The sequence below is a fragment of the Amphiprion ocellaris genome, chromosome 19, assembly GCF_022539595.1.
Source record: "Amphiprion ocellaris isolate individual 3 ecotype Okinawa chromosome 19, ASM2253959v1, whole genome shotgun sequence".
NCBI lineage: Eukaryota > Metazoa > Chordata > Actinopteri > Pomacentridae > Amphiprion > Amphiprion ocellaris.
This window is the reverse complement of record NC_072784.1, coordinates 17,894,458-18,038,636: the sequence shown is the minus strand read 5'-3', so window position 1 is coordinate 18,038,636 and position 144,179 is coordinate 17,894,458. Positions and strand designations below refer to the sequence as shown.

The 144,179-nt window shown below is 39.6% G+C and overlaps 5 protein-coding genes across 8 annotated transcripts; 4 read left to right on the top strand and 1 right to left on the bottom strand.

Annotated features, from left to right (window-relative positions):
* The first annotated feature begins 248 nt into the window (after positions 1-248).
* stk17al (serine/threonine kinase 17a like) lies at positions 249-12,763 on the top strand. The gene is made up of 7 exons (XM_023282078.3): positions 249-586; positions 3,995-4,207; positions 8,475-8,619; positions 9,407-9,533; positions 9,637-9,685; positions 10,008-10,187; positions 10,951-12,763. Exons 1-7 carry the CDS (start codon positions 477-479, stop codon positions 11,234-11,236), a joined length of 1,110 nt encoding a protein of 369 aa, XP_023137846.2. The 5' UTR covers positions 249-476; the 3' UTR covers positions 11,237-12,763.
* Positions 12,764-24,954: 12,191 nt separating this feature from the next.
* On the bottom strand, positions 24,955-38,494 carry LOC111576404 (V-type proton ATPase 116 kDa subunit a 1). 3 transcript variants are annotated; one of them, XM_023282060.3, is made up of 22 exons: positions 38,338-38,494; positions 36,945-37,116; positions 36,380-36,458; positions 36,001-36,098; positions 35,789-35,917; positions 34,885-34,967; positions 34,319-34,445; positions 34,063-34,145; positions 33,881-33,974; positions 32,149-32,361; positions 31,580-31,730; positions 31,163-31,302; positions 30,778-30,944; positions 30,589-30,679; positions 30,351-30,469; positions 30,035-30,251; positions 29,820-29,927; positions 29,588-29,695; positions 28,829-28,873; positions 28,228-28,345; positions 27,962-28,133; positions 24,955-26,065 (listed from the first exon to the last, which is right to left on the bottom strand). In XM_023282060.3, the coding sequence occupies exons 2-22, from the start codon at positions 37,059-37,061 to the stop codon at positions 25,972-25,974; spliced, it is 2,553 nt and encodes an 850-aa protein (XP_023137828.1). In that variant the 5' UTR covers positions 37,062-37,116; positions 38,338-38,494; the 3' UTR covers positions 24,955-25,971. The 3 variants fall into 3 exon arrangements, with proteins under 3 accessions (XP_023137828.1, XP_023137829.1, XP_023137830.1); XM_023282061.3 differs by having other exon boundaries at positions 28,829-28,846; XM_023282062.3 differs by lacking the exon at positions 28,829-28,873.
* Positions 38,495-42,342: 3,848 nt separating this feature from the next.
* Positions 42,343-63,421, top strand: cavin1a (caveolae associated protein 1a). The gene is made up of 2 exons (XM_023282069.3): positions 42,343-43,165; positions 60,273-63,421. Exons 1-2 carry the CDS (start codon positions 42,665-42,667, stop codon positions 61,038-61,040), a joined length of 1,269 nt encoding a protein of 422 aa, XP_023137837.2. The 5' UTR covers positions 42,343-42,664; the 3' UTR covers positions 61,041-63,421.
* Positions 63,422-63,893: 472 nt separating this feature from the next.
* On the top strand, positions 63,894-77,535 carry stat3 (signal transducer and activator of transcription 3 (acute-phase response factor)). Of its 2 annotated transcripts, XM_023282055.3 has the most exons (24): positions 63,894-64,120; positions 66,956-67,105; positions 67,746-67,989; positions 68,103-68,195; positions 68,328-68,409; positions 68,495-68,595; positions 69,408-69,559; positions 70,114-70,272; positions 70,565-70,657; positions 70,791-70,850; positions 70,963-70,992; positions 71,088-71,181; positions 71,274-71,321; positions 71,480-71,563; positions 72,548-72,646; positions 72,768-72,903; positions 72,997-73,049; positions 73,140-73,234; positions 73,411-73,550; positions 73,639-73,860; positions 73,999-74,041; positions 74,907-74,966; positions 75,992-76,089; positions 76,357-77,535. In XM_023282055.3, exons 2-24 carry the CDS (start codon positions 66,978-66,980, stop codon positions 76,395-76,397), a joined length of 2,355 nt encoding a protein of 784 aa, XP_023137823.1. In that variant the 5' UTR covers positions 63,894-64,120; positions 66,956-66,977; the 3' UTR covers positions 76,398-77,535. The 2 variants fall into 2 exon arrangements, with proteins under 2 accessions (XP_023137823.1, XP_023137824.1); XM_023282056.3 differs by lacking the exon at positions 74,907-74,966.
* Positions 77,536-82,605: 5,070 nt separating this feature from the next.
* stat5a (signal transducer and activator of transcription 5a) lies at positions 82,606-135,112 on the top strand. The gene is made up of 20 exons (XM_023282052.3): positions 82,606-82,757; positions 115,218-115,274; positions 119,046-119,189; positions 119,469-119,625; positions 120,790-120,879; positions 121,787-121,961; positions 122,634-122,764; positions 122,893-123,044; positions 123,460-123,615; positions 126,150-126,329; positions 127,146-127,233; positions 128,365-128,487; positions 128,821-128,913; positions 129,603-129,809; positions 130,545-130,639; positions 130,927-131,069; positions 132,112-132,267; positions 132,420-132,471; positions 132,917-133,027; positions 133,149-135,112. The coding sequence occupies exons 3-20, from the start codon at positions 119,062-119,064 to the stop codon at positions 133,270-133,272; spliced, it is 2,361 nt and encodes a 786-aa protein (XP_023137820.1). The 5' UTR covers positions 82,606-82,757; positions 115,218-115,274; positions 119,046-119,061; the 3' UTR covers positions 133,273-135,112.
* The last annotated feature ends 9,067 nt before the right edge of the window (positions 135,113-144,179 follow it).

Here is a 144,179-nt window from a genome sequence, read left to right as displayed (position 1 = left end):
TTTTGTGTATTATATAACATCCACATAGTTTTTATTTGTCATAACGATAACTGTCATACTGAAGTTGATGACAGAAGCTTTTGTTTATGTTCCTGTACCAGCACCAATCAGCTCCTGTCCTTTGCCACCACTTGCCAGCTGGCCTGCACCTTTTCCTGTTCAGCAAATTCATTGGCTTCCTCTGCTGAGCGTCGGCGCTGTGGGCGGGGCCTGAGGACGAGTTTATTGTCAGGAATGTGTAGTAGCACTCAGACTAATTCACTGCACCGACTGCGTTGCGCTCCTGCAGACATCATCATCATCATCATCCTCCTCTCGTTTGGGACGCGCTTAACCCGGATTATCTCCCGGTGGTGTCACACAGCTCCAAACCGGTTCACTTTATCATGAGAGTTTTTACTTGAGCGGAGCCGATTTTTTTTTTGTCTTATTTATCTGGTGGGGGAAAAAAAGTTTAATTTCAAAGTACGTCTTCAATGCCAAACTCAACGATGAGCAAAAACGGGATGGTGACAAAAATCCACACGAGGATAAGAGTCGAACCGTTCGCAGCCAATTACGAGCTGGTTGGCAAAGAACTGGGCAGGTGAGTTTGTTTGTTTGTTGCAGGAATGACTTTCCAGCATTCATTGATAGCAAAATATCATAATCTGGGCGCTTATTTGGTTCGTGCGTTGACTGGCTGGACTTTGCATCACCGTCTTGATGAGCTTAAGCAAATCGGTTAATCATATTAGAATTACTCTCTGCACGTGTAAATGGGAAGCTTGTTAATTGAACATTTCCAATCCCCGCATACCATCCGTTGACGGAGCAGCGCTTTGGCACCCGGAGTGCGCAATGGTAATGCGCTTTTGTGCGTCTTGGCTAAAAGTTGCCGGATTGTTTTAAGATTTTCTGATTGGCCTATTTTAATGAGTTATGTGGAGAAGCAGGGGGCTGAAAGCTCCTAGAAACCCCCTCTCAGGGAAACCTAAGTCGCAGCTACCGTCCACCCACTGGTCTTGTGTTTGGTATCGAGGAAAGCATTGTATTTTTTTCTGTTTTGAAACTCCTCAACCTGTTATGCTCACGTGTGCGTTCTAGTAATTCCTAGTATATGTGGGGGTGAAAATATAAAGCCTCAAATGTCACGAGTTGAATTTGCATTTATTTTAAAACGTGCCAGCCTCACAAGTGTGATGTCAATTGACAGAATAGGCAACAAGACTAATGAGAGAACATTGTACACGAAGTGATCGTAATGGCTGTTGAAGACTATGTATTAGTTTTATCAGTGTGCTTATAAGTTATATTGTTAGGATATGCTCTCTTTTTAACTCGATTGTCCTATTTTATATACCTGTTTTCCTAGGAGATGTCACTAAATATGCCATCCACCAGCAGCCACTTTTCTCTCTCTGTCTCCCTCTTCAGCCAAATGCATTTTGTTGGTCACAGTTGCTGAATTGTGAATCCCAGACTGAAGTGCAGATTCCATCCATATTTAAGAGGGAATTCCCCAGTGTGCCAGACTGTAAGGACTTTCCCCTGAAAGCATTCTGAATCAAAATGAGGAGCTGCATTTGACTTCTTCGGTTTCACGTAGCCCAACAGCTGTTTGATTTGTGCCAGTTCTGCATCTGTCTTTACAGCTCCACTTTAGGTTTGCCCGTCTGCAAAGTGACATGACAGGCTAAATAAAGAGTACATTGGTAGCAGCCAGTTTCTTTAGTCAAACACCCTGGGACATCTGGCACAGCAGCCAGGAGCTATAGGGGGTTTGCTTGAGGTACTAGACTACAGTAGCCTCTAAGCACTCCTCATAGCTGAACTTTCATCCTCCTTCCCTCCTTCTCCCATGACTTCAACTCAACAACATCCTGAGATCAGGCCTCATAATCCCATTAAGTGCAGGAATGCATGTAGTGCTGCAAGCCAGGAAATCAGCTGTATAGTGTGTACATGAGGAAGTTTACCATATTCAAACCTGCATGTGCCAGAGTTTAATTATTCCTATAGGTGCCCTTGTCAGCTGTCTTCAATTTGAAAGAAACAGTACAGCTCATTTGGCCTCAATTTCAAAGCTTTCTCCCCATCAGGGTTTGCATTATGAGCTGCAGTCCCCTGCAGAAGGGTGCACAAAATATGTTGTGGCCAACTCGAAAGCAGGAAGAGGAACTCATATTGTGTGTCTGTGAAGCAGGCAAATAAGAGCTGTCATTTCTCATTGCACTTCAGACATGAGTCAGTGCCCCAGTGAGGGAGACAAAACGCAGACTCCACAGGAAACCAATTTCTCAATCAAATTATCACCATCTCGAGTGCTGGGGAGGAATTAGCTGTGTGTCACAGTAAACGTTGATGATTGATGACAGGGTAGGCTGAGGCAGATTCTGCAGGGAATAATCCTGCAAAGTGAGATGTTTGATCTGCTTTATTGTAAGATGTGTGGGTGTTTAAATAAAATAACTACTAACATGACAAAGTGTGAATATGGCCGGCTGGAAGATGGCCTTGTTTTGTAACCTCTGACCTGTTGTCAGCTTTTGAAAAGGCCTCCTGTTGCTCTTTTCCGTCACCACTGGTCATTTCTTTTCACTCCATATGTAGTTCCCAGCCTACAGCTCTGAACTTGGCTAATTAAGGATGAAAAGGCTCCTGATGGCTTTTGCCTTTTCACTCTGAACAATGACTCGTCACCATTCTGTCAGAGTGGGAAACTGCAAAAGAGAAGGAACTGGGCCTCCCAGCAGCCTGAGTGAGAGCCAAAACAGAACCAGACTCCAGCCAGAACAGTTGCTGTTTTTGGTCAGCAGCACAGTTGGCTTGGAGTAATACTGTGTGGGAAAATGACTGCCATCACGCTGACTGGACCTCTCTGACTTTGCTTCATTTCGATTCTGCCCAGTTCAGTCATCTCTTTACATCCTATATTCATGTTCCCTAAGCCTTTGGCAGTATATGTGAATTGTGTAGCTCATTAAACCATTGAGATGCTGGATGGATAATGATGTTGAGGTTACAGTGTCAATTTTCGCATGCTGCATTAGGCTCCAACCTGACTGTAACAGCAGTGACCCCCTGCCTTACATCGCCAATCACAGTCAGGTGGGTGGTCTTGGTCCCGAGGCGGCTGTGTTTAGCCGACTTGTCAGCTTTTGTAGGACTGTCAAAGGAAAAGCAGTCTCTGGCTGAGGGTCTGGGCGGAGGCGTCAACACAATTCCATTTGTCCCTGCCGCTGTCAGCTGTGAAGAAAGGGAAGTGGACAAGGCCTCATTATCAGCCTGGGAAGGACGGCTTGTGATTGTGTCGGTTTGACACAGAGTGGCAATTCTGCACACATCGGACATCCTGCCCGCACCCACAGCTGACCCCGAACACCTTCTTTGAATCCATCAATGTATATGCACAGAAATGAATTGCTGGGATGAGGTCGTAAAAGTAGGTGCCCCTAATCCCATGTCATACCGGCCACATCGAGCAACCAAGCTGTTGCATCTCTTTGTTTTTGCTTGACCTCTAAAGTGGCAGTAACCTTATCAGGTCCCTGCCCACTATTCAGCAGCTTTGGTCTAAAGTGTCGGCCTTATCTGCCTGCTGTCAGACCCTCCTGGAGGCTGGAGGAGGAGGAAGGGGGAACTCTCAACCGAATATCTAATGACGCCTCCCTGGCGTACCAGTGGTCAATAACTGTCTGTATTTTCAAATGATGCCACGCAGCCTTATCTCTGAGCTGCTCCATAATCTCTCCTTCAGTGTTGCACTCGAGGCTGATTGGGGGGCTTTCCCAAATGCCTTGCCTCATAGCACTTTAACTGTCATGAATGTGTCCAGCAGTTTTAGCCTTTAATTTGCAGCATTTAAGTGACCTAAATTTAATCCAGTGACTCTTTGGATATGGAACAGACCCATCTCTGACCAAATATTTGTGAAAAGCCAGTAATGTGGTTATGATTTTTTTCTGTCTCCTTACTAATCACTCTCTCGCTCTCTTCCCTCTTTGTTTCCCAGGGGAAAGTTTGCAGTGGTGAAGAAGTGCATTGAGAAGGCGACAGGGAAGCAGTATGCTGCCAAGTTCCTGCGAAAGCGACGGAAGGGCGAGGACTGCCGCATGGACATCTTGAACGAGATCGCAGTGCTGGAGTCAGCCAAGGCAAACCCCTATGTGGTGGCACTGCATGAGGTCTATGAAACCACCAGTGAAATCATCCTCATTCTGGAGTGGTAAGATAATACTGGAAAGCTTGCAGAAACAACACCAAGGTCTTTAAAAGTTCACTGAAAATTGATATTCTGCATCATAGCCACATCTGTCTGTCTTTCCCACATTGTTTGTGTTCAAACACACCCAGCCCTGGCTGGCACTGGTGCTGAAAACAGAAGTGATGGTGGTAATTTAAAAGACCTTTTAAACTTTCCTCACTTGTTAATGTTCAAGCTATTTGAGGAAAACTGGGATAAAAAGATCGGGTTCTTAATTATTGAAGAGAACAACATCCTTTAATCATCACTTTCTGAAAACTTGGGAGGGTTTCTTATGCAGCTGGTTTTGAAAGTACCACAAATTAATTCTACTTGATAAGCAGTTTTTTTTTTTTTTTTTTTTAAGTCAGGGAAAGCCTCATCAAATCTTACATGCACGTCATGCAGCATCCCGTTTTCTGCATGACGGGAATGTAGGAGGTTTGGTGTTTTTCATGAGAAGTGCCTACATTTATGCTGCATATCTGTCTGATCTGACATCCTGGTTTAGTTGTGGTGTCGTTGCTGAGAAGACAGATGCGTGTCACTCAAGTCTTTAATAAAAACATACACACGTGTGAAATGCACAGGCTTGCATTTCTGCGACATGAACTTTGCCTTAAATGGAAATTGTCTCTCTCTGTGGTTAACAGCTCGTCCCAGCGTAGCCTCATTCTCTCGGTTTCTTGTCACCCTTGATGACTGAAGAGCTGTCACTTTAAATACTGACAAGGCAAACCCAAACGGTGCACACTGTGTGAAAATAACAACACTGAGCTGTAAGTTAGTCATTTACATGCTACTGTGTGATCTTACTGCTCGGTGTTTATTGCATGCTGAGCTGAGTCGAGCTACTCATTCAGTGATCCAGCAAGATCACCACAGCTGTCTGGCTCCAGCCTGTTGTTGTGGTTGGGTATTAAATGATATGATGTATCTAGTAAGTGTCCACTGGTTGCTCTAATGACTGAGTTTAATTAGGATTTGGAAAGGCCACTTAGCATTTTAATTATCTCGTTGGCTTCATTGCAGGGAGATAGCGCCGGGCAATTATTTGAACCACGTTCCTCCTGACCCTCTTCCATAACTGCTCATTGCACAGGCAGGAAGCTTTCTCTTACCCGGTCCTCACTAGACATTCCCATCCCAGACATGGAATGCCTCTGTAGAACAAAAGCTTCTCTGTGGGGGGTGGGAGGCTGTGTTTGACCTCTGACTGAAGTGTGAAAGGGGAAGTAGCACCATCATTCACCCCTGCATGCCTGCAGAGAAAACATAGCAGGAGGTCAGTCGGCACTGGCCCACATTTCCTTTTCAGCTGCCGAAGCAGTTGCAAAGGGAGTTACTGAGCATATAATCAAGCAACCTGCGCATGCACAATATTTTAACGCTGAACGAGCTCGGTTTTTAAATGACAGTTATTAACTGGCGTACTGTAGATTTGTGCTAAAATCTGCAGAAACGCTCACAGTGAGACCTTTGGCTTGTGAAACGCTGCATCTCCAAACTGTCTGACCTCAGCATGAGTTTCAAGAATTGCAAGCCATTTTCCATTTCCTGTGGGTTTAAATGTAAGCAGCAAGCAAGGCTCCCAAAAGTAGCACACCGCCACGCTGCTGTAAAGCGGTGTGTACGCACACACTTCTCGTAGTCCCAACCACATCCTTGTCAATGTCAGAGAAATGGAAGAAGTTGAATTGTAATCATCTTTGAAAGTGCAGCCCCAGAGTGCATTAGTACCACAGAAATCCCAAGTATAATGACTAGTTTGAGAGATGGTCACTTTATTGAACAATGAATTACCTTTGGATTCTTAAACTTTTTTCTTTTTTTGCAAAGTAGTTAAAGATGGTCATGGTGATGAATTCTCCATGAAGAATATTTCTTCATTTCAATATGAAAGTGTACTATAGGACAGTGATAAACCTAGTTTTGTTTGTTCCAAGGTTAAGGTTGACATAAGGAGACTTCTGCAGATAAAATAATCTAAACTGTAACTGCAGCCAAACCAGTACAGTCCTTGAGATGCAAGATATGCTGTGAGGCTGAAAGATTTTCAGGTCAATGATAAGAGTGTACCATGTGACTTGACTACATTTGCTTTCAGTGTATCCGTTAAGATACTCTGTGGTATACCCCTGACTAGAGTTTTTTAGTTTGCTATTTTAAATGACTTTTGTTTAGAGTGCATTGCCATGTTTTATGTTCACTTTAATTTCAATATCCCCCCCATTTCAGTATCATCTTAACATAACCAAGACCTCGCTGGACTTTAATTGAACTGTACAGGAGAACAAGTGCTGCCCAGAAATTCAGCCAAGAGTCAGGTTAGGCTTGTGGAAACTAGTTGACAGGGTGCTGTCTGTGACGTCAATAAGCACCCGGCTTGGTGGGCAGCCAAGAAAGGCTTTGACCAAACAGCCTCTCCTGCAGAACCAAAGTGATTACTAACTAAAGAGGACGTTTACTTGTTTTACAGATTTTGCCTGTTTCCCGCTTAGTAACTCATTTTTCAGAGCTCAAGATTAATCTGTTCTTGACTCTTGTTTTCACATTGTTGTTTAGCCTCAGTGTGCCCTCACACGTTTTGGCTACAGTGAGTTTATCCTTGTGGGTCCACGTGGGGGAGGATGTCTGCCTACACACTACAGCAGTGAGAACATTAACATTCTTGGAAAGCTGGAGAGCACAGTGACGATATTTAGACTTCAGGGAAGTAACAGATCATTCTTGGCCAGACTGTGCACCCGGTTAAATTTAAACAAAATGATCTTCATCAGGATTCGAAATCCTTTCAGGCACTCCACTGACAGCTTAATGAAGCTATTGAAGCACTGTCCTGTCAAGCCTTTAATTGCTCAGACAGGCACAGTAAATGCTTACAGGCCAAGACGACAGATTCAAGTGAAGTTTTTGACTAACCTCACTCACTGAAATGCTTGAGGATTCTTTTCATTTTGCAGTTTTCTAACAATAAAATCAAAAACATCTCTCAAATCACACTCGTATGTCTTTCATTTCCTCCCCGCATTAAAACACCAACACCAGGCTTACTCGCATTTGCTACACATGTGCAGATCAGTGTGATCAAATTGAGTTTCATCGTGTGTTTCCACTGCTCTTAAACTCTTTGGGGGTTATTAGGTGGTATTGAACATGTTTACAACAAGGGGGATAGGTGGCAAGTATCCTTAAAATCCCCAAAAACATGGATCCTATTTTCACAGCTGCGGTTGGTAAAGAGTGGAGGTTTAGGAGGCTAAGTGGGGATTGGAAGGTGCTGCTTATGTAACAGTCATGCCCAGGGCCTGGTCACAAAGTTTTCCTCTGAAGATAAAAAGCATGTGTGCCTTCCAAATCCCTCACACATGGTTGTAGTTTTTTTGGGTTAACTGTCAGCTTTAGGCATTGATCTGACTGATGGAGCATTTAATGTAAATCCACCGTGTCTCCACTTTACTCAACATTGTTACACAAGCACAGCAGGACCAGGCAGGAATCTGACTTGTCCTACTCCAAAAGTGAGAAGTCACCATTGAGTTGTCTAATTACTAAATTCCAAAAACGGATAATCCTCATACTTAAGATTTTTCTCTTTTTTTTGAGCAGCCACGTAGAACACTATGCTGCACGAATACATACAATATTTAGTTACATCTGTTCTGTTCTACTTTAACAAAAATGTCATCAGCTTTGATTTGTTGGCCGGTTTTTGCTTCTGTTTCCTCCCCGTGTATTAATCAGTTCAGTTGCAATATATCAGGCTGTAAAACACCTTATCTGAACCTGCTGTAGGCTGATTTAACTGTTCTTATCTCAGCAATATTCCTGAGAAGAGGAAGGTACAGGCACAGGCAGGGGACCTAAAACTATATTGATTTATGTTGGACTCGAGTACAGCGTTTAGATGTGGATGGACTTTGTTGCTCCAAGCCAAAGTACACTAATAAGGAGACAAGCTGTTATGTAATTTTCAACAAAGTAGAAATTACTTTGGGTTTGTTCACTAAAATTGTACTAGTGGGATGGGCTGCTATTTGCCGCTGTCAGCTTGTGAGTCAGACTGAGGGGAAGGGCGTATTCGTACATTTCGAGGTTGCAATTTATTATGACAAGTTACAATGAATAATCAAAAATGAGAGTATGCCAAACTAAACTCCTGTGGGTGGCTATCCATGCAGACTTCTTTTTCTTTCTCGTCTTATCCCTGTTATTTTTCTCAGTTTTCCTTCCTGTGCTTTCCTTGCAGCGCTGCCGGCGGCGAAATCTTCAACCAGTGCGTCGCAGATAACGACGAGGCCTTCACAGAGAAAGATGTGATGCGGCTGGCAAAGCAGATCCTGACTGGAGTGGCCTTCCTGCATCGGAACAATGTGGTGCATCTTGACCTGAAAGTAAGCACAGTGAAAGATTATATGAGAATATAGGACACTACATTCCCTTGAGTGTCAGACTGAGGGAGATATTATTTCTGTTATGCAATCACAGCTCATTCAGTGTGTCACGACCCTGTTCCCGCGAGGAACCAGACGAGTAAAAGAACCTGACTGAACTATCATGTTGTCTTTAATGGGTCCTGAGGTAACAAGGCTGTCACCCCTGAGGGTTCCTCTACTTTCCTTTCTTAGCGTCTCACAAATTAACGAAATGTCTGGTTTCTTATTACACATGTTACGCAATTACTTTAAAAGTGAATAGGTGATTTTAAAAAACTGCATGTGTTCTAGATTAAGTATACTAACGCCTCCTTTTAACCCAACTGATGCTTGGTATATGTTAATTTCATGTGAGATTAAGAGCTTTCAAGAGGTGAATGACATACACACTACTGACACAGGCCTGACAGTTGGCCTGTCTTTTCTTCCAGCAGGCATTAGACCAGAATTAAACGCAGTTGTATGTACGGTACAGTGCATACTAACTATGGAGCCTTCTAAGTGTTTGGCAGAGATGTCCTGACTGTTTTCAGTCTCATCTGATAGGCTTAGCAGATGAGCTCAGAGCAGCAGCTAGGACACTGACTGACGAACTCCACCCCAAATCCTCTTGGGCCCAGTTACCTCAAATACTTTGACTCATTCACACACACAATTAGTGACCTCAGATGCAAGATCTCAGATTGCTCGAAAATACATTATGTAACATACCTTTGCCTAATCTGTGTGTCTGCATCCTCTACAGCCCCAGAACATCTTGCTGACCAGTGCCAGGCCTCTGGGGGACATTCGTATTGTGGATTTTGGCTTATCCAGACGCATGGACAACATCACAGAAGTCAGGGAGATCCTGGGCACCCCAGAGTATGTGGGTAAGTCCTCCCTCCACTTGTTAAATACCCACAAATCACCTGTGTCTTTTCAAATTGAGTGTCATTTATCATGACTAATTGGGGCCATATGTTTCTGTTTTAGCACCAGAGATCCTGAACTATGAACCCATTAGCACTGCTACAGATATGTGGTAAGTGTTCTGCTTTAGACTGCTTGCACTCATTTGAGAATGTGCCATGCAGAAGTCATTCAGTCTGTGCTATACTGGAAGTAGAGACATATTCAGGATACTGACATCACCTAGTGTGCAAAAACATTTAGCTTTATGTCTAGACCTTTGAGCACAAGATAATCTTTGCTTCTCATTTGCATTTAATGAATGACTAACCACAGCATGCTGGAAATTAGTCAAATTTGTTGTGTTACAATGTGTTGCAATAGATGTTCTGAAACCATCAAAGATAACAACTTGCCTCATGACGTCCTTCCCATTCTTTTTCTCTCTCTACCAGGAGTATCGGGGTCCTGACCTACGTCATGCTGACGGGTGAATCTCCCTTTCTGGGTGACGACAAGCAGGAGACATTCCTCAACATTTCCCAAGTCAACATAGACTACTCGCAGGACACGTTTGAGGGGATCTCCTCCCTGGCTGTTGACTTCATTAAGTCTTTGTTGTTGAAAAACCCCAGGTGAGGCCATATACAGGAAAGATGAAGATAATCAAATGTTCTGATTATGGCTAAAACTGCAAAGTTTCCATCACCATCATTTTGAGCTGATTTACTCACCAAGGATGTGAGTCAGGTTCACATCGGCACGGAAGTACATCCGCATGCGTCTAAATGAGTGCATGTGGTAACAAGATTTGCGTCACTTCATGCAAGAATTAACTTCCTTTTTTGCAACAGGTGGTTAGCTCTCCTCATTTGCGAAGAAGAGAACTTTAGGCCAGCATCTTTGCTTTGACACACAGTGAAATACTGATGAAATGTCACCGTGTCAAAAAATGAACAGCTAAATAAGGTGATTTTCAGAGGAAGCTATCCAACTGTGTTCTGATTAATTTACTAAACCAAATTTTGATTGAGAGGTGGAGCACAGAGACATTAATTTGTTACTGCAATTTGTTTGAAAAGTAGCAGCAGGCTCTCTCTCATATTAAAGAGCCACAATCTCCAGCTAGAGTTGTTTAATTGCAGCAGATTAGTGGTAGCATTGGAAAAAGCTGAGGATTCCTAAGTGTTTGAGTAATCGTGGGAGATGGAGAGGAAAAAGTCTTGAGAGCAAAAAAGTGTTGCTTTTGTGGTTTTCCAAGCCTAGTGTTGAAAAGGAATATGGCTGACTTCTGAGAGAGCGGACTGAGTGAATCGGAAGATTCAGGCAATCCATCAGTTATATAAACTCTTTGGGAATTTCCACTCATCCACAGTGTTATTGTGTTTGTGTGTGCAGGAAGAGAGCCACAGCAGAAGAATGCCTCAATCACCCCTGGCTGAACTCCCATCCCCTCTCCCACCCGCACCTCCACACCAGGTCGGCCTCCTCTTTGGATGAGCCCGAAACAAGCCAGTCGGAGTCAGAACCTGAGAGCCCAGCTCCTTCCCCCGAGCTGGACTTGATCGAGTCGTATCTCATGTGCCCGGGCCAGGGTGAGCTCAAGGCAGGTCGCGACGCCTTCTCCTTCGGCGAACCTCCGTTCCCCACGCGACCCGAGATACAGCAGGAGTTGATCTGCTGACCGACGTTTGACAAAGTTGGGAGAGACTCAGCGATTTCAAACTCCACGGAGCAGATGCTGAAAGCCAGTGAGCCCACAGCTTTTTGGTCTTGAGCTAAACCAGGGCCATGCTCTGTGGCTGCTGTATGCCTGGCTGCTTCTACTGCTGTGATGTCTGCGAGCTAAGATGTGTGTAGTTTGATACCTCTGTGTGTTTAAATAATACATGCTACTCTGCGCTGATTTGAATGATTGCACAGGAGAAATATGAGCAGGATGAAGACGCCGGAGTAACGAGTGGGAGAAGACACATGAGGACTTTGTTGCAAGACTGCACTGCCGCCTTACAAGTGACAGAACCAAACTGGGATCAGCTTAACACTGGGGCTGGTTCACCCCTGCATGCACACTGGTTTGTTTTTACCCAATTAGCCTTTCAGACTGAGTTTCAGAGGAGAGGAAGCCTCCCGCTTCCTTCAGAAACGACTTCACTCACTGTGTGCTCTCATCAAAACAACTTATGCTTCAGCTGACCCAGACATACCTTCTGTGATGAGTTTTGTTGAAGGAAGTAAAGGGTTTTGACAGATGGTTCTGCTTAACAAAAGAATTAAAGCAACGGAGAGCACCTACGCTGAAGCTAGACGTGGACTGTTTGACTGTTTTATATGTTTATTTATGTGTGTTATACCACTTCAGCCCCTTAAGTACTCAAAGCCACATAAATGCCTGGGTTTAAGATGGATATGGTAGCATTTTTGTTTTTAAGGACAATCTTGAGCACTTTTTATTTTGTTATTGGATTTCCGTGTAATAGTAAGAAACCAAAGTCTCATCCAGCACAGTCAACTCTCACACAATGTACTGTACATATTAACCATTCTCCATCACACAGTATTTTTTTTCCACATGACCTTTTTTCATTAAGTGCCACTTTTTCAACCTCACTTCTTTGTTAATATTACAGTTCAACATTTTGCTTTGTTCACTTTTTTTTTTGTTTTGTTGGCCATTGCACAAGTTGCACATTTTCTTTTTGTACTTAACTGCAAGGTTGCCACTAGATTTCATGCTCTTCAAACGTTGTGAAAATATCAGTCTCGGAAAAGAAGGAACCGCAGGGGTTGAAAGCGGTGATTAAGTTTTGTTATTTGATTTGTGATACATACAATATGATGACGTGGTCAACTGAAGGCCCTGATTTGCATAAATATGGGATGTTTACCTTCAGATGCTTGGGAGCAGAGAAATGAGAAAGATTTTCTCAAAAGTACTGAAATGTATATTGTGAGTTAGTATTAAGATTAATCTGTAAAGAAAATTTATGGGTTTTTTTTGTTTGTTTTTTTACCAGTCTATAAGTGATAGCATCATTATATCTTGTCTTATTTTGTATGTTAACTTTTACTTATTGCTATTGTTTTTGTGCTCTTGAATTTCAGGAAGGTTTGCACTTGTCCTTGTGGACGTTACATTAAAATGAATAAATGTGGATGGCATGCATTGCAAAATGTAACAAAGTAAAATATATGTGCATTTTGTATCAAACTATTCTGTGTGTGTAATCATTTTAGAGCAACAATAACGATGAAATGCAGCACTTGGCAGCATTAATTTATTTTTCTTGCAGTTAGCAGTGAAAAATTCTAATTGTACATTTAGGTCAATGATTCGGTCAGATCCAGGTTTTGTTTTTTGATCTGCATGATCTCTGCCAGGAATTTGCTTGACTGAAAAAGAGACACGTGAATTCCAAACAAAATTGATATTAGTGATTTCGATGAACCTTGACTTTTTCTGTAGGGGTACCATCATCAGGTCAAGGTTTTAATTTGTTCAGTATTTTAGTTATTTTAGTTCATGCAGAGGTTAAAAGCACAGTGCCTCTGTGCAGTCATGGCTGTTTATTTTGTCTAGTTCATTCCAGCTTACAAGTAAGACACACAGAATCCATAAATGCTTTGCAAACTGATTGAATTGAATAAATTCTTTTTCAGCAAATCCTAACAGAATAAAATAAAATTCAAGAAAAAAAAATAATCCAACAAATTTCCAGCCCTTCAGATTTGTGATCAAACTGAAGTTATGTGGTCTAGCAACCCTTCATTACAAGTTGCACATGTACAAATGGTGAGTAATTTAACCAAAGAGCAATACTCTTAACCTAGTGGAGTAGTTTTTAGATTCCTGACTTAGTAAAACATATCATTAATTTCCAAATAGAAAGTCACATTAGAGAATTGACCTTTGTGACCCCTCAGATGGATCTTTTAGAGGTTCCTGACCCCCAGTTTGGGCACCATTCCTCACAGTTTTATATCACCCCACCATGTACTGGCATCCCTCTTTAAACGCCATATGTTATCATCATCCCATTTCTCATTTTGTGTCGGGCCAATGATGATCAGCGTAGCAGCAGTGTGGTGCTGATAATTCACATGCAGTCAATGGAAAAGTAGCTCTCATACCAAAACACATTACTCATGTTTGGACCAGATTGCTAGTGAAGCATCTGCTTTTCTTCTCACTATATCTATTTACAGAAACAGAGGATCATAAAGAGAAAAATAAAAGTCCTCTCTTGGGCCAGTCTTCCATAAATATCCAGCAGCCTCTCTGAACAGGAAATGCCAGCATCCTGTAAAGAGGAACGCACAGTAATGCTTTCCAGTGTAGTGAAGCTTCTTTCTCTTTCTTTCTCTCTCATGCACACACTCCTGTGCTTGTTTACTTGTATCAGGTTAAACAATATCCCTGCCCGCTAATATCCTGAATTCTTGCTTTAATGTGTTCTTCCTCTTGCGGTCGGCACTGAGCCAGTTCAGCTCTGCTGCAGCCAATAAGGAGAAAGCTGGGCTCCCTGCAGTGTCCTGCACTAGTGGCTCTTGGCTGGACCGACTTCTTCCTCTAAAGAAAATCCTGCTGCCTCGTGGAGCTGAGGAATGTGAGAAATGTCCATAACTGGCCTCCTTCCTTTTTTCAGACATTGTCCTTTATGCCTTTCTTCCCTCCTATCTTCTGTATGGGGTCTGTTTTCTCAGTGGGAGGTGGCATTGTTTCCATAATGCAGAGCACACACATACATAAACATATGCGGTTACTGAAGTGGTTGATTGAGAGTGGCTGTTTTTCAGAGGGACAGTCAGGATCAGTTCGTGTGACTTTGATATTCGCAGTGACCATTAGAAGATGATTTAAGACAGATGTGGAGACGCCTTGCATTGTATCCAGACAGCAAAATCTGGCTTCGTAGCAAAAGAGCACTTGATTTGTGCAGATCCAAACAAATACAAAGAGCTGATCAAAATTTAGTATGACACTCAGATAACCTACACTCTGTAATCTGTACGGATTGCAACTAAGGTCTCATTTAATGGTTTTTAAAGGTTATCAGTCTGTCAATATTGCCTTAAACATCACAGAGTAGCACCTAACTTTTCAAAATCAGTTTGTCTCTAACAACAGTCAAGACTGATAACCTTAAACTAACAAAAACGGATTTTCCTTGCATTATACAAAACTTTGGCTGTTAAATGTTTTTCCTGTAGGCGCTCAGCAGCAGTTTCATTTCATTCTAACCAGCTGCATATCTTTAAGCCAGTTCTGTCAGTGAGTTCAGCAATCATACTTTGATCTGTCGATGTTTTTGAAAGTGCAGAACTGGGATTTCAAAATGTAAATCTCCTGGGAAGCTGAAAAGGCTACATTATACTGTAAAGGTCAAAACAGTCAGTTACATAACCAAAGACTTTTGACAGTAGGGTGATATTTTGACTGTGGCCAAGACATCTATGTGGCACTGACAACTTAGGTACACACTACAAAACAGTATCATGACTGTAATCAAACATTTGTTTATGGAAAGCACTTTTCATCAGTTTAGTCAAATACTATAAGTTATCTGGACAGGTGATGGGAACATGCGGAGGAGCAGCCTAAAAAAACCCATTAAAAAGATAGAAGCTACATAAGGACTTTTAACAGAGTCCTATTATTTACATATTACTACACAGAGACACATTGTACCACAAAAAGCACAAAAAAGTAGAAGGTACGGCAACGGAGCTACAATGAACTAGAAATAAGGATTTTGTTTGGTGTGCAGTGTGTATTAGAATGTGTAGCAGCTTTCTCTAACCTTTTCAGCCTTGCTAGGAGTCAGTCTGTTGATCCACCACAATGCCTTAACTTCCAGATGGATTTCCATTCATTTTTGTACAAACATTCATGGTTTCTGGAGTATTAATCCTAATAACTCTGGTCACAACTTATAGTGCGTAGTGCATTGTTCAAAATGTGTGTATTAGCTTTCACCTCATACAATGCCCTCTGAAACTACACAACAGGGTACAGACCACAGACCATGTTTTTAATTTGGTACGAAGCGCGTTGGGTATGATTTGGTAAGTTCCTGGGAGCTACTTTGTGGTGCTCCTTCTGTTTACTTTGTGCCTTCTTCCACTTAGTGGCTCCTTGTGTGCTACTTTGTATCAAATAGTTATGTAAGTCCATATGTTTCTGCTCTCTAGCCAATTACATACAGAGGAGAGTATATATGTATATGATTAGATGTCCTAGATTCCCACAAGAGAGTTTCTTTGAGGCAGTGCAAGAATTTGATGAGCACTTTAGCTGTGTATTTGCTGTCCTTGTTTTCACCAGTAGATTTCAAGTGAAAACTAATTTTCTAGGCCAACCTACTGCCTCCTTGTATAACCTGTTTCCATCACTAGTGACACACTAAAGAAGTGTTCCCACCTCCTCATATGACATTCCTGTCTCACTCCATCTGCCTGACCTCCTGCTCTGATTGTCTCTCTCTGTCCCCTCTAACTACTGTGCTTTTGCTCTCACTGTCACTCTCAATCTCACTATCTCTAGATCTCTTGATCTCTTTCAATGCACCAGTTTTCTCAGAAGCAGCTCCCCTTTGTACCTTACATAACGGGGAAATTCCTTTACGCTTATGCTGCTGATTAGGCTGCCATTATGGGGAGAGTAGGCTGATGTCAAAGAATTAAAGTAAGAAAGTGTGTGTGTGTGTGTGTGTGTGTGTGTGTGTGTGTGTGTGTGTGTGTGTGTGTGTGTGTGTGTGTGTGTGTGTGTGTGCGAGAGAGAGAGAGAGAGAGAAAGAGAGAGAGAGAGACTGTGCTAGTTTGGAAAATCTGCAACTTCCAATAGCCTGCCTTTCTAATTATCATTCATTTTGAACTCATCTCTCTTTCATAACCTCAGCTCACCTTTGAATCGCAGCCACATAAGTTGATGGCCTCACTAATCAGGCAATATATGGTGAACCAAATCATTTTTATTCTTCAAAGAATGTGTTCAGATGATGTCATCAGCATTCACTCAGTTTCACACTCACTCTGTCACAGCCCTGGCTGTATCTCTTCCTAATTCCTCGTGTTGTGTTATTTTTTCTCCTGTCCTTGGGTTTCTTATTGTCCCTATTTTGTCTCTTTCTTTGTGTCTGTGTGCCTAAATGTTTCTGGCCTTGCTGATCCAAATTATCTCAATCTGCACACCTGACGTCTATCAACCAATTAAGCCCTGCAGTATATCTACCCAGACTTCTCACCCACATCTTGCCAGTTTGTTGTGTCAGCCTGTGTGGTAATACCATGATGATTAAAAAGTATCCCCCCCCCCCCAGACATTTTCCTCTGATATTGCTTTTCAACACTGCATTGTAGCCAATTTAATTTGGCCTGTCTGACAACAATATAAAATGGAAAACAATGATTGCATAAGCATTTGCCCTCTTTAAGGTGACTCACCTAATTCAACACAGGTGCAGCCAAGTAGTGCATAATTAGTGGAATGGGGATCATTTGAGTGGATGTGTCTCAACTGTGTCAACACAAGCTGATGAAGTCTGCAACAGAACCGCAACTTACAAGAAGATTTGTTTTCCAGCACGACAATGACCCGAAGCATACAATCAAAGCTACACACAAATGGTTTAAAGACAACAAGGTGAATGTTCTGGAGTGGCTGAATCAGAGCCCAGACATCAGTCCAGCTGAGAATTTGTTGCTCGGCTTGAAAAGGTCTGTTTACACACAATCCCTGTGTAACCTGACAGAGCTTGAGCAGTTTTGCAAAGAAGAACGGGGTAAAATTGCAGCGTCCAGATGTAGCAGGTTGACGGAGACTTTTTTCTTGAGAAAATTCTCAGTTGTGATCCAGGGCTACTTCTTACTTACAGTCTGTACACTTTCCAGCCCAGCTCTGCATCACTTAACCAGCTCCACACTCAGAACAGCCTCAGCCTCTCATTGACCCTGTTCACTGCTAACTACTAGCCATAATAGCTCTCCCTTGGCTCTCCTTTTGACCTGCATATTAACCCCTGCTACAAATATGTGACAAATTAAAGGAAAAACCAACATCAAGTTTTTTAGTAAGTTCTTGTGCCAACACATCCTGCTTCACACAGCTTCAGTGTGCCATGACATGGATTCTCCAAGTCTGTGGAATTCTACTGGAGGGATGGAGCACCATTCCTCCAGAGGATATTTTCTCATTTGCTGTTCTGGTGATACTGATGGAGAGCACTGCTTAACAACAAAAGCTCCCATAGCTGATCAACTGGGTTGAGACCTGGTGACTACAAAGGTCCTAGCATGGATTCACGCCAATTTCATTCTCACCAAGCTGTTAAGTGACCCCCTTGTGCATTACTGATGAGAAGATTGTCATTTTGGAGGGGGACCACTCCCATCAGGATGAAACATTTTCATCACAGGACAAAGGTGATTACTTTGAACAACAACTCCAACCATGTAAAATGACATCCACAGCATAGCAGAGCAGACAAACTACTGTCACTATCAGGGTCAAGGAATTTTTCCTGTACATTCCCCTCTGGACCTAAAGCTTTTGATGTAAATCTCTGTGAGCATCTTTAAGATCATCATGAAGCCAGCAAGCATGTTGATAGCTGGAACTGGACCTTAAAATAGTTCAAATGTCACCTGACATTGTGTGCGTCTTAACCCCAAAATCCTGCACTCACCGAGAAGGGGCCAACCATGACAAATCAAAGCAGAGTTGAAACTCTCCATGTTCGTTTACTTGATTTTGACCGGGCCAATTGATGGAGAACATTTCTTTCACGTGTCCCAGAAGTGCTTGCAAAAGAAAAACAGAGACTTTCCAGAAGAGGCAAAACACCCGTAACCGCTGGCAATATGTTTCTCATGGTGGTGCATTCATAGCAGTAAGGGAGGCAAATGCCTTTGGTTAAACAGAGCTATTTATTCTGTCCCTGGAAACGCTCGAAGAACAACAAAAGCATTCTCAACAAAAAGTAGCACGACCTGACGCTGCTGCCTGTTTTCCTCCCAGCTGTGGTGACCATGTCCTCCCTCAACATGGGTGCACTACTGGCACACATTATACTCAAAAAAGCCGCACAATAGGCCGACTCAGCTCAAAAAGAACTTTTCAACCCAAAAGCTGGAGAAGGAACCCAACCAAAACAAGGGACGCTGCTAAGTTAATCCTCAAATGGTTCAGTTTCAGTGCGGGTAAGCTCATGGAAAGAAACAATAACACTGGCAGTTCTGTTGTTTGGATTTGCAGGGCCCGGTGCACACGAATGCCCACTCACATGTACTTGAACTGTACTCACCAAGGCACCCACAGTGAACTCTGTCCGCTGACTCGCTACAAGCTTGGGAGGGAATCCAGGTTTCAGGCTGACGGGGAACAGATTCTGGTGGTCTGGATCTTTTTGAGCTCTTGATTTTCAACCCACATACTCTCCGTGTTTACTACAGGACAGGATCAGGGAATTATTTAGAGCACACACATACACTGTCACACTCAAACTCAAGTACCTACAAGGGCTTAGACAGTTCAGTTCACGCAAGTTTATTTATCCCAAAGGGCAATTCATTTGTAGCTTTCCTAGTCCATACATTCACTATCAACAGACAACAAGAGACAGTTAAAATGTCAAAAGAAATATGTTAAAAGCATCAGGAGAGTAGGAGGAACAAGTCACAATAATAGACACAGCATGTCTTATTAAGTTACTCGAGAATAATAATCATTTAAAACGGGTGTTGTCTGTGTTCAGCAGCCTAATAACAGAGGTACAGAGGGAAAAAATAACAATTACTAACGATTTGTTCTGTTCAAGGCCACATTCAAATGTCAGCCTGAGGGCATCTGAGAAAATTCTGTCAAAAGAATGTGATCTGACTGCCTAATATTTTTTTTTTTTTTTTTAGCTTTCTCAGTAACCTGTTTTTATCCCAAAGACAGCTCAAGTCCCTTAGCTGAACTCTCGTGATCTTGGACCACAGTGTAACTGAACTGTTTGATCTGCTCTTGTCCTTCACTGACAAGCCAATAAACCAACAGATAAAAGCAAAGGTTCAAAGACTTTAAATACAACATTGATAAAAGTGACTTGGAATTGCTTCACAGACATAAAAGAAATCACAGAAGGACATTAAATAAATCATTTGTTGACCCAGTTGGACAGTGAGTTATGTATCTTCATTAAGCTTCAGCTGTGAACCAAACACAGTGCAAGGATACTTGTAAGAATCCACAATGATACCCCTCTTTTTACACCCAAATATGCTCATAAAATTATATAATAATCCCAGTTGTTGTACACAGGAGCTCCTCATTCATGTAACGTTATGGAGATGTTTTCTGCATGAAACTCAACAACTTCCAAAATGTCATTTTGTTGACAGGCAATTTATGAAGCAGCTTCATAAAAGTGTACTAAGATTGAGTACACCTCAGGTAGGTTGGCCATCAACTGACCGACAACGCCAGCCCTTGAGTTATGTCACTAATTTTAAAAAAGCTAAACAGAAATAAAAGCTTCCTGTATCTGTCATAAAGGTTCAGTCTGGCAGCAACTACTGGCTCTCTGAGGCCAAATTTGTTTTATTTATATTCAAAGTCTGAACTGCCACTTTGTAATTTGTAACTATAATGACTTATTTGGAAGTGGCTAAAGATTTTGAGATGAAGAGAAAAGCAAACATATCCTTTTCTAAAACTTGATGATATTTCAATGGAACTTGCCTCCAGGAATATTTTCAGGGATTCCTGGAGGCTGAAGAATTATTTAGTCAAAAAGTCAGCTGTCATATCTTTTTTATGTGACTGTCACTTGTTTTCTCTCTCTCCTTCTTTTCCATTTCTCTGGGGTTTTCGTGTTATGCAACTCTCTTCCACGGCGGTAGGGATGATGATTGTATGTGCCTGCATGCTCTACATTGTCACTGCTGTCAGATTTTCATATTGTCTCAAGCTTCCTGATGTAATCAACCAAATCACTGTGAGAAAAAAGAGCCTGGAAACAATAGCTGGGGGTCAGACGGGTCGTGGAAAACTGTTTGAAGAACAATGTTGTCTGGAGATCTGGTAATAAAATCCCAGCGGAGTGACAAGGTACAAGTCTTTGGAGTAAAAAGGGTCATCTGCTCACCTGGGTGTTACCTGTCAGTCACCTCTGAATGAACAATGTTACCTTCTCTGTCGGTCAGTCACAATAATTTCTGGAGTGACAGTTTGTGGTAGTGTTTTTTGACAAGACGACAGACTTTCATTTTACCGTGTTGCAGTTATATGTCAAGACAGATCACGGTCTAGATACTGTTCACTCCCACAAGCATAAAAATCTGTCTCATCGATAACAGCCTTGGTCCTTTGTCCACTAACATAAAACCCACTGCCAGAAATCTGGGAGTAATTTTTGATTCGGACCTCAGCTTTTAGGCACAGATCAAAAAAAACTGTCCGGTCCTGCTTCATTCAAGGACTATTCCCAGACTCAAATTAGTTCTGTCATAATGCGACCTGGAAAAAATCATTCATGCATTAATTTTCTCAAGGCTCGACTACTGTAACTCCCTCCTTTGCCACAAGTCACTCTCTCATGTGCAGTTAGTTCAGAATAGAAAGTCTTGGCTTCCCTTCACCAACTCTCTGTTTATTGTTGAATTGGTTTGAAGATTTAATTGATCACATTAAAAGCAAATTTGTGTAACAAAAATGTTGAATCCACATGAGCCAGTTAGCAGCTTTGGATCGTCAGGTCTGACTGATCAAAAGTCAAAGTGTGAATCTCTGGGTGGCCATGCTTTTGCCATCAGGGCCTCTCAGTTTTTAAATGAACTACCTGGGGAAATGAAGAATTCCTTTAAATCCCTTCTTAAAATGCTTTTTTACAGTCCTGCTATTATGTCATGCACTTTCTTTTACTCTGTGCTATGGCAGTTTTGGTGCTTTTTAATATGTATTTGTATCAGCTGGTTCATGTTTTATTAATCTATTTATATTGATACTCTGCATTTTGCATCTTTTACCCTGTTTACCTCTATTTCTCAACTTTTTGCTTCTTTGTTTTTTCTGTTTGGCCTGACTGGCTTTCTGTCTTCCTGACTATCTTTTTCTTTGGCTTGTCTGTCAGAGTATTGTTTTTAAAGGTTCTACAACAATCGAGATGTTTATTTTATTAGTATATTCGACAAAATCAAGAAGAACAGTTTATTTCAGTCATTGTACATTTTTATTTTCAGCCTTAGATGAATTGGAATGACTTTGGTGACCCCCTGACTTTCCATGTAGCACTGCCAAAATTGAAATGTGTCTTTGGTTCATCAACACTTGCAAATCCTGGCTGTGTGGGTGTGTGTGTGTGTGTACTTTTGTTACTCATTTTATGGGGACATAAATCTGTTAACACAGTCACATTGCAGGAAAGAAGTCTCAATCATGTCAATCAATAATATTTAAAATAAAGACCTGTTCTGAGGTTGGTCTAGGATTAGGTTTATGCTGAGGGGTAATTAAGTCTCTAGGAAATTTATGTTAAGTTAATCAGTGTATAGTAACATAAAATCCTGAGTTAGTAGCAGAAAGGTTTTTAAGCAACTTTTAGATTCATTAATATTTATTAACTTGGTTCCTTGTGTTTAAAGGGAATTATGATTAGCCTGTTAAAGATATTTCATCAATATGCATTATTCATAATTTCCATAACAACAATACAATGATATGAGCTCTATGAGCTCTTATTTTTTTAAATAAATTCTTTGACTAGAAGTTTAACACTGGGCATAAAAATATGTGTGGATGGAAAACAGAAGAAAGGAGAACAGCAATATTATTCCACAGCTGCAGTGTACCCTGGGAAGAGAAAACACATCCCTCTCATGAGTTTGTCATCCCACAAAGATGCACAAGATGTTAGAGTCACGCCAAAGAGGATGTAGCAAATCCAAATTCAAGAAACATTCAGTAGTTCGGGCTCTTTGGGCTACAGATGTTCTGCTAAGCAATTTGCAAACGGCATTGGCATTTTAGATACAGTAAGCTACAGATACTGTTGCTATTTGCAGGTTAATTTTGTACACCAAGATCTTTAGCTGACATCGCTGTACCTGTTTCTAACTAGCTATTACAATATAATGAACCTCTGTTTTCCTGTGCTTGCATGGATAAAGAGGACACCAAGGCCTGCAGCAGTAGAGCAGCTGCGAAAGCATCGTTGTTATCCCAAAGAAAAATGTACTATAACCTTTCAAGACACACAACATTCCACGAGAGTTTTCTGCCAAACTAAAGTGCACTCAGTGTTATCCTTAGATAAAGAAGTAAAATAATAAGCTCGGTCTCATTGGGATTTTTGCTTTGAAACGGCAGAGTTAAAGTCTCTGAAAGTGTAAACAAACCAGGATTTCTGGGGCTCTTATGCAAGCTTGCTCTCACCCCTGGTTATACATGACACACTGGGAAATATCAAATTAAATGAGCTTTTCAAAAGTTAAAAAAAAAAAAAAAAGGTAATATAAATACAGGGCTATGTTATTACTTTGTGCTGTTGTATAGCAGAAAAAAAACAACATGTGAATAGAGAACATGATGTTCCCCATGCCAGAGCTGCTGACTGGTTTTATAGTCAGGCCTCCCAAGTTGCTGGTAGGATAAGACACTGTTGTAGACTTTGTGTTGGCAGCGACACTTCAAAAAATGTCCCACATTGTAAAAGTGTATGATACAATTACTACTATTACTTAAGGATTTCCATATTTACTACATTTATTCCACTACATACTAGCTACAAATTAGAGTGACCACCTTACATTTCTACGCCTCTGTCAACCAGTTAAGCTGCAGTTCACATCGACGTCTGTCTATACTTGAGGTTTGACCTTGTGGATATAAAATTGTGTCAAATCATTATTTACTCTTGTTAGGCAATTTTGTTCATTAGCATGTGAATTTGAAGTTACAGCCAGAAATGTTTTTTGTGAGGTCACCCTGACCTCGACCTTTAGCCACCAAATTCTAATGAGGTTATCCTTGAGTCCAAGAGGACATCTGTGCCAGATGTAATGAAATCCCTCCAGGCGTCCCTGATTTATTGCGTTCACAAGGATGGGACAGACATGAGGTCACAGTGACCTTGACCTTTGATCTTAGAATACTAAAATTTAAGCAGTTCATCCTCAAGTCCAAGTGGACATTTGTTCACTTAGACACAAGGGACATTTGTTGTTGTTTCAAGACAAATTATCTTTACAAGAATGGGAGAACCTGAAACATAATATATCTAACCTTTGCTGTCACACGGAGGCACGATAATACAAATTATAATCAAAAAATATAACATTCGGGTTAAGATAAGGATTCCAAAGGTGTCTAACAGAAGATGATTAAAATTAGCCCACCGGTCTCTACTATAACAATAAAATGATGCATATGTTAATTCAACAATCAATCAATGCATCAAAAGTGCCATTTTGCATAGTGAATACTTTTACTTTTGGTATTTGAAGTATATTTTGCCATTACTTTTGTAGTTTTAATAGAGTAAGGTTTTGAAAGAATGACTTCTGCATGTAACAGGCTATTTTTATACTTTAGGTTTGAGTATATCTTCCACCTGTCTGAATTATGAAAGGTTCCAATTGTTTAAAGCTGTAATTTTCCTACAGGGCTGAAAAGAATCTAATAAATCCTTTCAAATAAAGGGTGGGGACACAAAGGGATGGTTCTATTATTTTTATTTGACTCATTGTGATATAACAGCCTTTAGATGACTAGTCTGAGCAAACCCAGTGGATGAGCCAGAGCCATGTCTAACAAAAGGCTTATTATGCACATTATATAGAACTGTACATAACATACAGCTGTGCGCTTATTGATAATTCCCTTTAGTTTGCCAATAAAGGTATCCCATTTCAGGCACAAAGCTCAGTAGTAAAGCGAGTAATTCAAATAATCTGTCAAAAAGAACTTCTAACATAGAAGGGAAAATAAAATTCTCATTTCTTGAGAACCACTGCAACTGCACATGTGGTTCAATAGCACCACCAAGAGGAAAGATTACATATCTACCATTTAGAAGTAAGTGTACTCGCAATTATGATCATTAACTTACTAACATTACTTGGGATATTAACTTAATAGTCTTTAGTTAAAAATTTAGTGCTTGCTTGTGAATTTTAACTAAAAAAAACCCTAACAAAACACTGTTGTATATACAATACACATTACAAAACAAGATAAAATATATATTTTTGTATGACTACCTCTGATAGTATATCTGTAAATTTACATAATTGGGATTTTGAGGCAAAGATTTTACTGTTGTTATAGTATGGTAGTCTTTCTTTTACTTCAGTAAAGCTTTGGCATCTTCCATCACTGCAGTACAAACTACATAAGAGAAAAAAAGTCACGCCAAAGACAACTTAAACCAGCTCTTTCCACTTTATTGATGAAGAGATGCACAATTAATGGGGGTGCTGAACCATCTCTGATATATTAACTCTATTTGAACATGTGTGCTGTATGCCATTCTTACTCCCTTCTGTAAGTGTGAGGATAATTTTAACATACACGAAATCAGCAAAAGGAACCAAAATCAATAGCAAGATACTGATACTGTCAAATGATTTCAGTGTGCTGGATTGCTACAGAAGATCCACTTACTATACACCTACACATTCTCCTTCTTTTCCTCCGTTTAGATCGACAGAGAGAACAGGTAAATAATCGCAACGGCTACATATGGCAAAGTCAGAAGGATGCTATCGTCCATCTCCAATCTCATCATTCTCAATGAAATGGCTGGCGTCCTGCAAGTTAAGCTGTATTCCCTTTGGAGCTTTCTAGCTCTGTGCGTGAGGTCAGTTTGCAAAGTGGCTGGTTGTTTTTGAAGTAAAACGGATGAGCTGCTCAGTGCACAAGATATTGAATGCTCAACAATTCAATTCAGTGCCAATTCAGAGAGGCAAAGACAATGGGTATGCAAGACTTTGGAGAAGACATAGAAGAAAGTAGGAAACCCTTCAGTCACTCTCTAAATTGGTTGACAACATCAGTTGACAAATAGCAGATTCATTAATAATGATTCAGAGTACAACAATCCCACAAAGGAAGAATGCTTGTTTGAAAAATGTAGGTTTTATAAAGGAAAAGATTTGTATAAATAATATTAAACTAAATAAAACACAGGTAAAATAAGACATTACGAAGACAAGACAACAGATTACAGTCAAGGCTATTTTGAGGAATGAATGAATGGTCATTTCTGAGTAGATCCACATTTTAGATAATGATGATAGAAATGGCAGTCTGAAGAGTGGGGAGTCATTCATTGAGTTATGGTAATACTGGAGTAATTGGAAACTGCATCACACACACACAAAAATCACTATTCAACACCAAACAGATTCTCAAGAGATGAGAGCAGGAGAAGAGTCATCTTAATCTTCAAACCTCCCATCCAGGATGCTTTCGAAGGTGAAGGGGAGGAATTTAAAGCCCTGGCCTGAGTAAAACTTGTTTTGGAACTCCACCCTGTGGGGAAAATAAAGATCCGATCAAAAAAACACAATGACCAGGAAAGCCTTTCACACAATAACCTTGTCACACATATAGCGACGGTGGCCGTCAGGTTAGATAATGCTGAGCGGAGCAGTGGCGGCTGGTGACCCCTGCTCTTCATTCCACAGTCTGCACCCACCTGCACCCACTGATGTCTACTACCTGGGCCAGACACCTAAGCCTCTTCCCTTCTGGAACATGATCAGGCTCTATTTTTAAAAGGCCAATGCTAAGTGACGGCTGGATGACCTTTAACTGAGGAGTCATGAATACCCGTCATTCCACAGTCTGTCTGGTGTAGGAAAGTAGACAAGGTGGGGATAGTGATTTAACAAAATATTACTGTTGATAACTAATAAAAATTGTTTCTAAAAGATTTTTAAAACTGAAAGCACCAACAATTCTTACCTGTAGTAATTAACTTATAAATACACATGCCTTACTTTTTTTAGCCCTTAGTTTACTTGAATTTTTTCTTTCAAAATTAAACAACACAAGCTTCCTACTGTTTTAGCGAACCGATGTGTGCATTGTCCCATATATACAGTAGGACAACTTTATATTATTTAATTAAGATGTCCAGGGCAACTCAGCACCTGCAAGAATCTCTAGTGAGACCAGTAAACAAGTCTTTTCACTACTGAGAACTAAGTCTTTGTCGAGCTGACCTTCAGTAGTCACGTAACTTCTTGATACAATGACTGGGAAAAAAAACATTATGATTGGGGATTTATATTAGCTTCCCTTTGTTCAGGACTACAACTGATTGTATATGAAAGCGATTTAGTGAAAGAGCACTCATCCAGCATTCCTGTGTAAAGGACAATTATCGAGAAGACTGGCTGCAGGCACAGGAATGCTCTGTAAATGTACCAGTGGATTATGACACCAGGATGACATTCAGCATGGCCAGACAAAGACATTTATTAAGGGGACAACAAAAGCTGGTCCGTGCCATGCCAAAGAGCCATAGACCGTGCTGCACACCACAAATGCACCATAAATAAAGAGCATAACACTGACAAGAGCCAGACATGGGAAATGCAACATGGGGCACACCCTGGGCGGTTACCTACTGGTTAGCAGTGTTGCAGTGGCCCGACAACAGGCTGAAACACCTTGGTATTGTAGTTACATGATGTAAGTAGTGCTTGTTACATAAGTTATTGTCATCTGTTTGGCTGTGTACCGTAAACAGTGTCATCTGGATCTTCTTAATGTGGAATTTTGTTTGTTTGTTTGCTTAATTATGCCGGCATTTTCTGCGTAGGAATATAAAGTCATTCTGAGGGAGTTCAACTGACACATGGTGGTCTTTTCTGCAATGTTTTAAATGCATAGTTGTTTACTACACTAAATTTACCCTGCAGTAGTACAAACTAATGCACTAAATCCATTCCTTTTGAAAGGTACACAAGCCAGTCCAGGTTCCAGATGTATAAAGAAATGTGCCAAAATCCATTGCTTTGAACCACTTGCATAGAAAACCAGTAACTTCTCATCTGCACATCAGGCTCTGTGGTGCCTAGGATAGTTCACTAAGTGAAAAAAGATGTAGCCTGCAGGTGGAGCTGTAGCTTTGCGGTTTGTAGTGCTTATGTTTATATGGCATGAGAAGACTGTCCATCTTTTAACCCAGGAAGACCTGAGGCGCCCTCTAAACACACTCACAGGTACACACATGTTGGATCGGATCTTAAACGGTTACAAAACACCAATAATGGTCTTGGAAACTGTCGAATCAGCAGGCATTTCAAACATGTAAAAGAACCTTCACAAAGGTAATGATACGAATGTGAAATCAAGGTTAATTATTAATGCAAACAATGCAAGAACAAATATTCAACAAATATACAACAGTAAACTTACCAGTGCAGTCGCAGTGCATGCAGGAAGGCAGACAGGCCTTCCATAATAAGAAGAATGGCAACTGTGAGAACAGCAAAGGAGCAAAAGATTATGGAGAGAAAGATGAAGCCTGCCAAGCTTTTAGTGGAAAGGCCAAGGTGCATCACCATGGTCCACAGCACCTCCGACAGCTCTGTACATGAGACAAAAGAAGCACACACTGATTTCACTGCGGTGATAAACACAAGGGTGTAACCATATCAATTTAAGTATAGCTGTCCACTTACGTGCATGAGCCAGACTGAGGGCCCAAAGCCTCAGATAGGAAGCAGTGTTGGAGATACAGCCCAGGCAGTACTCGATGGTGTGGATCGCCTGATGCACCGCCATATCCCCAAAGTTAAACTGTGGATAAACAGAATTACATGTCAGCATGGAACTCCAGAAAACTACAAGAAATACAGGTCCCGAGGTCCACAAAGATGGAGTCTGGTTCATTGTGTATGCAAGATGATTCAGGTAATCAACAGGAAAGCCATTTGCCGTATGAAGATCAGCAACCACCCAAAATTAAAAGAGGCATCGTTGTCTTAGGACCCTGTGAACCCAAACAATCAGCTGCTCTGCTGATGCCTCATGCACATCACCAAGATAGTACGGAAGCACTGGCCTACTTACACCCACTGCTTGATGAACCTCTGCAAACCATTATCAACATGTGGAACACACCGACCACATACCGACTAGCATACACAGACACAACTAAGAGGCGCAGGCAATGGTTGACAACAAAGCGAGGGAGCGTAGAGGATAAGACTGGCTAGACATGCGGGTTGATAGGAAAGGATAGGTTGCAGGGTGGAGGTGCAGCGTGAGCTCCTGTCCTACCTCTTCCTCCTCACGGGCCTTGAAAGCAGGTGACAAAAGGCAATGCTTGGTTATTGACAGCAAACAGACAAGTGGACAGATAGACGTCAGTAAACAGGAAAGTGACGAGAGAAACCAGTTACTCATTAAAACAGAAAAAGGATGAAATCAGCACTAGTGAATATCTCACATCTCACTCATACAATCAGATCATCTGAAACTTAAACACAGAATTGGATTAGTTTAACTACAAGGTGTGCGTAAAACAACTCACTACTCAGCATGTGTGTCAGGGCAGCGTCAATGCTCTGCGGGATCTACAACTAAAACCTGACAGCTCAGCACTTCTCAAGAAGTTACACATATTTCAAAACAACTGCACACAAAAGTGAACGGATGGAAGAAACAGAACTGTAATGCCAGGTAAATAACAAAGCACATGACTTTTTTTTCAGTTTAATCTCTCAGTAACAATTATAAATGCTGTAAGTTGAATAATAATTTCACAAAAGATGTACATTGGAGCTTGTTAAACCTTTTTGTCAAACAGGATCTTTATCCATAATTGATGTTTTCATTGCCAGAGTGGAAGTGGAAACAGAAGTATCAGATTCTGTTTCCAACTATGGCTAAGAGACTGAATTATTCAAACATTTAAGTAGATCCTATAACCTGTGTTTTCCCCACCTCCCTCACCAAACATCTGGCCTGTCTTTGCTTCTACTTTGTAGTAGAAATACTGTTCATTCGAAGTTTGACATTAGCCTCAGTCTCTTTTACCTCAGGTTCTTCCTCAGAGTGCTGTGAGAGTTGATCGTGCTGGATGATTTCAGCCTCATCCTCCGTGGGTCCATTGCCCACCCTGATTCCTCCAAAGTTCTGTGTCCCCTGTCAAACAGAACGGGCAAGATAATAAAATTAGAGAGAATAAAATGATCACTTATTGTATTTATAACTGCACTGGAATAGGTTAATCCATAGTGGTAGTGACTGAATATTTGCTTCATCTTACCAGATGCTTCCGCCACAAATACTGTCTCCGCAGAACCAGAGTTTTTACTATTAGCATACAGGGAACACATGCCAAGGCAATTATCACCAAGAATATTTGCAGACCCATCTACAAATCCAGAGAAACGAAAGGAAAACAGGCAAAAGATGACCAGTTAGCATCCTGTATTCATTTCAACACAAAAATATGGCTGTTGGTTACTATGTGAACCTTACCTGTCCTCTGTACAGCGGTTTGACACTGGGGTCATCGTAGTTGAAGAGGAACATGTTAATAAAGGCAATGAGGAGACTGGGAGCATCCCTGGAGCTCCGTGCATCATACGAGACCCACTTAAAGAAAATCAGGATGACTAGATAGCCAAAGAGACTGGCCATGAAAATAATTTCTGGAATGAATCCCAAGTAGATATTCAGTGGCTTCTGGAAATACCTGCAGAGAACCACAAACAACAGACTGGTCACCATGATAACAGGGACAAAAGGGAAGAAAAGCAAGAAATGTAAATATACAGAAATATTGAAATCTCACAGATGGTTAAAGAGACTTAGAGAGACTCCAAACAGCATGTGGATGACTCCCAGGATAACAGACATTTTCATCTTGAAGGAGTTCAAGAATGACAGCTTGTTGACGGCAATGTTCCAAATCTGAGAGACAAATAGTCAAGTTATATAAAACATTGAAAGTGTATAATGAGGAACAGCTGAGCTAATTTTTACTTAGCAGGAGTGGGAGAATAGAGATTACGAAGAAAAAAAAAAATTACTGGATCGATGCCAATGGGGTATGGCCCATTGAACACTCCATCGACTACTGGGTCCAGCTGCAAAACTGAATTGCCATTAAGTGTGTCAAACCTGAAAAATATGAAAATGCAGCTGAGTTTGTTGACTTAAAACCAACACAGAAGTCATTGAGGTTAGAGCTCCAGTCAGTGTTTACCAATGACACTTACGTCCAGTTGCCTCCTCTTTGAGGCATGAACATGGGTTTGACACTCCATCCAGAGCCAAACGCATTTAGAGACTTTGAAAAACAATCATTGTAAATGATGCCGGTGTACATTGAGAAGATTCCCATCAGCAGGATGATGTAACGTCCCGCAAACACCATGTTGAATATCTGCCACAAAAAAAAAAGATATTTAAATCTCAGGAAAAAAAATCTAATAGCGTACATCTCTAAACAGGGTAGAAATAGCTGATTAACAGGGGGTCTAAAATGCTCAATCTCTGCAATTACAGAGATAAAGAAGCATCAGTTCATTTATAGCTCAGTGGCTGTGTATCACCAGTAAGGATGGTGTAGGACTGATGCGATGGCAATGATGGGATCCGTACCTCACTATCGTTCTTCTGGGCCATCAGCCTGCTCTCTCGCAACACAAGGTACAGAGCAGCACAGGTCATGAGTGTCCCATGGCCCAGGTCACCAAACATGACCGCAAATAGGAAGGGGAAGGTGATGATGGTGTATGGCGCTGGAGACGAGGAGGCAGGCATCATGTGAGGGGAGGGTGGTACGGAACAACAAATGAGTGAAACAGGTCAACAAGGATGTCGATAACGGATGATGAGGCAGCTGAAACAAAAGCCTTTCAGTGACTGCCATTTAATACTACAGGCAGCTGGGCAAACAGGCTTATTTAAACAAAAAAACATTAGCTGCCTTAAAAGACAAACATCCACATGGATATTCTAGGTAATGACATACAGAGGTCAGAGTTTTACTAACCTACAGTAAGGTGTGCCACATACCTGGATTAATCTCACGATAGTTGCCGATGCCATAAGCATCCACAATGTTTTGGAAGCCTGAGGTGAACTTGTTTGTCTTGTTATATGTGGGTGGGGTCTGTTTAGTCTGCATTCTGTTGAGAATGGAAGGCACAGTGGAGCCGCTCTTCTCCTACAGTGCAGAAAACAAGGTCAGCAAAATTGTGGCACACATTAGTTTCCTTTCACTTACCACTAGAACATCACAGACAACGATTAGAAATCCAAATGAAAAAGCCTGAAACAAGGCAAAGGCTGAGATATATCTCTGAGATATTGTGAAAGTGTGCTTAGAATGACCAAATGAGAACTCTACTGCTGCAATCTCAACTGATGACAACGATCTTGATTCAACATGGCCTTGAGAAAATGCCATTGAAACACTATATGCCCAACTAAACACACAGATGAAAAGAACTTAATAGAAAAAAAATATTTAAATTGATACAGTAGAAGCATAGATACCAACATCTGTTTCATACATTTTGTTTTTCCTTGAAAAAATCTGTTTGGTTTATCAAACATATACTGGCTGGTTCTCGGTTACTCACCGTCCCCCTGCGCAGAGCAAACTGGATGGAGTCCAGGTCGGAGACAGGACACCACACCTCAGCGATCAGACACTTCTGAGTGACGTCGATGTTGCAGAGGTTCAGGGTGTGGTAGATGGCCTTCATCTTCCTCACCTTGATGAACCAAACTCTGACTGTCTTGGCAGCAGCCTGCAGGACTCTCTGCCTGTGATCCTCAGTCTGGTTCAGCACCTTTGAGGGGCAGAGATGGTGAAGGTCTGAATGAAATCTTCTGCACGACAGGGTGAATTCTGATTTTGTCTCATTATTTGTGTAATCTATCTTATCTTGTATGTCTGTGTCTCATTGCAATTGCAGCCTTTCTTGGGTGGGAAAGGCAGCAATAGTTTCCTTCGGAAAGACATTTTTAATCTTTTTCAGTCTTTCCTGATAAAATAAAGGTTTAACTAAAAAAGGTTACATAAAGTGTTTTTAAAAAGTACTGCTCTATGCCGACAGCTGTAAGAATATTAACCTAATTTTTATAGCACTTTGAGTCTCCTAGTCAAAAACTCTCCTGTGTACACTTTTCAACTAAGTTCTTTTGAATATAATTCTACAGAAATTAGCATGTTCCATCTATAACAAATCATCTGAACATTTATCATCCATGAATCTATCAAAACAAAGCCTCAGCTGTGTAAATTATAATGCCTAATGCACTGAGAAAACCAAAAATAGCAGCGATGCATCATACATTCTTTGATATTCATAGAAAGTTTACATTTACTGGCACAGATAGTAATCAACAAGTCATGTTAAAGGGCAACAGTCTGTCTAATCCTCTAGGTGTTCCCATAAGGGATAGAGGATATCCCCTGACATGTTGCTGTATGACTCACATTTAAAACTAAGCACCACGATCAGCAAATAGCAGCATAGTTGAGCTCTGTGCTGTCAGCCTGCAGCCACAGTCTTGCCCGCTGTCGAGGCAAATATTGCTGATTGCCGTCCCAATAGCCAAGCATTCATCAGCATCCATCGCATTTTTGTCATTCAGTCGAGCTCAACACTACATCCACAAACACCACGATCTACATTCCTCAGTATACAGAGCAGGAAAAGCACTGATTCCGCATACACAGTTCACACCATGTATGAAGCAACTGCCAGGGATTCGACAGCATCTCATTGGAAGACACTTAAACAAAACTGACACATCTGGCTGAGAAAGTAGAGCAGCGTGTGAAAATCTGTAGCCCCGGCTGCAGAGAGTACAACACATATATCTGTGCTATAGAAGCGTGTGTGACATGATGTAAAATCCTGTGGAAGCATGTATCATCACATGGCAAAGATGCAAGATAGGACTCATTTGCAAAGCTGAAGGAAGGAGAGACGCGTTTGAGGAACTTGATGTTGCAGCAGACAAGTCACTGGGGATTATTACATTACAGGCACAACAACAACAGTGCGGTTTCTGTGGAAAGACTCTCTCTGTGCAAACACCACATTGCAAATGCACTACAAATGGAGTTCATTTATAACTTGGCTGCTTATAAGATATCTGGATTAGAGGTTTGTCTGGAATCTGATGATGGAATATACAGCGGAAATGTGTTACTGCCTTAGAAGCTTTCTTTTAGACAACATCTTGCTGACCAGACAGATACAACCAAAAAAGGGAACTAACCAGTTCAAGGGTACTTTTTTGCAAGTCAGTGTTAATAAGTCAACCCTGCATAGGTGATTCTCCTGAGCGCATATTTACCATTTGCAGATCTTCAATGCGAGCATTCACTCCTGCTAGCATCTCTTTCCTCTCCTGAGGGGTTTCTGGACACGGGTACAATGTTGCTCTGAAGCTGAGGACAGATAAACAAGCACTGACAAAGATCTGTTGGCCAAAAACACTTTAGAAACTAAACAAATGTTGTCAAAAGAGTCACTTACCCCTCACAGATTTTCTTGACTCTATTCTTCAGCTGGTCTCCCTGGAAAAATATGATGAAGACAGACTTGTGGACCTGGTCGCCCTGTGGAAACATGGTTTTACAGTTAGGAATGTTCATAAAAAAAAAAATGAAACACGCAATTAATCTAACCAACTTTGCATTCTGTACAGTTCTGCATTCATCTTGTTTAACAAATAGTGGTGAAGTTTTTGAGAGGCTGCTGATAATAAGCATTGTTTAGGAAGAGTACTCACTGTAGCTGGGTCCTCCAGAGGATCTTCAATATCTGCCTGCCTCAGAAATACATTTCCTCTGCAAACTCTCCACAGCATCCTCTCAAATGTGGGAATACGTTCCCGGCCAATGACTCCTGCGACAAATCTGTAATAGAGCAAAACCAGCTGCAACTTTGTAGTTCACAAAATGTCAAACTAAAGATAAATAACATCAGCTTCAATGTCTTTCAAATGAAAAAGACAATTTTCCAGTGTAGGAGACGCTTAAAGAGTCAAGTCTTTTTATTCTTTGGTTCTGTTTTAAGGCAAATGCTGATGATCAGGGTAATAACACTGACTGAAATGTCTTCACTAAAGGAATTACATTTGTGAATGTGGATTCTGAATGGATTTCTGCCTCAGGTGACCTCTGCTGCCTGTTTAAGCCGAGCAGCCTGAGCTGGGGTGTTTGAGGTGACTGGCTAATTGTAACACTCCAGTTTCAGAAACAGATGGTCAAAGTACACAGAATGAAATCTTGAAGAAAAAAAAAAAAACAACTCACAATCCTTTTACATAATAAAGGACAACAGAAACAGACTCACCCCAGTCTCAGTGGAGCGACTCTGTTCGGCTCATTGGGGTCCAGGAGAGTGGACGACTCTTCAAGTAAACTGGGATCCTCCATCTGCATGACAGTCAGTTAACAAATCATTAGCAACTATGCCAGCATAATAACCACAATGCATTGAAGACACTGCTGCCTTTTAAGACTTTAACATTGAGATTTAACGTTGTGATTTGGACAGAAAAACAACAAAAAGCCAGTGTTTGTTTTCAGCACAGACAGTGGCTTTCTCCACTTAATGTCTATGTTTGGTTAAATGATTCACCTCAATCAAAACCTGTTACAACCTGTAAAAGATCACTCAACATTGTGAGCACACCCAGTTTTGCTCGCGAAGGCAGTGAAGTGGAATTGAAGTTGGGCAAAGGTGGAAACTGTTTCTAGCAAATGAACCGTGGGCATAGAATGAAATCGTGTGTAAAGTCTTATACAGCAGTGGAAACACAGCTTCATAAATAATATTATAAACTCACATGAAGGCCATGTGAGCAACTATAAAAGATCCTGAGTGCAAACACCTTGAGCCAAATCAAGCAGCAGTAAGTGCTCCTTTGTGTATGTATGAAAAAGAGAAGAGAGATCAGTGCAGACAGCTTATCAGTTTAATCTGTCTTCTACTAATGCGAACCAGAAATTATTGAGGTAAGATTGAAAATCTCCTCTGCTCTTCCACTGCCACAGTACATTTACTTTTATAAATTACACTAAAAATCACCTATAAATATAAAAGTAAGTTCTCAAGCTGTATTTAGTGGCTTTCAATGATACAAACAATTACCAAAGTAAAAGTCACACTCCTCGTACAGGCTGCTACGATGTTAAATGAAAGACCTGACCACATTGTTTCTGTAAGGCCCGTGTGCACAGACAGTGAAGCTGACCTCATCAAAAAACTGCTGCGTGCGACGCAGAATGTGCTTGAGCTCAGTCAGTTCCAGGAAGTTCTTCTTCAGCGCTTCTTGGTTGGTGTTTATTTCCTTCAGCTCATTCTCCAGCTTCTCAAATGTGGCCTGCGGGGAGACAATCAGAGGGGTCAGCAGAAGGACGCAGCAGAGGACTGAACTGAAAGCCACCTGTAATGTAGAAAACACACCTCTAGGTCGATCATGTCTCTTGGAAAGGGGACTTCAGGGTTCTCTCCTGTGTCAACTATCGGAATGTTGGCCTTCTTAATTTCTTTCTCCACAAATCCTGTAAGAGAGGAGTAATATTATTTTCAGGAAACAAGGCAAGACTGTGGTACAGGTGTGATCTAACAATATTAAGGTTGGATAAAGCACCACCCTCTTCAAAGGCAAATTGAGTGCAAACTTTTGGGCCTACTTGCCTCTTTTAATGCTTTACAGAGTAGAAATGAAGCAAAAATTCCATTGTGTGATACAGTAGACAAACTGGGAGCACTTCTAATGTCTATTCATGGCTCCTGTAATGGAGAAAAGCAGACCTGAAAAGAAATATCAAAGCTCACTTACTCAGTTTACGATCCATCTCCTCACATCGCCGTACTTCATTGACAAACTTTCGCTGGAACACATTCACATCAGGGTTTAACTGCAAAGAAGAAAAGCAGAAAAAACAAAGGTCAATCAACAGAACATATCTGAAAAGACACAATCTTTAAAAAAATCTAAACAATCCGAGCCCCATTGACTTTTTCTTATCAATGAGATTCTTTTCTGTATATTTTATAACATTTCTAATTTCTTAAGCTGGTGGAAGACGTCAGAGTATAGTTTGATCAACTGAATGAGATACTACAGCTGATGCACAGAATGTCTCTGTTACAGCCCATTCAATATTCAAGCACAAAGCTTCCCTCAGGACATGTCAGGAATGGGCTCTCAAGCTTGGAATGAGGAGTCAGCTGTGAGCACATGATGCAGAAGGCATGCACTTTCTCCAGTTTCCTGATGTGGTGGATTTTATCAGCACATCAGATGAGAATGACGACTAACTGACGAATTAATATTTTTTAATTCTTTATCAAGCAAGCTCAATCTGTAAACACAAAAGACAACAGGATCAAATCAGACTTACATCACGAAACTGCACCATCCCGATCTCCCCCAGTTCACTGACACAACAGTAGGCAGCTTCCGACTGGAGGAAGAGCTGAGCCAGCGTCATCTCTTCACTTCTGAAGAGTTCTCCCATGTTGCTGCTGGATGCGAGTGCTCAGCACCCTCAGATCAACCAGAACCCCTAGAAACTGAACACCAACATCGCCCATTAGTAACACACAAATACTGGCAAAACAGATTTTCAGTTATAGTGAAGACATTACTTTGAGAGAGTACTCTAGCAAAAAATTGAAGAAGAAGAGCTACGTCCAGAGAAGTTCTGTGTGTGGCACCTTAGCGTCAAAATCACCAATGAAGGAGGCCTGTGTCAGTTGTGTGATAGTTTAACACAAGTGTGAGAAGCTGGCATGTGAGAAAAAAAAAACAAAAATGTATCAGCTAGGTCTCATGCTGATCCCATGATCAGTGCAGGAATGTAGTTACCGTCAAAGTTTGATCTGAAGCATTGCAACGTAATTAGATGACCATGAAGTGAACTGAATTTCTGCTGTGGGTGTAAAACACACGTTAACAGCCAAATGCAGCTACAATGCCGTTTTTAAAATGCCGTTTGACTAACACTAAAGGTGAAGATTTTCTCTGAATACCTCACGGCTAAGCAGCAAAACCTCCTACTGTAAAACGACCACACAGGGCTTATCTGTGGATTACGAGGCAGCATGTGACCTGAGGCTCTAGTAAGCTTCAGTAACGATACAGCAGCTCTATCGGAGCTGAGTGCAGGTAAAACACACTAAAACAGGTTTACATTACGCCATAAACACTGGAAAAACCTGCGCATTTTGAGCGCCTTCTATTCGGCTAGTTAAATAACACGCCAAACAGCTGCTGGAACCAGCTGAGCGACTACTGAGGCTTCACCTGTCAAAGCCGAACATGTCAGAGAGCTAACAGGTAGCTACTAATAAACCAACCTGACCTGCCTCTTTTACAACCAGCTGGTTATCGATCCATCTAACCTATTTAAACTGCATGAGGTAAGCACAATGCATGACTTCAAATAGCCAATTAGCTTGAGTAAACGTTGTTTACACGATATTAACGGTAGCTAAAGCTAGTGCGCTAATTAGCGAACGTTCAGTTCAAGAGTAACTTTAATATTGAGATCATGTTATACAACGCGATAGTAACTGTTGTGAAGCTAATATGAACACTTTCTGACTCCCTACATTAACTTAGATAAAGTTAGCCTAACGCTAGCCGGTTCTGTTTGTAGTTTGTGTGGCTAAAACGAGAGCTAACGCTACTGTAGCGCACCTGTTGCACACTATTTAGCTAGCTTAGCCCAAAGTAATGAGATCGCCACTTGTGTAATGTTGATTTAAATCATTTATAGCCGGTGTTCTTACTGTTTAGGTGAAGATTGTGCCCCTCCTCTATGCTCTCCTGCTCTCTGTCGTTTGTTGTGGAGTGACGGTGGTTTGAGGTTCAACTCAACTCAACTCGGATCGACCCTTGAAAGCGGAAGTATCCAGGCAACATGTATCGATCGAGGCGTCAACAAGCCGAAGTCACATGACAGTTAACAGCGAACCACGGTCAGCCTCCAGCCACTATCTGAGCCCAGGACTTACAGACTGTTTGCCCAACAAACTTTATAGTCCACACATTGAACGGTGCTATGGTGATGTCCAGAACCTGTTGCACGACTTAAGTGCGTTAATACTAATGTCAAGCTTTTACTTTGAAAGTTTAAACGGAATTTTCTTTTCAATGCTGCCGTTTTCTCCAATAGTATGTGTCTGAAGAGCCGGAGGCTGCACCGAGAGGGCTGTTTGTTTTATAAAGTTATATTTGTTTAACGTTAAACATTTATATTTATGCATGTTTAACGTTATAAACATTTTTATTTATGCATGTCAGGGAGTCATGGAGCTAATTTACCTTTGTGTGTTTGTGTATTTAACTTTTATTTTTATTTAATGTTATTGTATGAAATAAATATAAATATATATCTGCCTCCAGAGTTGTCCGTGTGTATTGCCTCTTTCCAACCTTTCAGATTGTGCTGTTTGAGATCTCGACACCACAAAAGCCCTTACCTGATTCCATTATTTTTTTTACCTAATAATTTCACAATTTGCCCAAATACAGATTGTTAAGTAATTAATTCCAGGCATCTTCATGGAACAGGTATTCGGAACTTCATCAGCATAGACCGTCAAACGAAAACCAACATTTCCCGGCACTCACAGAATACTTCACTTCCGTGAATCGGTGCACGTCTCCTTCAGAATAAAGGCATGTCTGGAAACGCAACGCGTAAAGGCGTATAAATTTCATGTTGCTAAACACAAGTCGTAGCAACCCAGTCATGATATTGTAATAAGTGCTATTTGGGTGAATCAAACCTTTAAAGTCTTAGGTAGGATATGAAGTAGTACTTTGTGTGGAATACTCGATGTGGTCCTGAAGGTGCAGCCTCCGCCTCTGTTGACAAACTTACTGAGGCCAAAATAAAAGTGGGAAAACTCCTTGAAAAAAACTTTTAAATTCTAAGTATATTTTGAGTGAAATCATCCTTTAAAGCCGTAAGTTCTGCATTTAAACCGTAACTTGTGTACTTTAGTGATCACCTATTGTGGTAACGTTTTAAAAATGCTCTAAATGTGCGACCGAAAGTGTGCAGCCCTCTCCGCGCAGCCCTCTCCGTGCAGCCTCCGGCTCTGCAGACATACCCTTCTCGTTTTCTGCCTTGACGTCTGATAGCATGTGCGCCCTTCTGTGGTCAAACTGTGTAACTGCAACCGATTTTGTAGAAAACGTGCTGAATGAAAATATTGCAGTGGAATACAGTCTGAGGTTGAAAACAGTTTTATATTTCCTGCATTTTTAGGACCCATTTCTAATAATTTCCAATAATTAATTTTTTCTTTCTTTTCAAACAACACGGCTACCACTTGCTTGCTTACTCTAAAGGACAGCTAGATTTATTTATTTATTTATTTTAAATCCATAGACACTGACAAAAATAGCTATGCATAGTTTTGGTTGGAATAATTCCTCAACACCATACTGTTCCTTTAAAATGTATCATTTTTTTTCCGGAATAAACTGTTAAAACTGTGAGTCATGTTTGTGGCAGAACAAACATTTAAAGCCATAAATCGCGCCCTCCAACTCTCTGGGCTGCGTTCCTGAAACTCATCATATTGTGTACGTTTTTTTTTAATGTCAATCAGAAGAGTTAGTATTTTTAAAATTTATTTATTAATTTATGTCATTGGTTTCTGACAGGGATTTGCCATTGAATAACAGCCACAAAGAGCAATAACTAAATGCACACTAAAATACTAAAAGCGGAGATTAGCAGGCCCCTAAACATTTACATCAATATGCTAGATTTCACATTGTGCGTTTTAGTGCAGATAGTCCAGCATGCTTCAAAATACATACAGCGACAAAAAACACGCAACTGAAAAGAGTCTGTAATATAATACAAGTCTACGTCGCACTTGTTTACGGAGTTAAATAAAGCGTCTCTGTGATAGTTTTATTTTTTATATATCAACCGGAAGTACAGATGGTATTCTGTCTGACTTGACGATACTGCATATTGTTGTTGTTACTCGTCGTGACCAGAAGGGAGTGATGAAACTTTATTTTATTTATTTATTTATTTATTTATTTATTTATTTTATTTATTTTTTTTTTTTTTTTTTTACATTTCAACCGGAAGCACTTAGATGCTATTCTGTCTTTCTTGACGGTATTGTGGGTTATTGCAGTTACTCATTGTACCCACAAGGGGGCGGTACAACTTATACTCTAAGTTAACGCTACATCTGCAGTTAGCTAGTTACGGCTTCTAGCGTGAGCATTAGCCGCCAATGGCACCTTGTGGCCTTTACAGCTCGTCTAAGTGGTCCGAGGCTCCACTGAATACTGTAACTATCAAGTAGGTAAGTGAAGGTGGAGAAACATTACAATAATTGACATATTTAACGTGGTGACGAGCTGTCTTGAAAAGTCCTGTCTATATTAATCTGCTGGCTAAAGGTGTTCACCAAGCAGGTAGCGTCATAACCGACCATTAAACATATCGTCATACCAGGACTGTAACCAGGTAGCATCGTAAATATAATTAGGAAAATGTGTATATGACGTTAAAATTAATTTTATATGGATTTTTACTTTTTAATTTTTTAAATTATTATTTTACTATAGTCTAGTGGTCACGGCTAAAAACTAATGGTCGCTGGCGTCGATGCGGACGTGATAACGTTTATCTTTTCCGGTATGTACTTTCAGAATAAATTGACACTTGAAATACAATCGTTAACTTCACTTAAACATTTTCAGTAGTTGTAAATCCCTTTTATATTTGTGAAGCAATCTCCAAGTTTGAGTACTTGAATTTGCATGGTCAAGTTTGCTGGATTTACCAATTCAAATAGGTGTCTTGGCTAATGGTAACTGTTGTTTTATCACAAATCAACACAAAATATGACAGTCAGTAGAAGTGTACACTGGAATAAATTACTGTAAAATACCCCCAAATTCTAACAGTGGTGTAATGTTTTTTTTTTTCTAAAATACGGTTAAAAAATATCAAATCTGATGCTTTTTGGAGCCATAAACAAGAATGACCATTAACACCAGATTACTGTAAAATATTTGTTTATAGTGATGACTACATTAGGACTCCCAGAAATAGACCATGTTATTTTTTTTGTTTTTATTAATTTTACATTAAGTTAAATAATTTTGGTTCCTAAAATACGTTCACAATTTCTCATACATTGCATCTTCCTAAAATCACAAATATGGAACTTACTTAATCTTTTACAGTTTTTTTTCTATTTTGATGTAGGTATACGTATTTTTAAAAGCAAAGCAGAGTTAGTAGATTTAAAGTCTTGATCATAAATGTTAAGAACATGTTGCTGTTTATGGCATATGTCTGCAGTCACATTTTGTACATTTTAAAAGAAGAAAACTGTAAACGTCATATTCTACTATAGAGTAGTGTAATCTGATAACCAGTAGTTTCCTGTTTTAGTAACTTACAATAATAACAAGAAAAGAAAAGAAATAACAGACAGTAAATGTTGTTACAGTGTCAGTTTTGATTTAACTTTAATGTATTTCTTTATTTTTTTTTAGATCCGTTGTAGACTTCAGTGGGATGGCACCATGTAGACAGTAGCTGTGATTTCAGGGACTGGTCTGAACTTATGTGTTTTTTTTTTTTGTGATCTTGCCTCAAGTGGCCCTCACCTTCCCCTTAGAGAGGAATCATGTCACCACAGGAGGTGGAGCCTGGAGATATGCTGCCCTGTGCTTGGGGACACGGTGGGGTGGAGCCGTGCAGCAGGGGGAGTCGTGGGTGGAGGCCTGGTGTTAGAAGGGAAAAGTCTGACTGGGTGGTTTCACAGGGAGCAGAGGCATTTGAGTCAGGGCACACATGCTTCAGCTGTGAGAGGCCCAACTCCCCTTGGCTGGCTGGCATCCCAGAGCAGAGAGAGACAGAGAGGGCTGAGAGCGAGAGAGCAAGGGCGAAGAGAAATTTAAAGTGTGAAGCTGAGTAGGAAGAAGCTAACAAAGTGGTCGAGAAAGTTGTTTGAAAGGAAGGAGAACGTATTAGGACTGAGTCTGTGCAGCGGGGCTCCTGTAGATAGTTTCCAGTAGTGTATTTTTAACCGTAGTGAGCGTTTGTATTCAGAGTTGACAGCGATGGCGGACGCAGGTGTCAAGAAGGAGCACGCAGCCCTCGCAGAAGTGTCTTACGATGATGACGAGGTCGCTCTGGTGGGTGCCGCCACAGAGCCGGCAGTGGATGACGAGGACCCCGCCGAGGAGGTGGACCTGGTGCTGGCCACCGGCTCTGGAGACAAGAGTGAAGCTCAGATGAACGGCGTCATGGTCCTGTCTCTGCTGGACAAGATCATCGGGGTGGTGGACAAGATCCAGCAGACCCAGAACGGGCTGGAGGCCCGGCAGGAGGCCATGGAGAAGTCAGTGTCGACCATCCAAGGGGAGCTGGCTAAGCTGTCCAAGAACCACGTCGGCACGACCAACACCGTCAACAAAATGCTGGAAAAGGTGCGCAAGGTCAGCGTCAACGTCAAGACGGTGCGCAGCAACCTGGAGAAGCAGGCGGGTCAGATCAAGAAGCTGGAGAGCAACGAGAACGAGCTGCTCAAGAGACGCAACTTCAAAGTCCTCATCTACCAGGTGAAGTGTGGGGAGGGAGTGTTCTTTTCTGATTTAGCAGCTTTGTTTGAGAATGTGGTGATTATTAAAACGTGAAGCTAACATGACTAATGTTTGAGACGTGGATGCAGTCGGTGTACGTGAAAGGGGTGTGTTGCATTCCCCACATCATAAAGGAAAGTTGCGTGAAAGTGTGAAATTCACCTGAAACGTCTTGACATCATCTCAGCAAAGGCAGCGAGAGTCGCACTGCAGCATGAGTTGACCTTTGTTCGTGAGAATAAAAAGGGGGAGTGATAGTTTTTCAGGATGCAGGATGGAGGCCAAAGCTTCGGCTCTGCGGTTTCCATGACATAAATGTCTGAATCATTTTTTCCTCAAATTTAAAAGTAGGCTGTAATATTTACCGAGTGTCCAACAGTGCACTCCAGTATTCAGAAACTGCTGCACAGTTTGTATTTAGCAAGAGGTGGATTCGGCTCTTAATAGTGAAGGGGAAAACAGTGTCTCGCATGGAAAAATGAAGGCATAGAGCGACCTCTCCCACTCCACGGGACTTCATGATTACCCAACAAAACTATATAAAGACGAGAGGGTGTAAATAAAAATATAAGGCCTATAAACACAGGCATGAGGGGCTACTTGAGACAGAACCAACGCCCCGCCTCAGAGAGCTCAGAGGACAGATAGTTGGCAGGCTGCTGTCATGTAAGATGAAGATGTAGGTTTTATTATTAAGTTTTCTCAGAAGTGGCACACAATTACCATTCACAGTGCACTTAAGTACATAACTGAACAAGTGTTCGCATGACTTTTTTTGTTGTTTTTCCTTTGGTAGAAAATACGATTATCTTGGAATGAAACTAGGCAAAAAAAAACAAAGAAGAGAAGTGTATGAATCCACATGTGAAGGCGTGAGTCAGTCTAACTACAGCAACTACCTCAGCTCTTTTTTTTTAGCAGGACGTGCAGTTGTGTAAGCAACTCTGTGTCCGTTTATTCCATAGGTAAAATAGTCTCGTGCCAATGGGAATTTGTCACTGAAAGACAAATTAAGGGGCAGCTCAAGAAAACAGTAGTGCTTGATTTATGTACAAAACCTCAGCTGGCTGGAAAAGAGAGGATTTTGCATAAAGTTTTTAAAGTAACACACATTCTCTGCAAACTGAATTAGAATTAAAGCTATACTGTCATCAAGATATGATACATTACATTAGAATCTTATTTAACTAAATTTTGAACAGCCTGTGCAAAATAAACGTCTAAGAAAATACATTGCAAAAGTCCATCAGAAGACATTGTCTAACAATCTAGTTGAGATATAAGATTAACATTTCACATTATCTGCCTAATTTAAACATTAAACTCAAGACCATACAATATTTTGGAGAGAAAGCCGACAAATCCAACGCTTCCTTTCTCCTACAAACATTAGCCAAAGTGAATCTGAGGGTGAAATGTCTCTCGTGAGTGGAGCTCACTTGAGGGTCTGTGCTGCCAGGCACAAACTTTTCACTTCACCCTCCTGGGATGTCCACTGTGGGAGCAGGTTACACTATTGGCATCTAGCAGAAATCCAATCATAGACATTAGACCTTAATAAATTACTCCACAAAGCAGGTGCCTCCTGCTGTTTGCGACATGTTTGCATGATCTGCTGCAAACATTTTCAACCGTGCGATTGTCCGTGTTACGGATTCTGTTCCTAAATGCAGCTTGCAAGAACTTGTAGTTTTACAGAGCTTGAGATTTTAATATTTTGTATCTAGTTTTGATTGTGTGTCAGCCAACACTGTATAAATAATTGAATGATTTCCTGTTAATACTGCCTCAGCTCTAAGGTCCTTATCACTATCTACACTTGGTCACTGTCATGTTTTCCCAGCAGTTGTAGGAGCTGCAGTTTCCACGTTGCAGCAGCTTTTTTTGGGCTTCCATGGTCTATTTATTGCAGGCGGATGGCTGCACCGTGTCGAGTTTAATTGACTGACAGACAGGGTGGTCAGATATTGGCAGCGGCGCAAATCAACACTGGCTCTCAGTCAGGTTTCACCACTTTTCACCATCTCTTTGTGCGTTAATGTGTTAGAGGGGGATGAGTTTAGAATTAGAACCCGGGTAAGGATGAGATAAAGGTTAGGGTAAAGCATGTGGAGGTTAATGCAAACCTCTGTGGAATTGATGTAAGCTACCGTTGTGTGTTTCTGCGTGTGTGTGGCCATTCCTCGCCAATATTAGCTTTCGCCTGCATTGTTAGTGTCAGTGAAGCTGGAATCCGAGTAAGATAAGTGAAACATTTTTGCTGTGCCAGACCTTGTAGCCTGCTTTGTTGAGCTGATGCCGCCGTTAGCTGTAGGTGCCGTGTTTTTCTCTTATGTCACTCCATCCGTCTGTGCGCTCTGAGAATAGACACATACTTTAAGATTTTGCAGGCCGGAAAGACTGCAACAGGGTGTCTTATAATTAAACCTGCAATGATGGTAGCATGCAGATCCCCTGGTAACAGCAGGGTGTGGCAGTGAAGACATGTTTATCAGATGCACTTCATGTCAGCTGTGGTGGAAGAAGTGTTCTGGTGTTTTACTTCAGAGACAGAAACAAAACCACAGTGTGAAAATACGTGTAAAGTAAAGGCACAGAAATATTGGCACATAATATAAAATCAAGAAGAAAAGCTAAGAGTAGTATTTTTGCAGAATGGCACCTTTCAGAAGATTATATTATGATGAATTTCAAATTGTACTACTGTATTTACTCAAATTATTATTTTTTTTTAATCTGAATTTACAAAGTAAAAAATGGAATAAAAAGTAGAATATTTCCCTGCATGCTGTAGACAAGTAGCGTGAAGTAGCATAAACCAGAAATACTCAAATAAATGTGATTTAAAATACTTAAAGGTATATTCCACCATATAATGTCTCATGCAATACATCTCAGTCTGCCTATATTAATCAGGCTTGTGACAGTGGTGTAACTGGATTTTCCCATGATATAGAAATTTAAACTAACCTCACTGTGGTCACACCTCAGCTAAGAATTTAGCAGCATAAGTGAGAGATTTCACTTATATTGTGGAAGTTTACAATTAGAAATGTATGATTGGGAGAACTGTTAAGTGGAGTTTGTTTGGACAAGTGAGGATGGCCTTTTAGAATAACAGCCCCCTGACTGTGAGTGTCCTTGCAGCAGCTCGGGGTTTTCTTTTTCCCCCTCTGCACGAAGCACAACAGGCCTGTCATCAGAGCTCTGTAGAGCACAAATGACCAGTGATTCAGTGGAGCTCCTGCCTTCACACCCTCCCTGCATGTTTCCTCAGTGACTGGACTGTGTGTGATATTGCTTTCCTCTACGGCGTCGTTTCAAGAGAAGCAAACATAATCTTTCAATATGAGTTGAAATTTATTTCCTGTCTCATGCAGCAGACATTCGACTACATTAGGCTAATTTCCTGTTTTAATGTTTGCTGATAACAGCAGCTGTCAAGAAATGACTCCAGACCCCCAAAAAATATTCAGATTAAAAGATTTTTAGATAATACTGTGTTCTTCTAACTCAAGCTGTGGGATGGTGGTTGTTACACTAATGGCTCTAAATGCTGTAATTATCACAGCCAGTGCAGCAGATTTAAGTTAAAAAAATTAACTTAAATTGTGTCTTGTAGTGAAATTAGAAGCCCTCTTGGCTTGTTCCAATTTCTCATTTGCTAAAAAACTGTTTTTCAAATGTAATTCTTTGAACAATTTAGTGTTATTACACAGATTTTTCCTCTTTTGTTACATTACAAATTAAAAAAAAACTATATTATTAAATCTAAAAGTATTAATTTACAAGGTTACTGCAATAAATAAATGGGTCAAAACTGTAAACATAGTAATTTGTTGTAATTTGTTTGTTTACACTATTTGACCTTAAAATTAGCCTATATTTTACTATATTTACATTACCAAAACTATGGTAATTTACATGTTTGGGACTATTTAACAGAAAAAAATGCATATTAAGGATTGAAAAACAGTAGATGATCTTTTAAACTATTATTGACGCTGTTTTCCCATGTTACAAGCTTTTGAATGTTACAGTATTTTACCATTTTTAACACATTTCTGAGGTGTACTTTCTACCAAATTTTTATTGTTTATTGGCTAATTTTTTTTAATTTACTGTCAATTACAGCCTTAAACAGCCCTTTCAATGAGCAGTAAAAGTCTTAAGCTGCTGCTGCCTGAAACCAAACAAAAGGCTCCAGCACTGACTGAACTCAGACTTCCACCATGTTCCACACAGTCTGTCCAGCAGCAGGAGACTTGTATGAGGAGCAGGTCCTGCTGTGTGACTGCAGTTTTACAGTTCTGCCTCCACAAATATTTCAAATGACAACCGAGCACTCAGGATTAGTCAAACACTCTCAGAGGCTCTGGTCCCTGCAGGCTGATGCACCAGATGCAATTTGATGTCCTGCGCTTAGCATACCTAAAGTAGTCTTCAGTGGAAACTAATCATTCTTGAAAATCAGGGCTCTGCCTACTATGGAGTCAAGATATCTGCTCTGATAAGTGGCTGCATTGATTAAAAAGACACAAGACACAAGTTTTAACGTGCACTTTGTGTAGTGGCACCTTCATTCTGCCTTTATGTTTAAATGTATTTAATTTGTGTATTCCAAAATCAGTAACTAAATAACATGTTTTCAATGCAACACAAGCAACAATATGAGTGCAAATTTTTCATTTAGTTTACATGTGAAGTTTAACCACACTGTAACTGATTTTAAATGTCATTTTTGAACAGTTTAGTATTGTTTTACAGATTGTTCAATTACAGAAAATAACTAGTAAAATCACACAAGAGGTATAAATTTGAAGTATTTAAATTGAAAGGTATAAGTGTTTAACTTAAAAAAAAAAAGCTAAAACTGTAAATATTGTCCACATCAAAAGCCTGTATTTTCATGAAATCAGTATTTTACAAATATTTGCCATTATTTGAACTATATTAAGGACTGAAAAATGGTAAATGAGAGATTTTATCTGTTTAAATTATATATCGCATCTAGTAAACAGGGAAAACTGTACATCATGTCCACAATAAAAAAAAATCTGTGTTTTTGCAAATTGTCATTTTTTTTACAATTTGTGACCATAAAATTACAGTTTTTCTGTATTTAAATCAGTGTCATTATTTCACAGCTTTTATTTCCACAGTTCTTTCAGTTCTTGAGAGTTACAGTATTCCATCGTTCTTTAAGGTATTTTTTTCTGGCACTCCTGCTGCCATATTTCCACCATTTTTTACAGAATCTTTCAAAGTGATATATATATATTTTTAACCACAGTGTCCCAGCCAAGGGATCACATGTGTGTGTTTCGTAATGCGCATTATCTGTTTAATTAAGTGTATTAATCTGGTTTATGCAATATGATAGTGTATGTTCATCAGAGTGTGAGACGGTACTGCGGTGTGTCTGGAATTGGGGTGTGTTTGGCTGCAGCTCAAGGACAGTGATAGCCGTGTGGTCAACTCTCAGGGAGACGTAAGGCTTCTCAGTTACAGACTACCACTTCCACACCAGCCTCAGACACCTTTCAGCCCCAGCACACATTTCTTTAATAGCAGTTAACTCTGCCCAGACTCTGTAATAACTCAGTTCCACTTAGTCCAAACATAATGATCACGGCAAAGCTTTTGGCTACTTCATCCCACTAAATCACTGCTTCCACACACACAGCTTCATTAGAGAAAAGGTGGTTATGAAGCACTTAGCAGACCCTTGCAGACAAGAGCGAATAGCTGCAGCACCAATTTAGTGTCGTGATTCATCCAGCTGGCATCTCTCTGCCCCTCCTGCCAACATGCCCACTTCTTCTCCTCCCTTCATCTCAGATTCTCTCCCTTATCACTATCTACTTATCCCATTTTACTCCCACTCAGACATCCAATCCAGAACTAAGTGCGTGGCTCATTCAGTATTTGCATCAGCACTTGTAAATATGCTGTCCTCATCCCGTCTCTCCTCCCTGTCCTTCTGTAAGGCTGTCCTCGTCTTTCCTGGGTGGGTGGAAAGATGTCTGGCAGGCCCCACATTTCATTATTGCATGTCAGCTACCATGCCCAGCGTCTTCTGAGCTAAGCCCTGTGTGAGCCCCTGTATGTAAAGAATTGTCTATTAGGCTGGGTTGGTTACCTGCAAGATTATGATAAATTTATTTACTCTTATTGGGTCTCTCCCGAGGATACAAATCTATCTTCTACACTCATGTGTCATGCCTTATATATTTTGTGTAACAGCAGTGGCAAAAGTTAGACTATTTATTGAGTGGATGCCACAATTTCCTGGAGTCTCCACTGGTTGCCTTGAAAATTCACGTCTCCAGAAAGTGACTGCCTGGCCAAGAAACAGTCCAGCAATCTGTAGTTTTACACTAAACCAGTGGTTTCACTTACAAATATGAGAAGGATATTGATCTTTTCATCCAACTCCCTAAAAGGAAGCAAATATGTGTATTTTCCAAATTGTAAAACCATTCCATTCGAGTTAAGTTAGTGTTTCCCTTGCTTGTCTTTCCCTCTCGTTTCATTTGTTTTAGCGGCAACCAGCGACACAATGGAGCCAGAGCGGCGTTTCTTTTGGCTTGTTCGGCCAAATGTGGATGTTGAGCTGCTCTGATCTTTCTCTCTCTCTCTCTCACTCATACACACACACACACACACACACACACACACACACACACACACACACACACACACACACACACACACACACACACATATATTTTGTTCACGGCAAGGAACAAATGAGCTCAACCCAAAGGAAAAACAGACCTTTTCCATTTTGTTTGTAATTCTTTCATATTTTAGCTCCAAACCATTGTCCACACTTTAAAAACTCTTCTATTGATGTCGCGTGTGAACCAGCCAGCATCCTCTGCTATTGTTCACCTTGTTTTTCTGTTTGTTTTAGTAGATCAAGGATGAATTTTCATGAAGAAAAAAAATGACACTGAGAGGAACAAGCATTTTGTGCAATTACGACTCCCTAAGGGCCGACAGTTATTTGCCATTATTGGACAGGTGTAATTTTACGAACTCACATACAGCACATTTTCTCTTTGCTCTGCCTTTCAGATCAAGTGTGCAACACTGTGGGGTTGTGGTGTGTGTATACAAGATGTTGGAGGTGGATTCGCTGATAGTGTTACTGTATCTTTTCCTGTGCTCCTCTCGGTAGGATATACAGTTTGTCCTGCAGAAAGAGGACACTTGGTATTTAAACACGTGAAAACACTGCACATGTCTGTACATAATTATTATCAATTATTAGTAGATGTCTGTAATGTGGCTGTTTGTTGGTTTTATAATGTTTGAATGTGAATATGAATTCAGTCTCCTGCAGCACCTTTTGGACCACCTGTGATTTATATGGTGCAGAGCATTTTTAAAAGGTGCATGATGATGTTGGTTAAAGGAAATACGACCAATGTGGCTTGAGTTGTTTAAAGACATCAGTTTATTATTAGTTTATGTTGTACATTGCATGGCAACACCAAAATACCTCTCAATCAATCCCCATGAACATATGTTATAGTCTTGTGTTCAAACCTAAGCCCATCTGCACGTGCACACCATGATACAGTCCAGCTGTTTTGCTATGAGGTTCAGAGGACTGTTTGAGTTGCCTCTGTTAAAATAACTAGATTTTATCTGTCCTGATCTAAGGCTGCAGCTGCCTTCCCATCTCACCCAACATCCCCATCCCACCTCAGCAGACAGGATCTACCAGCTGGGAGACCGATCAGGTCGCCCGTCAATTTGAACAGTTGTAGTTGTCATCCAGCTTCTTGGCCGACTAACAGAAATGTGTCCTCATAGCACATCACAACCTGCTGGAAGTTGCTGATACTCTGCATGCTGTTTATTCCAAGATTTGTAGGCACACCCTTGATCTACGAGGCCATAGCCAAAATATAAAGTTGGCCAAATGATCTGAGTTGGTGTATTAAAGGAAACTGTTATGCTGTCTGTGATTATAAATACACCAGTAGCAATGCAATGGAATGGTGTAGTGTCCTGTTTCATTGAGAGGGTCTGAATTTAGCAATTAGTAGCACCAATTGATTGATTCATTCATTTGTATTTTGTACTGTATGAGTAGTTTTTTTTTTTTTTAAATAGATAAATGTTTTTTGTTTGTCAGACACACTGAACATCAGTACTAGAAATGTATATATGAAAACTTCTATAGGTAAAACTTAAACTTCCTGCACATTGAGATACCAAATATGTTTTAAAGAATCGTTTAACTGCACTAAAAGTGGCAATCAAAGCTGCATCCATGCATTCACTATTAATATATGTAACTGTTATTCCTGTAACTTAACACGTTGCGTGTGAAGTCTAGTCTGTGCAAACCCTCAGTCTGAAGTGCAACAGTCAGGTTACCCGGTGGTGTATTTCACTCCTGCTCTGACAGCTTGCTGTTCTTGTCATTGGTATGTGAATTATAGGCTGTTACTGCGATCGTGCCAGGACACTGTGGGTTTTGGGTACCCTTGGCATTAGATTTTGCATGCACATGAATATTTTGGATGATTAATCTATAAATAAGAGACATAGTAACTAAACTATGTTATCAGTGTCAAAGGTGAACTTTAAGGTGAACGATTTGACTATATTCTAAAAATTCTATGCTGGTGTGGGTACTTACTTCAGCAGTGATTTCTGCTTTTACAATCTTACAAGACTGATCCGGAAAGCTGTTCAGGCTTTTCAAAAGTCAGCCTTAGAAAATTATTACTGCTCACACAAACACACTGTTTAGATTAGGTTCGTTGCTCGCGTTTAGATTAAATACAGAACTTTATTAATTCCTCACGGAATTTTAATATCATTAGTACAAAGACAGCTCAGTGGTTGATATATGTTGGCATCTCCTGTAGATGTCAGTTCTTCTAACTATAATGACCTGGCTGCTCACTTCAACAAGTTAAAGTGTATGAGCGATTGGCTGGATGTCCTCCTTCCTGCACTTGGCAGGAGTTATTGCTCATTAGACATTACATTGGTGTATTAAATGGAGTTAAGTAGTACAGTTTCCTGAAGTTGGCCTCATTAGTGTATTCATGTGTGCAGCTTAGATCTACACATCACATAATCCTGTAAAGCAGTAATTTTGCACTGAAAAGAATACAATGAATACAGTCCTTATCACAGCATACTTTTTCACCTCAGTAAACATTAAAATAGTTGAAATAATCTTCCAAATCTACATGTTTGTAGGAAGATGTTTAAATTCATGCTTATGTGTAAGCCAGTTTCAAGCTTCCAAGTACACAAGTGGAAAATATGAACTGAGAATTGTATTTGTCTGAAACTGCACTTACTGCACTCTGTCGTCAATGTGGAACCTTTGGAGAGGAGGAGATGGTTATATAATATATTCCAGCACTGTAGTTGCCAGTTCACACAGAGGCGTAAATGGAAAAGTAAATTTTCTATCCCTGAATGGGACTAACCCTGCTGGGATTCCAGTGGTTTTGGAATTATGAATGTGGGAAGGCTGAGCTGTGGAAAAGGGCTTCCCCATGTGTGTGAAATCACAAATTATTGTGACAGAAAAACCGAGGAACTCCCTTCCTGTGGCGTGAACTGTAACATGACATCGCCGTGTTGGCTCTACGATATACAGTAGCCCTCTATTTGAATGAATCTACCTATAGACAGAGTGGGATTGCTTGTTAATATTTCCATTACCCACAGGACTCTTACACATGGTACCATCCGAGAGCTTCAGGAAACAGAATTTGCATTGTGCCCTCAGTCATAGGAGTCACCCCACAATACCTGAGGTAGTAGGTGGCTGGCTAGTTGTCTGTGGATTGTTTGAGCCTTATTTAGCAGAGTGTAGGTGGCATCAATATTAATGACCAGAGCACATTAGCGTCCTTATTTTAGCCTCCTAGCACTCTATAGGGATCAAAGCATCGCAATTCTGGCCCATGCAGGGTTCAAACACGCGAACTTCCAGTTCTGCTACATGTCAATCTATCGTTTGGCCTTCTCCTGTCCTAGAGGGGCACATGGTTCAGTGATATCACTCATTGTGAAAGCTAAGTGCACAGCTGCAAGGACTGGACAGGATCAGACAGCTGCTCCTGTGACTCACCGGAGAAGCTTTTCATCACACTGCCTCAAAAGGAATAGTGTGTGTCTGTCTACAGGTCTGCTAAATGTTTGCATACATGTAAGTGGATCGAGACCGTCTCTGTTATTGTGCATGGATACGCTATCTAAACAAAAATACATATACATTTCCTAACAGCTGGCGACATCATTTATCCACTATATTGATGAATTGTTGATTTGTAATAATTGTCATATTTATTCTAAATGCAAGTAGGAAAGTTAGTCATAAATAAAACATGTTTCCAGTTAGTCACAACAGAATGTAATCATAGACATTTTAAGATTTGCTTTATACCATAAAGTCACTGTTGTAATCAATCGACAATATATATTTATTATTTACAGGTTTTTTTTGTTTTTTAAAAAATTATGACAACTTTTAATGAAATTATGTTTTATTATGTTATGTTTTAAGTACCAGTGTTAACTGTCTTACATTGTCCAGGTATGTTAAGATAAAGGAAGTGACTGGAAATCCTGAACTTATCAAGCCAATTTAGTTAAGATACCTCAACTTAAATTTAGTTTTAAATCAACTCACAGAAATTTGACGATAAATTACACACAATGTTAAATTGATGCAATTACCAAAATCATTACATTAACCACCATTAGCTAATTAGAAGGTTGAGCAAAATCAGTAGATTTTTGTCTTGTAACGATGCATTTAATTAAGAGGTGGAAACTGGTACATTAAATTTCTTTTTAGTGTGCATTGGTCTATTACCATTGTATACTAAATATGTTGCAAAGCAGTTGTTACCCATATTTATTTTTATGATTGCACATATCACTAAATATCATACAACCACTTTACAAGTACCAAAGGGAAACATCCTGCGCAGAACATATGGACATTTTTGTGTGTGCATGTAACTTGTGAGATCAAAACTTACTATTCTTGTATTCCGGTCACTTCACTGACATGCCTGTGGTGTTGTCAGTGGTACCATATTTAAGCAATTCAGCAAGAATATTGAACCTGGTGATTAGTGAAGCTCTTATAAAAGCAGCTACAGAGACAGAAAAGGCGACGGAGACCAATAAATGCCAGCGGCTTTAATCAAAGCAGCTGTGGTCCCATTATAGTGCTGATTGAGGCCACTGATGTCTCTGTTGTCCGTGGTAACAGTCGGGGGTTACTTTATCCGCCAGCCTTTGTATGAATCAGACAGGATATTTTTCCTCTGATAATATTTAGACGATGAAAAGGCATCGCTGCTGTTACATGAGCAGCGTGAAGCATTCTTATTGAAAATAATTTAATACTCATGTCCATCAGGAGGTTCTGATTTCCTCCAGGTGATGCTGATTCTAAATGCATATTTTTTCTGCTTAATTTTTCTGCCTCACTCGTTTTTCCTTTTTGAGTTGAAGCAGTTGTTATATGCTAGAATTTCTCCCCTCATGCTTCTGGGACATTTTCATTGCATCTCCTGCTTCAGCTCAGACAGTTGTTGGCTTGTCTTAGCAAATCAAAGACACACTCAGAGGGAGACAGAGTTCCTACGCTTTCTAGCCAACTTTTCCATGAATTATGATTCATACTTTTGGAGGGAAGAAGCATTAGCAAGACATGTTCTACTTGTTGAATAGAGCATGCATACTCTGTCACTATTCCCCTAGCACCGGTCAGTAAACACACACACACACACACACACGTGGACATTTCCACTGTCGTTAAGTGTGAGGAGAGAGGCTGATAACACAGGGACACTAATGGACTTCACATATTAGTCGTCAAGCTTTGTAATCAAGCCGGGAAACCCAAACAGGGCTCACTGATATTATCACAATTTCCACAGAGCCGGCTGAGTCAGGTTTTCAGAATGCAAACAGGGAAATGTTTCAGCCAGCAACGTTCCCATGAGCCCTGAAAGTCTAAAAACAACTAAAGCATTTTAAAAATGTGACTAAAATATAACAACCAAATTCATCACTAGCTCTCACTATGTCCTCTTGCAGAGACTCATAGTTTAGCCAGGACAATATTTACTTGTATGCTTGATTATCTGTGTCTGTGTGTATGTTGGAAAGTACTCTAAAAAAATTATGTAATAATATGTAATAGTTTGCATCAATATGTTTGAGTTCTGACAGCTTTTAATGAAACTGTGTTCAACCACCAAACAACACTGAATCAGGGAGATTGAATTTTCCTCCACAGTCAAAGGTATTGTTAATTATTTCATGATTTTTTTGCATAAACACAAGTTTTTTAAGATTTTTACTGTAAAATTAGGTTAGTCCAACTAGCATTTCCATGTTATTTAACAGGATTTTTTTTTTATGTGTTATGTACTCAATTACTGTGTGTGCAGCTTTTTGAATTGGGCAAAGGAACAACATTTTGTCTTCTATGAATCCTTTTTAAAATTTTGAACAGCAGTTGTGCATGTGAACACAATATGTAAATCTTGAAAAGAAAATCAGCATTTAAATTCTGCAACATTAAGTTTCTGCCATTACTAATTAAGTTTATCTAAATCAGTAAATTAGATTTTTTTTCTCCTGCAGCCATGGGCTTAACAAAGTGGTAGGAATAGCTCCCATAAATAACTTTAGGGAGTGTAGCAAAGTAAGTTTGAGGCATTTCAGAAACAGTTACTGTTACATCATTTGCCCACCAGAGAATACTGTTTATTTAACACTGTGAAATTTTCCACACAGTTTGGATGTTACAATTATGAAAAAATATAAAGGCCCCATATGAATGTTGTTTGTTTATTGCTATGCATTTGTGTTTAGAATACTTTAAGCAACAAATTATCAATACCATTATGAGCCAAAACTCCAGCTGCCCAGGCTATACTCTCTCACAGTATCAGAGCAGAGCAGCGTAATGTTATAATTTGATCAAGAACATGTGGAACATTTAAACCAGAAACCTTTAAGAAAAACAAAGAAAATCATTGAGCTTTTTCCTTGTGTTTAAGTCAAAAATACTTCCCAGAAAAACTCACTATCAAATTGTGCGGTGAAGATCTTGATTAGCATTACATAGCATTAGTGAGGCACACTGTTGTTCTTCACCATGTTGTATTTTTCCTGCTATTTATGACTTTACTGGCTCTCTGCATGCCCAGCACTGCTGTTTTCCATTGACTACAGAAGCTTCCTGTTCAGGTGTTCGTAGTTTGGCTTCATGGAAAAAAAAACTGTCTCTAACTGTGTGTGTGCACACGTCTGCATGAGTACTCATACTCACACGTAGTTACGTAATTTTTACATTTTTATTTTTACAGAGGCGGTCTTTCCTTTGGGTTTTTCAAGAAAAACAAGACAATTTTAATACAGTATCTAATTTTTAATTTTAATTTTTAATTTTTTAAACATATGTATGTATTATATTAAATACTACTAACACTAGTAATGCAGCCCCTCAGTCAAACTCCCCCTTGCAGCAGCAAACAAGTTCTGTCCGGGACATATGAGGTCACCGTTCCTTACACAGTCATACACATTGTGCAATGTGTTTTTTATGTATTTTATGTCTCTGTAATTACACATGATTATTCTGTGAGGGTTTATTTTAAAATCTTAACTTAATTCTGTCAAAAACTAGTCACATTTTGGGAAAATACAAGGAAAAATGTTCCAGTGAAGTCATGTGCTCATGCAGTCAAAAATATCTTTCATTAATGTTATTTTTATAGCTCAATCTCACTTTCCTCAGTCTGCATATGTTCAAAGCAGGTGCAGTATTTATTTTAGTCTAATTGTAATACTCTTAGAACAACTAAGAACATCATGTCGGTATATTGTTGTATAGATGTCAGCTGTTTATCCAGCTTAACTTCACCACCCACCAGAGACAACATGAGGAGGTGGTTGCTGTGGCGACGCAGCAGTGTATATATCTGTTGCTGTGCGTGAGGGGAGGGTGTTGTTTGGTGGGGGGTGTCGGTAAGACTGAGCGCTGCAGTGGCTGGTAGCCAGAGAACGGTAGATGGAATTCAGAGAGAGGGAAAGGCCAGCCCAAAATAAACCCATACAGAGCGGGTTGGCCAGGATCGCACCATACACAGCTCCAGATAAGGATTCAATGTCCATTTTATGATTGGATCGTATGGCAGCATTTCAACTTCCCAGGGAGATGTGCTGTCGATGTGATCAGACAGGTGTCTTTCAGGAGTCAAATGTTAGGAATTAAATATATTTTTTATGAAGTTAGTTAATGATTTTGTTGTTCATTTCAAATTTTTTGCTCTTACTGTGAAACACTGGTATAAATATAACTGACAAAATGTTAATCAGTAAAAATGTTTACTTTTAAGCCTTAACAGATTAAACTAATATAGTATAAATGTGTATTTGTATTTGTTGCTATCTTTTCCTATGCTCTACTCTTAGTACTGTATGTTTAATCTACCTCTGATCTCTAGTTGACTAGATGTTGAGTGGCAAAACGTCTCTATGAAAGTGAGTTGTCACATTTTGTGACTACATTGCCATTATAGAATACAACACATGTGAGCTAAAGAGGATGTAGTACTTGTTTGTTGTGTCACATGAGATGATAAAGAGGACAGGGAGGAGCAGAGCCAGTGATGATTTAATCTGAAGTGACATCTAGGAGGTGGGGGTGATTATGCTTTAAATCACAATGATAAAGATGCTCACTTGTTATTAAACAAAACTGATTCTTTGACATGGGGGTGATGATTAATTAGACAAATTATTGCAGCCTTATTGAACTATTTTAACGGTATTCTTAATGAAGAGGTGTTGAATCCTATGACAAGATAAATAGGCTCCTGCAATTTGTGAGCCTGCAAAGGCAAGATCTAAACATGCTAAAAGGTTTACACAGAGCTGAAGTCCAACAGGAGAGAGTTCTAAACTTTAGAAGCCACAATGTAAAAGCACAGACTCATTTAGTTTATCAAATGCACTTGGATCAGAAGTCCTTAGAGATCTATAGGTGACATATGAATGCAGTAGTTATGTTTGCAGTGACTTGATCATGCAGGGCTTTAAAAGTAACCACAAGAACATTGAAATTCATTCTGAATGTGAGAATAGAAATTCTAATTTTACAGCTTTCATACGTTGATAATAATGAAATTGAATTGAATGAACAAATTCTTGGGGCGCCCAGAATGCTCAACTGGTTGACTGGGCGACCCATAAACAGGGGCTAGATTCCCAGACGCAGCGGCCTGGGTTTGATTCCATTCACAGCCCTTTGCTGCAGGTCCTCGCCCCATTTTTATTGTTTTGTTTTTATTGTTTTTATGTCTGTGTACAGCACTTTGACTGAAAGCACTTTATAAATGTATTCTTATTCTTATTCTTATTCTTATTATTATTATCCCTACTTTCCTGTCTGCCTCTCCACTAACTTGTCATATAAAGCCAAAAAAATAACTTTAACAATGAACAAATTCTTGTAATTCACTATTTTCATTGTATACTATATAAACAGTCCAAATATAAGGTAATTGGAAATCTAAGAAAACACTATTAGGAACATCAGTTAATCAGTCCCAGTTTGGGTTTCTAAAAGAAAAATCCTTATTGGTGAAGCCGGCAGTACATATTCTAAGGCTGGCCTCTGTAAAGTCCATGGTGACTTAGTTTAACATTTCGATGTATTTTGTTTTTTCAAAATTACAACAGCGAGTGTATCTACAAAGTAACTGAAGATGGCGACAGTTCTGGGATAAAATCCACAGAAAGCTGTGAGGTGTGGCACTGAGGTGCAGCTGGGTGGGACCGCTAATCCCCACAGGGATCACAGACATGCTGCTGGGGGGATCGTATTCTTAGCATAATACTGCTTCTCCCTATGTGACTATCATGGTACCACACTGACAGAGTCCTGCCAAACAACAAGGAAAAGTGGCTGCTGTAGTGATGATTGATTGGCAGCTATTAGCATTGCAGTATAGTCTGTTGTTTGTGTGTTTGCAGCTACAAAGACATGCCCTTCATTTGTGGGTTCATCGAAAACCTTTTTGCAATCCTGTTTGCATTGCAGAATTTTAGACCTTTTCCCCTAAATGGTGAAGTAAGACTAGGAAGGAATGTAAGTGTATGCATCTGGTTTTACAAAGGGCCGCGTTTTTATATTACTGGAAACAAAACTTATAGTATGGGCCTACTTCTGGGTTTACATATAAAGATATTTGTGACCAGGTGTGAAACTGCTGTACTACTTGTGTTATATGATAAAATGAAACTGCACTAACCACCAAGCATTTCCAGTGAAATCAGAACAACATGCTGAATGACATACCTTTTAGAATTTATAGATAGTCTATAATTTTTCCAAACATTTCTATATATAAAATGTAAGCTGGAAATGTTTGCTGATGTTTTGATTTTTTCAAAAATGTCATAACAGAGTGTGTGAATTTAAGTTTTTATACAGAAATGATATCACAATGGCAGGAAACTCACTTGTGGTTAGATACCACAATTAGTTGGCTTTAGTTTCAGTTTGGTGGGTTTTACAGAAAATGTAGGATTTCTTTAAATTGAATTTAAAGCCCATTGCTATAATAATCTTACAAAGCTGTGTCATGCAATACATGTGAGTACACCAAGCTATGTTCTTATATTTTTTAGACTTAAAATCTAAGACAACTGGTCATGATGATTGTGGGCACCACTAGGTGGCACTCCGCACCAGCATTAAACTGAACTGCTGTGCACTGAAATGGCACATGCCTCTGCAATGTATCACAGTCACATTTTCATTTTCATTTCTCCCACAAGTCCATTATCTTCATTTTCTCAGGGTGACAATTTGCACAACATACTAAACGAAATGCCATGATTTACATTAATCAGCGGTACAATCAGTGGAGCTTGATGTCTGCTGACATTCTAGTAAATGTTGAATTGAAAATATTAAATTGACACTTTGTAATCCCTCAAAATATCTGCTGTGGCTTGATAGTCTTCTGTCATTCTTATCTGTCCTATTTTGTGTCCTCAGGACCAAGTGAAGCCACCAAAGGCATCCAAAACCAAGACAGGAGAGACAGTAGTTGAAGGTAAAGTAGTGGAGGGCCTTGAGCAAATACCAGAGGAGGAACAAGAGGGATGTCCAGCCAGTCTCAACTCAGATGAAGAGGTGGAGATTGAGGAGATTATCGAAGAGTCTCGTACAAAACGCCTCCAGCGCACCACCAAACAGCAGGTGGACAACATAAAGAAAGCCTTCTCCAAAGAGAAAATGGAGAAGACCAAACTAAAGACCAAGGAAAACCTGGAGAAGACCAAGCAGAGAACCCGTGAGAACCTGGAGAAGACAAGACAGAGAACCCGTGACAACCTGGAGAAAACCAAGCACAGCCTCGAGAAGAAGATTGGCAAGCTCGGGACCCGCATGACCCCCAACCAGGAGCGCAGGGCGAAGATGAAGACCTCCAAAGAGAAGGTTAAGAAGTCCCTCACCCCTGACCACACGGTCTATGCTCGCTCCAAGACCACTGTGTACCGTGTACCCCCCTTTACCTTCCATGTTAAGAAGATTCGAGAAGGAGAGGAGGAGGTGATGCAGAACACAGAGATGGTGGAGGTGTCCGAGGCAGAGGTTCAGCCAGGCGGAGAGGAGAACGGGCTGGGTTTGCACGTGGAGGTGGAGGAAGATGAGCTGGTGAGTGTAGACAGCCCAGAGATGGAGACTCTGTTGGCAGTGACTGAAGACTCTCAGCTGGTCAGTGTGGAGCCAGACCACCTAAAAATGGCCCAACGTGAATAAAGCCTCTTAGCTTCACAGGGCTGTGATGGAAAAGATACAAGGATGATGAAGGAAGCAGTCGTGGTAGGTGGAAGAGTCTAATCACAAGGACACAGTAATGGTCCTGGGGACTTTTTCGATGTGATCACAATCTATGACAACTTACTTTTTTTCTTTTCTCTTTGTATTTTACCCAGAAGGTGATAACTTTTTGCTCATATTTAGCAAACAAATATGACAAAATATGAAATCTCCTACAGGCTGACTGGTCATTCTAGACTTTTAAATCCAGAGTATTTGCTGTTTGTTTGATTCATTGTGTGGCTATAAGAAAAAAACATCTTTGCTATGAAGACGTCATGTTTAGCATTTCCTATGTATCACGTGCACATTCATATGTATGGTAAAAGAAAGTTGCTGGCAAGATGTGTTGTTGTAATGATATAATGGATGGTTTAAGTATAGAATTGTGCATGTGTGAAACAAAAAGTAGGCAAGTAGGCCTACAGAATAATACAGAACTGAGAGTGCTGGAGGAAAGGAGTTGAGTGTGACTGGACTTGAACTAAAGGGTTTACAAAAAGTAAAAAAAAAAAATTTCCTGACAACTACTTTACATTACATTTTGCCAAATCTTACGATGTAATGTTTGTCAGTATAAAAGACTGAAGTGTAAATGACTGAAAATAGATGTGTAATGTCTAAAAAAAATTATTGGGAACATTGAAACACTGACAAATTCAACTATCGGGATGTTTAAACATTTAGAAGACCACACTAAATAGGGAAAGATACTGGTTTTAAGACCTCACTTTTGGCCTTTCTGAAGACAGACATTAAGTCAGTATCCTTTTTGTACATTTTCTGTGCTTTGATGAAAAAGGTAGTGGCAAACAATCACACAGTCCTTAAAGAACCTGCTATTGAGTTTTAAGTTGTATTATGTTTTCGTGGGGGGGAGGGGGATATGTTGTGCTACTATATTTTTGTTTCCTGATTTGGTCGCTCATTAAAACATTTCAGCTGTAATGTAATGAAATACTTACAGTTCATGATAGTGAAATCTAGAATGTAACATTTGTTGCTGTGTATTTTATCAATGCATGCTTGAAGTCATGGTTTGATCATCACTTTACTGTTTTGATGTACATTTTCTGCATCACATATGTTGGACATATTGTACTCGCTAAGTTTCACATAGCACACTGCTGCACAGAGGAGAATAAAAATGACTGCGTCACCATGGCCACAGCTCATCAAAGTACTTTTGCACATCCCTATTATATTTCCCCAAAGTAATTGCAGGCAGAAAAAGGATGATCTGAAAGGCAAGATGACGGTTTAATGACTGGCTATGTAACAGGTGGAGAGGAAAATGTCATCCTAATTGCGGTTGAACGGAGACAGCACACTGCCAGGTATTATGAAAGGAATGGCACTTTGATAAATGTCAGAACGCCGCTACAGTATTATCCTGTCCAGAAACATTTTTTCAGAGACCAGGTGCAATCTTGTGGACCTCCACTGGATTATAAAAGGAGCACACCCCTTGACAAAAGCCATCTGATCATAAATCATGACATGAGGTTGTCATTATAAGGTAGGGATGCATGCAGGGTGAGAGGGCAGTAGTGCAATTGAAATTTTTCTGAATATGACAAGGCCAATGTTTAATCATAGCTACATTTGATCATGCAAGGCACAAGTCTCCAAGACAGGAACGATGCGAATGTGTGGCTTCCATTTTCCTCCCTGGAGAGGAGGTGCGACCTTGATGTGGCGCAGGCACACGGAGACCCACTGTGTAACATGGAACACCATTAAAATAATCAATGGGCAGGGGAAAATGCAATTAAGCAGAGTGCTCTCTGTGAGCACTGAGCAGGGTAGGGAACAGTGAGAAAGACAGAGAACAAGGATGCTTGTCTGTATGTGTGTGTGTTTGCGAGTGTGTTGTATGTGCATACCATTTACCCGAGCATAAAATGAAAGTGTCATAGAATTTTAAAAAAGAAATCAGTTATAGCCCTGTAAAATCCTATAGGCTTTGAAGTTTTGTAGCATTATGTTTTTATTGACTTTTTTGACACAAATATTTAAATTGTCTCACTAACACCTGTAAGATATTGATCCCGTTGATGAAATGTGTGTTTTTGCCCTCATGTATATTTTGCTTTAAGCTACTGGTTATTAAAATGTTAAACCAGACTGCTATAAATGTGATTTAGAATATGCGCTGTCTGTATAGACAGACATAAAAGTAGCCACACTGCTGCAACATATAGTTGCTCTTGGTGTTACTGATTCATACTGAAGTAGTGCAGCTTGCCTGATTCTGTTGTGTTTAAGGTTCGTTTTTGCCTAACCGTCTCATTATAAATAAAGGCTTACTGAATAATACACTTTACTGTCTGTTATTTCGTTTTAATTAAATTTATGGCCTTATTCTAAATCCGTGTGTCATATTATGTATTGTATTCTATTGTGACTAGAGGCTCGGGTAAACCAGACAGTGAATTTTGATTGGAAGGGGTCAATAATAAACAGCACTTATTAAAGTCTTGATGACGTAGGCATTGCCAGTAACTCAGATGACTTCTAGGCTGGCTGTTCTTTCGAAATGCTCGCCCTCCCTCCGAAATGACGACTGCGTGGGGCTGCTCTGCTTTCCACCAGCGGGGAGGGTGGGCTGGGCGGAACAGCTCAGTTGCGACAGCAGTAAACAGAGCAACCGCAACCAACCTCGCTATAACGTCCCACCCCTACTGCTCATAAGATGCTTTCTGATTGGCTTTAGCAGATTCGCCTACTGTTATTGGCGGCTACAGTTGTCAATAAAGTGGCTATAGAGTTTATGTGGCTGGAAAGACTGCAATGTAGGGAATGGGCTGGGCAAGAAGCACAGTTCTTGCGTCGGAGAACCGTTTCTCGTGTTGGCAGAGAACGTAACGCGTTAACCGCTTTTTCTGAGTTTTCTCTACATTTTTTTCGTGGGTTTTGAATTCTGAAAACTTCTCACTGACTGTTGTGGTCAGTGCAGTATAGTCAAAAGGTTGCTGTTTTTCACGACGAAACTTTCCATAAAAGTGACAACGAGCAAGGTAAGCGACGAAAAATCGACTTCTCTATTTGATGTTTAGAATTTTTCTCAAGTTCGAGTCTATTATAATGTGACAGCAGACCCCAATAATGCCAAGCTAGCTATGCTATCCACAAGGATACGAAAGCACAGTTGCAGCACTGTGGCTACGTTATAAGTTATTCATGCTGAAGACACCTTCGGTGGACATGGTGTTACATAAGTTATTAAAGTGTCGCTATGTTTTTAGTGTATTCAGTTCTGTTTGTATCTCACGAAGCTAGTATTACAACTAGTACTCACAGTCTTGGTTTGCTAAATGTATTTTCTATGAGTGTTATGTTCTACGTCGCTTAGTTTAATAATGGCCTTTGGTAAAGTGCCATAAAAGAAGGTTTTACAGGGAATACTTGTTTAGCACCAATAAAATGTGGGTCATGCTGACTGTATTGTGTTTGCTATCAGTTGTCACGCCCATCTCCATCCTACCTGCAGGCCAACATGTCTCACATCAGTCAATGGGATTCAGTTCCCCCATTACACAAATTAGATTTTAAAAAAAGATTTGTTAATTACTTCACAGAATCTTAATTCAGAGGTGTATGAAAGAGATAGATTTTACAGAAATGCTATATTAAGTGCTGCTAGTTCAACTGTGAAGTCAGGGATGTAGCATATCAGACTACTTACTGGCAGTTGATTTACAGCATGACTCTCAAATGCACATCATAATATGTAGCGTCTATAATGTCTTATATAATAGTGCATTTATTGTCATCTGTGTTTACATAGATCATAAAAAAATGTAAACTTGGCATGGTTTCTTTTTTCTTTGTTTGTTCAAGGAAGTACTTCCTGGAATAGTATATCAATAAGGAATCACATTGTGTTTTACTGTTAGTGCTAAATCATTAACCGGCATTGGACAGTGGACAACCACAGCTTCCTTCCCAGGCAGGTTTAAAAGTGTTGACTTATATTGACCTATGAAATCTGCTTGTACACCATCAGAATGGGTGAAAAAAAAAATTAGAGTAAGATGTGAGGTTAAGGCAGAAGCTTTGCCTGGACACCTGGATCAATATTTGTGAAATGTGAGCATCTTTGAAAGGGTCCTCCTCATCATCAATCATTTACAGTGTGTTTACCAAGACAAAATATGTAAGTAATCTGACTAACAGACAATATGTTCAGAGTTTCTAGTCCTATCAATGTATCAGCTTACAATACAAATTACCTTACGGATGCTTTATTTTCTGACATAAAGTAGTGATTTGTTTAAAATAATCTGAAATCAGTAATAAAACACCCATATGCGTATGTGTATTTATGTACAAATGGGCTTATTGATAATTCTGCAGAATTCTCATAGAAAGTCTCTACCATATGTCAGAGTACTTGGCCCACTTGATTTAAGTGATGAGTTCATATTATGGAGAAATTGCAACATATGGAGAGACACGATAAAGGTAATGGAAAGATTCTATAATGAAAGTCTCCCTTTACTGACCCTTTTGTAATTTCAGATATTTGAATGAATTCTTGTTGTGTTTTACCACTCAGTTGCTCTTTAATGTGATCTTGTCATGGTTTTCAAATGCCCAGAAATTCATGCCATGCATAAGCATATTTTTCATATGTCAGTGAAAGAGGAACATGGGTCATATGAGAACTGCACCAGTGGTGAGACAATTAGTTTTGTGCTTTGCATGGTAAAAAAAAAAAAAAAAAACCTTCCAAAATGATGTCATTGAGAGTAATTGTTTTATCTGTGGCTTTCAAAGGAAGCTGGCATGAATTACATGAAACTTCCCGATAGTAACTATACAGTAAGATGGAACTTTATACTCAGTTACCACTCCATTAAGTATGCCTTTTACAGTCAGTTACAGGAGACTCTTTTACACCTTTGACATTCTAGTTATAAAACACAGGTCTAATCATTCACACTGACAGTGGCTTTATTCCTTACAGGTGTGACAGTGGCGTTCACACCTAAATTGAGTGAGGCTGTTATCAATATTGTGAGTTACATACATGCTCTTTGTGCTCCCAATTTTTCAGAATATCCGGCATGGTGGAAAAAGAAATAAAAATGTAACCTTGCAATGATACTGGCAGTGGATACTGGTAGCCTTTCTATTACTTCCCACTGTCCAAAATGTTATGCAATGATTAAACAAAGGCCTCAATCTGTTATTTAATATAGTAAAGGAGACAACTTTTTGTTGGAGTTTTTGAATGCATTGTTATTGTTAGTACACAGTCTGAAAACCTCCAAGGAACAAGGCAGCCTCTTGCTGATATGATGAGAAGGCTATCAGAGCCTGTCCTGTGGTTGTCTCTGCCAGCAGGTGGTTTACAATTAATGAAAGAATATTGCTCAAATTGCATTGTGCTTCAGAGAGGTAATATGAAGATGTGAAAAGCCAGTTTTTATTATGTCAAAGAGTCTGGTTTTCTGGTTTCAAACCTACCAACTGTAGCTTTTCAAGAGTTGAGAAAAGGATGTAGGCCTTTGTTTGTAGCAAATACCATTTAGGCAAAACCTCGGCCAAAGATCATTAACTCCTATCTGCTAAGGGAGTTGACAGCTGTTCATGTCGGCCTATATTTCTTGGTACCGTGTTTCAGTGAACAGGAAGTGACTGTGCTGAACAGGAGGCCTCCCAGGGACCTGTCATCGTTTTCAGAGAAAACGTGATATTTAGATGTTTCCCTCTGATGAGCATAAGAGTTATTCTGTGAAGATATGTGACATTACTTTTTAAAAATAATTAACAGTATGCATCTTTCCAGAGGCATTCTCTGGGTATCCTGCTTAATTTGTGTTGTTACTTCCATATTTTTTGCGTAGGTTTGAGACAGTGTCTGTCAGGATGGCCCAGTGGAACCAGTTACAGCAGCTGGAGACCAGGTATCTGGAGCAACTGTACCACTTGTACAGTGACAGCTTCCCAATGGAGCTACGGCAGTTCCTTGCCCCCTGGATTGAGAGTCAGGACTGGTAAGAAATAGATGAACTTCCAGGCTCTGTACAGAAATTGCCTTCATTTCCTCCTGTTGGTTAGCACACCCCTTTAAATTGCTTTCATCATCCACTCTCTCCTGATTGGTACTTCCTGATAACTTACCACGTAGAAAGCTGTTATGTTTTAACATTTACTGTGACCTTTTTCTCTTGCTTTCTCCTCATCTCATAACACCATTGCAATGCTCTCTTGAATAATATTTACCACAGTGCTCTTGAACAGTTCAGTGTTGTGTATTGTCACTGAATTCTAAGTTGTTGTTTTTTTTTCATAAAATAAAAGTTGTAGCATTGTCTTTGAAACAGGTGGTATTTTCTGTCCGCTTTTCTTTTTTTGGCAAGTAGTATGAAAGATAAGCTTAAAATATCTGAAAAATTTTTTGTAAAATTTGTTGGAGCATTTGGCTACAAGTGAAAGAACAGTTTTAGGGCACACAGGATCATCTGGCTTCTATAGTTTTCCATCATAATTGTTGCTTTGTGTATTTTGACAGACTTGGAGTTGGTTACAACAAATACACAAAATTATTTTTTCATAACCCTCTCCTTTTGGAGATGGGGGAAAACTTAACTACAAATCATTGTATCCTGATTACTTTGCCTTGTCTTTTACAAGGGCTTACGCTGCCAATAAGGAATCACATGCCACATTGGTTTTCCACAACCTCTTGGGAGAAATAGACCAGCAGTATAGCCGTTTCCTGCAGGAGAACAATGTACTCTACCAGCATAACCTGCGCAGAATCAAACAGCATCTGCAGAGCAAGTACTTGGAGAAGCCAATGGATATTGCCCGCATTGTTGCTCGCTGTTTGTGGGAGGAACAAAGGCTGCTGCAGACTGCCACCTCTGCTACACAGGTAGTCACACAAACCTGTTATTAGTCTTAATAGTGTCACTTGGAAATATCTTCATTACTATGTATGAGTTTGCACAACGGCTCAACATTAGCATATCTTTTATTCTGTCACAGGACGGCCAGGCAGCCCATCCTACTGGGACAGTAGTGACAGAGAAGCAACAGATACTGGAGCACAACCTTCAAGATATCAGGAAGCGGGTGCAGGTTAGTTTCCATCACAGGCACACCAATACATTTTTGGATATACCCCATAAAGATACTGAAAGTTATCTTACCATCATGTGATTAGTCTATCTGAGCATATGCATATATAAATTGTCATCTGTTTTTCTACAGGATATGGAACAGAAGATGAAAATGCTTGAAAACTTGCAAGATGACTTTGACTTCAATTACAAGACTCTGAAAAGTCAAGGAGGTATATTCTAATCATCATCATCTCATTGTATATCACAGTGATAGTAATAGATAAAAATGCTCACCTTAGTGTTCGCTTCAAACAGAGTTGTCCCAGGACCTAAATGGAAATAGCCAGGCTGCTGCCACCAGACAGAAGATGGCTCAACTCGAGCAGATGCTGAGCGCCCTGGACCAGCTCAGAAGGGTAGATATTTCTACTTCACCATGTTGTGAGGAAAAACATACATGATAAAGCACTTGAGTCATAAAAACTTGGCAAGATACCAAGAAGCACATGTAAAACTATAGAATTTACTTAGAAATAAATGGTTAATATAGTTGGTCAAAGACACACCCAGCTTAGGGTTATTGAGTAACACGGGTGTGATAAAGCACCGCCATAGACTTTTCATATCCTGTGATATGTGTGACTGTCATCCATGTTACACACACTTTGGCTCCTAGTTTGACTTGACATAAAATTTTCTCTATTGCTTCACAACATAGAACTGAAACAGGAGTGTTATTGTGAAAAATAATTATGTTAGAAGTTACCTTGCATTTGCAAAACAAGACAAATTATAAAACTATGAAAAATAAGCAATACTATTTAGTACAAAAATACAGTGGTCACTGTATTGCAGACTTTTAAATTGCATTTGGTATCGCAGATTTTTCGCTATGTCACGGGATTTTGCGGTATATAGGTATTTTTATATATTTTTGTAGCAAGCTGCATTGAAGAAGGATGCAGGAGAAAGGATATCTGTCTTTTAATTACTCTGCTCCTGGAACGTAACCCCAGCGATAGATGAGGGACGACCGTAAAGCCAACCATGACACTGACAAGTATAACTTTAAGGTTTAAAATATAACGTGTAGCTCATTTTAAAACCTACAGGTAATTCTAAATATTAATTTAGAGGCATTTTTGAAATCCTTTACAATGAGAGAAAGTTTGTACCCCATAGCTGTTTGTGTCTATACTCAATGTGTGCTGTCCTTCTTATCTTGTAGCAAATTGTGACAGAGATGGGAGGATTGCTGACTGCCATGGATTACGTGCAGAAGAACCTGACAGATGAAGAACTGGCAGACTGGAAGAGAAGACAGCAAATTGCCTGTATTGGAGGTCCCCCAAACATCTGCCTCGATCGCCTCGAGACATGGTAACCAATTTTAAGAATTGAAGGATAGTCATTTTAGGAAGAAGCACATTTCAAACAGTTATTGAAATAGTTTATCAAGTGGAAGACTGTTAATTTCAAAGATTATAAAAGAAAAACTTTTTTTTCTGTCAGTAAAGGCTTTATTTAAACAATTTTTTGGATGCATTTTGCACAAATCACGTAAATGTGGAGTGCTATATTCATTTTCTGAACAAATTATTGTGATCAAATAAAATAAGAGATTTCACTGCAAGCTGTAAAAAGTGCAGTAAAATTATTTTCACGCTCAAATCATCAAAGGTAAAGTTCTGATCACTGTAGCTAGGTATGACTGTCTCCTCTGGCATAAATAGATGATTCTGGCTGACTGACTGTGAACTTTGGTCTCCACTCTGCTCTGCGTATCCTTCTGGGGATCTCCCTCCGTTTAGACAGACATCAAGCACAATGTGCCTGCAGTAGTGTGCTCGACCACTAGTATTATCAAGTCAAAGTGACAACTTGCCTCATCTTTTAAGACGTCAGACTTAAACTACAAATAATTTCCTAATCAGGATCACATCCTTGGCTGAGTCCCAGCTTCAGATTCGTCAGCAGATCAAGAAGCTGGAGGAGCTTCAGCAGAAAGTGTCCTACAAAGGAGACCCCATCATTCAGCACCGGCCTGCCCTGGAGGAGAAGATTGTGGATTTGTTCAGAAACCTCATGAAGAGGTACTTGTTTTGATGAGTGTTTGCTTCATGTTTTACCCAGACAGATTTTGCAGCTGCTAATATGAATAAATTATTGATACTTGGGAACAGCCTATGATGGAAAGAGTCCAAGCTCAGAATTCCATGTATTAATGATATAGAGCTTTCCGTCACATTTTACTCTTATTTACAAAATTTGATGATTTCTCAGTCATTGTTTGCATAAAGCCTGTGAGATACACCTAAATACTATTTGCCTTATACTGTTATGTTTGCTGGAAATCTCTGAAGCTTGATCTATGTTGTATTATAGTGCTTTTGTGGTGGAAAGACAGCCTTGTATGCCCATGCATCCAGACAGACCTCTGGTCATCAAAACAGGAGTGCAGTTCACAAATAAAGTCAGGTAAGATTCAGGCTTACAATTCAAAAGTATCAGAAACAACATGTGTCCCTTGTGGCAGAAACAGCCACAGTTACATTATTTTATATACTAATGCATTTTCTCTGTCTTGTCTCTTTCTGTCTAAATTTTCAAGGCTACTGGTAAAGTTTCCTGAACTCAATTACCAGCTGAAAATTAAAGTTTGCATTGACAAGTAAGTTTTTAAACTAGTTCCAACATTTATTAAGTTTTGATCAGGAAGACTGCGAGACATTACAGAACAGTGGAAATGATTGCTTTATTAATTTGAACTGTTTATTTTTCAGGGAATCTGGGGATGTGGCTGCAATTCGAGGGTAAGACTTTAAGAATACTCTTCTAAGCCTAAGCATTTCATGCACATAATTGTAGAGAGGAGTCTTATTTCCTGCTGTACCATGATTTTTCTTAGGTCCCGAAAGTTCAACATCCTCGGTACCAACACAAAAGTTATGAACATGGAGGAATCCAACAATGGCAGCCTGTCAGCAGAGTTCAAACACTTGGTGAGTAATAGAGGACAGCTCGTTCTGCTTGAAGGTGATAAGGTTTCGTGATAAAGCCCTGCTGTGGAGCACTGATTTCCTGTTTGTTGCAGACCCTGCGAGAACAGAGATGTGGTAACGGTGGCCGGACCAATAGCGATGTAAGTTCTATTTCTCATAGTTGCTACGATAGTGTAATGGTTGTTATTGCAACTGTATTTAGCATCTAAAATCATAGGTTTTGGTTTAATTCTGTTATTTTACTTCTTATACACATAGATTGTTTTATGCAGAGGTTTGAATAATCTCTTGTCTCTAGGCCTCTTTGATTGTGACCGAGGAACTCCATCTTATCACTTTCGAGACAGAAGTGTATCACCAAGGCCTGAAGATAGATCTGGAGGTGAGTAGACATTTCTCCTTTCTCAGTTTAACATTGGCACAACACCAACACTAGAAGTCAATAAACTTGAAGCATCTCCAAAGCAAATTTCAGTTGTATTCTTTGACACCCATTGTAAAGTTCATCACCAAACAGATGAGTCATTTGCAAAGTCTCCCGCCTGCGGAGACTGTCACCACCTCAGCTTCTAAATGTTCTCCTTCAGAATGTTTCTGAAAGATAAACTCTCTTCCACCAACCTAGTTTTTGACCTGACCACAGTTACCCCATTGAGTGCAGGGCCACAGGAACTGAATATTTAGTCTGAAGCAACATTTGATTTTCTTACCGCTTTCTCCTGTCTGTCATGGTTAAGAAACATCTTTGCTTGAATATACAGAGACTCTGGTATCTAAATGTTAAGTTTAAATTGACTGTCAAGCCTAATGTATTATTTATTCCTTCCAACATGTAATGAATTGCAGAATTATATCCTCAGGTGTTGGCTAAACATCCACAGTGTGTGTAACACAATGAGATAAATTAGATTGCATTATTAGTGAAAAGAAGCAATGTTGCTACTATTTATTGCCTTACTTGAATTAAGGTACTAAACAAGAACTAAGACTCTGTGCTTTTGGCCACAACCGAGTCGTTGGTACCTGGTCTTCACATAATGAATGTGAAATCTCATTATTATAGTGTTAGCATTTAATTTCAGTGCAGTATGTTATTATCATACCATTCTTTTGTGAGTGATCTGCCATATTTGCATATCCAACCCTTATCTCAGGGTACACCAGTATATGTTTCAAGGTGTAAGAGCAGTTTTAATGAGAGGACATCCTGAAGAATTCCTGTGACGAGACAATGTACTGAAATAGAAATGGGCACATTTTCACATCAGTGTGTAGGGTGTAGGGCAAATGTCAGCAATGAATAGCAATGTTCTAAAAGTGAAGACAAAATAAACACACTAAGATTCATTTTCTTCTGTGCTTGCAGACTCATTCCCTGCCTGTGGTAGTCATTTCAAACATTTGCCAGATGCCCAATGCCTGGGCCTCCATCCTGTGGTACAACATGCTCACTAATCACCCGAAGGTAAGGCAGCACCCTCTGGTGGAAAGGGGCTGAACTCTGCAAGAGGACAATGTGGTCACAATCGAGTTGAAGATCAGAGTTTATGTTTTCAAACCATGTTGCTCTGGGTTTCTTTGCGCAGAATGTGAACTTCTTCACAAAGCCTCCAGTTGGGACATGGGACCAAGTGGCCGAGGTGTTAAGCTGGCAATTCTCATCCACTACCAAGAGAGGCCTGACCATTGAACAGCTCACCACACTGGCTGAGAAACTACTAGGTGAAATGACAAGCCCTGAAAACCTCTAAATCTTTCAATTTTGCATTGTTCTGTACGCTAATATGTGATGTTATTTTGTCATTGCCCACATAGGGCCTTGTGTCAACTACTCTGGATGTCAGATCACCTGGGCCAAATTCTGCAAGGTAATTCACCCGACGGTCACAATTTGTTTACTCTGCCTTCTTGATCATGTATTTCTTTGTGTGAGTTACATTTTACCCTCCTCCTCACAGGAAAACATGGCTGGCAAAGGCTTCTCCTTCTGGGTGTGGCTGGACAACATTATTGACCTGGTGAAGAAGTATATCCTCGCCCTGTGGAATGAAGGGTGAGAGGTCGTCCTTTGTTTACAGTCAAATCACTGAGCAGGCATTGGAATTCCCTGTTACCTTCCTTTCATAGTGTTGAAGGTGTTTTTCACATGCAGTAGTCAACAGTTTTAAAATAAACTCACTATTTTAAAAATAAACATGTATTTAATTGACTTCCGTTGCTTGTCTACAGGTACATCATGGGTTTTATCAGTAAGGAGAGGGAGAGGGCCATTCTGAGTCCAAAACCTCCTGGCACTTTCCTGCTGCGCTTCAGTGAAAGCAGCAAGGAGGGCGGCATCACATTTACTTGGGTAGAGAAGGACATCAGTGGTGAGTACTTTGGAGCTTATTTAGTCTTATAATACTTTCAGGATTTGGTACTTTTGTTGTGACACTGAGCTTTCGTGTGTGTTTACAGGAAAGACCCAGATCCAGTCAGTGGAGCCATACACCAAGCAGCAGCTCAACAGCATGTCTTTCGCTGATATCATTATGGGCTACAAGATTATGGACGCCACCAACATCCTGGTTTCACCTCTCGTTTACCTCTATCCTGAAATCCCCAAAGAGGAAGCTTTTGGAAAATACTGCAGGCCAGAAGCAGCTCCTGAACCTGAGATGGGAGGAGACTCAACAAGCAGTAAGTCACTGCCTTGCTCTTTATGGTGTCCATGCAATTTAAAAGAAAGTTGTGATGCTGTATGTTCCTTATCATATTACCATTGCTACTTTCTATTGTGCTCAGTATTTTTTTGGTAACATTTTTTTTCCCTTACAGTTACCCAGCCATACTTAAAGACGAAGTTTATCTGCGTCACCCCGTAAGTATCCATCGCTCTCCTTTATTTTTAAGAAATAATATTTAGAGGATGATCGCATGCCACCCAGTAGCCTCCACTGAAGTTAGCCCTTATTACTGGTTGATGTTTTCTTTTTATAAAGACTGAATGTTCCCGCTGAAGATGCACACCTCAGACTTTTTCTTACACGTGGGTAGTCTTGTCAGATAGAAGAGAGAGAACAAAATGTTTTCGCTCTCAATGTAAGTCAGCAATGGGATTGGAGGGACCATTGCAATATTTACACCAAGTATTGTGAACCCAGATATTTGCAGATTCTGTATAGAGTGAGTTTAGACAGACTGTTGTTCACATGGGCCACTGGCTGTGTCTTCATTCAACATTTGTGAATCAAATTATTTTCATTGCTAAATATAGGAATTGCCCCCTTAACACCTGCATTTCTATAGGTGATTGTATGTCTGACCACTGACACATGTTAAGTAGTGTATTCTGGCTGTAATCAGAACAAAATTTGTTGTTCATGTGTACACAAGCACAATCTGAACTGTGTCCGATCAGCAACTTAACCTCTGAAAATTTACCTTTATCCATCAGCAGAGAAAAATCTATAGTATTTCAATGCTAGAATACTGGATACTCATAACTAATATTTATTTTAAAATGCCGAATTTGCACTGGATATACGAGATGAGCTAAAAGATACATTAGAAGTGCAGAGGAGTGGAATATTCACTGCAGGTGAGTGTGACAGCATGAGGTCGACTGACATCAGGAGAGTGTATAAACAGGCCATCAGCCATGTTTACTTTGGTTGGTAGTGGGTTTGATGGCGTGCTGGTGGCTTGTGAGGTTTGCTCAGCGAGATCCTGACCTGTCTCCGTAGGTGTCCCTCCGTGTTCATGGACTTGCCGGACAGTGAGCTGCTTGGGAACGGATTCCCAGGGTAGGCCGCTCGGGGGGAGGTGGCATGTAGGGCTGTGTGTGCATCTTGTCACTTTGTCTGTGTGTTGGATGAGTGGGTTTGATGGATATTGATGCAGTAAACCCACCCACAATTATTCCTATTTTTGTGTCCAAGTCACAGTTGCTTTGAAGAGCATCTCTGCCATTCATCAGTTTTTCCTTTTGCCCAGGTCATGCTCTTGTTTCCCAGACACTTTTGTCATAATCCCTCATTCAGATTCATATGTAATGGTTCAATTGTCCAAAATATTTTGCTGGAATTATTTTGGGAGACTCAATAACACTTAAATAGTTAAATTTCGATTTATAATTCAATGAGAAAATAGAGAAGGCAATAGCCATGTCAGTTTGGCAGAAGATGGGAACCAAAAAAAGGAAACTTTGTTAACCCTGAAGAAAAGGCTGAGTAATGGCCTGTTCGATCCAATTAATCCACTATGCTAACCAACTGTTGTAACATTGACTGGAGTGTAGCTGTCATTAACATTCATTCTTTGTGCCCATTGTGTCATTGTGCGTAGCACTGCCTAAGATTAAAGCACAACACAGCAGATCACACCCTAACCATCTTCTCAGTCTGTCCTCATTTAATTGGTAATGTGTTACGGTGTTTAAATTGAAAGCCTCTTTTAAATTTTCTGTATTTTACCACAGAACCATTCCATCTTTCATCTGCTGCGACCATGACTTTACATACTGACGCAAATGCTGAAATACGACTTTATAATTCATTAACCACCGCTATGTTCAATTCAGCCAAATTGCAACTTGTGGTTGCCCTGTCAGTGTCATGAAGACAAATACTGTCATGCCAAGTTAGAAGATGGCTATTAGCGTATCACTTGTGGTATTGTAGGCTAACAAAGATGTCACTGTACTTACACTGGAAAAAAATCTTTACTCGCATATCGCGGGAAATGTTTGTTCGGTCATCAGTGGGCATTTTGCTTTTTAATATAATACGTCTTGTCCTCTTTTTTTTTGTTTGTTTGTTTGTTTTCACAGCACAAACTCTGGAAACACCAGTGACCTGTTCCCCATGTCGCCTCGCACCCTTGACTCCCTGATGCACAATGAAGCTGAAGCTAATCAAGGACATTTGGGTAAGTCACTTACACATAGTGCATATACTGACATAGATTTGCACTGGAGAAGAAATTAATTTACATAATGAATCCTCAGGTTTGCATTTCCTAGCCTTTGCCACCACAAGTACATCCCGAACTCCCGCCCCTAATTTGAGACGTGTCTTTAAAACCATGTGGTCAATCCCATGCCTTCTGAAGAAGCCTAATCCTTAAGCACAGACAAATATTACAAAGCTTGACCTAATATTGATTGATTGCTTTTTTGTTGTGTTTTTTTCACAGAGTCACTTACTTTGGATATGGATGTAGCATCACCAATGTGAAAATAATTACCAAGTTCTTCATCTTCTTTCTGTCTTTGTTGGGATTTGTTACTATGTTGTAATAGAGGATCTAATGAGGATTTATTTCTTCCTCTGTTCACACAATCTGCCTGTACAGTTTGTTCCTTGTTCCAATGTAAAAATGACTTAATTTCACTATAGCAAAGATGAGAGATTTTGAAGGATGTTCTTTTACAAAAGAATTGTCACATATTTAGGTTTTCACTGTCCTTATGTAGTCTGTTGTGAAGAACTGTTGATGTATACTGACCAGTTGTATTTTAGGCAACATCCTGCTTTCACTTCTTCATAGATATTTCAAGTTCCTTATAACATTTAAGTCTAAGGAATTGTATTTTTGAGAGCACTGTATTTTTGTGTTATTGACTTTTTAAAGTAATAAATGTATGTGTTCTTTTTTTTAAATGAGAAATGGAATGAGAACAATTGTATAAGCTATGCTGCTTTGGAATTGTACTTTGGCATGTTTGTGATGCTTCTTTTTCAGAGTGTCCCTGCCAAATGTAATGTCACAGTTGCCCCACTTTATTTTGGTTAAATTTCTTTACGGTTTTTACCAAAAAAATGTAAAACTTCCTGCAGTTCCCAGAGCCATTTGAAGTGTTATAATGCTGAAGAGACAAGTAATTTCTGACACTTCTGAGTTTATTTTCCTGTAAGCTTCTCGTGTTGTGAGAAATTATGTAATTGTAATTGTAAATGCGGTGCAGTTTTTTTCTCTTTCTTCCACTTCAATACTGTATTTTGTGATCATGTGTGTTTGGCTTGTTTTAGAAATTTGCAGTTTAAATATTTACGTTGTGCTTGATTTCACCTGATGTGATCAGATGTGTAATGGAAGTCATTTTCTGAATGATTTATTATAGATAATGTAGATTATAGATGTGCACACAGTAAGGCGCGTAGCAGCTGACTTTAACCTTTCATACACTTGAGTAAACCCTCTCAATTTGAATACAGTGCAAGCCTCACAGCTCTTTGTCATATCATACCAAATGAGAGGATCATATAGGTGTTGGCATTTTGGTGGAACAGGGAGCTTAAATTCAAAAAATACTCCAAGCAAATGATATAGTGCTTGAAATGTAAATAAACTATTTTAATTAATCACTTCCCAGCCAGTCGTGGTAGCATTTACTGTGTTTCAAACTGGAATGCTGGAAAAACAATCTGCATTTGTCCAGAAATGAGTGACTCAAACTACCTGCTGTCTATATTTGCTTTAAACTGCGTGAGAAGCTTCTCCTTAAACAGCAGGACAAATGTTGATAAATCTGAACGGTCTAATGGTGATTTGAGACAGCAATATTTTTTTTGTTTGTTTGTGGCGATGTCTGTGTTATTATGACATTCATTCATTCATTCTTCCATGTTGCACTACTACCTGAACCAAAAGCAGTTGGCATTAGTTGTTACATAGAAATAAGGACAGCAGACAATGAAGACAAGTTAGAACTAAGATTAGCAATCTGTAGTTAAAGACTTGCAAGTAAAATACACAAATATATACAAAGGGCTCACGAACAGCAAAAAATCCCAGTTAGACAAAATCTGACCAACAGGATTTAGACCAATTCCGAAACACTTGTCTTTTATCCCCCCCTCAATTAAAAGGCACAGACAGCAGCAAATGAAATGCAAACAAACATGAGACCATAACACACAAACTAAAAATTGTACACATTAACTGGCTACATTTTAAAGCGCTCCATAGTAATAGTAAGTGCAGTGTGCAGTTCTGTCATAGTGAGACTGTCAGTGGGGGAACAGTGTGTAGGGAGAGGTTGTGATGCTGGACCAGGGACGGCTCAGAGTTCAGGTGCTGGACTGTTGTGGGGACAAAAGGGACTCTTCCTCTGTGTCCTGCAGCCTGGACAGCATGAAGAAAGCCATTGAAACACAGGATGTAAGATGTGTGAAGGATCCTGAAGGCAGATCTGGTTGTCTGTTTTCTCACTTCGAAATGAAATGGTTCGTGCAGACTTTATATTCAAATGGAAAACACATCTTAAAGGACCACAAATTAATAACTGAAAGCACCAGTGCATTTGTTGACTTTACCATTATCTTTTCGGATGTATACACTTTGTTGAATTTGTCACAGAAAATAATTTTTTCACCCCTAGGTAGGACAATCACAGGCCAACATATCAAGTTAACAATGGATGCATTCCACTGAACTGCTTCAGCTTCATGATCGTGGTGTTAGTGTTGGCTCGCTGTCACGCTGCCTTGGCTTACTGGGACATTTTAATATAAGTAGAGCCATAATACATGTTATTAGTAACACACGCTTTTTCCATTATAGTAATTCAAAACGTCTCCAGTGAAAGAGACGTACAAATGATATGCCTCTGCAAATTTGACAGGTTTAAGACTTAAAACTCAGATTTTTTTCCCATCCATTTATGCATAATTAAGTGACTTCTGTGGTTTTGGGACATCCTCATCCAAATGTAAAACAAATAGAGAGGTAGAGATGATTAGTGATACATACAAGATAAAGCAATTCTCTTTTTGATTTAGAATCTGTACACTGACGTGGTGCTCAGCTGGGCAAGAAGTAATAAGCTCAAATCCACCAGTCACAGATAAACAGACTTTGGATATCTATTATGATCCAAAAGAAGTCTTAAACAGGTTTTACTGTAGTGAATGTTTTTTTTCTAAAAGTAAAATAAGGGCCAACAACTTTTGCTGTTATATTCCAGGGGCCTGGCTGAGAACCAGGAACAGGAAAGAGTTCGTGACATGAAATATGCTGAAAATGCACCAGTGAGGGGGAACCAATAATAACAGACCATCAACAAAGAAGAACTCTAAAGATTTAAGACAGGCAATAAAACAAATCTGATAAATAATACGCAGGAAATATGCAGAAAGAATTGGCTGGTGCTGGAGGAAAGAGGTGAGGTAGAATGCAGGAAACAAGGTTTTAGAGCCAATGTAAAGTTAGATTTACAATTAAGAGTCCGTATTATTATAGCTGAGGTATTTTTCACATTGAATTTGTGGAAAGTATTGCATTTGACCTACTCATTCCATGACTGGATGAAATTAAATATCAAGGAATCAAAAAACGTGGGAGCACAAGCAATAATTTTGCAGCACAGAAAAGTAAATATTTATTTCTTGAAAGTTTGTCAAACACTTGAGGCCATTGTTGTTCTGCCATTTTTTTTAAAGAAGGCAAGCAGGTATTGTACATAAGAGATGAGCTGTCACTATAGTTCCTATTCTCAATGTGAGAGTGTTTCTTGTTCTTTTTGATGACAAACTCTCTCAGCACATGATCCCTGGACTTCCCTGACTGGAAACCCCGTCGTATATGTGTGTGCAGCTCCATTATATCTTCAGCTGTAACGTAGCACTGATGCGATCAGCAACAGCGAGACTGATGGGATTCCCATGAGTTCAGAGTGTGTGACAGCAGAGATAAAACGGTAGAGAAAAGAGGCAGTTTCTGCATGGCTGAGCCTCTACCTTCCTCTATAGTACTCTCTCACTCTCTGTCTCGAGTGCGTCTGGTTTGTCTCGGGGATGGGAAATGAACACAGAGTGGTTTGAGGAGATGAGGGGGCGTGGAGATGTGCAGCTATTACCGTCAGCAGCTGCTGACTCAGCTGTCTGTGCAACTGTCACCCTTTGGTTGTGTCCCTCAGCCAATCAGTCCCGAGAACCAATGAAGCTGTGGTGTGAGACTGCAACTATAACTGATGACTTTTTGACACGGTTGTGAGAATATGAAGTCATAAAGTTCTGCAGCTCGGCAGGGGATTTTTCAGATTAGTTACAGTCAGCAGCAGCCATCAGAACAAATTCTCAACTGGTACATTTATCCAGCAGATTACTTGCTCGCCTTTTTTATTCAGACATACTGTCTACTATAGTCATCTGGCAATCTGTTATAACTAAAGCTACTTCATGAAAGGATGTTTTTAGAATTTGCAACATTTTAATTACCTAAAATATTAAATTATTCTTTTTACTTATTTTTTTAAACAGCACTCTTTTCTGTATTTTTTATTTATTTAGATATATTTCATTTAGGGAATATTCTTCCACAAAGCTTACAAATTACACTTTTACATTTGATACTTACAAAATATGTTACACTAAATACTTCCTGATTTTTATTCTGAGGCAAAATACTGATACCAGGCTTTTGAACTGTAATTCACTATTTTTTAGTAATTTTTCCACTACCTCAGGACAAAGAATCAGGATTTTGATTTCTCTATGCATTGCAAGGGGATAAACAGGACAATATATGGTGCAATCAAACAGATTAAAATGTGTTTTTTCTTCAGCAATGAAAAGGTGTTGACAGGTGAACAGCTTTGTTTAGCAATGTGTGGTTGTCTTATATGCTACAAGTGCCTCGGGTGCACATTGTCCTCTGGGCTAATTAATTTTGACAGGTTTGTTTTTAGCCTTTGCCACCTCCTGTTTGTATCTGTCTAAGATAAAAGGTGAAAAATGTTGAATAAAAGTGAGATGTGGTTCAAACAGTAATTAAATGTTCTATCCTTGAGACCCTATTAATCACTCTTACAGTAAAAGCACAAAATTAGAAGAATGTTTTTGTGTGCCTACAAATAATGCAGTAGTATTTGAACACATGAATAAAAGATAATTTCCATGTTGCTGTTTTTACAACACAAGTTCAGTTTCTTACCACAAGGCTTCGCTGTTCTCCAGCTTGAAAGGGTGCACAGAGCTGAATAGCAGATAAAGAATGAATTTAATCAACAAATCTGCTCATTAATATTAAATAGTTCTGATTATTGTCATCATTACTATTATATCTGTAGATTTTCTCTCAATTTATTATTAACATTTTAAGGATAGTAATCATTTTCAAAAAAAATGTTCCTAGCAAGTTAAAAGTATATGAAAAATGTAAACTGCAACACTCAGTGGATAACAACACATTGACATGATGATAAAGAAGGGACTTCCTCAAACCAACATTCAAAAAAATAATGTTTCAAGTTTCCCTGCGTCCTACAAAGGAAATATCTGGGGGATTTTTCTGAGGTAACACATTATAAAACTGTCTTTTATAAAACATTACCACATTGTTACCTAATGTGGATGTTCTCAGTGCAACATTTAAAAAATGTTCTAAGAATATTAATGGATAATGGCCTAACAGTGTCTTTAGGGAACGTTTCCCTACTTTGAAAGAGAACATTCTGGAAACTGGAACACAAGATTCCTGCTGAAAAAAATTTACTAGAACTTGTCAGAACTTTCTTAGAATGCTATTAGAACAAAAACAACAACAAAAAAAATCTGGCTGGGTCATTGTTTGTTTTGTAAGCATTCATGTGTGAATATTTTGTAATGTTGTGCAGATGACACTAGTTATCTACCACTAGAGAGTGATGAACTAAAATTAATGATTACAAAAGAAAGTAAAACAAAAGTGGAATTTCTATGTGCTTCCTCAGCATTTTTTTTTTTTTTTTTAATTTTTGGAAGTTCCACAAAGTTTCAGTAATATTCTCAGCGGGAAGTTTCATTTCAGTTCCCAGAATGCTTTTCTTAAAGGCTTAACACTTCCCAAATATCGCTTCTTGAATGTTCTTTCTTCATAACATTGTGGGAACTTTTTGTAGGAAAACTTTAGTTTTAACATCACCAAAACATTCTCGTAACATGTCATGCAAAAAGCTCTGCCTTTGTTATCATTACAGGAAGAAAACATTCTGCCATCTGCGGCTGAGAGATGGTGAAAACATTTTTTGGTTCTTCTTTTGTTATCATAATCTGACAACATCCTCCAAACATCCTCTGAATGTTAAAGCGGTCTGTCTTAGTTCACCTTTGACCTTACAGGAACATTATTTATCCTCGAAACGTCCTCTGAACATTAGATTAAAATATTTTGAAAGCATTATTAGAACTTGTGAATTTTTCTTTTCTGTTTTTGCTTCTTGGGGATGGTTCACCTCCATTATAAGGGGCTTATTTAAGTCTAGCTCTTAGAATGAGTTAGATGACTGAGAATCTGCACAGACATGCAGTAAATTGTATTTACTGTGTTGGTCATGCGGCTGATAAATGACAGAACATAGTGGCAGAATTCAGCAGAAGCTTCTTGTTGCCCCTGACAGACATGCAAGAACCTCCGGAAGTGGGCGGTTTGTCAGAGTGAGAGAGAGAGAGAGAGAGAGAGAGAGAGAGGCAGCAGTGAACTGAGGCGAACTGTTGGGAACTGACTGACTGACTGACTGACTGACGGAGAGACTCCTGTTGTCGGTCGCTCACGTCGCTGCAGCTTCTCCCCGCATTTTATGAGAAAACGACAGCAACTTGAGTCGCTCCACAGAGGTGAGTGTGGCAGTTTGCCGTGTCCGTGTCCGTGTTTGTGCTCTGTGGCGGCAGGTCTTTCCGTTGTGAACCTCCTCGTCCCGCGTTGCGAAAGAATATTCTGACAGCGTTTTGTAAACAAACTGCGAGCGGCGGCGGCTCCTCCGGCTGTGCAGCAGTTTGGATGCTTGTAAGCTTTTCTGTTTATTTATTTATTTTAAAATCCTCCTTCTCTTCTTTATTGATCAACAAGCAGATCTCCTTCTAATATCTCTATATTCTCACGGACTCACATGGTGTCAGCGCTGCCAGTGAGTTTGTCTTTTTTTGTTTGTTTAATTGTCTCCAATAATATAATCGACCTGGACAACACGTGATTATTGCATCCTTGCAGCTGGTATTAAGTTTCCTTCAACCTCAGATAACTCCGCTATAACCTGCTGATGCGTCTTTAAACCAGCATTAAGTCTCAGCAGAGCTGAAATTGGATCATAAATGTAGTTTTTCCACACTTCGAAGCGTGTCACAGAGCTCAGGAGTCTGTGGCATGACAGGCATCCTTCAAAAGTTTGACAGCTCTGTCACATTTTTCTCATTTCAGAGAGAATTGGTGTGCTTTGTACTCATCTGGTTGCCGTAGACAGGCTACTTTTGGAGATAAACACAGGAAAAACGTGTAAAACTGATGCACAGGTTGTGAAGTACAACATACATGGTTTATATGTCAACATGCCAACCCTCTTCAGGACAGGTGCTGTCTCTTTTGCTACTTGGAAGGACTTTCACTGCTGGTATTTGTTTAGTTACTTGTACCGGTTTGGGTTTAGTCAAGTGAAAAATGCTGAATACTGATGAGAAAATGTGTGGGAGAAATGTCATACAAATAAACACAACCCCAGCCAGTATTGAGTAGCAAATATTTTTTTAAAAATCATTCAAAATTCGAATTTCGAGAGAAATTGAGGCATCTAGGGTGGAGAACATGAATGGTCCATACCAGCTCTGTTTATGTACCACTGTCATGTTCATGTGAAGCTTTGAATTTGACAGAGCTTGAGTGTAACAGGACTAAATTTGTTCATTTTAGCAGGTCTGTGCAGATCATTTTAGCTGTCCTAACTGTGTGTTGGAGTAAAACAGCATTTGCTGTCTCTTTGCATTTACCTGTTGATATGTGGACTGAAAAAGCATGAAAGGTGGTTCATAAAGGTCAAAATTCAGCTGACTGTCAAAGCTGTATCTGCTTCTGAATGAAGAACTGAACTGAAATGTCACTGATGCTTTGATGTCCGTACAGTATGTCAGGTGCAGATGAGGGACCGTATCTTCTTGATATTCATTCAAAGAAAGTAAAACTTTGCTTGCGTTGTATTCCTTTGGACAAACCTGCAAAATTTTCTCTACACTTCTCAACTCAAGCTGGCACTGCTTTTGCCTCCTGTGATTCAGAGTAATTGAAAATGTTGTGATAATGCCCTCGGCCTACTGTGATAATGCCCCCACTTAAGGCTCTGTTATGACTGCCCTGTGAGTTCTTTCCCCTCAACACAGCAGTAGGAGCTGTTATTGTATGACACCCTACAATTTGGCTGTGGGTTTGTGTTGTGTTTTGACTGACATTACTCAATAGGTCTAAATTCAACAACAGTTGTGATCATTGACTAATCATGTAGTAATTTGTAGTTGCTGCATTACTCTTTCTGAGCTCCTTTGGGGTTTCGAACAAATGTGTGTAGATTCTCAGTCATTCAATTCTTGGTAATTTTAAGTGCTTAAGAAGAAGGCAACTGGACTTCTATTTGGTTCTTGAAAGGAACCCAGTTCCTTTCTACTTAAGCACAGGGATTTTGGACAGAGTCATTTCAAGACATCACCTCAGGTTCTGAGAAGCTGAGACAGGAATTTTTCGTTCTTTCTTTTTTTCTTTGTTCTGACATTTTATTCCCTGACATTTCAGCTTCTTGGTGTATTACTCCAAACTCTCCTTCCTTGTCAATCCTTTTCTTGTCGGTCATTTCTCTCAGCTGAAACTCATCACTCAAGCGGTGATCAGCAGCATGTGTTGGTCGGTGCTTTTCTAGCATTTAACCCTGTTGGCAAGTGCCATGTTACCCCGCATGCTCCCTCTGTTGCCGCTGCGCATTGAGCACAGGAATGGAGGGTTTTCCCAGGTTTCTGTGAAAAGGAGGGTGTTTTGGGTTGGCATGGGAACATGGCATGCTGGCCAGGCATGAACTGGCTGGCACACTGTGTCCCTGACGGGGAGACCCAGATGCCGGAGGAGTGGCAGCAGGAAAGACTGAGGTGCCCAATGTTTTATTCTACCAGCCCTCTATGCCATGTGCTCACAGCATGGCATGTCCTTTGGCTTGCCTGCGTTTCTCACTCTTTCACTCACCGCTGCCAGAATAGTGTAGGCTTCAGTGAGCCTGGGAAGGCTGATATGAACATTTGAGTACTGTAAGTGGAGACGTTAGTTTGAAAGGACAGCGCAGGAGACTTGTTCTCAGCACTGACATCATGAGGAGCTGGAAGTGAGCAGATTAGAGATGTGGGTTTAATCTGATTGAACTATGAGTCAAAGGTGAAGTGTCAGAATCACTTATGCACTAATGACTATGCTTAACACAGGGCTTCTCGCCACTGTAAACAGAGGAGGTGAGGAGGGACAGTAGAAAGGTTTTAGATTGAGAGTGTTCTTTGCTTGTGATGTTGTTGTCCAATAAAACATTCTAGTACAAATGATGGAACTATACATGAATAATGCAACATAAACAGTTATGGACAAACAGAGAGGAGGGGAGCTTCATAACGAAAGAGAAAGGAAAACACATTGAAAGGGAAGTGATCAGGAAGCATGTGGTGACTGCAAGCTAACCTCCTCCCCCTTTCAGTTGGGCTAACACTAATCCATTGGTCACGTGACCATGAGCTTTTAGCCTGGTCTAGGCCGGGAGTGCTCTGATCCATCTGTCGAATAGCATTGCTGATTGTTGGCATCCACAGCATGTACTCCTGTCCCAAGATCGCTGCCCGCTCCACACAAGACTCATATTTGATTTTCATCAGCTAATAACTTGGCCAGGATTTGCCTCTCTGTGTCTTCGCCATTATCCTTGTCTCTCTTTGCTGGACTTTCAATGATTTCTCTTCTGTTTAGTGCAGTAAGTGGGAGGGGAATGACAGGCACCCCTTCCAGACCCAGAGAGGCATGATAAGGCCGTGGGTTATTATCTCAGTGACCCAACGACAATAGTCTAAGGCATGTTTGTGCTGTGCCATATGAAGTAAGTCACAAATTGGGAGACGAAAGTGTTGGCTTCAATTCCAATGAATGTCGCTGAGGTTGCTTCCCTATTTTTTTTTTCTCAGATTTTACGTTGTGTAAGGGGATATCGGGCAGAGGTCAACCCAGAATAGATCTAGAATAGATTTACATGTGCTACATTAATCATTTTCTCATATTTACACAATGCCCCTCTTCAGGCCAAAGTGACAGGAGCAAAATTCAGTTGCAATTTCCTGCTGCGGCATCACTGCATTTGGCCAGAACCATAATAGTGTGTATTACACTTGCTTTAATGTTTAGAGGCTACTTTGCATTCATCTGAAGCATGCATGATTACAAATGCCAACTAAGGTTCAGTAGTAGGACTGATTTTAACCCCACTGCCTGTCAAAAGCTTGATGTAAAAGCAGGCTTCCTAATTTAGATTGTGTTTCAAGTTTTTAACAATGCCATCTTTTGTTTGATCCAAGTTGTACACTTCAGTAGGGGCACACACACAACTAAGGGTTGGTAGCTCCAAGATTAGGGAAAGCCAGTTTGTGAGCGACTGGCATGTTGCCTTTTCTGAGAGTCCCTGGAGCAATTGGGGAATCTGAGTGAGAAATGAGTTGTAGTTTTCCTTCATCCAAAACTAGCATCGGTGTACTGCTCATTCAGCGAGTTTCTTAAGCCCAGAATTACTCCATGTAGCTTAGTCAACCAACAACGCACATATGTGTTTGTTCCTCAAAGCTCAGGAAAGCAATACGTATAACTGTAACATCTTCTCAGGCTGCTGCCCCGTGTGAGTTGATTTGGTGGTGAGTTGCTTTTTTTTCATAGTGGTGTTTGAAAGTTACACAGCACAACCTCTTTTGTGTTTTATTAATGCCTTGAGCCCTGAGTCATGCTCAATATTGCATGAATTATGAGAACGAAATGTTTCATCTATGCCCTAAAGAAAATTGGATCATGTGAAGTCTGAAATATAAAAAAAGAGGGAGAGATGTTTTTGTCAAGTACAGAGCAGAAATTGTTAAAAAAAAAAAGGAAAAAAAAAGAGAAAAGGTCAACTGTCATATCATAATGAAACTCACAGTGCGAGTTAACCAGAGCACATGGTCAGACTGTCACCACATAGCAAAAGTAGAAATGTCTTTACCTTAGGCCTGGAGAATGGTAGGGAATTAAAAATGTGCTTGTGTGCACAGGATTCTGCACATATCCTTGACATGTTTATACTTAAGCACAAAGGTTTTTGCTAAATCTCTGTTAGCAGTTTGCTTTACTTTTCACACCAACACTAGTCATACTGTGGGTCATGATCTTATATAGCTGACCTGCTGGCCTACTTCTAAAGGCCATAGAAGGACCACGGAACACACTGCCATTAAAGTGTCAGTTAAAGGGGAGCATTTGCATTAATACCGATCAAATAATTTAACTGGTTTGTCTTGTACCAGACACTACATTTCAGGGCAGCAAATAGTGATGAGTAAAAAACACCACAATGTACTTGTCCTTAACTGCTCCCAGTGAACTAATATAAACTATGGACATTGAGTAAGGAATGTAGACTATTTATGTCAACATTACTTGGCATAACAGTGCTGCAAACTCCTTTACATTCCCAAATGGTAAGAAGTCTGCAGCATTGCTATTTTAAGCACATATATCACCATCTGTTAAGAAGTCACAAGTACATAAGACTTACAATGGGACTGTTTGATCGTTGACTGGACCTTACTGATAAATACGAGTGCTTGAGTACTTCTTTATATTATTCATGATGTAAACACCCCAAAGCAAAGTTGTTTCCTCTATAGCTTTAGACTGTTACCAGTGCTTTGCAAACATTATTCGTCTTGTGGTTTTTTGTCATCTTTGGTTTTAGTGTTTCATTGATTCTTTTTCTGTTGGGTTCTGTTTCAGGTTTTTTATTTGCTAGAAGACACATCATGAGCAAAATAAGCAGTCAATGCAATGCAGAAAACCAATGACAGTTTCAAAAACAAAGATTTCTACTTCAGAGGATCCTTAAACCTGAACAAACAATCCTGTCAACTTGCAGAATGGGGCTTTCTGTATCATTGTTTTTCATCAGAATCAGTTTCTGGTTCAAACATCTGTGGCTGAATTACTCCAGTATTTTAACTTACCATTGTGTACTATTGAGTGGTTTTACACTGTAGGTAAGCTGGTGGTGCTTCCAAATATGTATGTATCTATGTATACATAGAAATGAGTTTTTGGGCTTTACTCAGTGGCCAGAGGAGGAGTTCAATCTTTACAAACTCTGCCATCAACTAACTGATTCATTTAATGTGGTGACATCATCTTCAACAGGAAGGTAACGCACAGTTTAGATCTTAGACTGACTATTTCAGGTCAGTTTGAACTTGGTAAATGCACAAATGGTCTCATTTTAAGAGCCACTAGTAGAACCTTATCCTACCCAGCTCATTTCACTCCCCAACACTTGTCTCTCACAGGATGTCAGTCCTGATTCACGGTGTAACCTGAGGGTGCGTTTGGCACCACAGGTGTGATAGAATCCGATAGGTAAGAAATCCAGGATGTTCAAAGCCTGTATTTAACATACTGTTGTCTGTATCAATTACAACCAGTGAAGATGCAGTCCACAATTAATAATGGTCAGCACCTCTTTTGTTGCCTTTTGTTTTGCCAGTGTGCATAGTGGCTTCTGTCAATTTACTCAGTTCTGATGATTCAGACACAGAAGACGCAGTAAAACAGATAAGACAAATAGCTACTTTTTTCCATCTCTCAGGTCAGTTGTGCTTGGTGTTTTGCCTTTGTTCATTTTAAAGTTTCAATGTACAATTGAGGTGTCCATCCTGGAAATGTAACCTACGGCGACGTAACCACACTAGCCACCAGCACACAGGATAGAAATCCACAAATAATATCAGTTCCCACTATGTTGCCTTATGCCTAATTGCTTTGTTTGTTACAGTTTTCTAGATGATGGCATTTATAACAATTTAGCACAGTTTTCCCAGTTAATAGCAACTCCAGGATGCTTACATGAACCAACCCTGACCTTTATGCAGGGCCATTATTTCTATACAATGGCTGTTTCATTGGTCTGGTTTAAGTGATGATCACCGGAAATAAAATACATGGCAAATATAACAAACAAATATAGCTAGGTCTCTCTCAATTTCTCCAGTGCCCAACATTTAAAGGATGTCTAATTATGATTAATGTGGGCTGAACAGTGCACTTTGCAAATGGAAAATAAACACTACTCCTGTGTTATAGCCACATTCTATGCACGTCAAACTTATCTTTCTCATTTTAGTGTTGACGTTTCATGTCAATTATTGGGTAGTAAATATAAGGCAAAAGCAATATGTTAGTGATAATCTAAAATCAGGCAATAAAATTGGCTTTGATGAATTAACGGCTACGCAGCTTATTTTGCTTGAATTACTCTGAAGTGTTTGAATTTAATTCAATTCAGTTTTATTTTATTACAATTCGAACGGTCTCAAGACATTTTACAGAACCCATATGCCTGAACCTTTGGAGAATCGTTTGTGAATAGTGTGAGGGTTGAGAGGAAGAAAACAGATAATGCAGACATCACCATGGCAATTTTCAACAAATGGTCAGAGTCCCATAAGGTCACAGACAAAGAAACTAATCATGGGTGATGCATTCTGTTTGTTATTTCTATGTGAGCGAAACAGGTGCTGCTGAATGTAGATATAGGTTCTGTGATAGCTTTTTTTAGAAACACAACTTTAACAATGCAGCTGAAAACAGGCTTGCAGTGGGGCCTTCATAGAGACACTTGTGCTTTAATTAAGCAGGATGAGACGTAACTGCTGCTGCCACTACTATGCTCAAGCCTATTACAGGCTTACAGCAAATGAGGCAGATTGGAGAACCTAAGGATTGCTCACAGACAAATACACATAGAGAAAGATAGTGAATAAAAGCAGACTGAAATGCTTTAAAGGGAAAACATGCAGTCAGTAGATGAAATTCTGTCACCATACGTATATACACTTATAGCACACATGTAGTCCATGCATGGGAGGGACAACATAAGCAACTTGGCTCAGTTGTTTCCTCTGCTATTAATTCATGACCCATGTATAAACGTTTGTGTGTTTGTGTATGCACGTGTATGACATTTGTGTATGTGTTTTGTTCAACCAGATTGAGGTCATGGATGCTCCCTTTGTCTGGGGAATGGGCTAACATCTGTGTGAGATTACTATAAGGAGCATTTGATTAAAAAGTGATTATAATGCCATAAGACGAAAGAGAAAAAAGATTTCTCAATTATTGATGCTTATGTTAAATTAATATTTGATTGTACGTTGGATTAGAGCAGAAATAGGGCTGAATTCTACAAATTCAGGCCAAGGAAACGAGACCTGTATTTCTCTCTGTATTGTTGCACGTGTGTGAATTTTGCTGTATTCTCAGTTAGTTTTGCACATTTACACACCTTAGTATTTAACACAGTAACAACACAGGCCAGTAAATGTTCTCTATCTGTCTCATCCTTGCTTGTAAAGGCACTGGCACAATATAATGCAGAGTCAGAGTTTGGATTTGTGGAGCAGTTATCCTGTATTGATCCTGTGAGCTCATCTGTGCCCACGGCAGCGTCGGCCTAACAAGGCTCTCAGATGAGCTCTGCACGACATCGCCAGCCAAGCCACCACTCCCACAACCAAACAAATCTATTGTTGTTTGCTTTATATGCAATGAAATAGGGACTTACACATTTTTATTTAAAGCATCCACATTCATTGTTTTATAGATATATGTGGTTTTACTAAGGCCAGATAGTAAGTTAATTTTGTTTTGTGCACTCGTGCATACAAATGTGTGCAGATGTTTGTTTATGCGACAGCCAGGAGATCAGCATAGGCTCTTTTTTCAGCCTCGGTCAATAATTATGAGTTTAATATTTACCGACACATTTATTGAAATTATAAGGGATTCCAATCTACTTGACAGCTTTGATTTTTAGATCCCATCTGTTGCTGCCTGCATTGTCCCCTGCAGCCTCTTTAAGGCATGTGAATCAGTCACATGCACTGTTAAATATACGCAGTGAGAGGGGGTCAGGAGAAGATGTCGTACACTTGCTGTACAATTACACTGTGTGCCATCGCTATGGCTAATGATGTGTGGCATTACCATCAAACCTCATTGAACACTTTTTCCATTCGCATGTGATCTGCTATCCCTGTTTTTTGTTTTGAACCCAGCATAGCATGAGACAGCTTGTGTATAAAATTTTGAATTATAAATAGATCGTCTAGCACTGAAGGGTTCATGTTGTCCTCCTCCGTATTTCCCCTTTTAGTGTTATGCAAACTAAAATGCCTATGAATGTCCTCTTACAAATGCAAATTGAAAATGGCAACCTTCCTATTTAGATCATTTGAACCACAGAAAAGGTCTCTTACTTGAATAAATAGACATACTGGACAATAAGAGAACAATGAATGCATGAATATATTTATCTTTAAAGCAGTTTCTCATTTTTCATCTACTGGCCGCAGATGATTGCATTTTGGCTCCTCTATTCTGTTCTTTGTATTATTGGATGTTGTATTACATTGTCTGCATTCACAAACCTTTAGTAAAGTGTTATGGGTAAGTACAATCATGGAGAATGCTCAGAATAACAGGAAGCAATCACCTGGCTTTTCCTGTTTTGATGGTTCTGAAAGCTGGACTCCTGATTATTGGTGACCATGCATGGAATCAGGAAGGATCCCAGTAAAGACCCAGATACTTGTAATGAAACCTAATGTGGGATTAGGTTGCTAGTTGAGGGGGCAGACGTGTTTTCTTTATGCATTACCAGATTTCCAACCACAATGAAATGCATAAATTTCACATTAATTCACTGTGAATTAGAAAAACTGCAGTAAGGTTGAGGGCATAGCTGGGGCACACTGTGTTACCTCAGTGTCTATGCTCAGTTTATCCAGATTATCCCTGCGCCACGACCATAATCACTCAGATGGCTACTATGTATGCCGCTTCTATCGCCAGCAGCTGTCACACACAGTGGAAGGCCATTGCGCAGAGGAAGCTCATGTGATGTAATTTCAGTCTCAAAATTAATATTATTTCATCTGGAGCATGTATATGAAAAAAGACACAAAGGTTATATGTGAGACTACCACATACTTACGTGTAAATTTGGCTTAAAGGGACCATTGCCTCTGTGTATTTTCTGTTGCTCTACTGGATTTTATTGAACTAACACCCTGGAAGCATTGAACAGACTATAGATCATAATCACAGTGGGACAGTTTAATAGAAAAGAATGGATTTCATATGGTAATATATTATGGCTGCTGCACTGCATTGCTTCTACCAAAAGAATCAAGTTAACAATCAGCTTCATCCGCTAGTAATATGATACTACCTAGATAAGCATCAAAATCAAATCACAATACCGGCTATTTTATGGATAGTTAAAAAACACAGTTATTATGCTCTGAAGATCTGCCAAGTTTTCCTGTTGGGTAAGGTGATGCTTTCTGATACTCCTTAGACTGTCAGGAATGGCATCTTTAATCTTGCACACAATTTGTGCATCTAGTCTGACATGAAGTCACCAAAAACTGGATTAAAGGCGATAGCCAGTTCATGTCTGCTTACCATGGTGCTTTCATGTGCTACATCTTTCTTCTGACTTTATTCAAGGCAACAGTTGTGCTTAATGTACAAATGCCACTTGCCGGTCTGCCTCTGCTCATGCTTTCGACACTGTTATTAAACCCAACGCAAGGAATATGAGAAAATAAGAGAAATTCTTTGTCGACTAGATTTTTCTCTCTCTCTGTTGATGTGGGCAGCACCACTGCGTTTCAGTTCAGCATGCCATCGGCATTTCATAATTCAGCATGCATTGAACGCTAATACAGCATTGGTTCCCCCCAGAGCCAGCGTGTTACTCTTTTGGAACAACTGTCTCAGCTTCTTGCTCAGTCCTGCTACATAACTGCGTAAAACTGTAAGCAATGTCTGGGTGAGTTTGCAGTGTTAGCATGCTCTAACGTTGGTCAGGAGAACCTCTGTCTTTAGGGAACATAAGGATACATCCAATCAGACTTTGCCACAGTAAAATTTATCTGTTTTGAAAGCCTCTATATTACCTAAGTGCTAAATGAAGCAACTGAAAGTTGAGTAATGTCATAATAACTACCTTCCCTGAGAATGGAGTTTGATCAGAGAGGTGGTAACTGCTTGAGTGACATGCATGAGTATAGGTATGCATGGGTAATTAAAATAAGAAAGGACCAATTAATTAACCATAGGCTGATCCTTCAGGCCTGGTTTGCTCTTTAAGATTTTTTATTTTATTTTGAATAACCAGCTAGCTTGTCTGTTTCGAGGCTGACAACTAAGCATGGGGAATTTCTGAAAAGGTTGTGAAGGAAATGAAAGTGAAATTGCCTTGTGGGACACCAGCTAAATGGGTGGTCTCATTTCAGCTTTTTAAACCATAAGAATTGTGAAAATAGCTAGTTCGGTGAACTGCATTGCTTAAAATTCCTTAACTTGAAAGTTTAATGTCATCATTTCCCACTGTAGGCAATTTAACCAAATTAGATAAGCTTTAACGCACCAACTGTTATGCTTTTAAATATCGGTTGCATCCAGGATCTCGGTACTCTGTTCTGTTAACCTTCGAAATCTGCCCCGTCCGTCAAGAAACAGTGCTGGTGCTGTTGTTGCTGTGGGGCAAAGACCTCTGTTGAGTAAAGGTGGAGTTGACCTTTACTGACAGCACTAAGCCTGCCATGAAGGGAGGGGAGTTGTGGTGTGGGTAAGGGGAGCAACGGTGCAAGAGGGGGATGGGTCCAGAGCTCTGGTGACTGGTTTAGATACTGTGTGTGAGAAACTGCAGCTATCTGACCTGTGACACATGACAAGCTGGGAAGATCATAGGGCAGAGCTCTCAAAAGCTGCCTGAATTGGTCAAATGGGTGAAAGACAAGCAAGTTTAATTTCAAGAATGGGAAAAGTTATATTAAATGTGAAGCAATAGTGGACCTCAAAAGTAAAATCAGATATTCAATAGATAAAACTATACTGACGAGTGCATTGTTTCCATGTAAGTCAAGCAGTCATTCATTCTGACGCTGTCTGTCACTGATGTTGTTAGGTTAGTCTGAAGATGTTGGAACAGTACATAACCCATATTTGCCTTAGCACCGTCTCTTCCCTTGCTGTACACAAACACAGACAGTACATACATGCACACAAACCCTCTCCTTGATTCTTGCAATATGATGTGCCCTGGAGCTTTTAGAGGCCACAAAGACTGCACGACTAAAAGAGGAAATCCACAAGTATTTGAGACAATGATTGATAGTTAGTATATTTAAATTTGGCGTAACTTTAAATAGAATTTCTTAGTTTAATTTGGTTAAAATTAAGCTAACTAATGCAATCACACTAAAATGCCAAGTGTCTGGCTCTAGTAAAACCAATTTAGTTGCACATTCTTTTTATTTCCAGCTGATGAAAAGCATTGATTTGACTGCCTGAATGTGATCATTTCTCCTGGTGGATCTTGAGCTCATGCAGTGTTTACTCGTCTCCTCCCGGCTCCCCACTCAGCAGGAAGGCAGAGTCCACACCAGCCAGGGGTATGCAGCAAGATCCCCTTACCATACATCTGCAGGGCACTGGCTCTTGGTTTCTCACAGTTGGTCAAGTTGAACATTCTGACAGTTACACAGAGCTGTTGTTCAGTAGAGCAGAAAAAAAAACCAAAACAGAAATGGCCTTGAAGATAAAGTGCATGAATAAAATTAGAAGGGAGTTGCCTTGTTAATGTAAGAGAATCAGCTGACCTGCACCAATGGAAATGTTCTAATATTGGGTTTTGTGTCATACATCAGTAAGGTTCTGGAGTTCATCCTCATAGACGCTACTGACAGAGCACGTTGCTTACGTTTGCAGCGACATGTTTAACCAGTATGACAGTTTTTTATTGGCTACACCACAGGGCAAGGGAAGTGTTGCTCTTAAATCTGCACTCAGCTCTTCCTTTAGCCTCTGCCTCTACCGGCTGCTCCTTTGAAGCTTGATTGGCTTAAAGAAAATCTGTAGCCATGCTTTGTCATGCTAAGTTACTATTTTAAACAGCTCAGGAAGTGCATTGCTTTTACACAGTATGTTGGAAAACTGAATTTTGTAAACATATAAGCCTGGATGATGACTGTGTCCTCTGGAATATTCAAAGGTGTTTTAAAGTAGCACTCAAACAAATATATTTGTATTTTTATTACTTTGCCTCAAAATCTGAGCTTGATTAGAAACATTTTTCTACTTTTCTCTTTTTTTTCTATCGTATATGTTCTGTTTCATTTTCAGGTATTAAGTTTTCCTGAATATGTGGCCAAAATAACATTGTAAACACACTGCAAAGACATCAGCAACAAAACCCCAAAACAACATCTAAGTCAAAGTGACAAAAGCCTACAGCCAACATATATCCTATAAAGATCCCCTAAGCAAAGTAGTAGTTAAAACTCCAACAAAGATATTCTTCTAGCCAAACTGAAACCATAAAACTGATATACTTTTCAAACAGTGATTTGTTCCAGAAGACACTGGCAAACATGCCATCCTGCCCAGTGGAACAACCATTAAATCCATATCTGTAGTTCTTGAGGCATTTACAACAATTTTAGTCAAAGATAATTGTCAAGATACTATCAGCAATATTCATGTTTTTCTGTTTAGCTGTACACAGAGTCTGATTGTGGAATGTGGACACAGTGGGTAAACTGGCAGCATAATAAGGATGCTAATAAGAGAGAAATCATTAGCTTAAATAGATGAATGAGTGGACATGTCAACACCTCGAGGTAAATAAGTGCAGGGACCTGGGTGAATGATCAGAGGAGAAGAGGTGCAAAGTGATCCCTAGAGAGAAGAAGAGGAAGTGAGAGAGTCTTCTTATAAACAATCAAAAACAAATACTTTAGAAAGACTATGTTGAAAATGTAGGCCTTGTTGTCACTGACATCAGTTGAATACACCTGTGATCACAAAAACAAATTGAGGAAATAGGAGATTTCCAATCAGCCCGACTGAATGAACATGTCTATAAAATGACCTGTAAACACTGGAATTTTCCCAACTTTGCGTCAATGGCTGTGTCCATGTACATGTCTGCTTATTGGATTCACATGGAAAAGAATTACCAGAGAAATTGAAAAATCAGATTTTGAGATTTAACAAAGATGTACGAGGACACAGGCAGATCGTGACCAACTAGAAATGACTGGAAACACATTGTAGCAATAAAATGGAGGTACAGAACGAGCCATAGTAGCGTCAGAGTCACAGTACTCCTAAAATAATGCCATGAACAGTGCACTACTTGCATTATCTAGCTCTGAAAAACCAACAGGAACGTACTTCAGACGTGGTAAGCTGTTGAATATTGGGTTAGGGTTAGTAGTACATTCTTTGGTCAGATGATACCAAGATGAATTTGTTCCACTCTCATGAGGTCCAGCATATTTAGCATGAACTTGCATGGACTACCGCAGTGAATGCATAGTCCAGGCAGTGAAGCACAGAGGAGGAAGTGAGGTAATTTGGTGTTGCATGAGTGCAAAAGATGTTTCCCAGTGTGCAGAACCTTGGCTGAAGAGGAATATCTCAGCGTGATAGCAATCCGAAGCAAACTGCCAAAATCATGCAAGAGGATTCTGGCTGTGTGCCGTAAAGAAGAAAAACTATGACCTGGCCAAGGATGTCACCTGACTGAATCCAATAGAACAACTTTGGGTTCATTTGTCATTGAATTAAACTTTTAGTTTTTAATTTTTCGAAATAAGAGCAAATATCATATTGCGCAGCTTAGAAGTAATCCAGTACTATAAGGTGATATACCTCACTTTTGAGTAACTTGACGTTGAAGTAATATTGCATTTATACCCTGTCTGCTTTAGTAATATGATACATATAATTACAATCCTTGAATGCACATGTAATTTTGTTCTTTTTACGTAATGTGCTGTATGTAACCGTTTAAACTGGAAACCCACCCATAGAGGGACATGCTTACTTTGAAGTCTGTCAAGTAATGATAAAATGTAATTTTTCAATTTGATCAGATTTACCTTAAAGTTTCATTTCCTCCCACCTCTTATAACTGCAGCTTCTGAAAGTCCTGTCTCAGGATTCTGTAGTAAGTCCAGGGGTTTATTGTAGGGCCTCCTCATTTGCCCTTCCACAGGAACATGTAAACAACACCCACATCTGGGGTCTCATCACAGCCCAACATCTCCTCCTACAGAGCCTGTCTGTGGAATCTGCAGCCCCCCTGGTCCTGGTGAGAGACATGGAGGGTCCTTGTGATGTTTTTTCACTTGTCAGTTGTCGTTTAACATGGTGTTTGGGAAGACAATAAGGCTGGTGCTAGAAGAATGGGGTCAACTGATACAACTATGCAGGGAGGTCCAAAAGGGAGCATCAAGGTGTGAAGAATGTTTTCAAAATGAAGTGAATCTTTGAGCCCTGACATGTAATCGATAAGAATGACCAGGAGTCTATTGTTTATTGACTTACGGAGATTTTGCCGCAGTGTTCAGACTGTCATTTTTCATGTTATCAGTACTAGAAATGTGGAATTCTGCAGTGCTGTGTGTAGTGGGCCAGCATTTTCAACTTGAGTGCTGTTTGTATTTAATGTGAGGAAAACTGCATACCTGCTGCTGAAGGTACTTTCATGATGTATAGTTTGACACAATGCTGTAAAGACTTGTGAACTGGCAGACAGATGAACAGCAGACCTTGAGCTTGAGGTTTGAGTTAAACACTTCTTTTGGAAAGGTTGTAACAACTGTTCTGATGTTCATGTAAAGTTAATGCTTTTCTATAATGTCACTGTAGATTTATTCCATCCCATTTTCAGTGTGGATGCCAAAAAAGCAACACTTCATTTTACAATTCAAGCAAAATATCCAATTGACAACTTTTCAAGCTGTCCTTCAGTATTTCTGCCTTAGCTTTTCAATTTTTGGAATTCTCCTCTAAGATAAGTTTAGTGATAGATGTCTGAATAGTAAACAGAAAAACCTGGTGCTGTGGATGTGTGGTTGTATAAAGAGGCCTATTTTTACCATTCACATCTTGTCATCTGGTCACAAGTGTGTGGATCTGCACATTATGCTATGCAAACAATACATACTATAACAGCTGTGGTGGTACTTGAAAAACAAAAGAGAGGTTCCCTGCAAATGATTCACACAAAGACAGTTCAATGTGTCACTACAGTATTGCTAACTTTACAGCAAAGGTGTTTAGGATGTCAGTAGACAGTTTTTAGTATGCACAGTTATGAGCTGAACTAAATCTAACAGAACTGAAGAGTCCCTGTGCATGCGTGTGTGCATGTGCGTGTGTGCATGTGTGTGTGGGCATGTATGGTGCCATGCACTAATTTGGCTTGGTTTTCTCTCCAGGGGCCCATGTTAGTAGGCCTGGAAAAACGACTGGTGGCAGGGGGCCCCTGTGGCGGGTCCTGACTCTGAACAATAGTTTCAGTGCGAATGTTTTCCTCTGCTCCTCTAGCAGAATTTCAGTCCAATTAGAAACCCACACAGTTTGTTTGTCTCTAATTAGACAGTGTGATCTGGCATAAATTTTATTGCCTAATTTTCCTGTGCTAGTTACGTAGATTTAATTAATATTAAATCATAGAATAATAAGAATAATCAATGTTATTTTTATTATTTATGCATTTGTTTGCAGACTGCAGCAAACCAGATCATCCATTGCACTAAGAGTAAAGAACAAACACTGACTTGCTGAGCTAATGAGGTTAATAAAAGTGCAGTATTGAGCTTTATACCAGAAAATTTATAGCTTGGTTGACCTTTAATATTTCATGCCGGTGAGAAAGAATGAAGATTACAACGTACAGTCTTGCGGTATGCATCTGGTAACGACACAGCAGTTTGGGTTTTAAACCCCTGTGTTGCCAAAGGCCTGTGCTAACAGATTAGAGTTCCCACTACATGTGTTTGATTAAGAATCCAAGGAGACAGGACATTATGACAGTTACCCCCAAATGCCCTCAGTGAACACATGGACCAGTAAACTTATTCATCTGGATCCGTTGCATGTTCTTTGTTTTCAATTTATGCTGTATTTAGGTTAAGCTTCTTGCTTGGTGATTATTTTGGAGAGGGGTTTTGTCTCCTAACAGTGTGAGCCCTTCAGCTCCCTGTATGCCATCATCCCAGAGTTTATTAGATCAAAGAGCTTCTATGTTAGTTATTTATTATACAGTGGTGGATAACAAAGGATGCTTTCAGTAATCCACTTTTTAAGTGATAGCTGTGAGTTCATTTTATTCTTGAAAATGACTGAACTGAATAGCAGAATGCCAGATGAATCAGTGATACAGAAATAATGTTTGGACATGCGTACATGATTAGTCACCTCTCATGTCTTCATTTTAACTGAATTTCCTCTGAAGTCTTTGGTAAAACAGCTTGTTTTGTGTGAGATTATTGTTTGTGGTGTTTGAAAATTAAAAACAAAAACCAAATGGCTGTCGATTGAGTTGTGTAATCATCGATTCAGGTATCATATAGCGTCATGATGGTGTTTCCATGAAGAAACACATCATCTGTTTGGCAACACACATAACCCAATACCTCTTAAACCTTGCCAGGTCACAATGAAAAAAACAAAATTTGTCTGGCATAGCAAAGCCGATGCATCTGTGTTGATGAGTGTTGTTCTTCTTAAGAGGATCATGGCATTTTGTGAAAATGTGCGGGCAAGATGTGAGTATTTGGATCAATTTAGTTTTTCTCTTTTTATGACTAAACCTAACATGCATAATACTTCAAATGATTTGAATGAGAGCTATAACCATTTTTTATTCAGCTAGATAATTAATTGCAACTAACTGTCATTTTACAGACATAACTACTTATTTTAGGTTCTCATATTTGACAGTCTTCTGCTTTTTTGGTTTCTGACAAAACAAGACATTTTTTGATGTCACATTGGACTCTTGGAAACAGAAAATAACATTTTTCATTGATTTCTGGTGTTTATTAGAAAAACACATTTTTGTAATGGGAAGGAGAAGGTAGTGTGTTTGGAATCGATAGGAAAAACTTTGCATAACTGGTGGATTAGTGGATAGTGAAGATGATAGTTTAATTGTAGCCCTACAAAAAAATACCTCTGTGTGTGGTGGTGATAAAAACAGACCAGTGAAATGTCTGATATGTCATTAAACACCCACTGAAGAAAGCAACTTCAACAAAATTAAAATCCCTGCAATGCAATGGATGTACATTGGGCAATTTTATTAGCAATATGGAAAATAATAATACTAAATATTTATTAGTTGAATTCACAAATGCTGACTTTTATCTATAAAAATGGTTTGGATAAAATGGCCAAAATGGGAGTTTTAATCGATTCTCTGTGAAGTGCTTGCGCAGTCACATCTCATTCAGGGCTGCTGTGGATAACATCGTGCCCTCACCAGTTTTTTTCACTGTATGGGATGGATTCATGTAAAAGTAAAACTAAAGACACTGGCAGTGGCTGCTGTTGAAAGGGGTAACAGCTTGGGCTTAAAGCTGATGTCTGTTTTCACACTTCTGCCCTGCACGGATGTCTCACAATAGCATGCTGTTGGGCAGTGACAACTGGCTCGCTGGTTGCCTCTGCTCCCTGTCTCTGCTCGGTGGTTTTGTGGCTGCAGGGTCGTGCTCCAAAAGCGGCTCCGCTCCAACAAGCTGGCATTCCTGCTGCTCCTCACTCAAGCCCGAGGCTATGTCCACATTTGACACTCCCCCTGGGCCTGTGGTTATATAATGTCATCCACTGGTTCCTCTGTATTTGAGACCAACATGCATGGATTCACACATATGCAGTGTGTCTAGACGTATAAACAAATACTCACAGAGACATTCTGCACAAATGCAGAAATCTGACGGGCCAGATTCGACATCTAGAAGGGAGAAATGAAGCTCAGCTCAGTGGGTTGTCATTGCGGACAAGGCAGACACAGATAAGACAAATAAAGAAGTAGCTACTTTTGATAATGTAAAGCTGTGTCTGTATTCTGTTCTCAGAGTTCCTCGCTCTGACATGTTTGGCTTATGACAGGACGCAAACATGCAAAAGGTCAAGCGGTCTTGCATGTTTTGTCTTGTTAAATATTTTCCAGTCATCCAAATCATGTGGATTAGATTATCTTAATCTAGAATACATAGAGCAGTATCATCAGTGTCTTCTTATTATGCATGACGTTACCTTTTACATTTTTCTATAGATTTTTAAAGAATGTTCCTATGATGTCTTATTGTTCGTGCACAGCCTTGAGGAACAATCACTTTGCATTTCACTGCACATACTGTATGAGTATGTGATGCAAAATAAAACCCCTCTGGAATCTTTAATATTTGGCATCTCGGCTCGGATATTAAGGACACACTGAACTCAACTCAGCAGGGAGTGGGGCGTGATGAAACTTGCCCCTCAGGTTAAACTGGACTGGATAGTTTGCAGGTGGACACTGAGGTGGAGGTGGGGCAGCAACAGCGAGCAGAAGATTAGCTTTCAGGTGAGAAATGCTGGCAGGCATACGGCAGAAGAATGAGCAGAGCACTGAAGGCTTGCACCATTGTAATCCAACAAGGCGTGCAGCAGTGGACAGTTTACCTGAAGCAGCTCCACGGCTGTTACTCTTCGTATAAGATCGGTTTAACAGTACAACAGTTGGTGTCAGACACTTGCGCTATGTGTTGTTGTTGCTCCTGATGCAAAACACTGATGTGTATTTTCTTGACAGGTTTTTGTGTTAATTGCAACTTGACCACAGTGGAGAAAGAGGTGACAAAGCTCAGCTGCTAGCTTGAGTCTTTTTTCATTGTATCTGCATCTGTTGCTATAAGGTAAACACATTCTCACAAACAAATGTAGTGGTTTGTTGCAGTTTCACATGTACATACTGAGTGTTTACATAAGTATATTTGTAGACCTCTATCTGCTGTATACATGATGAGCAAAGCAACACACCAAATAGACATGCAGGAAATACTTTTTGGTCAATCCACTCATTTATTGGACCAAATAGTGGATTCCATATGAACAGATTTCATTGAGAATTTGAGGCTTTAAATGTTTTAGTGCTTTGTGTGTGTTTATTTTTGCCAGAACTGTAATCTGCACTCAATATGAACATTGTGCTGCATTTGAACAAAGAAGAGATTCAGTCTCACTCTTGAAGGTATTTCAGAAAGACACTGTTTCCTTTGCACATATAGGCCACAGCCTTCTCACCTTAAATACCCTGACTTGCTCTTAGGCGCCTGTCCAGATGGTTGGAGAGTGTGAGCCGGCAGAACAAAGCACAACATTGGCTGGTCAAGCTCTGCTTGGAAGGGGTTTAAGGCAGGGGGCTCAGAGTCGAGCAGACCAGCCGAGCGCAATGAGGTCACAGCGGCACAGTCAGCGAGTACAGAGGTGGAAATCTGCAGGAGGCATTTATTTCCTCCCTGTGAAGTGCTCAATGACACAGCATGCTGAGTGTATTTAGCTATGTTGGGATTTCGTTTATCTGTTTCATCCTAAAGTGAGCTGTTGGAAATTTGAGAAAATACAACTTACTTGCAGAACACTGAACTATTCAGTATCACTGTTTGTCTTTTTCTGCATTGCTTTAGAAAAATTGGCACGCTGACTTATTTAATTGTCCTGAAATGTAGAAGGATGTTTTGAAATTACGCTCTACTCACTGTGAAAAGAAGCGCTTAAAATAATGATCACAGTACTTCTCTACCAGGCTATAGCCCTCAGATAGTCTGTCACTCTCACAAGGCTGCAAAAGGCCACCATTGCCACATCATCGCCAGTGAAATAAATCTGTTACAAGGACAAGGCTCAATAAATGCTTTTCTGCATAAAGTTCCACAAACGCACGCTAAACTGCTTGACTAGCTACATGTTGAAGACTCATGTCCAAGGCAGCTGCACACAGGTTTGGTTGTCAGTGTAATGATGACACACGGCTTTATTTTCCAGGCTGGATAGTGCAGTCCAGCAGGCTGCTGTCACCTGCAGTATATTATGACTCTGTGATTGATTCCACTTCATACTGACTCCTGCTCCATCGGTCAGCCTGTAGGCAGCTCTGCTCAGTCACAGCTCCAACTGGCGACAGAGAAATAACAGATTGCTAAGATCTGGTGTGTCATCGGAGAAGCGGATGAGTTACAAGTAAGAGCAAAGTGCAGGGGCTGCATTGGGCCCATACTGTGACTGAAACCACTGGAATTTCCTCAGTCTTTCTCCAGTTTAACCTGAACATGTTCCAATCTCATCCCATCTATTTCTTTGCAGACACAAACACACTAAAAAAATAACCATATCGCAGCATTCAGTTTCACTCCTAAAGCCTGGAAAACTAAGCCACTTATAAAAAATGATCTAGATGCATTTGTAATAAACAACTACTGGCCCAAACAAAGCATTCTGTTAATAAATAGGCTATTGTCTTTGCAGGGATGACGTTTACTGTACAGATTCTAGCAGTGAGAATCTGCTTCCTTATGTGTACACATGCTTCTCTTAGTGTCATTATTTGACTATTGTTAGTACCTTCTCCCTTTACAGCAGAGGGCATGCGAATATGATCCCACACTTAGATTCACTGTGACCAAGACTTCTATGGGATGTTGGTAACGTCACTGTCCACTGTAAATAAACATCCATGAATCAGCTTAGAAATTATATAAGAAAAATTGTCTGTACACTCACTGGGACATTGCAAAAAAAGAGAAAAACTTTTGACAGCAAATTCAACACACCTGTAATGTTTGCAAGTTTATGTAAAGCAACTACAGCTTTCAAAAAACAGGGCTCAAGTAGCACAGTGTTGATAATATCTACACAATACGCCCCACAGGGCACTGATCACCTGTGCAAAAGCGACTATAGTGTCTGTCAGAGATTATCTTCCTATCTTTTATTTGTAGTGGCTCATCATCACAGCTGGCAGACAGAATATCCTCCGGCCTCCACTGCAGCACTGTGGGTAACTAGCTACCTGCGGGCATGTGTAGGCTACTCTTTTCTCTTTACACAATCACATTTGGTCTGATAGTCTGAAATTTGTCTGTGTGAGCTACAGTACAAAAGGCGAAATTTCAGCTCAGTGCACAGGCGCTTGTATTTGATCGTAATATGCCACCTGTTTTGTCAGACTGACGTATGTTTTGCAGTCAGATCCGTGACTCAGCCAATGATTAGTTTGATTTTAAAAACTGCCATTTTCAAAGCATCAACAAATCATTAAAAATTGTTGATCATGGGGATTTCCAAAGCACATCAGTGCTAAATTTAATTAGTCTTTATGTCATTCTCTTATGATTTTTTATTTTTGCCAGTCTTTGTTTTTCATTTAGATACCAAACTTTCATTTAGATTTTGGAATATTAGAGTTTAAATGTAATTGAGTAATTTGTTTCAGTTGGACAACCGCCATTATACTGCTCCAAATATTGCAGGAGGACCTTAAAAGCAACCCTATTTTGTGCTGCATCATAGTGACCCCCTCAGCACTGTGGTCCTGCCTGTCCCATGATTTCTTAACACATCTCTCCGTTTAGTTGTCAGACGTCATTAACAACAAGATAGGACAAATTACGTTGCAGCTGCTGGCAGCAGTGCCTTTTCTTTAAATGTGGTTACTCTTTATTTGTCCATGCCACTGGCAGTGCCCATTTTTACTCTCGGTTACTTTTCAATTTAACTGGTGTGTGAACATGTCTATGCATGATTTCTTAGCTTGCCTCAAGCATTTTATGTCTATCGTAAATAAAACATACCCACTTTCAACTTTCTCACTTCATAAATCTGTAATGGCCGAGCTGTTGACATATTTTTTCCACGATTACAGAAGTTATAAACTATGATTTAAATCAATAAATCTTTTTATGACACTTAGCATACAAATTCAGAAACCAGAGTGAGAATCTATGAATCCCCAGAAAGTCCTGCAGTGGACAATATCTATTCCATGTCATTTGTCACCTGAGTCACTCACTCTATATCAAATGTTTCTATCGTAGCTTCTTTAAAGTCATTAGCTTGCAAACTGTAACATGTTCACATACACACACACACAGCCAGATACACAAAACACACAATTTATCATTTAATTATTGTTTTTCTTGTGCGTATTTGCACTGATTATAAGTGTTTGCCAGTAGCGTGTTGGTTGATTGTGGCGTTAATGTCAGTGGTAGCTCAGAGATGAGCTCATCTTGCTAATGTGTGTATGCGATGATGACAGCCACAGCAGCTCTGCTCCTTGTTTGGCCTGTTGCATGGAGAAATAACAACGGAAGCTGACACGTAGGCTGATAGGAAAGTCCTGCAGGGCAGAGATGTTCAGCTCATAATGCGATTTACCCATCAGATGTGTTCCTTTTTTTAGTGTTAATTTAGTCTTGCGAAACACATTTAATTAAAGGTTTTCCCCATTCAAATGTGAGACTGTAGATGGGCTGTGTGTCACCACCTGACAAAAACAGTATATATGCAGACACACGTGCGCACACACACACAGACACACAAGTGCATTATTGAGCTAATGAGTGATCTTCCTCACACTGACAGCGTGATGGGATGCAGGTTGGAGCATAGCAACAGTACCGCAGGGCAGGTTGGACAGCACAAAGATCCATTTGTAGTCGTCTGTCTCTCCTTTGAGCTCCTGGAACGTTAGTTTATCATGTGCTCCTCTGTGACAACATGTCTCCCGTGTCCTCCTCTTTTAGAATCCTTTGACTTTTATGTATTCATCAAGAATTAACAGTCAGAGTTGTTTGACCTTCAGTCAGTTTTATGTGTGTTTGATGCATTTTTTCCCTCATCCTCCTTCATCTAGATCTGAATGTTTCACACATCCTGAGATCAGGCTGAAATGCAGGTGAAGAACAGCTCTAACCTTCATGTGTGGTCAGATTTTTCTGAACTGATCCAGCCTCTCAATTTGAAACAAAGTAGAGAATCTGTTGTGAACATATGAAAGTTAACATAAATGTGTTACGTTTCACTTTTTTTTCGCTTTTATCCAAAGCGACGTACATCTGAGAGTAGATACAACACAGGCAAGGATCTAGTCAGGAGAAAACAACCTGGATAAGTGTCCTGCTGGTTAACCTATTCACAAACACTGTTCTTGCTCCTCTGATGCTACTCTGAGGCCAGACATGGACAAATTTGGAACCTGCAGATGTCATATTTGGCTATCCTCTGAAGGTATTTTGTTGCTCTTTTTAAAAATACCCATGAATGGGCTACAGTCGTTATGGAAATAGATGCAAACGTGTGTGCTGGACATACCACCGGATGTAAGTTATGGACTTAATTTACCCTCGGCAGTTTTATTTATAAATGCTGGCTCGAGGTGGGTGTGATAATGCATAGCCTCTGTCATGGAGCAGCTGGACTGTGTGATGGACGGAGGGAGGAGGATCGAGAAACATGGATGTATAGCTGATAGACGGGGGAGAGGGACGACAGTGGAGCCAGGTGTTTAGTTTGGGACTTTTTTATTTATCTAGACAAATAATAGATAATTAGAAAAATGTGTTTTCCATATTGGTGTTTACTGGTGCAGCATCTAGAGGATGTATGCGTTAATTCTGCTAAATCTTGTTTCTTTGCAAAATACTTTTTCAAAAGTGTTCATATAGCAAATCTAGAACAACATAGTATACCGTATATTTGGTTCCGCATCAAAGTTAACAAAATAACAGCCACATAATGAAGTATATAGAATAGTTATTCTGATATTATTACCCAATTAATAATGTGGCTATGACAAAAACAATTATCTTTATTATTTTAATTACTGTTCCTCCTGATCATGGAAAAAAAAGTCAAGGGCTTCGATGATTCAATGACTTGACTCAGGATCAGGAACAATACAACTTTTGTATGTTGACCTTTTTTCTAAAGTACCACACCATGTTGTTGCAAAACCATTGCCAGTTCAATACATTCATGCCTAACATTTGACCATTTTCCAGTATAATTAAGCCACTTAAGCTACAATAGACATACAGATCACAGCATGCATTTGACCAGTACTGAGAATGAAAGCAGGCAACTGAATCAGAAGATAAATGATCAGAATTGTGTAACACGTCACACTGTATAATTTTATCTCTTGACTGTCAACAGCAACTGGCTGTGACTAGAATAGACTTGTTCAGTTAGGTCCAATCATTTGTAGTGTTTCAATGAAAACTAATAATAACTGATATCTGGTTTAACTACTAAATAATTGATCATTGGCCCAAGATTTACTGTGAGCTCTGTATGCATGCATGTGTTGAAATACTGCACCTCCCAAGTAGCTTTTGGTTTCACTTCATGATCTGAAAATCAGCTTGAACAGAAATGATATTCATGTTTGTTGAGTGGAATGAGGTTGAAACTACTGAGTCTTCAAGATGCTTCGCCTATTTGCTTGTGGAAAAATTCTTGCACACAATATCTGAGCTACATTTTTCAAGCAACATTACAAGCTACTGTATGAAATGAGTAGGAAAATCAGTATATAAATAAAGAAAACTTGACTTTGGAGGGGAAAAAAAATCATGTGAATTATGAGGAGACTCCCACAGGCCTGTGAATGCATTCATGCAAATGTAGTCTGTACTGTGAATTAAGTAGCTTCTATTTTTGAGAGATAGATCAATATTACAACAGCATAAAACTTAACTAACCTAACCCTAACCGCAAATAATCATTCTGCCTGAATGGGACAGGATTGTTCTGGCAACATTCCTTGATTTCATGACTAAAGGATCCATTCTTAATGTGACAATCGACATGTAAGTTGGGGTCAAAATTAACACAAAGGTTTTTTGACTTCTTCTTTGAGGGACAGCTCATGCCAGCCATGTTCTAAAAGCAGTTTAAGTAAAGTGGCTTTAAAAGCTTCACTAAAGGTATGAACAGAAAATGATAAATCCATTACACTGATTTGAAAAAAAAATGGCAGAAATGGGATCAAGTGTGTAGGCAGAGGTTTCCAACTCTCAGACAACTTTCTAGATTAAGTGCATGAAGCATTCACATGTAGGAGCATTACTACAAGGTACTTTTTCCAAGTGATATTCTCTCTGATGGCTTAAATTCATCAGCGGGTCATCAAAGGAAGAACACCATGTTAACTGTGCTAAGTAGGTTTTAAAGGCACAAAAGGATAGTGTCACAACCAAAACTCAAAACTCAGGATTAAAACCTGCTTTCACTACAAAATGGATTGACAGATCCTTGGATCCTCAAGTCTATTTTATAAATGTTGTCTATTTTTTTTTATTATTTATAATTTCAGATTAATCATTTGTTTATATCAGTAATTTCTTAAACTCAGAATTCGATTGTCTTTTTCAAAATGCAGAAATGCAGTTTTTTCAATCTGTAAGTCTTGTGTTCACATACAGAGTAAAATATCATTTACATATATTATTCATTACCTGTAAACTTACTTATTGAGTCTGGAATTATACTCTTGATTTGTCCTGACAGTAAAAGAACCTGAGCTCGTATGGGTGAGAGAAGCAGAGAGGCCCTGGTATGCTATAGCACATCATAGTTTGTATTGTTAATCATGCAAAAACACTGGTCTGGTCCTTTAAAAACCCATTGAAATTACCTGCAGGTTCATATGACATGCTGTTTGTGTGTGACCTTCCTACTCTGTGTTCACAGCGTAAAAATTGCTTTGAATGGTGGGTGGCACTTCAGCTCCCTTACAGGAAGTGCTTACGTTGATGAATGGCTTTTTTTCCTCAGAGGAAAGAGTGGGTGACACAAGTTTGTGTTTAATTACAATATCAAACGCAGCTAAATGAACATGCCACCATATTGTGAGACCTCATACACGTCTCAGCTGGGTTTTAAACAACATTTTGCAATACCCTGCTGTGGCTGTTGCAAGCGTACAGAGAACAGCAAAGGATGCTGATGGTAATTCAGGATCAGTGAGAAGGGCGATTGCAGTGTTTTTCATTCGGCTTGAATGGTTCAGGTTGTGGTGTAATATGCACATTGGCTCACAAGTGAAGTGCATCGGAACATGTCAGTCAACAAAGGGATGTCTGTTACTTAGATCGTTGGTTCTCCCTTCACACACAGAACTTTTCCCTGTTTGAAGCTCACATTGTGCCGACTACTGTATGTTTTTGGCAACACTCCCTTTTGAGGGTTTAGCTAAAAAATGTAATTTCTTTTTGTTGACTTCTGCCAGTGTAGAGACTTTGTCTACTGAGAGATCCTTGGCTCACAGAAAGGCTTTGAAGCTTTCCTCTGTTATGTATACAGCCCGTTCCAGGAATTTATTAATAGTAGACTAGAAGCTGTTTTTGACATTAATAAATTAAAATAAAGAGAGAGAGAAAAAAATATGTGTGGAAGTATATATGTGTGTGTGTGTGTCTGTGTCTGTGTGTGTTCTTACATCAACAGCTATGGCATTGTATTGCCAAAAACTTTGCTTTTAGGCATTCAATGTTTTCTTTTCTGTCTGTTTAGTAGTACTTTATTGCATAACCATTGTTTTTGATGACTGCAGCCATGCATCTTGTCATGCTCTCCACCAACTTCTGACATGTTGCGCTGTCACAGCAGCCCATTCCTGGTGCACAAATTTAAACAAATTTGTTTTGTTTTTGGGCTTGTGGTTCTCCATTTTGCATTTGATAATTTTCCACAGGTTTTCAAATGGATTTAGATCTGGTGATTGAGCAGGTCAAGGCATGGTTCCAGTGTTCTGGTTCTCCATCCAGGCTTTAACTGACCTTGCCATGTGGCGAGGGGCATTGTCTTGTTGGAAAATCCAGTCATTGGAGGCAGGAAAGAGTTTTCCAGCTGATGGAAGAAGACTGTTTTCAAGAGTAGCCCTGTACATGACCTGGTTCATTCACCTTTCACACAATTGCATTTGCTCTGTTCCACTCATACTGAAACAACCCCAGATTATCACTGATCCACCCCCATGTTTTACTGTAGGGGCAAGACAGTCTGGTTTGTAGCTTCTCCAGGCTTTCTTCTAACCAGTAAGTTGGCTGAAGTGGGCATCAACTGAAAATTGGATTCATCCCTGAAGAGAACCTCAGCCCAATCATCAACAGTCCAGTCCAGTTGTGATCTCCAGCAAAGAGTAACAGGGCTTTCCTCTGTCTTTCCTTGATGAAGGGCTTTTTTCATTCCCTCTGTGATTTCAGACCAGCTTCAACAAGTTGCTTTTGAACTAGTCCTTGTTGAACAAGTCACATTTCTCGACATTGCTCACTCATTTTTAAGGTCCCTGGAGGTCTGACGATGATTCCTGACACAGGAACAGATGAGTGCACGGTCATAACGTCAAATGTAGAAAGACGTTTCCTGCCGCAACCAGCTAGCAGTTTGGTAGTACCATGTTCGGCTTGTTTTTTCTTGGTGTAATGAACGGCTGTCTTGGAGATCTTCTGTTTTTTTCGCTACCGGTCTCTCATTCATGCCCATTTCCAGTAGTGCCAAGATGGCTGCCTTTGTGGCTTCACATAATTCTTTTGTTTTAGACATTATGTGAGAGCTGACAACTTCTGAGTTGTGCTACGACTTGAATGTAAGCAAGAAACCACTCTAGGCCTTTGCATGTGCAGTGCTGCTTATGACATGAAATGGTCTCTTATATACCCTGGGAATACAAATAAGCTAAAGCATGTCAAATAGGACATAAAGTATTATGTAATCAGCTGCATTTTTTGTCGTCTTCATTGTATTCTTCAGGTAATATACCTTTAGTGGTACCTGGCATTGAAATGAACGAGAAACTGAAGAAAGCAAGGGTGGTCTAATATTTTTGTCCCTGACTGCACTGTCTTCTTAATATGCAGGACATCTTTGAATCTACAAAAAGTGACATTGTTGAATGACTAGCCACTAGTATTCATAAGAAGTGAAAATGAAGCTCTCCTCAGTCATTTGTTTTTCCCTCGCTGGGCCAGTACAGATAACCCTAAAGTACAGCTGGGTTTTGATTTGTTTGTTTTTAGCAGTTGTGTAATGCTAGCTGGGACTCATTCTCCTGTTTTTTTCTCTTGTTTTTTTTCGTTGGCCATTCCTAGCCCATAAATATCCTCACAGTGGGTGAAAAAGAAAACCAATCCAACGCATCTTTGCCAATGTTGTGTAAAGGGACTGAGGAGGACTGAGTTGAGTTTAACGTGTCGTTTGGTTCCTGAGAGAGCTGAACCTAAGGCTGGAAACCAAAATGGATTCATTTATTTAACTAACAATTCATCAGCTGAATGAGCTGAGTTTTTTGGTGTTACTATGGTAGTGGACTGGTTTGGCAGCAGCATTTTCTGTGTGTGTGTGAGAAAGAGAGAGCAAGAGAGAGGACGAGAAATAAATCTATTGGCAGCGCAGTATGCAGTAAGTTCAAATTGGACAACACAAAGTATGTGTGAGTATGAGAATGGCTTTGGAGACAGAGCCAAGGTCGTTCTCATTCTCTTGGAAAAGAATCGCAATAAAGATAAAAATGAATGACAGGTGATGATCTTTGAAGGGTGAGCCAAGGTAAAAGATGTTGTGTGTGTTTCCATGTGCTCATAAATACAGGGAATGGACAAAAAAGCCGGAACACCTTACAGCGTCCAAATATCAGACCGTAAACTGAGGTCTGGATCAGCTCTCTGACATTTAAATTTCACAAAGTATTTATCGCACGGCATTTTTACTCACTTGCGCGATATTATTTTTGCTCATCCTTGTTTTCGGAGACAGTGTGAAGACGTGTGAGTCATCAAGCTGAGATAATAACCTCCTGTGTAGAGTCAGAAGGCTTTTCCTCTCAATTAGCACCACTCTGTTTCCAGAAAACCAAGCCAGCAGTACTTCATAGTTTCTCTTATGGGAAGAGAAGCACATTAGTGAGCATTAATATGAGGCCCTTATTGAGCTGCAATAAACATTTGTAATAATTCCTCTAGCAAACCTCTCCAGTGAGTTGGGAACCACACCACACTTTTGCCTCTAATTCTTTTACAGTGGTGATTTTGTGTGTCACAGCTTTGGGTAGTGTTTGTGAATTTAACTGTCACTGCTGGCATCAACACACGATTCATTTAACTGTGTTGAAGAAGGATAACAGAATGAGATTTGATCCGGTGATCAGTGACCACTTGTGATTTTTTTTTGTTTTTTTTGAAGTCTCCATTTATTTGTCAAGTTAAATTTGAGGCGCACCATCATGCAGGTTAGTATTTTGGTTTGAGACATGCACATAGGATCTGGACTAATTCTAGATGCCACTTTTAGATTGAATATTTTCTGTGTTGAGGCGTCAGTTGAAAATAAGGGAGTGTTTAGCTTCACTGAATCAAGTGGAAAAGACTTTTTAAAGAATAAGAGAGAGTTAACTAAAACAAACTAGCAGGAGGACAGTGAAGCTAAGAAGAGCTGAGGCAGCGAAGACAGATCCAGACAGTAAAATAAAGATGTCACGTATTTGTCTGGAGATTCCCGCCAGCATGTGGGTTCCTGATGTTCTGGCTTTTCATGGTCCAGCCAGGAATGAGAGCTTTCTCCATCACTATAAAACCAACTTAAGAGTCTCTGTCTTTGTGTCTTTCAGGGTGACAGGCATTGCCTTTGGTCAGGCTGTAGGCAGCTGACTTCTCTCTTGATCAACTGTCTTCTGAGAAAAAAAAAAGCATTAGTGGGAAAGTTAGTAGAACGTAGAAAATATCAATTCGTGACGTGATGAGGTTTGTTGTAGATTGTGTATCTGTTGACAGCAAAGACAGATCAGCCTCTTGTTTTTTCTTGGATGAATTCTGACAACAAGGACAAAGCTACATATTATAGCTTGGCTCTTATTTTTGTATATCTGCTTGTCTTGGTTGTGGTAACTGTACTCACTGAGAACTTGCTTAAAAAAAATAGGTCTGAAACAGGCAAACGACAGTATCTGCAGCAAGTCTGTCAAATGTGTGTATTTGAAAGAGAAAATGAATTATTCTCAGAATTATTTGTCATAAACATCCGTCACAGTTTCCAGTGCAGCCCAATGATTCAGTTTTGACTCTGTCTACACTCAGCTGTCTCAGTTAGGAAAGTTGTCTTTGTGTGAAAATGATTTGCGTCTACAGGAACTTTTCCATCTTTGCTCACAATGAAACATAGGAACAGCTGGTAAACAGCAAAGTCTCAGTCTTTTTTTTTTCAGTTGACAAACAAGTAAACATGACTGACTGATGATATAGTCGTTCCAGTTTAGATATTATTCAGTTTCTGTCATCAGATAGCAAAACAAAGCATATGAAATATTGATTTTAGTTTATTGTCGTTTAAGTGTAATTACACACTTTGTGTCAGTCATTTAAATGTCTTCCTGTGCTGCATATATAAAACTAGTATTTTACAATGGCGAGTTCTAAACCTACACAATGAGAAAAATCTGTGTGTGCAGATAAAATCGTTTAATATTGCAAAGTGTATTGAAATGTGCAATTTATCTCTGCTCTTCCTGTGTCTTTCTGTTTTAATAGTGGCACAACATTGTTTAGCCTCATGAATAAATAATTAAAATTAAAATGCATCATTTAAAAACTGCTTTCATGGAACAAGTTGCACGTGGATATCTAAACAATTGAATATAATTTTAATTTTAATCAGAAATTAGAACTAGCTTCTTCCATCCTTGGCCATCGTGCTGGTAAACCTTGCAGTCATCACCAAACTGACACCACTTGATCTGAGGGTAGCTGACTGCTAGCTGGGGCTTCATCCGATCGACCAAATGGTGGGAATGCATGGTTCATGTATCTAGGGCTCCGTCTGATCGGTCAAATGTTCTCACGCTGAGTGTGAATGCATGTCACATGTCAATGAAATGATGCGTTGCGTTACAGCCTGCGTTTTGTGATGTGTTTATCCCACATGTCCTTAGTGCCGTGACAATGAAAGTATGAGTCAATCAGCGCTACCAAGGTAGTCAGACAAAATCAACACAAACACCACTTGCTGACAGTGCTGTGCAATCTTCAGTAGGGGCATTTAAGATGTGCTACACAGATTTAGCCTTGCACTTTAGTAACTTGTGTTGAATTTTAAAAGTTAACAATGCATCCGAATTTTATTGCCTTCTGTATTCCGTGCAATCCTCTTTCCCGGTGCCTACATTTCCCATAATAAGAAATAGGATTCAGAGCATTATGGTTGTAGCAACTAATGCATTTCTTTCTGGAGATACAAAAGCCTTCACTCATTTTAATGTGTAAAAATGCTGGAGTTCTCCTATAAAATTATCAGCAGCAGAAAAAGCTCTTCTTAACTTTACTGCCACACTGCATATAATCTTTGTGGGATGGTTTTACATCCTAGTTCTGTTTTCCCCAAGCACACAAAAACACCCAGCCAGGGTATTAAAATTTATCCACTCTGGAAACTGTTTTGGAGAACTAAATAGTTTTTTGGTTAAAAAAAAAAAAAAAAAGCTGGTTTAGTGAGGAGACAGGGTTGAAATGTGGAGGGAAAAAATGTGTTTTCAAATTTACTGCCCCAATGTGGCAGAATTCTTTGGTTTTATTACAGTGGTTGTGCACATTCAGGGCTTTCCTGTGCAATAATGTAAATTTGTAAGCTACAAAGTTGTTGTAGACCTTTGTTTTCTTTTTGTTTTTCAGCAGTACTCATTTGGAGACCATCTGTTTATTCATTTACAATTGAAGTCGATTTCTGACCACATCTCTAGCATCTTTGTGGGTTCTGTTGGGTGCCCACAAATGTCTTTTTAATTGCAGCGGCTTCAGAATCCTCACATAGTATCACTAAAAGAGCTTTGCTTGTGTACCTCTTAGCCTCTGCAAGAATTATCCATCTTCATAAATTACACTATTGTGTTGGCGTGTCCGAAACAGCTGGAAAAAAAGAGAAATCTGTTCAGTGGACTTTCCCTTTCACCCTTCTCTCAACCCCTCATGCTTTTTGTTAATGCTCCGGTCCTTGTGAAAAAAGAGAGCTTCCTCAGAAGCACCCAAGGTTGACTCACTTCCTCCTCTTGGTCTCTCTCTCTCTCTGCCTTTCTTTCATTCTCTCTGACTGTCTGTCTCTCTCTGTCTTCTCAGGTTTGTGGTGCTCCTCTTTAGTGTTTCCTGCTGTTACATGGTTGCACAGAGCTGAAGGTAAGGTGGATTTAACTTTTTTTTTTAATCTGCAGTGAGGATAGTGATAAAATGGGTAGCATCCTACAGTGTTGAGGGTTTCTTGTACATAGAGGAAAGTGACACAGACAGAGCTGTTAGGTTTCAGAGTATATGTCAGGTTCATGTCAGGGCATTTGGATGTTGCTGTCAGAGTGACACAACTGCTGGAAAGCATCTCACTTTCCTGTTGGAGGTGAGAATGGAGTGGCTAATGGTGGGCAGACATGCAGCCTCCACTCTTAAAGAGCTGTTTAAGAGGCAGGCAGATGAGCGGAGACCAGTTTGTCCCACTGTCTCTTCACAGCAGTAACAAATACTGTTAAAACTTCAACTCTCAGCATGTTCTATGTGGACCTTTTTGTGTGTCTGTATAATACAGCATGGTGCAGAAACAAAGTCCTACACCCACAATCACAGAAAGTTTTGTGCTCTTCCTGTTCAGTTCCTCCTCCAATCAGCTGATAGTTCAAGAGCTGCTGATTCCCTCACAGATAACAATGTGTAGGTTAGTCGTCTGAAAACTTGACAAATTTGTCTTTTGAGAATATTGTGTAATTCTACCCTCTTATGTCATTTTCTTTCAAACATACAGTCTGACAAATCAAGATTCACTTTCAGAGTACAGCAAAAATGATAGAGAATTAGTGTTGTTTGTATAATTTCAAGTTACTGATTTGATAATATTGTTCAGTACTTGAGCTTTCTAAAGTATGGATTTATTACCAGTGAAGAAAGGCACAGTGCAAAGTTATGACTAACGTGTGTTGGCAGTAGCAGAGGATAAAATGAATATTTTATTTAAAATAACACCTCACAAATTCTAGATTTAAAGCTATGAAGTATGACGTCACATATACAAACACTACACAAAAAATTAGTAGTAGTATTTACAGAGGCCGTCCAGATTGATGAATTTACTCCAGGGGAAAGCGAGCTGCTCATAGGACAGTTTACAACTTAAGCCGCATGAATACGGCTGCTTTCTGAAAACTACACTGTCATCTGAAGTGTCCAGTGAATAAGAACAAGCTGGAAGTTCAAGGGTTGAAGTTCAGGATGCATTCAGACTGATATGAGTGCAGGAGCATTAGCATACGCTGACAAGCTAATGTCTGTAGACATTAATCCTGTCTACTGGCCTCCATAAGGAGTGGAATTATCTTTCTGAGCTCATTTCACCTAGCTCCACATGCACATCGTAGGTGAACATGCATATGGCTCCAGCTATGTTGGCTGATTCGTGACACACACACATTCACACACAAAAAAAATCAGATTTTTACGTCAAATTGATTTATTATCCAGAAAGCTTGTGTCTCGTTAGACGGGAGATTGAAGGTCAGTTGTGTAGGTCATGGGATACTTCGTAATATGAAGCAGTTTCTTTTTGTGCAGGGAGCCAGCTTCCTGTTGTTCATGCAGTACCTATGACCATGTCTCAAATTACTCTAAACTTCCATCATTGACTGGCATCTATTCTGAAAGAGGAAATAAGGTCTAAACTTAGAAGAGTAAAGGAAATCTTTCAACAGCAGCACAGAGAATGCCTTGTCGGTATGGTGGATATTGTAAACCAAAGGTATGATTAAGGAAATGAGCTGGAGAGAAATAAAGATGAGATGACAAGCGAGTCAGACTCAGAGTGATACAGAGGATGAACTTTCCTTTCTGCCTTGTTGTTGTGTTTACGTAAAGATGCTATGCATACATCTGTGTGTCAGTTACAGATGCACTGACACACAAAAGATGCCTATGCTGTCAAGCAGAACCACTGACACCACAAGCACCTACAAATACACACATGCACACACGCCAACACTCGCTTACACCACAAACTTCCCGCGTTCTCATATCTCTCACTCTTTTACTGACAGTGACTGTGCCACTTTTGAGAAAGGTGAGTGGGTGTGTTGACTGGAAATAAGTAGCAGTGACCCAACACAAAGCCCTCTCAGCCAAGACACGGCACTCAGTGTGGAGCTGTTGACTCCACAGAGGAGTTGTGTTTAAAGCCTCAACATGTCCAGAGTAAAGAGGCACGAGTGGCTCAACCGCTGTCACTCGGAGCCACAGCCGTACAAGGAAAACAGAAAAATCAGCTCACTATACATTTAGCGTAACTAAATCGATACTGTGTAAGCTTTCTGTGGTATGTCAGTGAGTTTGCCTGTGTTCATTGTAAACAGATTGAAATCACAATGTGAATTTCCTCAAAAAATAAAACACTGGTGATTGTTTTTTCAGTGGATATCAAATACTTAACTTCAGATGGATGTATTTAACCCAGCATATTTAAAACTGCAGTTTTTTTTTTAAGAATCTGCCTTATATGAGTAGACTGCAGTAACACTTGTTTTTAACTAGTATATACACTTTTTCAAACATTCTGAACAGGTTCTACAGAAAAAATGTAGCAACTTATAGAAACTACCCTCAGAAAAATGCTTAATATTTTAAGACCGCTCTGTTAGATTTTACCAAAACCTTCAATACAGGAAAAATTTCAGTGCATTTTCAGTGCAACCAGATCAATTTTACATCCATCCACAGTTTAAAAGGCAAAAAATACAGGCAGATTTCAAGACATTTTGGACAAATATGAGGAATTTTGGATTATTTCTATGTCGTTTTGGACAGTTTTTGAGTCATTTTCATCTATTTTGGACAATCTGAAAATCATTTGGGACAACTTTTCTGTAAGTTTGGACAAATTTCATGTCTTTTTTAAGTTAAAATTCAGTGACATTTTTATTTAATTATCCAAAAGCAACAGTGAACCTGGCAGGAAATATTTGTGGGCTACCTAAAGGAAGTTCCCTGGGTCCATTAAAGTAAGTACAAGTCAAGCAGAACTTAGCCGCCAGGTTCTTCCAAAACCAGATAGAATTAACACATTTCACAGATTTTTCTCTATACAATTACTTTAAGAATGCGTATTTACATAAATTAAATTACATTACATTATTTCAATAGTTGACAGTATTAAATGACTTTGCGCAAACCCGTGTTGTAGAGAAATCAAAACCACGTGTCTCAGCTCATGTCCTGAGGTTCTCCAACACATTGCTGCAGTTCTCACACCGTTGCACCCACGAAAACGTTGGAAATGCAGTCCGCTCTGCTTAGGCGGTAATAATCGGTAACACGTCACCAAGTCAAGTAGTCTTCATTAATATAGCACATTTAAAACAACAGACGGTGACTCACAGTGCTTTTCAGTAGAGAAATAAACAAGCTGTCCTCAACTGATACTTCTAAATTACATTTTTCCCAATACAAACTAGCCTTCAATTGACTCTATTTGCAATATTTATTTGTTTTTATTCAATGCACTTCAGCTGTTATTCTTGAAATTGTGAGTGTGGGTGTTAAGTCAGTTACTATTCTTCATAATTTTGCTCTTGCATTTTTGTTTTTTGAAAGGCTATAAACACAACGCCCTCCTAACTTTAATCTAGTTTCCATATTGAAGAGTTTATATAAGTGTATTATCTTACTGCACATCACTTCAACATCTGAAGAAATCCAAAGGTTGAAAGACCAGGCATGCTATACAATGGTTGCAAAGATTATTTCTATAATCAGGGGAAAGGTTAGGTAAACTGTCAACTGAATGTGAAAGTTTCATAACCATATTATGTGATGTGAACTTGAATGATCTTATTCACTGATCGATCCACGTCCCTTGATTTACTTTTTTCAATAAGCTTCCTAACCTGCTCTCTAATCAATAAGCCACCCCTTTCTCAGCTTCAGGGTGTTGAAGATGGCAGTGTGGATCCAGGCCCAGCAGCTTCAGGGAGACGCTCTGCACCAGATGCAGTCGCTTTACGGTCAGCACTTCCCCATTGAGGTGCGACATTATCTGTCCCAGTGGATAGAGGGCCAGCTCTGGTGAGTTTCACTGCCGCACAAACAGATTAAGTGTGTGCAGTTATGCCCTCACGTATGCCTGAGCAAATGTTTGTGTTGTGTGTTTGTCCATGAGAGCATATTTGGACAGATTCTTTTTTAACCCTAACCTCTTTTTGGTTTGTTCTTGCCTACACCCTAGAGTTTATTCAACCATCTGCGTAAATTGATGCATGTGTCTACATTTCTTGTCTGTGTCCTGCATGCATGCATGTGTGTTTGTGTGTATGTGTGTGTGTGTGTGTGTGTGTGTGTTGTTAGGGATGCTATAGACCTGGAGAACCCACAGGAAGAGTTCAAGGCCAAACGGCTGCTCGACAGTCTGATACAGGAGTTGCAGAACAAGGCTGAGCACCAGGTCGGAGAGGATGGTTTCCTACTTAAAATCAAATTGGGACACTACGCCAGCCAGCTCAAAGTGAGTTGTTCTTTTGTTTGTTTTTATGAGAACAGGACTGCGTAACTAAGAATGTGCAGTAACTTATCAGTACTGGGTCATCAGCCACTGACCAGCAAACTGAAAACTGGAAACTGTTCAGTTCATTTGATTGAGACTTTTTTTTTTTTGTTTGCTTTGGTTTGCAGTATGAGAGAGAAAGTGAATGAGGGCCAGTTGGGTCAAAGTTTGAAAAATCATAGAGAAATTTCCCTTGCACTGGAAAACTTCAAGGCTTGAATTTTTAGTCATTAAAATGTCTTTTTGGTCATGAAAATATTTGTACATGATTGTTCATGACATCAAATAAATGGAAAACAATTCCAGAGAAATATTTAGAAAAAGACAGAATAAAACTCTGAATTAGATCTGCTCAGAATTTATGTGTTTTTAGCAAAATATTTATATTGTTGGCACAGCTGTAGGTCCTAGAAAGTGCACACAATTGCACAATATGTTTCAAGAACAGGTTGTCTCCACCTTGGGGAAAACAAGAGCATGGCCCAAGTGAGGGCCTTGGTAGCCAGCCAGCGCTGCTATTTATGATCGGACGCCCAGTTCACAGATCTATTCTTCTGTTTGTCTTCTCTCCTCCCTGAAACCAGCCGCAGAAACAGGGGGAACGGGGCTGGCTGTGCAAAATCAAACTGCAGTCCTGAATTCCAGCCACACTGTTTTCTCTCTCTGTATTCATGGGGCTGAGAGTGAGGCAGTAGATGTGTTATACATGCCTTGTATTAGTTTTCTGCTATCTTTGAGATCCCTTTGTTCCCTCAAAAGACAGAATCAGACAAATAACCAATGCAGTGTGCTTTGTCAGACTTGAAGCTAAAAAGAATATCACCAACTGAGTGTTTAGACTGAAAGTAAAACAGCGATTTGTTACTCTATTTACCAGTGGAAAAAATATCCCTATAATATGTAAACCACTTAACTGTGCGTATGCTAATGAGTCACGTCTCCATATGAAATGTGTCATGCTGGGTCTCATTAAGCTAATGGGTTTTAGTGTGTCTGCAGCGTTGGCTCCAGAACTTAGCAAGTGTCTTTGATGCAACCAAATTGGTGAGTCCTGTGTGCAGCAGCTGCTCCGCTCGTCAGCCACTAACAGGCCTTAACACAGCTCATGTGCTCCTTGTCTTGCAGAGCACGTATGACCGCTGTCCTCTGGAGTTGGTCCGATGCATCAAACACATCCTCTACACAGAGCAGAGGCTCGTCAGAGAAGCTACAAATGTAAGTAGGACGCATATGTGTGCTGCAAATTATATATACAAGCTGCCACCTGTATGCACACCTGTGACTCCTCCGTGCATTATTCATAGCCCGCACCGAACCTGCAAACACAAACACAAGCTGAAACTACATAATGGCGGCAGATTCAGAGATTGGGTGTTTGGGTAACTGCTCTCTGTTTTCTCTATTTATTCTGCGGAGGTCTGCAGAGTCCCATGCGTTATTACAAATGTGATACCTTACAAACACTCAAACCTACTCAGTCATGCTGGAAAATGGCCTTATAAAAGCAAAGCTTTTGTATTTCACCACTGCAGTATGGAGGGAAGTCAAATATTTTACAGTTGATAAAATGCACTGAGTTATGAAACCATGGAGCCAGCAGAGCGTAAAACATCTGACTCTCAGCAACTCCTGTGGTGAATTGATTTTCAGTCACAACATGCCTTTTCTATTAGGGGAATGCATATTTGGACTGATTGAATTTCACCCTGTTTAGTCTGAACCTTTAGGCTTCATAGTGCACTCATTCAGACCTTTAAGTGACCGTGCAGTTTGCTTCCGTATGCAAATCCATTTCTTCCTTCCAATTTACACTGTTGCCATTTAAGCTTATGGTCTGTGGAACTTTTTGCTGTCAAATAACCCAACTGCCACACGCAGGAGTCAATGCATCATGTCCAGCCTAATTTCATATCCCTGCTCTGTCCCATGAGAAAACCCCCAGTATCTCAGCCCTCACTCACAAGCAGCTGGCCATTTCCTTTAACAACCATCATAAACAATCCACTGACAGACGATATACAGGCCGTGTAGTATCCAATGAAAAACCAACTTTACCAACTCCTGTTTGCCAATATTTTCATCCATCTCTCTCTGCGTCTCGATCACACATTGTAACTGACAGTCGAGCTCTCCGGTGGGCGGAATGATGGACAGCATGTCTCAGAAATACCAACAGATCAACCAGGCTTTTGAGGAGCTTCGCCTGCTGACCCAGGACACTGAGAACGACCTGCGCAAGCTCCAGCACAACCAGGAGTACTTCATCATCCAGTACCAGGAGAGCCTCCGCATCCAGGGTGAGGAAATGTTGTTATTTCTGTTCAAAATGAATGCAAGATGTAATGTTTGACTGACTAGAATGCAACCTGGTATTGAGCGGATGCAGTGCTGAAAAATATGGCTTATTACACTGAAAATTATTGACAAAAATTGCTTTTTAGATAATCAATTGTTGTTAAACCTCATTTATCATCATATATCATTCTTTGGTTTGACAAAATCAGCAATATTAAGATGTGAACTGGACTTTTAGTAAACTAAATGACTGATTGGTTGCCGGAAAATATAACAAAAATATAAGAAATCTAAAAATATAAGAAAATAATCCTTAGTTGAACCTCTAAATTGGACTTGTCTTGAATGCTGAGTTTCAGTGCAACTTACAGCAGTTTAAAATGATTTGAATCAAGTGTACACTATATGTTAGAAGACCAGTCCTCATACTTTTGACAGCTTTGGGAAATGCCATGCTGAATTCTGTAGATCAGCAATGAAAAACAAACAACTGGAGCTTGCTCTGAGCAGTTTTGACTTATATAGCATGCTGTGTAATTTACAGCTAGCTCCTATAGATTATGTCCTAGACTAGAGGAGGTTCTCTTGAGGGAATTAGTAATCCACTGGGGAAATAATATACACTACATGAGCACAGGTTGGAGACGTTTACCTCCTCTCTTTACCTCCCTCAGCTCAGCTAACCAGCCTGGCCACGCTGCCCCCTGCTGACCGTCAGCTCCGCGAACCCGCCCTCCTCAGCAAGAGAGCCACTGTGGAGGCATGGCTGACCAGAGAGGCCAACACACTACAGAAATACAGACTGGTGAGAGAGACGCGCTCAGGAAAACACATTTGATTTTCTTCATATGCACAAATGCTAATGCATGATTGCCAGAGTCCACAAATTGAAATGAAAAATGAGTCTGGGGCGTTTGTCGTATCTGTGTGCAGGACCTGGCAGAGAAGCACCAGAAAACACTGCAGCTGTTGAGGAAGCAGCAGACCATCATTCTGGATGACGAGCTGATCCAGTGGAAGAGACGGCAACAGCTGGCAGGCAACGGGGGCCCACCAGAGGGAGGCCTGGACATCCTTCAGTCCTGGTGAGCTTTTCTCCACCACCCACCAAGATCACTGCTACTAGACTCCCCCTGACAAAGCAAAGGGTCATGAGTTTACAAGCTTGCAATGGACTACCGCTGGGTTTATTTCCAACGTTTATTGGCTCCTAGTGAGAGAGACATACGCTGTCTCGCTTTTTGGTTTTTTGGTTTGTTTTCAAACTGATAAGGTTCTCTTTGCCTTTTCAGTGCAACAAGACCCCATTTAACCAGTCAGAACTTCGTGTTATTTTGATCTCTCCTGTTAAAATTTAATTGATATGGTTCAGCTTTGAGCGCAACTTCCCACAGTGGCAAGTTTGAGCAAGCAATGTTATAACACAGCACCTCCGACCGTGTCCATGCTCATCTCTTACTAATGTGTGCTTTTGTGTGTACCTGTGCTGGTAAATGGCAGGTGTGAAAAGCTGGCAGAAACTATCTGGCAAAACAGGCAGCAAATTCGACGGGCAGAGCACCTCAGACAACAGCTGCCCATCCCTGGTCCTATTGAAGAGCTCCTTAATGAACTCAACAGCACAATCACAGACATCATCTCAGCACTGGTCACAAGGTGGGTGTGTGTTTAAAGTTCCTCTACGCTTCTAAAGGCTGAATCTGGAATAAAAATAAGCTGATTCAATTTCATGAATGTCGATCAGTATCATGTCCATTTAAGTATATCAGCTCCTGCATCTCTGGAAATGGGTGGGTGTGTTATGTACATTCAAGAATTGCCCTTTCCTGCACTCAGCTCTTGTCCTTTATGCAAGCAAGTTCTACTTTCACAACCTAGCTTGGTTTTGTGGTCAGCAGAGCGAAAGATACCATCTATTTCTAAAATGAAATTAGTCAGGCTTTCAAATTTGTCCTCCTAATGATTCATCCCACATGAGAAAAGCTTGTAGAAGTTTGTTTGTGTCCTCTTCTTTCAGTACTTACTGTGTTGGTAATAAAGAGCATCTGCTAAAGTCTTAACATTCTGTTCTAGATTGAGTCTTGTAAAAGTTCGCTTTAAGATTTCCTGGTGGCTTTGGTGACACTCATCATGACCATGGTCACAAGTTCACTTATATACTATAGTATATGCACTGGCTGAGCAGCAACTTGGTCTGAACAGAGCAGCAACTCATTTATCTGTTTACTGTGCTGCTTAACAAATATGAGTTGTTTTTCATAGAAGTCAGTCAAAAATAATATAAGAACCATGATCTGGTTTCATGCTGCTTGTGGCTTAAGTGGTTTTCCATTCTGGTCTCTGTGTGTCTGCCCTGAATAATGAAAACAGGAATATAGATGGATAACTACCTATTCTAATTATATTCAGTTGGCTACTGCACAAAAGATGTCCAAAACGGGAGTTGATTTTACGAAAATTAGAAAATGACATTATATTTATGATTAAGGTTGTTCTAATTAAGAATAAATATTGTTTTGGTGATGGAGTCAATGGACTGGTGACTTGCTCGGGCGTATTAGAGACGATATTTGATACATTTCATCATCTAGCTGTGATTCAAACCTCATCAATGCAAGATAAGATGTAGACCGAGAAGGAGAGAAGGAGTCCTGATGTGGAAAGGGAGACAAGGGATGGAAATTGAATGCACTTAAAGAAATCTGCAGAGAGAACAAACCTAAATGAAAGCAAGGACACATGATGCCACTTGTTTTAGTCCATTATTTTAGGTCCTAAAAGCACATCTGCCAGAGTCTTTTAGCCCTCCAACATTTCTGAACAAGAAGTGTTCTGACATTTGTGGCGTCCTCTCCCACTTTTTCTAGAACATTGTCTCTGCAGGGACCCTTAACACATTGAGAAGTCATGTCATTGTCGCAGCAATTTCTGAGTGGCTACAGACAAACCTGTAACCTGTCAAGCTTTCACACACAGCACCAATGCACGTCATGTTTCCGAAACAGCATCCTCTCCATAATACCCTGAAGCCTCAGGGGAAGACTGTCGTCTTTTTATCACCATTTAGTTCAGCTACAAACCAGAGGGCTTAAAAGAGCTCATGACAACAGTATGTGTTTGTTTCTAAGCTCCCTCTGAGCCTGCGGGATTAATCATTAGGCTTTGTATGCCGTTATCATCACTGCTCTCTTTTGTGTTAATGTGGAAATCAGAAAACATGAAGACAGAAAAGCCGACCTGCTGTTTCAGAACAAAGTAATTGTTAACCCTGTTGGTTTACTGATCAGTGATTACTAATGCGACCTTCCATTAGTGTGCATGGTTACAATTAAGGTCATTTTCAAAGGCTAATGTTCTCAACCCTGCAGGTCAGTAGAGCTTCAAGGAACCCCTTGGAGTTCTATATCAACAAAGCGTTTTGCAGCATTTCACACCAAGCACATTATGTGTGTGTACTTACAGCTTAATGCACATGTTGAAAGCATGTTCTACCTCATAAAGCCGTTGTGTAATCTTCTGTATGTTTAAACAAGGTCACAAGCACAATTCTGTGTTCACGTCAGTTTCCAGTGTTCATTTTAATTAAGATTCAACCCTTATAGAGACCCAATGTTTAATTAAATATTAATACTCCATGTGACTACAGTAGCTACAGAATAGCTAGATGTTAGCGGTAGTGATGTCATGTCATTGGTTCTCTAAGTTGATAGTCCTATTTCTACAAAAAAATAATAACATAGAAATACACAACATAAAAAAAATGCTTTTGGACTCTTTAAAAGTATCCATGCAAGTGACTTTTAGATTATTTCTGTGCACACTGAGTTGACTTATTCTGCAAATAGTGAACTTGGTTCCCAAGCAAATATTTCATTGGAGCTCACAGATATTATTGTTAACTCATTGTCATTGGAGACAGCAATAAAGTTACTAATCTGCTGTGATTTGTGCAGTGGTTTTGTCCATGTGACTATAGTGGTACAAATCCTGGCACGTACCACACAGACATTTGCATATTTAGAAAGAGTTGGGTTTTTTTGGGGGGAAACATATCTATATTTCATCAGATATATCAACAGAAGCAAGCTAATGGGCCAGGCTTATACCTAGCATATTGCAGTGAGGTACCCAATCTACACATGTTTGTTCTGTTTTTCACTCTAATTCCGACTCATCTTTTGTGTCCACAGCACCTTCATCATTGAGAAACAGCCTCCTCAGGTGTTAAAAACCCAAACCAAGTTTGCCGCCACAGTGCGCCTCCTAGTGGGTGGGAAGCTAAACGTGCACATGAACCCTCCGCAGGTCAAAGCCACCATCATTAGTGAACAGCAAGCCAAGGCCCTGCTGAAAAATGAGAACACAAGGAAGTAAGTCTAGTACACGATTTACATCACTGAGGATGTGAAAACATGAAGCAATCACATTTTGGATTTTTGGGAGGTTTTGGCTTTTCCTGCTTTTTGACACTTTTTTTTTTCTTTTTGTATTGAAACTGAAAGTCTATTTTGAAGCATTGCTGTGACATTGTGCTGTTGCAGCAATGCGTGTGTTTCCTCTTTTTTTTGTTTCTCTATGCACATTTTTAAATTACTACTTCCTGTAGCGGGGACACTACAGTGAGTTCCCATGGCGCCATTAAGATAAGGAGTTTTAGTTTTCTACAGGGATTGCTGAATCCCAGGATGAACTCTGGCCTAGTGTGTTTCCAGACCTCACCACAGAGACATGGCTGGAACTTGAACAATGCCTCAGAGGAATCTATGGTGTGGATACAGAATCCACATTTAGCCTGTTCCACAGCCTCGTTCCACATTCCTCCTGACTAATAGAAACCTTCCAAGACTCTAGGTCAGCCAGGCAGCCAGTGGGAAAATGGGTGGGCAATTCAGCAGCTCAGCCATAATCTGCTGTGTCTTATCGAAACCACTCACCAAGACACATATGGTTGGTGTTTCTCATATAGAAAAGATGCAAAGGTTCATTGTTAAACCACTGAATTATCGAGGAAATGAGTATGAGCATTATTCCTTCACTCTGCATGCCTTTCACTCTGCTGCTCATGCAGTTTAAACAAGCATAATGTAAAATTATGCTTAGAGAAGAATATAGATCCTTCTCAGCTTTCAAGTGTGTCGCAGCAGACAGTGGAGCTCATTGACTCACTCCTTGACTCTCTCCTTCAGTGACAGCAGTGGGGAGATTTTGAACAATAACTGTGTGATGGAGTACCACCAGACTACAGGCACTCTCAGTGCCCACTTCAGAAACATGGTGAGTGTGGCCTTATGGTCTAGAGGAGCAGATTATTTTATGATTAGCAGAAAGAAAAATCACCTTTATTCTTCCTGTATTGCAAGTGCCCGAGTAGTTCATTTGAAATTATAATAAAGCATTCATCTGCACATTTCAGTCTTGTCCTCATTTGCCTTGTTTTGGGCAAATAAGGACAAGGCGCAACTAAATTGACTCAGATATGTCGTTTATGGCTCTGCTCTAGAGAGCTGTTCACACAGGAATGTAAGTGAGATAATCGCTAATCCTTATGTTCAGCATTATGGAAATGTTTTTCCAATAATATGTTTCCAAGGGGTGAAACGGGGATTTCCAGAATTTAAAAAAAAAAAAAAACATCATAGTGAATACTGGGAATCTGTAAGGTTTAGAAGCATCAGTGTAGAGTTGCACTGCACCTTTTGCTGTCATTGTATAGCTTAGTATGTACTGCACAAACCCACAGCAACTCAGCAATGCTTCACAGGATTGGTCTGCAGCTTCAGTAGAGAACATTTTTACATCAGAAATGTTGTTAGAAATAATTCAAAGAGCTCTCCATGCATTATTTACATGTCAGCCCTATAGTCGGACTGTAAATGAATTATGCACGCTTGTATGGCTGTATGACACCCATACAATAACACTTTTGTTTTTGCTCCCATTTTTCATGAGCTGAACTCAAAGACTCAATTGGCCACAATAAAAGGCCACTCTAAAATGTGCAGTTTTATCGCACAGCACAATTCCACAAATGTCGTAAGTTTTGAGGGAGCGTGCAATTGGCATGCTAACTGCAATGTCCACCAGAGCTGTTGCCTGTGAATTGAATGTTCATTTCTCTACCATAAGTTGTCTCCTAAGGCATTTCAGAGAATTTGGCAGTATATCCAGCCAGCCTCACAACCGCAGCCAACGTGTAACCACACCAGCCCAGAACCTTCAAATCCAGCATCTTCTCTCCAAGATCGTCTGAGACCAGTCCCCCATTAGATCTTTGAGTTCAGCTCATGCAAAATGGGAGCAAAAACAAAATTGTTTGCGTTTATATTTTTGCTCATTGTATGTTCAGAACCTAAGTGCACAGACAATGTCTACAGTGTATTCTTACCTGTTTTATCTTTCATTTAGTCTTTAAAAAGGATCAAGCGATCGGACAGACGAGGAGCCGAATCGGTCACAGAAGAGAAGTTCACCATTCTGTTCGAGTCCCAGTTTAGTGTTGGAAGCAATGAGCTTGTCTTTCAAGTGAAGGTAAGACAGTGCAGTGAGAGAAGTTGTGGGTAGATATTACATTAATCCTTGATACACAAAGACACCATCCATTCAAACTCCTGCAACAGTAGGATTCTGTTTACTCTCACAAAACCTTGAGAATATTTTCCTTTTCACATGTTTCCAGTCCCCTTCTTTTTCCCAGAGGTTTATGATGCTACTCAGAAATCTTTCTTTATACTAAATCTGAAAAAAAAAAAACAATTAAAGGTTTTTGTTTGTTTGTTTTGGGTTTTTTTTTTTTTGTAGTGCTTGTGTAATTTATTGGTACAGTGTTCTACCAGTGATGGCCTTCATTCTTTTTCCAAACAGACTCTATCACTCCCCGTAGTGGTGATAGTTCATGGTAGCCAAGACAATAATGCCACAGCAACCGTGCTATGGGACAATGCTTTTGCAGAGCCGGTGAGTAAATATTTGTGAGTGTCTTTCTATGTTTAAAATTTTATTCAGAGTTGGTTAAACACTTGAATGAGCCTGTATTTATAATGTTCCAGAAAAACCTAATACGTAAATCTTGCATGAAATGACCATTATGCACACAAAGACACACCTAAAACACAACTATTATACCACATTCAGCTGTTACAGAAGGGTGCATGTGTTTGAGCACATGCATTGTATAACTAAATCAAGCAGTTAAATGAATTATTGAATAAAAAAAATGACAGTTTAAGAGATTGGAAGGAATTGCAAATGGCTCAGAAAATCTACAATGGGTGATTCCTATTTTGTCCTGCTATTTTTCAGACTACACAATTAAATTAGTCTTTTTTTTTAAATAGTAACAATTCAACATGATAGCTGTTACCATTAATGTTATGTTTTCATGTGAATGTTTTTTTCATTTAGGTTTAATATCAATTTACTAGGACGATTGATTGTGATGCATTTTTATACTTTGCATTTTGTACACATGGAAACTAATTGATTTCTTTCCAAAATGTGACAGTGATGTTATATACAAAAATACAACATCTTTAAAAATATCTGTGCGTGTATTTGCTCGTGTCTTTATGTTTGTACATTTTATCTATGATCATTCATTTCGACAAACGTGTACAAATCCTCGGCTGTCTCCTGTGTATCTGCAGGGACGGGTGCCTTTCCTCGTGCCAGATAAGGTTCTTTGGCCTCAGCTGTGTGATGCCATCAACATGAAGTACAAGGCAGAGGTGCAGAGTAACCGAGGCCTGTCTGAGGAGAACCTGGTCTTCCTGGCTCAAAAGGCCTTCAGCAGCTCGAGCAACAACCCAGACGACTACCGGAGCATGACAATGACCTGGTCACAGTTTAATAGGGTTAGCGTCAGTCTCTTTCCTCTGGATCCTCTCTGTCTCGTGCTCTCGATGAAAACAAACACACAGTTTATAGAATTCTGTTTATCTGTTATAATCAGTTTTATAGTATGAATTTCTGTCACGCTGCACTTAGAGGTCATCTGCTTTGAAAAAGCCCGCAGGCCAATTTTGGTCACATATTTCAACCGCAAGCTTGTTCTCCATGAAGGATTTCCTATTACTATGTTATCATACATATAAATATTTCTTGCTCCATTTGCACCGTCCCTACAGCCCTGTTCTGTGCTTGACTTGAGTGAGAATGTCTCATTTGTAGCCAGGTCTTCATTTTAATAGGCCTGTTTGTCCACACAGAAAAAGGCTGGAGGCCTTATTTTTCTGGCTCAAAGTAGATGTTGAAGGCAGAAACTGCACTCACATCCACCACTCACCATTGGTCTTATTAGATTACAGGAACATTAAGTTTCAGCCACCTCACAAATGCGTGTATATATGTTCCGCTTTACCTAGACACACAACATGTACACATGCAGCTGCACACTGGGTTGTATTATAAACACAACTAGAATGGCTATAAATTGTTGAGAAAATACTCTTCTGTGTATTTATGGATTGGATGGACGAGTGAGTGAGAGAATCTAAAATGCTTTTAAAAGGTGTACATGTCTGTTAGAATCCTGTGTGCTTTAAATATATATATATATATATTTTCCCCTGAACTGTGTTCCTCTACAGGAAAGCTTGCCAGGAAGGAACTTTACATTTTGGCAGTGGTTTGATGGTGTAATGGAACTCACAAAAAAGCATCTCAAACCACACTGGAATGACGGGTAAGGAAGCTGCTCAGGTTTTTTTGTCACTTTCGATCTTGGCTAAAAAAAAAAAATGTGGCGAAACAGAAAAATAAAAATGCCTCTCTTTTTTTCAAGTTAACAGCTGGACTGCATATTCTGCTGAAGTAAATGGTTTCCTGTCCCTATTTTGTCAGTCTTGACAATTCAAGCAGTGGTTTTCTTTCATGATTTTCCATGGCAACCTACTACAGTAAACCAGGATCCAAATGCACTTTGTGGAAATGCACTTTCTCATTCTATGCATCTCTCTTCTCATTGTGTAGAGCTATCTTAGGCTTTGTGAACAAGCAGCAGGCTCAAGATATGCTGATGTCCAAACCCAACGGTACCTTCCTTCTGCGCTTTAGTGACTCTGAGATCGGAGGAATCACAATTGCCTGGGTGGCAGAAAACCCTAACAAAGCAGGTATACCATCAAAAACACCAAAGTTAAGAGGATTTCATGACAATAAAGTTAAAATTAATACAAATCATGGCAGGGTAGATGGAGAGAATTCAAGATTCCTGCTGTCTTTTTGCTTAAGTCGAACCTGCTTTAACTGTTTTGATCACTCATAGACACATAAAACACAAAGGAATGTGGGCACCCAATACAAATAGTTGATTTTCACCTGATAAACAGTGATAATCTGCTCTGCTTTAGTTCTTGATGGGGTAGAAATGTTGCTTTCATTAGCGTTCCAGATGCTATTTCACCAGCCAATCAGCTTGTGTTCCTTCCTGTGCTGATAGCATCTGCTGACAGGGATATAAGCTGGCATGGTTAAAATTAGCAAGATGCATGATATTTTAATCTTACCAATGTATCAAAGGACAGTGTTAGGCAATGTGGAAACTGTCACTTGGACTGATGAACATATAAGGAATTATCATCAAAATTGGCAGCTCCACTGTGTTTTATGGAGCCTAATAGTGACTTTCAGCTCATTATTTAACGTTTTGGCTGAAGCCCAACAGCTTTGGGTCTTTTTTCACCGCTTTAGTGTTATTTGTTGCTGTTTTTAGTGAAAAAGCTCTAAAAGCCCACTTTGTGCTGTCAGCTCATCATCAAACAAAACACAGATACATTTAGTGACTGGCTGGTGACCATAACGGAGTGTTTAGCAGCTTGAGCATCAGATATTTCACTCAGGAACTAAGAGAGACTGACTCCTTACATTCATCAGGTGGATACAGTCATACCTTGACGTGAATGCTACTGTTGCTGCCACAGCGTCACTATTCCAGTTTTATCATCAAAAGATGATGATATATGGTCAGAAATTTCAGTTAGACCTGTCATCTGAGGGAGTTTAGTGTGTAAGGACATCTAAGGGGATGTCAGAGTGATGTACAGTCTAGAGTATCCAACTAAAATGACCCTTTAATAATGCTGAAATTTGAATGGCGTGGAAAAGAGCATTGTACGTTATTGCTGATATCTTCGTGTGGGCGCTGTGTTTTTCCAGGTGAGAGAATGGTTTGGAACCTCATGCCCTACACAACCAAAGACTTCTCCATTCGCTCTCTGGCTGACCGCATTAGCGATCTCAATCACCTCCTGTTCCTCTACCCTGACAGACCCAAGGATGAGGTTTTCTCCAAGTATTACACCCCACCCCTCTGTAAGTAATGTTCTATTTGCTCAGCCTCGTGTTATTTTCAAAATTTAATGTCACAGCTGCAAAGCGAAGCCTGTAGAGACGTCTTAATGTCTGAATGATGACTGCTCCGGGCTGTTAGTTATCCTGTCTCCCTGTGCTTGCTTGTTTTGAAGCTAAAGCAGTGGACGGTTATGTGAAGCCACAGATCAAACAAGTGGTGCCTGAGTAAGTATCCAGCTTTCCTTTCCTCTCCTCCTGTTCTTCCATTCCTGCTCTCTCTCTCTGCTTTTCTTTCTTCTCTGCCAACCACCCAAGACTTTTTTTTGTTCCCTGAAGCAACATTTAGAGTTAATCACTAAATACTGGAGCTTGAATTCAGATCATCTATTAGTTAGTTGTTACAGTTGGAGGAGGCCAATTAAGGATGGGCCTGGGTTCCTGCGCAAGCTTGTCTTCCACTCATCATTAGAGTTAGGCTTGTTAGTTAGCCAGCCGCACTCCCTGCCTATCTCCACAGTTGGTTCACCCGCAGTAGAGAGAATGGCCATAATGATGCGACAGGGCCTGGAAAACACGCTGAGCATAGTTGCTTAGGCAACTGCTGAACATCGGCTCATAGGTTTTTATCTTGGTTTTATGTGTGTGTGTGTGTGTGTGTGTGTGTGTGCAGGTTTGCAACAGTCAATCCAGACCCAGCAAGTGGGAATCCGACCTATATGGATCAAGGTGCCTCTCCAGCACCTGTCAATCACCCTCATGCCTATGGCATATACCCACCTATGTGAGTTTGAATTCTTGAGCAGCTCGGCCTGATTGTGTGTGTGCGTTTTACTGCTGCTGTTTTGTAGTTGTGCTGCCAGCTTGTCTGAGTGCGGGTGTCTCCTCTCTGTGTCCTGCGGCAGGAGTGACTCGATGTTGGATACGGACGGAGACTTTGACCTAGATGACACCATGGACGTGGCGAGACATGTGGAGGAGCTTCTGCGGCGGCCCGTAGAGAGCCAGTGGGGCGGCCAGCAGTCCTGACCCGCCACTTTTTTGAACCGCGACAACACCAAACGAACCCTGCCTCCCAACTTGCCCCATTTGCATTGACATGGTTCAATTCCATTCATTTTCTCTTTTTTTCATATTGTTCTAATGTGAAATGTTAATAATGGTTGTGATTTTTTTTTTCTTTTCAGCATGACAGCATGCATGTCAGTGACTTCTTTTAGTTTTGTTAGTGTTCATAAGTGTTTGTAAAACAGACTGGGTTTTATGCAAAACCTACAATGTTACAGTATTGTGAAAAAGAAAAGAAGTAATGTTCATCTACATTGTGCATGCATTTCCAATTGATTTAATACAGATTTTTCAAAAAAAAATGCTACTGTATGAAGTTATTTTAGGAGCTGAATGTTTTTATTTTATATTTTCTTTTTTGTAAATGGGTTATCAGTATTTTGATAGTGACACTGATCTCACCCTTTGATGAAAAAGGAGTTATAATGAAGAGTTTTGCTTTTTGCTCTTAACAACATAATCTGAGTCATTGCTCTGGAGAGTTACAGTCCGCTACTTCGTCCATGTACACTAACCTAAAGGCAGAGCGACTCTCTTTGCTCTCTGCAGCTCACAGCACACACATCAACACACGGTACACGAGTTTAAGATGTATGTATTTGTTCTGATTTGTTCACCAGCTGAAAGGAGGGGAGTTTGTGCAGCTCCCTCACTCTCACAGGGCTATTCGTCTTCTGTTTGTACACAGAAATGCAAATCTAAGCATTTACCCAGTGCTGCCTGCTTGTCCTCTCAGGTCTCTCTGTTCCTCTCATCGATGCTACCTCTCATTATTCTACTGACAGTTGTTGTTACTTTGGGTTCTGTTGTTGTTTCTGCACACCATTCACACCAGTAGGTACGGTCAGTGGATTTTTGTTCTTGTAAATTGCTTAAGACTGTGCGATGAAGATCCCTCGCTCGCTGAGGTCTAACTCTGTCGGCTGACTACACTGCCTGTCCATCTGTTTGTTCCTGTAGCTGCGTCATGACACTTTGGCAAAATGAGCATGTGCATTGTATCTGTGACAACATGAGCGTGCCAGCAGCTGACGTTGACAGATACAGTAGGTTGCGGGCTTTGAATACTTGCACAGACTCACCAGCTGCTGGGCCACATTTAGAATTGTACGATGTTTCGTTGTGTCAGTTTGTTCTTTGTCTGACTTTCAATTTTCGGTCAAGATTTTCACTGTGCGTCCTCTCTTAGCTACACGTGTACGATAATTGTTTAAAACAGCCTTGCACCTCAGGAATGAATCGCTTTGCTTAGCAGATGTTTAAGCCAAATAGAAAACAAACTGTGTATACTGAATATATAAAATTTATTTTCTCTATCATAATTCTATTTTATTATTGTTTCTCTGGCACTCCCCCAATTGAATGTAACCTCTTTGCATGACCCAGAGGATTTATGTGTAATACCTCCTCCGTCTGAGCAGAAGTCTCATGTGACCAGGAGTACACAGAGCAACTGGAAATCAAAGAAGAATCTATCGTGTACTTTTGTGTTCGTCCAATACACATTACAGTATTCAAAATATTCCCTTACTTTTTTTTTTTTTGCATTTCTTTCTTTCCAGTTTTAGCTATCTCAAGCTACATGGGCAATCTTGTGGATATATCCTGCATTACCATTATTCTCATCATTTTTGAGCTTTGTTCCACTGTAGACTGTGTCTTTTTTGATGATGTAGATGGCGCTGTGTGCTGTTTGATGTATGTACCATGTTTGTGGTTTGGGTTTATCGCTTGGACATTTTCCAAGTGAAACAGCAGTTGAGTTGAAAAGAAGAAAATAAAGTTTTATAAATAATTTGAACTCAACCTGTAGAAGTTCGGTAGATTTGGATTTTGGATTTTTCACAATGGCTAAATAATTTCTGTGTACAGTTAATCGACAAACTCAATTCAGCAGAAGGTTACAGAGTAAAAGTATCATGGGTAACTGCATCGTGTACAGTATTTGATGGGATTTGTGCAATTAAAGATTTGTATACACTTAAAAATGTTCAATATAAATGTCAAATTTAAACATATAGACAAGAACACAGTGATTTTATTTTGAAATCTATATACAATATAACAAAGTATTGCACTTATTAAACACTGTATGAAGCTTTCCATATGAAGAAACTTTTACAGGTATTTCAGATGACAAACTTAAATGCAGGCTGACCGTGTTCCTGATGATTCTTGGCATGAAGTTAAACATTCCACTATAGTAAAAAAAATATTTAACTTTAAACATACTTCACTGCTTTATATGAATGCTGACTATTTTCCAAAGTATCCCACTTTTGTTCAGATTTTCGAATTTTTCCAGTGCTGTCCGCCAGTTGCTTCCTACCATAAGTCAGTGCAATAAAGCATGAATGCATCATTCCTCTCTGTAAAGCCTTTGAAAGCTAATAATCTGTGTTTTCAAATTCAATGTACATTTCACAAACTGGAGCATGGAAGATCAAATATGCTCGTCATACTGCACTAAACCAACATAATGGCTGAGTTTGAGTGATGATAAAATTATATATTAAAAAAATTATAATTTACATTTGGTATGTTAAAATATAGCAAAAGCCAAATTCGACATGTACAAGAGGTTAACATCCAAATGTATATTTAAAATATGGCCACACTAACACCTGACCAGAAAAGATTATACATTAGTTTATTGGGGAAAATGATGCAGTTCATTCTTAATGGTCTAAATAAGGTTGTTTCTGCCATCTGGTGGACATTAGAAATACAGTTTTGTGTGTGAGAGAGTGCGTGTATGTGTGTATTTGAGCTGTAGCTTAAATGCCAATTACCTGCCTGCTGCCATGCTGGAGAAAGATAAGAAAATCAAATTTGCCTGGAATTCAATAAAATGTGACCAGTTATTGCTTAAATGATTTTTATTATCAGTTCTGGACAGTTAGGAATTCTTTGGCTGCCTTCGAAAGAGAAAAATTATTGAGGTTGATTAGAATGTCCTGAATTCCACTTGTGTCTTAATTATTTCCACTTTATGTACAGGCTAATATATCAAGAGCTGAAAGAAGTCTGGCGGGTTCATGGTTAATGCTAACCTGCAATAATTACAAGAGCTTTAACCAGAGTTACAGAATGAGCACTGTGGTTTGCATCAGAACTAACACTGTCGTCATAAGAGGATATTTCTGCAGCAGTGGGTCCTGAATAATAGCACGGTGAATACATTTAAATGGCTTTTATTGGTGCAACCCTATAGTCTTGCCAATGTTTTACAATGCAAGTAGAGTTAAAAATAAAAGGCGCTATTTAGAATCAAGATGATACTATACGGGTCATTCCGGAATTGAAGGACATTTTACGTCCCATCCATCAAATTTTAAATAATCCATGTACAAGCTACTAAAACATGCAGTTGTCATGTATATTCACTTGTCCTGAGACCAAATCTTTTTAAAAAAAAAAAAGCTAGGAGAAAAGAATGTTTGAAAATATGTTTTAAAATAACAAATAAGTCTGGAGTTCCCCCTAAAATTCCATTTTTCTCTCATCCCACCCCCCGATGACCAAATTGAATCTCAAACAAAACAGTTAAAATTAAATTTAAATCCTCATTTTTTTGGTGTTTTTTTTTTCATTGATGTCTCTTGTCATTGTGGGATATTTTTTTAATCAACATAATATTTTAAACAATTATTATACATGGAACGTGTCTCACAATATGCACACAACCCTGTTAGCATAGCCTTTTTAGCTGGTAGAAGAAGAAGAAAACAGTGAATCACATGATGCACTGGAATTAACATCATCAAACAGTTTTCAAAAAGAATGGGTAGAGCAAAGCTATGTCCTGTCTTCTATTTTTCATATTTTCATAACATTGTCAGCCTTGATTGAATGTCTCACTCTACCTCATGGAACCCTGTTATGCATATTATCATGATAAGACAAATTACTTTTTATTTTTATCTTTACTTTTTTTTTTTACATAGGTGAGTCTGTCCTCTTAGTCAGCAGCTAGCTAAATATCTAGCTTCTATTCCTGAGAAAAAGCCAACACTAGCATGGATTAACAACCCTGTTACTGTGATTAGAGCAGAGTTAGCAAACAAAAAATATGCAATAAAAATGGAATTGATGTGTAAGCTGAGCCAGTTAAGCCTTTGATAGTTTATTACTTATTATTGATGAATATGGAGCAGAAAATGGAAATAGAGAAGGTTTATTTTTCAAAAAATTTGAAGTCCGAATGTCCTCCAGTTCTGGAATGACCCATATGTTAGTCTAAATGACTTGACAGATCACAACATGCTAACTGGTGTGAGTGAAAGGCAGAGTCCTAGGAATGCCAAACTTTAAACCCTGTAAATGGCATCTGAAGCCCATCAGAATTCCAACACATTCAATCAGTCACAAACCAATCAAGACAGCCCACCTGCAGCCCATTTGAAAGGCCAAGCAGCATCCTACAGAGGAGAAAAAGGTAACCACGCACACATATCCAAGGGCTTCAAAGCACAACACACCACAGCAAACCTGCTCATTATGGCAGTGCTTGTAATAGCAATTACTATGAAAACTCGCAGTCAACTGAAAGTAAGCAGATCTTTCAGTGTGTAAAAGACGCTTTTGGTGATTTGGCTTTTTTTTGCAGCTTGTATTAACTGTCACCACTAGATGCCAGTGATGTCCAGTAGATCAGATAGGATGGAATGTATATATTAAATATAATGTGCTAGTTGTTTAGTGGCTTGGATTTTGTTCCTACCATGGAGCCAGTTCGGTCCCTGTATTTATCTGGCAATTGGATTTTCCATTCTGAAACGGGTATTGAAAAACGGGCAGCGTCTCCCTCAGGTGGGTTTCGACGGTGTTCACAGTCAGGTCTGTGTTAATCCCGTCAGAAAACAAAACAGAAAAAAAATCTAGATTATAAATCAACATGTAACCAAAGCACTCTGTGTATAATGCCACAGTATAGGATGTAGTTCAGAAAATGTCATAGTATATTTTTCAAGAATAACTAAAAAAAAAAATAAAAATAAAACGTCACAGTAATATGTCAGTTTAAAAAGCCTATAGTATAGCCTGGAGTCCAAAAAAAGCCACAGTATAGCAGTATAGCTATAGTTTAGCATGTCGCTCTAAAAACGTCATAGTATAGCGTGTCACTCTAACAACATCATAGTATAGCCTTTGGTCCACAAAACGTTGTTTTGTCCCGGCTGTCTGAAGTAGGTGAGGAACAACACAAAAACAATCCAAATGCTGGTTTCCAGAGGGTTAGACGAGTATTTATTTGAAAGAGGAAGTTTACAACAACACAACATGTGAGGGGGTTAAAAGCAAATGGGTGTTAGTAAAATAAAAATAAATAAACAGAACTAAAAGTGAACTTCATGTTGACATTGATGGGCATTCCAACCAGGAACAAAGTAAAAGATCATCAATACGAAAAAAAACTCTTCCTGTTCACCTCTTAAAACACAAAAACACACCGCAGAAGCACCCTAAACTAAAACTACCAATGGGTTTCCTGTTTTCTTTACTGAACAAGTCAAAGGTCCCTCTCTATCTCCCTACAGATCCATCAACTACTGGAACACATCTCCAAAGTTCTGCCGGGCCAGCTCAGCTTCCGCTCAGAAGAAGTTCCACCAGATGAAGGAGCCTTTTGAGAGGCAGCTGGCATCGTGATTGGACTGTACTTTGGTCTGTTCCAATCCAGCTTCAGCTCCAGAGACGGCAGGCAGGACGAGTCAACGGAGGCCGGGTGGACGAAGGCATGCAGCTGAGTACAATCCAGAAAACAACAGAGGAGGAGTGCAGCAGCCCAGGGCCAGAACAGAGTAACATAGTACGTCTCTTAGAAAACATCATAGTATAGCCTTTGGTATGAAAAAACAGCATAATATACATCGTATATTGTACAAATAACAATTCAAAGGAAAGAGACATACATTGTAGAATTGTAGTAATTGTTGGCTGACTGATTTACTGATTATCAGTATTTTATTTTTTACTGATTTACGGTAATAAATCCATTTAAAAATGGTGCTACTTTGGCTCTGAACCTTAATCTACCTGTGGTCGCTCTGTCTTCTGGAGTGATTTGATTGGTTATACGTCACGAATAAAACTCCTTTAACTTAACAGCTGTAAACAAAACAAAAACATATCAACAAAGTTTCCTGTTAGAGTTTGTGTTCTTCTAAGTTTAACTCCAAGATTTTAAATATTTTCATTTACTGCAAATGAATATCGACTCCAAATGTCTCAGTAATAATCATTATCAGCCTTAAAAACCCACAAAACACCCCTCTATACTTGACCACACTTAGTATAGTCCGGTTCCCCCTTCTATAAATCTGCTTGGAATCGTCCACTTCCTGTTTGTCAAAGTGGCTTTCTACCTGGACAGGTTTTGTTGGAGCTCATGCAACAAACATTTTGGGTAACTGCACTTTAATATGGATGGATGACACTGAATTAGAGTCTGTTTTAATGAGACTGAGTTAAGATATGTAGCTCTGTCATTAAATAGGAAATTATTTCTCAGAATTCACAGAGAAAAGTCTGAAATGTTTGCTAGGTTAGCGTCCCACATGTTCTTTGGCTCAGCTAAAGCTAACTCTCTCCAACTTCTGGATCTCTTGAGTTGCTTGTTGTTAAAATATCTTGCTGGAGGTGCTGAAGCTCAGAAAGTCTGAGATGTTTGTTCAAAATAAGCTCATTCTCAAGTCTTATCTGAACTGTCCTCTTTTGTTTGAACTTTCCCTAAACTTAGGAGTTAATGACAGAGCAGCACATCCAGACTCAGTCTTATTTATGTAGAGATTAAACTTCAGTGTCATCCATTGATGTTAAAGTGCAGTTTTTGAAATGTTTGTTGCACATGCTCCCGACCAAACCAGTCCAGGTGGAAGACGATGTGAAGAGAAAGCTCCAGAGGATGAATATCACACATTTACGTTGGAAATAAATGTCCTTTAATTAGACATTGTCATGCAGAAGTTGAATTTCCCTTTAATGATGTTCAAATCTTTGAGTGTTTTGTTGATGTTGGTTTCTAAATGTTTTTTGACACTCGGCCCCAAAGTTTAAAACATTTTATGGCTCACAAGCTGCAACAATTCACACATTATCAACTATCTCTCTGACTAAACTAAGATAAAAAGTGAAAAACTGTCTGATTCCTGCATCATGAATGTAAATCTTTTTGGTTTTTATGACAGTAAACTGAACATATTTGGGTTTGACATTTTATAAACCAAAACAAGAAATGAATTACTGGAGAAAACAACAGATTAATGGACAAAGAAAATGTGTTTTCCAACATATATGGCTGAATTACTCGAACATTACAAGATACATGCAATTTGAATTCAATTTTATTTATATAACGCCAATTACAGGTCAAATTGTCTCAAGACACTTTATATATTTTTTTGTGATATTTAAAATATGACAAAGTAAGAAATTTAAACCTCTTGGCTAATCCAATGTATTATATGGTTTTTAAGAGACGAATGGACAAAATAACTTCCTCCACTAAAACTAATAAACATGAGGTCAAATAGAAGGAACAGTTTTAAATACTGCAGTCCCACGACAACAAGAATAAAGTTTCTCAACAAAAAATAAATCTGCTGGTGGATTCCATTAAAGTCCTAATAAATGATAATAAAGTGTAATACTAAAGGTTTGTGGTGCTAAAAATCTCCAAGTAAAAATATCAAGTTGGACATGTGGATGGAGGTTGTTAAAAGTTGATCTTTCATTTCTCTGGAGTGACTCCATGGATTTTATGGATGGTGGTTAAAGACCTGCTCTTCTAGTGGTCTTCCTTCTAGTCGCTGTATAAAGTCACTCCATCCTGGCCGACTTCAACACCTCTTCATGACAACTTGTTCTGCCGCCGACCTCGTGGAAACTCCAGAAACTCGGGAAAACCAGTGGAGACTCGAAGAACTCGTGGAGACTCGAAGAACTCGTCGGGCGGGGGAAGGTGTGGTGGGTGGTGGGGGGAAGTGGGGGAGTAGAGGGGGGAGGCCACCACCCACCTCCCCGCCTACTCTCCGCCCTGACTCCACCCAGACTCCGCCTTGGCCCTGCCCATGTGGTCACTTCAGAAACTACGATGCCAAAGGGACGACGAATTTATTTCTTTTTATCTGATCTGTAGCTCAGTGAGTTAAGGATTTGCCTGTGGAGCTGCAGGTCGCTGGTTCAAGACCAGACCCTTCTTAAACTTTATCAAAATTCTGACAAAGACGAACAAAGAAAAGTGCCAGTGGCTGGTCTTGAACCTGCGACCTTCCACTTGGTAGTCCTCTTCTTATCCTCCTGAGCTACTCGCTCAGATACTAATTCTTCTTTTTTTTGCGCATTTATCATCTATTTTTTGCCAATTTCGAGTTTTTTTTTAACTCGAGTCGCGACTCGACCGTTTTTCTCAGGAGGTTGGGCTTCAGCCTTTGTGCTGGAGGGTTGAACCCTCAGTTCCAAGACTTTCCAAAGACTCGAGACCTCCCGAGTCCTCAGGACCTGAGCTTTCACACAGTCTGAGGGCTGAAATTTTCTGAGTCCCACAGTAGTTCTCTGTCAGATTTAACTTTCAGACAGTCCAAGGACTGATATCTTCGAAGTTCCTGAGTAGTTCTCTGTTAGTTTGAACCTTTCCACAGTCTGAGGACTGAAATCTTAAAAGTTTCTCAGTACTTCTCTGTTAGTTTGAACTTTCTGGTTAACAGAAGCCTTAAAACTTGTGACCATGAGTCTTGATTTCACATTTAGACCATCCATCTGAGTTCTTCTCAGACCTTCACCTGTGGGTTTTTTAGAAATCCTCAACAAACTTTGATTCTCTTCACTGAACAGTAAAGTTTGTGGAGATCAAAAGGTAACATTAGTTTGATAAATGCCTTCAACTACTAGTAGACTTTATCTGGAAAGCAGTTTTCTGAAATGAGCTCTTAGTAAATCTGTCCACAATCAAACCAAGAACATAGAAAGAAGAAATGTTTGAAGAAACAACTTGATGTTTTTGTTTCAGACTCGAAAACACTTCAAGACCTTTGTCTGTTTTTGCTTTTTGATCGTTTTATTGTCTCTTCTGTTTAATTTGATCTTCTAAAGTCTAACTGTTGTCTTTTCAAATGTTTTGTCTTTAGTTTGATTCTTCTTAAACATTTAGTTTTGCTCTTTTCTCACCTTTTATTCTTTTCTAATGTCTGATTTGATTTAGAAATGTTTTGTCTTTTTAATGTTTAATTGTTTTTTCAAATGTTTTATCGGCTTGTTTGAATTTTTGTTTTTCTTTCCCAATATTTAATTTTTTGATTAAATCTTTAAGGTTTTTCTTTTTAAATGTTTTACCACCTTTTAATTTTTAATTTTCTTTTTAAATGCTTCATTATATTTTCTGTTTAATTCCTAGTTGAAGTTTTATTGTCTTTAAGATTTAATTTTCTAATTAAACATTTAATTTTTTAATTAAATGTTTTGTCTTTTTAAAGGTTTAATAATCTAATTAAATGTTTAGTATTTTTTTAAATGTTTAATATTCTTCTTGTTTAATAGTATTTTTTAAATATGTAATTCTCGAAAATATTTTCTCTGTAATTTTTAATATTGTCATTTTAAAAATTTTGTTTAATTTCATAATTACATGTTTTGTATCTTGTCTAATTATCTAATTCAATATTTTGTCTGTTTAATATAAATAAACATTAAATACAATTAAACTATATTAAACAGACAAAATATTGAATTAGATAATTAGACAAGATATAAAACATGTCATCATGAAATTAAACAAAATTTTTTAAATGACAATATTAAAAATTACAGAGAAAATATTTTCGCAAATTACACATTTAAAAAATACTTTTTAATAATAAAGCTTCTTAAAAGTTTTTTGTATTAAATTTTTTTCTTTTGATTTAATTGCTTTTTTAAAAGTAGTTTATTTCTTTAATCTTCTTTTCCTGTCAAGATTTTAACCTAAACCTTAAAAATTAAATAAACCCTTAAATCACAATGAAAACACTTCTGTTGTCACAATCATGAGTTAGTCAATTATTCAGTTAATCAATTCAACTTTATTTGTTTAGCACCTTTTACACAGATGACAAAATTGAACAAGCAAAGAAAAAAAAAACTATGCTAAAACTACAATTAAAACTCAAAAACATTTCAAAAAAGTGATTGAACATGGTAATAAAATATGTTGTGTCCAGGGGATGGGGGGAGTTTATTGAAGTCTTCTTGGGCTCACATGGGAAATCATTTAAAATATAAACTTGATTTTCAGTCTAAGGAAACTGCAGAGCGACAGAAGAACCAACAATATCTCCTGTTTTCTCCTTTAATGAGTCGACTCTTCTTGTTCTTTCAGACCAAAGAACTACAGACTCTTCACAACCTGCTCAAACTCTTCGTACAAGATCTCACCACACGGGTCAAGAAGGTTTCTGTCTCATTTCTACTCTGAAGCTCACCTTCTCCTGCTCAAACTGCTGACAAATGTTTCTGCTGCTCTAAAGTCTGGTCTCCAGAACTTCCTAAAAACTCTCAAAGTCTCTTCTGCTGCAGGTTGCTTTGTAGAACTGTTGCAGAAAACCTCACTAAACCACATGGAGGGGCCTCAAGATAGTCATCCAAATGAAACCGTACAAAAACCAAACTAGCACAACCCAAACACTAAAGTCTCCTGCAGCCTACCAGAGAACCTCTGAGAACAGAGAATCAGGACAGGAACTCTTACCTTCTGGACAACCAACACTGGTTCACAAACAAGAATACAGAATGTGTCTGACCAAAAACCTCTAAAGACTCACTACAGCCAAGATAAAGACACAACTCAGCTGCACCAAATCCACTAATCACTGCACACATTAGCACCATGTGCT

Excerpts from the sequence above, each read along its gene's own strand:
- stk17al (XM_023282078.3), top strand. The coding sequence starts at position 477 with ATGCCAAACTCAACGATGAGCAAAAACGGGATGGTGACAAAAATCCAC. Across the intron at positions 9,534-9,636 it reads GGGCACCCCAGAGTATGTGG|CACCAGAGATCCTGAACTAT; the intron begins GTAAGTCCTCCC and ends TTTCTGTTTTAG. Across the intron at positions 10,188-10,950 it reads TTGTTGTTGAAAAACCCCAG|GAAGAGAGCCACAGCAGAAG; the intron begins GTGAGGCCATAT and ends TTGTGTGTGCAG.
- LOC111576404 (XM_023282060.3), bottom strand. The coding sequence starts at position 37,061 with ATGGGAGAACTCTTCAGAAGTGAAGAGATGACGCTGGCTCAGCTCTTC. Across the intron at positions 30,252-30,350 it reads CTAAGTCTCTTTAACCATCT|GTATTTCCAGAAGCCACTGA; the intron begins GTGAGATTTCAA and ends GGTTCTCTGCAG. Across the intron at positions 28,874-29,587 it reads ACTCTGAGGAAGAACCTGAG|CATTGCCTTTTGTCACCTGC; the intron begins GTAAAAGAGACT and ends TCAATAACCAAG.
- cavin1a (XM_023282069.3), top strand. The coding sequence starts at position 42,665 with ATGGCGGACGCAGGTGTCAAGAAGGAGCACGCAGCCCTCGCAGAAGTG. Across the intron at positions 43,166-60,272 it reads TCAAAGTCCTCATCTACCAG|GACCAAGTGAAGCCACCAAA; the intron begins GTGAAGTGTGGG and ends TTGTGTCCTCAG.
- stat3 (XM_023282055.3), top strand. The coding sequence starts at position 66,978 with ATGGCCCAGTGGAACCAGTTACAGCAGCTGGAGACCAGGTATCTGGAG. Across the intron at positions 67,990-68,102 it reads CTGCCACCTCTGCTACACAG|GACGGCCAGGCAGCCCATCC; the intron begins GTAGTCACACAA and ends ATTCTGTCACAG. Across the intron at positions 76,090-76,356 it reads AGCTAATCAAGGACATTTGG|AGTCACTTACTTTGGATATG; the intron begins GTAAGTCACTTA and ends TTTTTTTCACAG.
- stat5a (XM_023282052.3), top strand. The coding sequence starts at position 119,062 with ATGGCAGTGTGGATCCAGGCCCAGCAGCTTCAGGGAGACGCTCTGCAC. Across the intron at positions 122,765-122,892 it reads CACTACAGAAATACAGACTG|GACCTGGCAGAGAAGCACCA; the intron begins GTGAGAGAGACG and ends ATCTGTGTGCAG. Across the intron at positions 123,045-123,459 it reads CTGGACATCCTTCAGTCCTG|GTGTGAAAAGCTGGCAGAAA; the intron begins GTGAGCTTTTCT and ends GGTAAATGGCAG.